Source organism: Crassostrea angulata, chromosome 7 (assembly GCF_025612915.1).
Source record: "Crassostrea angulata isolate pt1a10 chromosome 7, ASM2561291v2, whole genome shotgun sequence".
Classification (NCBI taxonomy): domain Eukaryota; kingdom Metazoa; phylum Mollusca; class Bivalvia; order Ostreida; family Ostreidae; genus Magallana; species Magallana angulata.
This window is the reverse complement of record NC_069117.1, coordinates 40,493,111-40,636,229: the sequence shown is the minus strand read 5'-3', so window position 1 is coordinate 40,636,229 and position 143,119 is coordinate 40,493,111. Positions and strand designations below refer to the sequence as shown.

The following is a 143,119-nucleotide window of genomic DNA, read 5'->3' as shown; positions in this document are numbered from 1 at the left end:
GAACCCACCCTACTTTTCAACCACAAAACCGAAAGTGAAAATTTTGGCCACAGTTTCGCATTTTCATTCCATATCTGATGAAAAGTGCTACCAGTATTTAAAGAGACAGTACGGCGCATCTTATCAAAAAACCGACTTGAAAAAATTTTCCGATCGGGTTCGGTATTTTTGTACTACTCATGAATGTATAAACTTTCAGAAAATTACAAAGTTCTCCATGCAATAAATCTAATTATTTCATTAAAATTAATAATTACGTATAACCTATCACATAAATACATCGCAACGTGTTCGGGGTTCAGCCTTCTATACTATTACGGATGCGTATTTACTGTAAACAAAACACATGCAGGGCTCGCGAAGAATCTCCTGGACAGGTTTGTTGATAAAAATATGTCTTTTCTACTTCTCATAGGTAATAACTGTTCAAAGTATTTAAGATAACCACAATTATTATTTTGTAAGCATGTATTTTTCGTGTTTATCATAGGAGTTGCTACAACCTAAATTTATTTTTATAAATGAGGCCCCTGAGGGGTTATTTGACATATATATGTCTATTCATTTTAAAATGAACCTGAATTGGTAAACCATTTATAAATTATCGATTAAGAAAGGATGTGTTTCATTTAGAGAATCGCTTTAACCTCGTTTTCCATGATGACCGTAGTGGGACAAAGATCTTGTAGTTTTCAGCACGTGTCAATTACTGTCAATCAAAGTCCACGTGGTACAAATAAACGATATAATATAATTCCGGTTTGTACGACCCTTGAATTTCCGGAAGCTCATAATTACGTTAATTAAGTATGTGAAAGGAATTTTCATGTATTTCAACTATTACAATAAACGTTATTTCTTATTTCCTAACTATACAATAGGTAAATCTGAAGTTATTCACACGTGTGTTTTCAGCTGTACTGTCTCTTTAAAGTGTCATATATCAATGAAATTGACATGAGCTCCTCTGTCCACAAAATGAATGTAATAAATATTCTAGCAATTTATACCCCTCAAATAACCAGCCAAACCTCAGGTTTTCCCTTTATTTCAAAATTTTGACCGGGTCATTCCTTCGAAACTATCCCCTGCCACCTCAGATATTTGCAAAATTCGACCCCAGGGCCGGATTGCCCCTAAAGTAATTCTATCTTAATTTATTCCTTTGAACAAACCTATCAAAATATCTCAGATTTTTATGGGGCAGGCCGTTCCTGAAGGATATCTAGGGGAAAAACATGCAGAAATATACCATTGTACTGGGCAAATGCTGTTTTTACATGTATTATTATTAGCCAATTTTGAACACTTTGAGGAAGAGATGTTATTCAAAACGGTAACCAGGGATTGAGACTAGGTAAGTTAGCACGCGGTCGTCACCGGAAGTTATACATAAAATCGGATTTGTTGACCTACTTTCACTTTCGTTTTCGCGTTACGAAACACCGCCCTCTATTGGCGCATGCTAGAGTACAGTCGTTTTACCGGTAACGAATATTTGCCAGTATCGAATAATTTTTAGAAAATTTATTGATGAAAAACGAAGTTAAGGTTTTAAAAAATTATAATACACAAACAAATATTCTATCAGTGTGTGGAGTTGTTTGACATTTGCACGATAATTTACCGCATTGTTTACTAATTAAAAAGGTGACCCAGATATGAACTGCCGGAAGTGCAAGGCAGAAAAAACGAAAGCGTGAAAACAATTAAACCTAACTATGAAAATAAGTTTGTTATTGAACCCTTTTTAGAGGATAATTATATTATTTATAAAAGTAATTATAATTTATTTAATGATATTATGCATCATATCAAATAAAAATGGAGCTTTGAATGAAATTACGACTTCAGATAGAACCACGTGTAGTTTTCCTAGTGTCGGTTCATTATTTGGCTGGATATATTGATAGATATACGGGCAAAACAAAGGCAAATGGCATTTACTTATCATCAATTACTATTATAAAGTGTTTTAATGAAAATTCATTTCATAAAGTAACGCAAAATGAAAATTGTTCAAGCCCAGTTTCAATTTGACGGGAAAATGGTACGATAAAAATAACGATCATATTATTTGTTTAAATAACATATTTCCACAATTAGTTTTCCTTCTTTATTTTTAAGTCTTTTGACATGTACCTCTAGTGCATTTTTGAAATTAATTCGCCCCAAAATATTCGGTCAGAAGTGATAGAGGGCGCTTGATTCGATACCTGAAAACGTATTCGAAACTAGGAAAATGGAGGGGGTGTTGAAATTAATATCTCCGTAATTCACCCTTTACATTTTCGAAAGTTTGATACCATATTTTTGAAGGACAAAGAACGTGATTTAAACAAAAAATAAAAACATTTGGAATTCCGATAATAATAGTCGCATGCACGACGAAACCGCATACTGATTCGTTACCGGTAAAACGACTTATGTCCAAAGTTGCTGCCATCACTTTTTGAATACTTTTATTAAAAAAAACATTATTGTACAAGTCATATCGATAAAAGGGAAAAGTCTAAGATTTTTTCATTGATACATCATCTGTTTTTACCCGGAGAATTTAACAGGAATGAAAAGAAAAGTGTACGGAGATTCAAAGTGGGGAATGTTTACATCTTTATCCATTATAAGTACTCGAGACACCTCACAAAAAGTTTCAACGTTATCATTTGGGATGCTTTCATGTTTTTTAGACGGTGGCTATAAATAGCCACGGTCTATTGCTACGGTCATGACCGGAAGAGTATTTCTCAAGGGGACCCTAGCGGATTAGGAACGATAACTATGTTAGGTATGCAGTGTTACACGCAGTGTTTTATCTATGTTTCGATTTCAGTATTAGAACTAATTCTAATCTTCTCAGATATATTAAGCATTATAGCTGCTAATTATTTTGTACATATATTTAAATAATTTATGAAATTGTGTTTTATTTTAAATGAGCCGTTAACTTGTCTGCTTACGCGGTATCGATAATTTATGCACCAACTGCCAGTTGTGACGTTAAACTCTGTATCAGGACTGCATAAACTATATCACTGCGACAATTGGCTAAGAGATCTCACAATAATCGCTTCTTGTTTTTTTATGATGTAAACAATTGTCAGAAACACGCTATTTAAACAGGTTTGCCATTCATATTTCAGCAATTATGCTTCATTGATAAATTCAGTCATTTCAACGAATTAATTTTAGTTAAGGAAGAATATTTATTTTGATGTGGCTTATTTCAAAGAATTCACAACAGATACTGACAATGAATGTTACATAAATTACATTTTATTGAACTTTAACCGATCAATGATATACTTTCTTCTACAAGTGTGCATGTGTTTTTAAACATACAAAAAACTTGAAATTTGCGATACAAATATGTTTAATTTTGGACTGACCTGTGATTTACCTAATTTTGTAACCCACTCAGTCTGTAGGAACATTTTATTACAGGCACCTCAATATTCATCAGACAATATTTACTACTGATGTTGACGCTTTACTTGCTGCTGACTTTCTCTCAAACACGCTAATCGATCGACCTTGGATTGTAAAATTCACGTGCAAATCGAGTCGCCACTTTACAATTTTACAGGTATAAACAAACCATATTTTACGATGTTTCAAAGATTTGCAGTGCAGATTTTTTGTAAGCAAATAAGGGATTAAAGACATATGCTGTTAAACGTCTTATGGATTTCACGGCGTGTGAGCTCGTGTATCTCTAATTTTCAGCAAACGCTAGCTTTTTTGTGAGAAAAAACAATCGGTTCAACTCATGCAATATTCCGGTTTGATTCGATATAACAAGATATTGATGAGACAATTCGTTTAAGATAACTCCTTTGAATTAATTATTACCAAGATATGTAAAAATCTCAAGTTCTTTGATTAATATAGCACGTTCGTCCTTTAAAATAAAGGAATGTTTTAAAATTCGATGACAATTTACAGTTGCACATGTAAAGATACCCAAGCCACCTTCAGGGAGGCGTAACTAATCCTATCTGGCCTCCACTGTCGGTAATTTTGAAAGTGATTTGCGAGTGTTTAAACAAGCCACTAATGAGGATCTAACGCAGAAAATTTTTAATGAGAGGCGTAAACTTTCTACTGCATGAAGTGGGTTACCGTTAAATTTTACCGTCAAAATATACCATTATCAATTTTTTTTTAAAAAGCATTAAAAAGCATTAACATGTACTTCAAATTGTAGATTTTATTTTTTACGGATACAAGGTTTCAATTGCAATTTTATAAAATAAAAAAAATAGTGTGCAACTTTACATAGACTGATCAATCAACAAATTATTGATAAGATCTGCCTTGAATATCAACACATTATATATATGTTGTCCATAAACTAGAATTTACTAAAAAAGAATCAAAGAATCAACATTTTAGCTATAAAAATTTATCAGTTTTATATATATTTATACCAGGCCCTTCTTCTTTGGAGATTTAAATAGTCAAAAATGACCATGACGATCGAGCCCTCTTCTTATTTTGATTCAATGTTCCTCGATCGACATACCAATAGTTTATTTGTAGGATCGATAAAGATTTTTTTTTTTTAAATATGATTTTACTAAACATATGGAAGGGAATTACCGCCAAAATTCTATGTATCTTGCTTTTATTCTTATTATGCTTACTTCTTTATTCTTCAGTACATTTAGACTTGCATGTCACTTTATTGTTTTCATATTCATGCTTATCTTCTCTTTAATTCTTTATTGCTTGCTTAATTCTATGTTGCAATATTCTCTTCTTATTTGTGTAAATTCTTTTATCTCTGTTACAAACGTGAATTCAAACACGCAAACCATAAAGCACTTTCAATAAAGACGAATACAAGTTGTATGAATTTAATGCTGCATTATGACGCCAGGCGGCAGTGTGTGCGCTACAATTGCTGCTCCCGAAGATTTATTAAAACGAAACTAACAAATGGCATAAATTTAATAAATTCGTGAAAACATCTCAAATTAAGGGCTTAGTATAGGAATATGAAATACATGTTAATAAAGTCAACTTTTAACAAGCCACGATATACGCAGACTCAAAAAGATACGGGGTTTTTTTTTGTATAAATGTAAAATGTCTCCGAACGGTTCTAAAAAAATCATAAGGGGGTGGGGGTGGGGGTGGGGGGTGGGGGTCTGAGAGATAATTTTGTATTAATTTTTTTATTGGTTGATTAAATAAGTGTGAGTTTTCCATTGGGGGTGGATCTGATCTCATTCTAGATCTGCAATGCAATGTATTGTATATATGTGCTGTAACAAATTTTTTTGCAGGAACGGTTATTTTTAGAAGAGGAACATGTCATTAGTACTTGTCGACAGGACTTTATTTTCATTTGAGGTGAAAAGAGGTGGGGTATTGCACGGTTCTGTCCAGAGGTACCCGTGGAATATGTAGATGAAAAAGAAATAAATTAAACCAAATTTAAAGATGTTTTTGAAAAACAAAAAAAGGACTGGGGTACGAAATGCTTAGAAGTAGCTTTTCGTGTGAAAATTATCACTTGCATGAATCACTATGTACCTCTCGTTAGGCTACAGTACTGTATACCCCTGATCAAATGCGATGAATTGATATCCGCGTGAAATTCCGGGTTAAAAAACTTTAAACTGCAGGTTTTAAAATCATGGCTCACTTATTTTTCTAAAAGTTCTAAAAAAATCATAATAATGTGTATGTACATTCACAACCATGCTTATTGTAGGTTAACTCTGTTTATTTTAATATAAATCATGTACGTGTAACTGAATGTCCATGTTTAGATATGAAGGTGTTTATATAAGCTATGATACATGTAACTTAGAGACATGAACCCCATACATGTCTACCTGTCAACTGGTCTCGATTAAATGAAGAGTTGAATTGACCGACTTCCATATCAAGCTTGCGATGATGATAATTATGATACGGGTGCTAATTATGAGAACTGTAAGATTATATCGTCTCATGTAATAACTGATGCGCAGACTTAGAATTTTATTTTATTTTAGGATGGGGTCCAGTCACCCCACCACCCTTGAAAATTCAAACTTTTTTAAATTCACATAGTAAACCTACTGAAAATAGAACTCGACCTACCCCCCCCCCCCCCCGCCCCCCCCCCCCACCCCCTCCCCGGCAAACAAAATTATGAATCATTCTTTAGTACATAAACCTCCCCTCCATTTCTTGATCTGAACATATAAACATTGGAGCGAAATATCATGGTGCGAAACATCCCACATTTTGCAAGCTACGTTGTTTTTTTTTTCAGGGAGCAGCAATTGTAGCGCGCATACAGAATTTTGGCGGTAATTCCCTTCCATATAAACAGAGGCTTGCATTTTTTAGAGATTGTACCAAAGTTACATACCATTTTGTTCACTATACTAAAGTCTTGTTTCTCATGGAATTCAACCGAATTTTGCCCGTCCCGTTTTTTAACTACAAAAGGTCAAAGTTCATGATTTCCAATTTTCATTTTGATGAAATGTAAGCAATTTCGTAAAAATATATACATTTTATATGTGACTATTATGGGGGTTATTTATGCTTAAAATGTTCGAAAATAATATCACTATCTATATCATGATTCACTTTTATTAATTTCTGATGAACTATCTAAAAAATAAGATAAAATGCAACAAATGTCTTAATTTTGGACTACTATTATGTAAACGAAAACATCTTATTTGAAACCTTTCCAAATCCACCGATTTCCGGAAAAACGTATCTTAGAATATGTGTAATCTGATGTTTCTAAAACACTATTCAAAACCATATGATGCGGATTTCGTTTTTGTGGAAATTAATAAAATGCTTGTGTCCTCTTATTTTTTCATTGAAACTAAAAAAACCCGCGAAAAAAAAAAACTGAAATCAATTGTGATGTCATATAAATTTTGACGTCATAACTGAAATAAAGGGTAGTTGGTGTTACGCCACAATGAAAATGTGTGAGTTATCTCCCTGTAACCGCAAACCTTACCTTAATGTCAAGTTTTATATACTTATGGGTGAAACGGAAAATTTTTTTTAACTGTGAACAAGGTATTTTAGAGCTAAAGAATCGATTGATAGATCATTTAAGTAATAAATCCTAACAGTGAAGTAAAATTTTCACACTTTTGGTTTAATCATTAATTCTAGGTGCTGCACTTGAATACCTATGCAGTATTTAGTCGTAGGGGAAAAGTATAAACGTCAATGGAAGTATAATTCATAACCAGTATAAAGTCTACTCGTTTTTCGCCAATAAACATAATTTTATAATCTAGTGACTTGTATCTTGGAATAATTTTAATGTGTTTTCTTTCGTAATAATGAAAAACTTGTAACTCGTTGTGATGATAACTATGCCTCGATTACTATTTTCTAAAATATGCCCCTATTTCGCTTAAGCTTTTTTTTAATATGAATTATAGTTTCAATATACTTTCTTTATACTGCAATAAAAATGAACACATTGTTGAGACAAATTTACAGAACACAAGAAATTGATTCTTAAAAACTTAAGAGTCATTTTTCTACAGGGGTCACTTTTCCTTGCGTAGGGTGTGCTCATTTTATGTAAATGACACTTATTCTTCATGCAAAAGGTCCATTTTTTCATAATACAGACTGGAAATTATTTTTCTACCTCGAAATTGACCCCCGGTAAATAAATGTTAATACATTTGGTGTGAACGCCCATCTTTGCATGGGGTAAAAGAGCAGATCTAGAAGGGCAAAATTAATTGTTCGAATGTAAAAGCTAATAATTTAATTCTGGTTGTAACGCGCTTTCTGATTGGTTAAAAAATTATTTTATATCGTATAAAAAATGTTGCCTACGCCATAGTAAGACTAACGTCAAAAACGTATCAATACGCCTGCCGTTACGTTTGAATTTTGTACAATTTTACATCATTTTAAAGGTCAAATGACCGTTTTTATCTACAATGAAGAGTAAGAAAATTAAATTATAAGCAATGAATTCAATATTTATTAGTTTTATACGATATAAAATGGTTTGAAACAGTTTATGCTTTTTTATAAACCGCTTCGCGGTTTATAGAGCGTAAACTGCCCCAAACCATTTTATATCGTATAAAACAAATAAATATTGAATTCATTCCTTAAATATTTAGAAGAAAATGTGGCATTTCCTGCAGGGTCTTAGCTTGTAAATCGATCAGAATTATCTTACTTGTATCAAAACCTTTTAGCTTTTTATTTTAGTACTGCCTCTGTATTTCTATAGTGTTCATCATAATTTTTAATGTTGTCAGATGTAATAACAAAGAAATGATAAAAATTAGCAAATAAACATAAACAAATATCAATTATTATCCGGTCTTTGTTATTGGAGACTATCTAATTTTGCTTTTTTTTTCTTCACAAGAAACATGTACTGTGTAGCTCTGCCAAACTTTAGCAAAAATCAGTTTAAAACTAACTAGACTAAGTACTATCAATAACAAATGTTCTACATTTCCAGATATTGTTAAAATTTAAAATCAATTAAGGTCTTTTTAAACATGTTTTAAGGTAGATTGTTATGCTGTAAAATAAAACTTTGACTTCATAGTCAAATTGATAAAACATCCCCCAAAAAAAAGATTCACATACCATAAAGTGGGGGTTTTTTGTAGGAATATAACTTTTGCCTATTTTAGCGATTTTTGAATATCACCAAATTTGAAATCACCAAATTTAAGTAGTTTCTTACTAGATTTTATTGACAAAGATGAAGTTTTATGGTGATTATATATTTTTTCATATAATTTTTCATAAGTCTGTGAGCATGATCAATAGGGGCAATTGCTACATGCACACATGATTACAGATACAAATGTACATTTACTCAAACTCAATACAAAACTAACGTAAATAAATAAAAGCTCAACATTACTAAAATTTGTTTAATTACTATCATTTTCACTGTTCCGGTGTGTAATAAGCCCCAGTACATGTACAGGTGTTAGCTTGACAGTGCGTTGTTAAAGGAGACTTGTGATCCATTTTCGACTCAGGTCTGAGGGATAATTTTTCTTTCTTTGAAATATCTCAGATATTTCTTTGATATGTTTCTTTTCTGTTTATGTCGACGCAATATTAATAATTTGTTGGTAACTTTCGGTTGTCGGCGTTTTATTATTTTTTTTTTTACCTATTTATGCACTTTAAATTTTGTTTAAGAAATACAGTCTCTAAGGCATTTTAGCGATTTTCCCCAATGATGGATTTTTTCCTGTTGATATGTCTCGGATATTTCATTAGATATTCTTTTTTTATTTTGTCTTTGCGATACCTCAAACATGCGCATGCGCAGAATTTGGATCAATAATTTGTCACTGACTTCCATCGTAACTGGAAGCGAACAAAACTAGATGTACTGTAAACAAGCTTTTACTTTAGAAAGATTGGTGAGCTAGCGCCGTAGCCATCATAAAACACAAAATAGTTATCGAAACCATTGGTTTAATTTTCTTAAAGCATCAGGTCGCATCCTCAGGTTAATATAAGCAACTTTTGTGTGAAGTAAGAACTTTCAATGTTTCTAGATAAGAAAGACATAGGCCGGACACGAATTTTGCACGTTTCCCTTCCAGAGACATTGAACTTGCTTAAGAGAGATATGGTTCGGACACGATTGCACAGAGAGACAGACAGACAGACAGACAAAGTGATTCCTATATTTCCCTCCCTCTCCAACTTTGTTTGCTGGGATATAATTTCATTCTTTAACTTTTTTAATTTTTATAGAATGTTCGTTTGATTTAAAAACACAGCATTATAATAATGGTAAATATACAAATATTGCTTTTTTCGCTCAGATGTCCAAGATACTGTGGTTTCATCAATATTCGTTGAATACCTATTTTCATGGATTTCGTTGTTTAGTTGATCAACGAAACTAAATGTTCCTTGAAGAGCAATTTTTATTAACATTTTATATTAATAGGGTCATTGGCCACGAATTTACCTATCCTTGATTTTCACTTTATCCACGAAAATTGATGCCCTTGAATATTAATGAATCAACAGTATTTGAGGTTTTTCTTTTCTGATTTTGTCCACGCACAATTTCATTATGAATATGCTTCCTTTTCTTTCTTATCGTGTTTTAATTAAATTATCAGAGGGGTAAATGGAAAATCTTTAATTTGTTAATATTATTTTTTGGTTCCATATACAATTGAACATGTCTTTTTTGCAAATGCAAATTTGTGTCTAATGACACTTTTCGTTATTCAGAGTTTGGAATTGTTTAAAATTCTTTACGATAAATTGTATATTATTATTTCAAAATGATATGAAAAACCTTATCGTTGCTCGCTACGAAAGCTCATCTAGTAATTTTTTTTATCTAATTACAATTTTCAATTCCAAATAGCATAACTCAGCTAAAAGTCAGCTATTTTATTTATGAAAATAAAAATTAATCTTATTTCTCGCCAATAAATAACCCGGAATATATGATTTTGAGAACTTATGATATTAATTTATATGCATTCGTTATATAAATAGAATTGATTGTGAAAAAAATGCTTATGCTAAAATTAATAATATGCATCTAGTACTATTAAATATTTGTTCTTGATGCTAACTTTAGTGTCAGGACATCAATTACATGTAAGCTCATTAATTATTCATTTCATTTGAAAGTGCTAATAATTGGCGTTATATAAAATATACTCATTATTAATTCTCACTGTTTAAACATGTCATTCCCTTTCATTGGTCAGTTCTCTCAAATATTTAAAATTCGTTTAATAAATATTGTAACAACGATATGTTAATATCGTGCGTATTTCAAAATTAAATTTCCGATCCGAGTCGGCAAAACGTATAACGTTCAGTTAGCCGTCCAAAATATGTTGATTGTTGAATATCTAGGATTTCATGATCTACATGATGATATGATCTGTGTAATATGACTGAAACTGAAAGGCCCAAGTTAGTTTTTCTGTTAGATTTGTCCGTTGTCTGTCGTAGATGTCGTTGTTGTAAACGTTTTAACATTTTTCATTTCCTTCTTTAAAACAACTGGGACATTTCAGGCAAGTACGACGTATATACTTTGTATAAATGCAAAGTGTGCTCTGACCATTTTTTTTCTTTCTTTTTTTTTAATTTTTTTTTTTTTTTTTGAAAAAAATAACACACCATGATCACATGATCAATGTAAAAATTAATTTTCTTTCGAGATATATCAACAATATTATTATCAATGCTTAACTATTTGCAGGGAGTTGTTTGCTAGGGGGGGGGGTTTAATGTTTTACGGGTTTTTTTTCTCCATTGACGGTTTGCAAAATAAAAAAAGCACAATAAAATTTAAGCAAGTTGATTCTTTTAAACTACACAATTTTCAAGCAATATCAAATTGAGGGGAAATCTTTGCAAACAAGATAGCTTAAAATAACATTAACTTAAAATAATCTGCTGCAGTGTTAATTCTAATTTTTTCTAACTGCGACCCCTGAACATTTTTGGGATCCAGAAGCATTAGAAAGTTATATATGAAACTATATACAGTGGAGAGTCAGTTATCCACACGCTTTTGTTTCTAAGTCCAATCGTCCGGATATTTAAAATCTGTCTATTTGTGTCATGAATGATAATGAATTTGTATACAATGGCTCCCATTGTTGATACTGTTTTTTATGCCTTTCATACTAAATAGCAATACATAATAGAGTTGTCCGTTAATACGATCATTTTTAAATATAAAGAACCCCGCTTTATTTCATTATTTTGTCATGAAATATTAACCGGATTAAAATGATAACCAAATCTAGCTAAATTCTTTGTGTCCAAGTGTGAAATATGCCCTCGAAATCGATAGCGGCTGGAACTGACAGGTAACTGACAAGACTGAAGTCTAAACGCCATGATTATCGATTGGGGGGAACCTTAGGCGACCTAAGCAAATTCATTAACTGGACGAAATATTTTTTTGGATTTTAAAACACACACACACACACACACACACACACACACACACACACACACATATATATATATATATATATATATATATATATATATATATATATATGTGTGTGTGTATATTGAAACACAATAAAATCCACAGTGGTCGGCGAGTAATCGATAAAAAGTAAAAAAGAAAACACGAAAAAAGTTCAATAAGCTTAAGCGCTTTCATTTTATCATTTTAAAATCTTCAGAAGTTATATATATCTTCATATAGCTTCTGAAGATTTTAAAATGAAAATATATATATCCTTTTTGCCTAAATAAACTTAAAACCAATACGGTTTGTTCAAAGTATGGTTAAAATTGGACTCCGGGAGGTTCATTATTTTGAAATGTTTCAGAATGACATACAAACGGAAAATAGCCGACGAAGTAGTGATAAAGAAATTTGAGGCGAATCAAAGATGAAATTTACCATTTGTCGTGTAGTATCGGGGACCTTCAGAGTTTTCTTACTCCCGGGTGTATACATTGTTGGATTCAATGATAACGCATCAGGAAAGTGTCCTATATACACAGCACCCTTCAAGACAGCCAATCCAGCGTCATCAGGGACAATTATAGTAGCATTCCAATTTTTTTTCTTGATGGACTCCTGTACAATCAGACATTCAGATAACCCGCCAGTTAAAAAAATAGTTTTAACTTCGCTACCTTCATTTTCGTGCATTATTTCGCCAATGCTTTTTGAAATTGCATTAATTGATTTCTCATAAAAGACCTTAAAAATTTCGTCACTTATGACAAGTTTGCCTGAGGCGAAGTCCACTTTTTTTTTATGTGCATTATCATTTTTCTTTACAATTTCTTTGAAAGTTTTGACTCCTTGAGACTCAATGCTTAATTTCACAAGTGCTTGTGGTATTAAAATTTGAATACTTCCACTCGTGTTTGGTTGGAATGTGTGTTTGTTGGTTTCAAAATTTTTCATGATTTTTAAAAAATCATCAGTATGTTTCCTTTTGAAGGTCTCCCACACCTTCTCTTCCACCAATTCTGATAAAAACTTCTCAAACTGATCATCCACAGATTTTCCTCCCCATGGGCCTGTACAAGTTGTAATAACTTCCTCCACAATATTGTTCTCATCTGTCTTAAGCATCGTTATATCTGCCATCTCTCCTACAATATTTTATAAATGTTTAGTGGTATGAACTCATATTGCATTATGCATGGAAAAAGAACGAATTCTTAATTTTGCAATCTGATGAAGTAAGAGGACTTATTTTCAAAGGTATTGTGTGAAATAAATAATACTAACCTCCAAGATCTGCTACATGTATCAGATATTTTAATCCTGTTTTTATTTCACCGAATGATGGATAAACAAAGTTCTTGCAATAGACTGATGCTGCTTCATGTTCGAAAACTATAGTTAGATGTTTTTCTATGATTCCTGCCTAAGAAATTTAAAAAGTACAAGTGTCATTATTAACTATTTTTAGCTTTTTCAAGTAAGCTTTAAAAGGAAGAAGTCTATGTAATATTCTATATTGTAACCACTGTATAGAAGAGTCTGAAGTGACCTTGAAACATACTTTAAACACATCTTGCAAAATAAACTCAGGATATCGTCTTTGTACAATAACGGAATTCCATCTTCTAATTGATGTTGGTACAATACATAATATATAAGTATTAATAAGTTTGTAAATATGCTTGGTACATTTCTTGTAATAAAGAATTTCAACACCATAATAAAGAATAAAAGGACCAATAATATTGTTGTAGGTTTCTTTACAGAACTTTGAACCTTTTACTAACTTTGCTACAGCACTAATCATACTGTTGTATTGCTGAAAACACATTTTAAAATTGAAATTTTTTTTCGAAATCAGATTTTGATAGAATGGTCATTTTCTTACTGAACGTCTTTCACAATTTTAACACCTCTTCCTTTACCAACATTTATAAAACATAGGCTTTTTATCCACTTTAATTTTAGAAATAAACCAAACTGTAGCAGATCTTATGTTATCATTTGAAATTAGACTTTGGTTAAAATGTGTCATTACTTCAGAACATCTCTCCAAAAGGTGTTGGTACAGTTGTTCAAAAGATTTTCAATTAAAGCGTCAACAAAATCGAGACACAATATCTACAAACACTGCTTTAAAAATACTCAATTAAGATTGCCCCCCCCCCCCTGCACTTATTCAAGTTGACCATATTCAGACCTCCTGCAAAGAGGTTTTGTGTCACAACCGAGCGTTTAAATTCGTCACATATGGATTTCGAAATAATCATTGTTCATGGGACACTAGATTTTGAAAGATGGGGGTGAAACCTGATCCTACCACAATAATGGCCATTCTTTATATGCCACCGCCATCTGACAAGAAAGAAATCGAACGTTTTTTTAAACTGTGAACTATCTTGCCAAATTTGTTCCTAATATGTCAGCGATCAACGAGCCAATTAGATCTCTACTTAATAGTGATGTCTTGTTCACATGGGGAAAACCTCAACAATATGAATTCGAAGGTATCAAAGACATTTTGTCTCATAAAAAATTCTTATATTCTTCGATGTTAAAAAATCAGTGTGTGCATTAATTGTGGTTTAGTTGCTGTGATTACTCAGGATGAAAGACCAATGGCATACGCATCTAGATCATTGACAAGAGACTGAGAAGCGATATGCACAAATCGAAAAAGAGCTGTAATCTGTTATATTCGGTTTAGAGAGATTTCACCAGTATACCTATGGTGTCAACGTCACTGTTGAGACTGATCACAAACCATTGGAAAATATTCTCCGGAAACCATTTGTCGAAATTCTTCCTAGGCTACAAAGTCTCTTACTTCGTTTACAGAAATATGATTTCAAGTTCAAGTACGCTCCGGAATAAAAGTTGATCATTGCTGATACATTATCTCGTGCTCATTTATCACAAACAAAGCAACAAACAGAAGAAATTTGCCAAGAAATTTAAACTTATAAACTTTCTGTTTTTCTACCAGGAATTTTCATTGCTTGATATATTTTACAAAACACCAAGACAGAAACAGCAAGTGATGCCATTTTCTGTTAAGTTATTTTGTGAAAATTAAGCAATTGGCCTGAAAACAAAAATTAGCTTCAGCAACCGTGAAAACAGTACTGGAAGTTAAGATCGGAACTATGTGTGTAGATGATTTGTTATTGATGAATGTAAGAATTGTGATTTCAGAACGGTTAAAACCTGAAATTCTGAGATAACTGTATGTTAGTCATTTAGAATACAGAAGACTAAAGCTCGCGCAAGGACTGTGGTGTACTAGATTATGATGAATCAATATATAACCGACATGATATCTAGATGCCATACATGTATAAACGTCAGAAACAGGTTTCTGAAAGAACTACTAAAACCAACACCAATTCCAGAAGGTCCATGGCAAATGCTTGGTTCAGACGTGTTCACGTTGAACAACGAGAATTACTTTATCGTTTTGGATTATTATTTAAAGTTTTTTGAAGTAGTCAAGTTTGAGAACACCAGGAGCGAAACTGTGATCATACTTTGGAAGTAAATGTTTGCACGTTATAGCATTCCTTATTTACGAAGTCAGTACACTTCAAGGGAATTCAGGAGATTCAATGCGTTGCCTCTATGAGCCTTCTCCATACAATTTTGGTATAAACGTGGGCATAATCTAAAATCTGACCTAGCCTGACTTCAATGGCCAGGCCTGGTCTTAAAATTGGCCTGTAATCGCTTTTGGCCTGCCCCAAAATTTGGCCTCTTCAAAAATCTTTGGCCTAAAATTCATATTTTTTCTTTCGCAATTTTAAAGATTTTTCATTGAGTTTTTATTGATTGTTTAAGGTTTAAGGGATAACTACATGGGAACATATATACGTTGTATAAAAATTAACCCGACTGATTGAGTTTCAATAAATTTTATGTATGTTTACACACACACAATAAATACATATGATTAATTCATGTACAACACTACAGTACACTTACTATTGCCTAGGATTACCGGTATGCCCCCCCCTCCCCACTTCAAAAAGTAGACAAAAAGTTATTAGCATAATAAAGTAAACCATCATCTTAAAGGACTAACCTGATTGAAGGATCCATAAAAATCTCAAATATTTGTAATCTGTTTCATAACATCAAATCTCTATCCCTGTATAATGCACTCAAAAAATTACAGTTCTCTTACATTACCTGCCAACGCCGATCAAACCCAAATTTCCCTATCCAGGAGAATTTCGATATCGGCCTCCTCTGTCGCTAATCTGCCACATAGGGGCCAGATTCATTGCCTGCTCTGCAGTTAAATATTTCACACAGTCTAATATAATGCCATTTGTGAATGACTGCAACATTGCATCCTCAGATAACTTGAATCAGTGATGGTCATTGATCATTACATCTTGATTAGAGTAGAATCAGTGATGGTCATTGATCATTATATCTTCATTAGAGTAGAATTTCACGCATGTGTTGTTTGCATATTTAGAAAAAAAGGTCATCCTATGGGGGAACTTCGATGTCAGAATTACAAAGCAAACATTTAATATAGGTTAGAATTTAAAAAAATGGTCTCTACCATTATTTTTTTTTCTCAGACAATTATTTGCTGTGGTCATTATCTGATCTAAGATCATTTTGGGTAAAGTACGTTAAAAAAACATGTTACGGTAATAAAATAGCAGTAATTTAAAAACAGACTGCTTCAAATTCTACTAGAATCAACCACCTATTCCTATAGTCATGAATATTTTTCAGTAATACTATCCTTAAAAGGCACTGAACGCCATCAAGTGTACTATGTGATGTTTTAAGTGTCTTGAACATAAATTTAAAAATAAAATCAATAAAATCGTCAAATATTTTAAGAATATATAAAAATCAAATTGAGGCCAAAAAATTATGTAGAGGCTAACTTTGAGGCCAGGTCAATTTTTGTGGCCAGACCAAATTTTGGGGACAAGCCGAATTTGAGGCCAGGCAAGGCCTGTGAGACCACTCCAGGCAGGTTTTAGAGTATCTAATGCCTAAAACGTACATGGAATTTTGTCTTTCAATTAATGACAGGTTTGTATTCACATGTCCCTGTTATACGAGGATAAAAACACAACGAAATCGGACAACAATATAATAAACATGCTGGTTTAAAAACACAAATAAATGTTTGCTGCAATATGAAGCTAGGAAATGATGTCACAATTTCATTTTCAATTTAATTTGCTGGTAAACGTATTTGAATTAGAGAGTTTCAGTGAATTTTAATAATACTTTTTTTCAGTACGCACAGTCCTCGATTGCTTAAATAGAAAACGTTTGTTGCAACGCACATTGAAAAAAAATTTCAAAAAGCATTAAATATTGGTCCAAATTAATGCACTTTGAAATATTTTTTCAAAGTGCGTTATGGGTGTAGACCAACATTTTTTTTTACATCATTTCACTTAACGCACTTTGAAAAAATAAATTCTTATTTTTTTTGTTAACATTTAGATGTATAGTTGTGTTTATATATGAAATATAAATTGATATTTCGTTTACGGTGAACCGATACGACGATCCATTCTTTCAGCAAGGGAGATAATAGCGTCAGATGGTATTGACAAGGACGTTTCTCATGCGCTGATCCATACTGGATGATCTTCCTTAATAAAGCATTAATCCTACCACTGGATTCAGTTCCTCCAAAAGGCGTGATGAATTGTGTTTGCCAATTTATTAGAGATCAGATACAAATTTATAGATTAATGGAATAATTCTTTGTAGGGGATTATTGCTAATAAACGTTATAAACGTTGTTCTAACCCAGTTTAAGTATAAGGTCGGTAACTTTTGAAAAAGAATTTATTCATTTTTGAAATCCTATTTTAACATTCTTTATACTTTTATACTAAATGTACATTTCAGCCAATTGTAAACATATAATTTAAATAAATATTTAACACTGGGTATTTTGACGGCTACTTCTGTGAAAATAGCCCTTCAATTCGAAAATAAAATATGAACTCGTCCTAAGAATCGCGTAGTAAGGGATTTTGAAATATGGATCTTTAATATGTAATATCAGCGATAGCTATTTGTTTTTTAAGAAAGGTATTCTATATACACAAAAACATTAACGAAGAAGGAGATGCCTTTATGCCATCGATGTCTTTGTTGAAATTTAAAGAAATGTGATTTAGAATTACTGCTTTAAAAAATCGCATGTCTATACTTAAATACTAAGTCATGAGTCACATTATCTTCACAGTAGGTAAATGGGAAATACCCATTTCTTGAGGCAGAAAGTATAAACTTGTAAAAAAAAACCCCAATAAACTCTCTTCATTACTTTATATATATATATATATATATATATATATATATATATATATATATATATATATATATTTTTTTTTTTTTTTTTTTCAAAGTGCGTTATGATGGTCCAAAATTTAACGCACTTTGAAAAAAAATTTTAAGTGCGTTGTAACAAACATTCAATCGAAATCAATCCCGTGTTTATGTCCCGGTTTCGTGCTGAAAGCCCTTGTATTGTTGAAAAACTAACGAGGTTCAATTACCTTGTATTGGAACCATTTACATAACATGTTTTCCAATATTGAGCACACAATTCAAAATGTATTCCTAACCCCTTATCTATGCACTGTCGTTTAGACGTCGGTGTACTCTATCGATCGAATACTTGAGTCTCGGAATGATCTGCGCTAGCTAGATACATAATAGGAACGGGTGTAGTTTTAAACAATTAAGTAAAAGTTTATGTTCACGTAATGCATTTATACTTTTAAACAGGTTGAGCACAGTTCCCCTGTAGAGGAATGATTACGCTTAATGGGAACTATTCCTCTTTTCATTAATAAAAACACTCCCACAAATGCGGAATTTTCTAGATGTACAGCGCTTAAGCAAAAGTATTCGCGATTTTTCAAAATGGCGGCCGTTAACAAGGACGCGCTTCAAAATATAAAACTATTAAAAGTATGTAAAACTGACTTACTTTTCTCAATATTTTGTGAGATGACCTTTGTACCTTATAACAGCTTCGATCCGACGGGGAATTGATAGGTACAGGTTTTTAACGCAATGTTTTGCCAAATGTAAAGTATAACATTAAAGAAGTTCATTTTGGGTAGTGATGTTTAATTCTGGTCATGTTTTGGAGTAAGCGCATTTTTCAACCAAAAGTTTTCAATTATATTAATGTCCAGGGACTGTGCTGGCCATGTGATGGAAGGAATGTTGTTTTTTACCTTGCATATTCACAAGTAATGCTGGCTCTGTCCACGGGTGCATTGTCATCTTGGAAAAGTAAGGTTTATCAGGAAAAAAGCCTCGTTATAACTGGCCACAAGTGTTCGTCGAGTATGTCAATGTACTTTTGAGCAGTTATGTTGTCATCAAGACACAAAGTCCAAACACCATCATAAGTTATGCATCCTCATACCATAACTGCAACCCGACGCTTACGAGGGGGCACGTGCACCGAGGTAGATACTCCTCGTTTTCCTTTCTCCAGACATAAACTCTGTGATTTTCACCAATAACACCTTGGTTTTCGTCAGAAAATATTACTTTGTTCCAAAACTGTTCCACCGCTAATCGTCGTTTCTCTAAACACCAAGATAATCGCTTTTTTCGGTTCACTTCACGAACAACCATGCGTTTTCGCACAACTTTTCGTTTATATCCCTGTTTTTTTTAGAAATCTCTGGACTGTACGTTTATGGACAGTTTCTGTACGAGGTTAAAATCTAGTGTAATGTCATTTAAGATCCTGAACCTGTTACTTTTGACCGCACGCACCAGTTTTCATCTGTGTGTGACAACTTTCGAGTTCTACCAACTCGAGGTAAATTTTCCACACTACCCCATTTAATGTACTTATTCCAAGCAGATCGAATGGTATATTCACTAATAATCAACAGCCGAACAATTTAACAAGTTTTGTGATTTTTAATTTTTAAAGATAGACTTTTCACCAGATTTTCGATCCATTGTTAAACTCCGTACGTTTACGATCACAAAGCAAGGCGCAGACGACAGTAAAATATAAAATAACATCACTTCCTACATAAAGATAACTCGGTTAAAAATGAACGGATAACTCTAACTTTTCGTAGAGTTATTGCTCTTTTCCCAATTGAGACGCGCAAAGTAGGCCCACGCCATTTTGAAAAAATCGCGAATACTTTTGCTATAGCGCTGTTTCAAATAAATCAAAAATCCCTTTTTAAAAAATGTCTTTTATCAAATGTACTGATGTACATTAACGATTATTTAGTTTATTTTACTTACTCTTTCCGATAGTTTCATTCAATTGTTAATAAAGAGAATAGAGTAAATAGTAAATATAAACAATGAGATGCCATCTTTGATGATTCATATGATTTCTGAAGGTTGCGATCATTGCAGAAAAAATAAACATAACACGCTAACGCGTATGCATTTTTTCTGCAATGACGCTACATTCATATCCTGCACGAATCACTCAAGAAAACACTTTATTGTATAAATAACGTCACTTCCTTCCCTAGCCTCGGAAGTGAAAAGTATGTAAACTCACGCGGAGATCGAGAGTCGCCATTTTTTACATGTAAACAAACTGTCTCGGGATTAGTTGGCATTGAATATTTGTACTGAGTTCTGAAACATTGTTAATAAGTATAAAACTAGCGCAAGTATTAATGCATCGTAAATTCCAACTTTTTCACAAACTCCCAGGCCGTTCATTTGACTTTTTTCAAGTTTAAGTTCATTTATTTCCCTCAAAACATCATCTATGTTACAAGAGGTACAAACAAGAAATTCATACATACAAAAGGATATACACTGTAGTAACGCAGGAGCAAAGCGAAGTAGTATGGTAAAGCAGGATTATTTCCATTTAAAATTCATTCCAAAGTGATAACCTAGGAGAACCGACCAAAATCAAAAATTTTACTTATAAGTTTACATATTTCTCGAAGAATTGCGAGATTTAATTATGACAGCTAGTGAAATCCTGACTTTAAAGGGGCATGGTCACGATTTTGGTCAAATTTTATTTTTCTGTTTTTATTATTTGCAATGCTTTAGGAATGCATTTCTAAAAATCAAACGAAATCTGGGTGCAAGTCGTTGAGTTTTAAGCAAGATACAGAGCTTACAATTCTTCGTTATGTAAACAAGGCTCGTGCCCTGTTTTTGTTTACATAGGTTCAATATACCATTAAAAATCTTTTTAAAGCTGGTTTGTCTATATAATTATTCATTTTAAGCATAAATAAACAGTTCCTGCCGATTAACACATTCATTTTAGGTCTAAAACTGGAATTTTCACTTCAAGATTCAAAATGTAAACAAACGTTTTGTTTACAAAGCGAAGAATTGTAACTCTGTAACTCGCTTATAACTCGTCAAATGACACTCAAATTTTGGTTGCCTATTAAAAATGCCTTACTGAAGCATTGTAAACATTAAAATCGAAAAAAATAATTTTTGACCAAAATCGTGACCATGCCCCTTTAAGGTAAATATTAAATCAATAAAATGAAATATATGCCGCATAACATTAAGAACTTTTAAATAGACATTTTAGTTTGCACAATCAATTTTGTTGTCTGTTGGTCAGGAGAAAAGCTTGTAGCGGTGTACAAATGATTGTATTTTTATTAAGTAATTTACAGGAACTGTGGTTGTCTTGTAAAAAAATTACTCTTCTAAATGTCCCAAATCTGCCACCCATAATTAGCAAAAGAATGAAATTAAAGATTTCTATATATTACTGGCTTATCCTATTCTTCAAACACTGAAGTTTTTAAATATTAATATATTTCTTACTTCCATACACTGTAATTACGCATTACCTCAATTAATAAAGCAGTGGTACATGTATGCTGTTTACATCGATTTCCCATAGATTTTAGGTCACGCCCACATTTTGAGAGAGCCTAATTATTGATGTTTCAAGTTGCCGTAAATGTGGTAAATGAAGACAGATTTATTATATGAGTTATTATTCCTAGCTCTCTGATTGCCATCTAGAAGAAAAAACAGAACGTTATATTCACCTGCACGTGACCTAGGAGGTGAATATAACATTTGATTTTCTCTACATTGGACTAAAAATAGATCGTTCAATGAAACGTCGCGTTTCTCAATTTGTTCGGCTATGGCTTCAAAGTAAAACGTTGATTTATAACACTCAATTTAATATTTGTCTGTATCAATTCGTCGCTGAATCATATAATAAAATAATTTTTGCTGTTTTTTCAATCAATATCACCGAGCCACTCAATTTAATATTTGTCTGTATCAATTCGTCGCTGAATCATATAATAAAATAATTTTTGCTGTTTTTTCAATCAATATCACCGAGCCGGAGCGAGGTGAATATTGTACTTCTCTGGAAGCTAAATCATCGTATTGATTGGAAAAAACAGCAATAATTGTATAATATTAATCATTCACATTCATAAAAGAAATTGAAACAGTCGTGAGCTCATTTGTTCTAAATTTAAAAAGTGCTAATTCTTGAGTTCTTCTCTTTGTAGCAGATTATACGTTGTTTACGAATTTTAACCCGTCTTTGACCTTATGAATAACAAATCCCAAATCACGTGACTCAACTCTACTAAAGGGACTTGGACACGATTTTTCAAGTTTTATTTTTCCATTTTCAATGTTTATACTGATAAATATCGAAGTTTTTATGCTATGTCAAAATTTTAAAGTCAAATATCAAGTTATTATATAGCAAGATACAGAGTTCATAATTCTTTGTTTTGTAAACAAAGCTCTAATATTGTCATTTTTTACATATGTGTTGTATTGGTGTAAGTTTCAACAAAATGTATCTTCCTTTTGTTGATACTAATATTTATGAAGATATTGAGTTAGTTTAAAATTTTTTTACATGTCATTTTGTCTAAGAAACGGTTAATCTCTACTTACATATTTTGTAAACAACTGTAAAAATCGAGCTTTGTTTACATAACAACCAATTCTTACCACTGTATCTTGCTTTTAACTTGACTTTAACATTCAATATTTTGGTTAGTCATTTAAAATTTACCAGTAAACCATTTTATATATAAAAAATATAAATAAATTTTTTGATCTCAAATCGTGTCCAAGTCCCTTTAACATTCACCCTTTAAGCACACTTATGCGACACCGTGATCAGTAATAAAAAAAAAAAGTATCAAATAATTGCCAAAATTTAAAATTTGATTAATATCTTTTGTCTGTCTCAAGCCCAAAAGACGATTTTTAGATATTTTTTTTTTTGGTTTTACTTTAAGTTAGTAAACACTATAATATGCTCATGCATACTATTTTCACGCTTAATTGACGCTTTATTGACGCTTCGCCTTCTTATTCAAATAATTCAATGACCTGTAGGCTTTACATGACCTTAATAGCGAAGTCGGGATTTCGCACTGAGGTATACAATTTTATTTAATTGATATTATGTTAATAATGAAAGTCTCTCCGACAAACATGTTTTTAAATGTTTCCATACAGATCATGCTTGGAGCTTTTAGCTAAGATATTACGCTTTTTTTTGTTTGAAAGGGAAAATTTCGGTGTTCAAAAAGGGGTGATATCGCAGCGTAGATGATTCATTCTTTGCATAATGATACGCTCTCTATCCCAAATGTCCCTTGTCGCAAACCATTGCAAATTAATATGCAAGATCCTCTATTTGCCTAGGATAAAACTAAAATGCGGACTCCTGACTGTGGCTGAAAACGACGTTAATGGTCAGTCAAGTGAAAATGTCAATCGGCTCAGTTTGACAAATTTGCTGTCTTGCCTTTTCCTCCACATAATGATTTTCTTAGTTACCTTTCTCGCTCACACGCCCAAATTCACCAAAAACTTTAATCATTTCAAAATTCCGTTCTCTGTACATTGAATAACCCCAGTGTTCCATTCATACCAATAAGTGATTTCTCGCATTTGTCATCAAGTTCTCTTTTATAAATAAAGTTAAACAAACTGACTTGGATTACTACATCGCAACCAAAAAAACATTTTTAAATGCTTTGCACATGACAAAATGAATTTGTTTGCGTTAGCAAGGGTAGCAACAAAACACGGAAGCAAATGTGCTTCAGGTTCAGTTGGACAGAGTTGAAATGTATGTACAATGAAAGCATTAACACATTGTAAATATACAAACCAAAATTATCTTTACCTTTATCGCGGCGTTTCTCATAAAATTTTTGCCTTTTTCTCCACAAGTCAATGGCACTGTTAATATGTACCCAATGTCGTCATTCTGATAGCCAATGCTATTCTTTTCTAATGTCCGAGTCAAATGTTCTTTGAGGCACTTGATGCAATGTTCAAAGACCACGCCTGCGTCAAGAGTTTGACTTTCAATGTCATAACATTGATTTAGGTCCTGTAAATTATTTACTATTGTTAATTCATTATAAATTATAGGTGAAAAAAATCCGTACATATTACGTGAACACGTTCAGATAAAAATCATTGGAGACTTACGGAATTTTGATGAAGAATCGAATGAAATCTTTTAAAGAAGAAGTAGTCATGATGATTGTCTTTTGATATCAACTCTGCATATTTGTCCTCTGCCTCGTATCCAATCCAAGATGTCGAAAAGTCCTTCTGTAATAAAATACAAGTCGGGACTTTGTATGGCATTAGCTCCTCGGAAGCCCCAGACAACACTCTCTTCCAATCATCTTTCAAAGAATAAGCAAAACCCATCCACATGCTTCCGATGTCGATTGCAGCAACAATTTTCCCCATGCCTTTGCTGTTTTGGATGTCATTCCATGAATATACCAACTTTCGTTTTATAAGACCGTTATCACGCCTCAATGAATGAACAAATTAATCTGGCATGCCTTGCTATCGATTTTTTTTCGGTTTATTGCGTATTTGTCTTGTCGCCAGTAAAATTGCAGCTTTTTTACCATTTAAAATCAAGATCTAGTAAGTGGAATGTGACTCGTGTTAACGACTCTCATAATAAAAGCATTGTTCGACTGGGTTTATCGGAGCTTAATTGTTGGTTTTGGTAAAAACAAAGATAAACCATGTTTTGACTGTCATTTTCTTTGAAATATGAAGGAAATAATTAACAAATCTCAGAGTTTTGTATTTTTTTTTACTAATGAAAAATATTTACAATGCCTATAGTCTCTCCAAAAACGGCAATAAACAAGCCTGTGTCCCGCTTCTCTATAAAATGATGCCAAATTGAATATAGGAATCTGGATTTCTTTTTTTTTAGGATTTAACACAGAATGTCAAGAAATTGCTTCATTTACAACATAATTTCATTTAAAGTCGTAATTTACGGGGAAAAGATTCATCAAATTATTTATGACGTTAAATTTAACATTACATGCATGAACACTACGTGGGCATTTTGGACTTGCACTTGAGGCTGAAATCCTACACAGGAAGACTTGAAATTTGAAATTTTGTAGAGGGCTTTATAGTCGTTTTAAATATGCAGTCAACTTCAGTGCCAGTGCCAGTAAAAGTAAAGAAGATTTTTAAACATATTATACATTGACAATACTCAAGTGACCTAAAAAGCTTTTAAGCTTTTGCAATGAAAGAAATTGGGTGCACAAGATTGTAAGTTTGCAGGAATCATCAACACGAATCAGTTGGGATTTAAATGTCTCTAACCTCGAAATGCTATGTACAGGTTTGATCAAAAATTGATTACTCAAACTATATTATGATGAGAATTGAAGTACATGTCTATTCCGACTTATAAAAAAAACCGCTCACAAGCTTACTAAAATGGACAATGCGGAAAAAACCGAAAAAAACACTTATATTTAAAATATCAATGCATATATTTATATTTTAAATCAGTTATATTGTATATCATAATAAACTAGTAATAAGAACGGAAAATAGTGTTCATACGGCAGAAATTAATAACGACTAATCAAAATATACCGGTGTTATATAGTGCCTTTTCCCCTAGCCATCTTTCCCCCCGGAAAAATGGCTATATAGTAGTTTTGCCCCCCGGAAAAATGGCTATATAGCAGTTTTTCCCCCACAGAAAGCTGACTATATAGTGGGTTTTCCCCCGTTTTATAGCCAGATTACCCCCACGGAAAAACCTACTATATAGTAGATGTTCCCCCTTTTTTACATTCCGGTCATGTTTATGGCGGACCATTCGTGGCAATAATTTGCAATTACTGATATGATATTAATTTCTCATAATAAAGGATAATTATGGCACTTACTAATATATAGAATAAAATAAATGGATTTTTCACCCCTGATATGAACAAAGGCACGCGCCTTCATAACATTCCTGTGTCATCACTATTTATTTCACCTTTTGTTACACCTTTTTGGAACACCTTTTACACGGATTTCGGAATACCTCTAATCTTTTTCATCTAAATGATGCTTATCTACAGTTTTGACTTTGACGTTATGACATTAACATTTTTCGAAGAACACGTCAGAATACATTTGAGTGAAAATATGCCGGTTTGAAACTCTAATTTTCCCATGTATTATCATCTTTGTATAAACTCCTCCCAGGAAACTAACTGACCAATCTTGACTTAATTTTGTAGAAGAAGGGAATAACAATAAATTAATACCGTTAGAATTGACGATCTTAAATATTTCTACTTCTAAATATCAAACAAGAGAAAGGGTGCAATGATATGATGGGAAACTGAAATGTTTTACTTCGATTGATGGGGTTCTATATCATGGGTAAGGGTATCATGATTGATTATGTATTAAAGGCATGTGTAAAGTTGGTATTTACAATTTTGTTTTAAAGTCACGCATATTCATATTCATGTCTTTAAGCACATTTTTTACGAAACGCGAGGTTTTATGATGTAAACAATTTTAAAAAATAAATAAAACTTTACAACCTGAACAAAGTCGGTATCTTTGCTTGTTACTTTGGAAAATGTGAAATGGAGCCTGAACTAACCTTATGTATATATTATCATTCACTGCGTGCTAATTTTTCCGCTTTTTTTTTTTTGGCAACGTGGTTTATACATATACAATTTTGAAAACGATGCCATATAAAAAAGATACACTAACCGAAAAATCTTACCATGCTATTTATTTCGTATTTTTGCAATAAAGATTTACTTGTATACCATATTATTTCTTCGAACAATAAAAAAGGGTAATTTAAAAATTAAAACAAACACATTTTTTGATGAACTGACTCATTTTTTTTATATAAGCTTGTTCTAATCAATTGGCAAGTAAAAAAAACTTGTATATCAAGTGCGTTTTTGTTGGTCATTTATTTTTTTTTTCGGTTGCTACTTTTATGAATAAAAATTTATTGATTTATTTATTTATTATATCATTAGTCATCTTATGAATTGATTAAATGTTTTGAAGAATAATGAATTTACCCGCGTACCCTTTTTAATATTCAAGGGCCCCCTACTCTGGGGGCTAAAATGTTCAGGGTCATATACTAGTGCTATACTACTAACAGTATTCAATCATTATAATTGGGTTTTAAACATCGGGCCCTGAAACATCGATGGCCCCTACCATGAGGGCTTAAATTTTCAGAGTCATCTACAAGTGGTAAACCACTGCCACTCTGAATATATGGTGATATAGTTATCTCTAGTTTATGAGACATGGGACCCTTAAGAATATGCACTATATTCATTACAATAGGATTTGAACATCGGGCTTTGAAACATCGGAAACAAAATTTATCTAAAACAGAGGTTTAGCCTGGATAAAATTTGCACAAACAAACAGACGGAGTGATAGATTTATTTTTAAAAATTCTCAAAATATTTTTCACTTACAAATTCAGAACACAGAATTATGCATATAAGTGTATATTTTGTAAAATCAAGTACTTTTTCAATTAATTACCTAAATTAATTAAGTTTTACGTATAATTCCATTACACACATGTTCAATTTTCGGCATTTTTATAAAAATAATAAATCGGCAAAACGAAACTTAACCTGTACAGTGAATGCAGATATACAACCTGGGAGTATAGAAACATTGATTTTAATCCTTACTGGGTTTCCATAAGTATTTTTTATAAAATCTGAACCAAAAACGTGAGGGAGAAACCCTACTATGGGGGAAAAGCTACTATATAGTAGGTTTTCCGGGGGGGGGGGGGGGAGAAGCTACTATGGGGGAAAAACTGCTATACAACACCGGTAATATATAATTGAGCATAATCTTTTATCAACATACGTTTACAAACAAAAAAGTTCACAACAAGAAGGAATCACCAGCAGGATTTGAACCAAAATCACTGCATGGTTGTATTCACTAATCCAGAACGAAACCAGTGATCCATGCGAGACTTTACAATATGCGGTTTAAAGTAATGTTTGAAAAACATTGTCATATCTCTAGACTTTGTTTTTTATCCTCCAAACATGTCTTTAAAAAAATCATAATCTGTCATCTCTGGGTCTTCTATCGATCTTTTTTTAAGGAAAAAGTTTAATGTTGAAATGTCATCTTTACACGTTTCAAAAATTGTGGAGAGAAGACCCAGATACAACAAAATCATTTAAAAACAGCTGTAAATAAGTAGGATTTTGCATTATTTTCGTCGTGTTGCTATTTTAACATTTTTTGCATTCCAAAATTTTTAAACCCATTCCACGTCCAACAAAAACCAAATATAATTCGAAAACTGTGTAAAATTAATCGATGACATTTTCACTCTCCTTTTTCGCCCAGATTCCTGCCGAATCTACATCTTAAACGCGCACTTTCTTTGATATCACAAATCCTTTTTTCATAAAAAGACTGCTATTGGTTTCGGGGTCAAAATGTTAAATGTTCGATAAAATCTTTGATAAAGGTACAATGATGTCAACCAACGAACCACCCTCCCCCCCCCCCTCCATGTGGTACTTTGCCTTAAACTCTTTAATAAATAAATAGATTCATATATGAGTGTGTCCTAAACTATTTCATCATTTCATGTCTTAACATGGTTGGGGACGTATTTCATTAGAAGAATCACTTATTATAAGAATTGCTCAACAGACACCATTAAAGTTCAACTACTATGAAATCTATTTTTCAATCGTAGATGGAAATGAATTACTTTATAAATATAACTATGTTATTACTATTGTAATTGAATTTGTATTGTATTGAAAAGAAAGGGGTTGTATATCATATTTGCAAACTATTTTGAAATGCAAGAAATCTATCGAATAATTTCAAATACACAATTATGTTACAATTTTCACTGATGTGTAGAAATAAATAACCAATTCTCGCAATTAAAAATGCATATACATTTGTTTTTATCTAACATACAATTTCAAATACACAATTAAGGTACTAAAGACTTGCATATTTTATGGTAACAATAATCAAAACTATGAAATAAATGTACTTTTTTAGGATTTTTACTGTTGTGCAGAAATAACCAATCCTCGCAGATTAACATATAGAATTGTTTTCATATTTTTTCTCTACCTTTCTCTTTCTATAGATATATCATGTTTTATGAAAATTTAAATTATTTGTAATAGAAGACAACGTTGTAAATTGCCAGAACTTCTATTCTAAACCCCTGCATTTTAAAAAATAACTTATATATCATTATAGATACCGTATATGTTATAATGAGTATCACTATTGAGATAAATAATTATCCCCTCGCGCAACTTGTTGCGAAGGGGATATAGCATCGCTACCGTGCGTGTGTGTGTTCGTATGTATGTATGTGTGCACTCCATTTCAATCTTCTAGTAAATTTTAAAAAAACATTCCAATAGAATTTCCTCAACCTTTGCACAAATATGCCTCATTGTAAAAAAATTAACATAAATGCAATGTCATATTAATTGGTCAAATTCTTATGCAAAAAATTAGATAAAATTACACCATTGTAAAGGAGGGGGCATACATTATGACAAAATTCGTTCAAAACTAAAAATATTTATCATAGATTGCACACTTCTGTTAAATAACAAGTAAAAAATGCATGTGCCTTTCCAAACCATTAATACTATTACATATTATTATTTCATTAAATCAATGTCATAATCAACTTTGTATACGAGTTATCAATCGAAATTTCTGAGTAAGAGTTGTCTTGTCAATCTTCCGCTTCACTTCGTGAAAGTAAGCAGTTCAAATCAACAACTTGATATTTTTTGGATTTAGATCTAGTACAGGTAAAGAAAATGTAGTTTTGCAATAATGGAGGGTTAGTAGAATGTGGTCTTCTCATTAACATAACTACATATGTTCCTAAATAATGCATCCCTACACACAATAACTCATGTCGCGAGGGAAGCTCCGCTTAGCGGTGCCCTTGTTTCAATAGTGGTTGAGGATGTACTTCATTATGACGAAGAATGAATGAAATAAATTATTTCAATAGTGGTTGGGCATGCGTTTCATTACAACCACTATTGAAATAAATTATTTCAATAGTGGTTAGGTATGCATTTCATTACAACCACTATTGAAATAATTTATTTCAATTGTGGTTAAGGATGCGGTTCATTACAACCATAGGTAGGAATGCATGTCATTTTAATGCCTATTATTCCGACTGTGCATAACACTTTCGGTTCCTGATGACAGGTGGTATGGGAAACATGACTATATACATGTAGAGGTAAATCAAAGAACATCATAATCAAAAAAGAATTCATCATCTCAAAAACATACTTCTAATCTTAAAAAACTCCCCTAGCAGAGAGGAAAGTGTTACAAACAGACATAATAATAGACATAAAACTGAAATGCATCATCATTAACTACTATTGAAATATTTTATTTCAATAGTGGTCAAAATAAAGGGTATCCCTAACCACTATTGAAATAATTTATTTCAATAGTAGTTGAAAAGAAACGCATCCTTAACCACCATTGGAATAATATATTTTAATAGTGGTCGTAATGAAGCACACCCAACCACTATTGAAACAATTTATCTCAATAGTGATATTTATAATAATATTTATCAATTAATAATTATTCAATATACAGGGGGTTTGAATAGAAATTCTGGCAATTTACAAGATATTCACTATTGTGCAAATAATATACAATATTCATACGACATAATATGTCTGTAGAAAGAGAAATGTAAAGAAAAAAATATAAAATTTAAAAGTAATATCTATAAAGAAATTCATTCTAAGCTATGATTGAAAAAATATTTTTAATAGTAGTTGTACTTCAACAGTGTCTGTACATTGATTTTCAAAATGAAATACATCTCAGAACACTTTTTAACAATTTATTTCAATAGTGGTTGCAAACTGATTATTTAAATGAAATACATTTAAAACCTCTTTTGAAATAATTTATTTCAATAGTGGTGTTATTTCAATAGTGGTTGCAAAATGATTTTTTTTTAATGAAATGCATTCCCAACCACTATTGAAATATTTTATCTCAATAGTGGTTTTATTTAAATAGTGGTTGCAACAGCTGTTCGGAAATTATTGATACATTTACTCTTTCCCCTTGAAAAAGTAGATACACCCTTAAACATTTACTAGAAAGTAAATCAGGATACATTTTTATTAATAATTTGCAAATGTTCTAGTCCATGACATCATTGGATCAAATCCGGTACTCTGACAAACTACTTTATTCACATTATTTGTACTGGCTAGTGAAATGAGGAAACTGGTACTTTTGTAATTGTCTTTATTTTATTTTGTAGGGTGACAAAACATATAAGATGTATGACGAATGACGATTTACTACAAAAAATAGAGAAAAAATATTGTAAATAAGATATGTCAAGTGACCAGGAACTACCGCATAATAACAGTAACATCATTTTAACGTGTTACATTCCTCCTATATTTTAACACCTTATAAACAAACGGAAAATATCAATAAATCTGTATATCCCATCTTATGTATAATTTTAGGAAGCAGCATTTACATATTTTCTTGGAATTCTTTATTTTTTGTGAACAAAATTTTAGTTATTGCTCCCCGAAAGACAAATTGCTGTGAAACGTCTCCAACAGTCATTCTGTAAATATTTCAAAAGCGTTTACATCAGTTGATGTGTAATAAGTACTTGCTATTGAGTCCATTTGCTTTGATTATTGTTAAACAATAAGTTAAAACACCCGATAAACTGACTCTTTTCCATCGCATAATTTTTGTTGAAGCAGTTGTTTTGCCTAAAAAGGTCTTCATCCGGAATTCTTACCAATTTGATGTATATTGACTGCGCCGCATTGCCGTTAAAATTCATTATTCCTTCGTAGTAAGATTTTTATTTGGCTTGTTAAAGATAATTGTACTATTTCCGTGTTTCAATTCGAACGTAAATAAAACTTGCACAAAATCCAGTCACATTAAACTGCAAAATGTGCCCGGTACCCCGACCATCAACATCTTCATATATTGTCGTAAACTAATTAATAAATATTTGAAATATTACTTTGTTCAAATATTTGTTTGGGTTTTTAAAATTGTTATGCCAATTTTCACTAAAATCCGTTTCTTAGAAAGGAAAATATATGGGTTGTCTCATCCCTCCAGAATCATGTCTCAAGTTTTAAAGATTTTACTATAGAGCACAATGTTGTTACAGATAAAACATTCACTTTTATTTTTAGCGATGGACTGGCACAGATTCTCTGAATAAGCTTGTTTTCATTTGTATTGTATATACTTTAAATTGTTTTTTTAAACAATGGTTCATCTATCTGAAATAATAGATCTCCGGTAACTTATGATTGTACTAGTAGTTTCTTATATGGAAATTTGATTTGGTGACATGTAATGCATTTACAAATACAATAAAAAGTAAAGATTAAAATAATGATTTTTTTGGAGTAGAATGGTTAATTATCGGTGCGTCTTTTTACCCCAATGAACCCCAATGAACCCCAATGATACCCAAATACACCTAATGATACCCCTTTGATACCAAATGATATTCCAAATGAACCCCAATGATACCCTAATGAACTTTGAAATATTAATACCCCAATGAAACTAAATGTGTGCATAGTTAAAAGATATTTCGTGCAAGCGTGTGAATAAACACCGTACATGTATATAATTAATATCAAGAATTTTTTTTCCCTTTTTGTTTTTGTTCATTTTTGACCTACAGTTTTCTTAATTCTTTTTTTAAAAACTATTCTTTAAATTTAAAATAAAAAATCAAAACCATGGCTGAATATCTAGAGGAGCTGGCAGTGTTTTAAAAAATCCACACTGAAATGGATGATATATACAATTTGTTCCAAGGTCAAATTTCTCTATTATTATTTTTTTTACTGTCCCAAATAAGAATTTAAAGCGATTGGGTAGCAAAATTAAAAAGCAATTGGGGAGAGAGGGGTTATCCCATTCAACTTTCCCGTTTTCTGCATTCATCATGTATTCATAAAGACGTAGAACACAATCCGTTCATTGTTTACAAATAAAGTGTAAGTATTAACTACCAATCTGCCGTGCATCTTTCCAATTCAAGGGTTTCTGATCCGCAGCGCTTCTCAAAAATTGGTTTATATATAGCAGAGCGGATCAGAAACTCTTGAATTGGGAAGATGTCTGTCATGGTATAAAAATGAAATTTTAAAACGCTAGCGTATGCGTGTTTATTTGCATCAGATTTGCTTGATCCAAAGTATCAGTCCAATTGTTAACTCGCCTTAAACATCAGCGTTCAAGAAAATTAATACATAATTTATAGCCATTCTCAGTGCTCTATATATTCAATTTACTGGCTTAGTATCTATACATTAGACCCGACACGTTAAAGGTGCCTTGTGTTATTAATATCGGGGATATGTTTTGTATAATTTAATTCATTAAGTGTATCATTTATGAACATACTTAGTATCATTTGGGTATTTCATAGTTCATTGGGGTATCATTGGGGTTCATTGGGGTATCATTGGGGTAAAAAGACGCACCCGAAAATAATTAAAGGGTACCAATTCAGTTAGATGATGTTTCATTAAGCAAACGACTTACTGCAAACAGTAACGATATTGTAAATAAACGAGTACTATAAAACTTAATTGGAATTAATACAAGTTTGCTTACATATGTATGTCTGTAATTGTTTTGTTTTCAGAAGTTTTCACTCAATGGTGCATACATTGCATTCAAAACGTTTCGTTAATTACGTTTCATATAATTGTTCATTCAACATATATATATGCCCCAGTGGTTGAAAGATGTCTTATCTTATATGTTGAACACCACAAACGTATTGTCGTCGTTTTATTTTAAATAAAGGAAGGAAAGAAAAGAAGGCTCATGCATGCATAATTTTTCATTCTTAGTATTTGTGACCATCTGATTCGTTTGCTTTTAAACGCATTATTTACGTTATAAATCTGAAGAAATGATGCGTTTATCAAATCAGATTTAGTTCATTGTATGTTTTTTTTTTAAATAAATATCAGAACAAGTGAAAAGCTGTCAATGTGACAGCAAACCGGGTTTTCTTTTATGTTAACTGTATCCATAATCCATGTCAACCCGGAGTACCCTATATGCAATATTTTGCCAAAAAATGACTAAGTTCAAAAGCTGGTGTTTTTTTCATAAATAATCAGAAATCAAAATCCTAGCAATATGCACACCTCTGATATATGTACAATTGATCTGCAAAAGAACAACTTCCTATCTTGAACACTGTAGGAGGAGTTATCCGTACAATGAGGGTACCCTTTTGGCGGCCGCCAGCCCACCCACCCGCGCGCCTGCCCGCCATTTTCACCATTTTAATAACTGGATTTTTCCGTTGGAAAACCCGGTTAAAAATGTATCATTTTTCCATTACATGTGCACATCCTTTTCTTCGTAATTAATCTTCTTCATTCGTGATTCTCGAAAATACCAAGTTCCATATAATTCGGGTGATGCGCATACTAGTATATGGCATTGTAAAGGGATATTATGTAATACACTGTTTTAATGTTTTAATATTCTAGAAAATCATTTACCCTTAACTGATTCAATAAGATTTTATCAGATCACCGACTTATTAACAACAAATAACTTAAAACAGCAATTACATTTTGAGCCGTGTGATATGCGTAGAATGTGAATACCCCACCGGAAGTAGCCGCCAAATCTCCAGTATTGAAGAAAGATTACCCTGAGTTTTGAGACAGACATAAGAAAAATCTTACTTCGTGGATAATACTTACGTGTTATATGAGCATCACATAACAATTTGTTGAAAATTGTTGACACATTTACTTTTACTTACTTGGGAAAAAAGATAAACCATTGAAATTTTAATCAAAAAGAAAACCAAGATACCCTTTAATAAGAAGAAAATTTTTAAGCCAAAATCATCATTAGATCATTCCTTGTAAGCTGAAAAACCTTCTTAAGCCAGCGACCCGGAGCAACTACCAACTCATCGTAACGTCATTTTAACGCATTGCCTTTCTCTTATGTTTTAAACGCCTTACAAACAAACTAAAAACATGATTTATTTTTTCATTTTTCCTCTTTTTGTTTTATTTTAACATATCAACATTTACATATTCTCTCCATTCCTGTTTTTTTGTTTTGTTTTTTTTAAATCGAGTCATTTTTAGCCAAAAGTTAACTTTCCATGAAACGTCCCTTACAGTTATTCATTAAAAAGGAGAAACTGATTGGCCTTAAAAGGTCTTCTTCCGAGGTTCCCACCAATTTGATGTTAATTTATTGCGCCGCCGTTACGTCAAAATTTAATAAACCGTCGTGGTCAGATTTCTGTTGCTTATAAAATAATCATGTCGACTCGGTCACTAGTGAAACTTGCACAAGACTTAATCACAATAAATAGCAAAAAAACAAATATAATTTAATTTCCTTTTTATTAAGTGTTGTTATAACGACACTAAGAAGTAGTTGTTTAAGTTTTTTAATCTCCGAGTTTATGTCTACCCCGACCACTGAGTTGTTTATGTACGGTGGTAAACAAAATATTATTTTTTTTATATTACTCTGTTCAAATATTTGTTTCGGCTTTTTCAATGTTTATGCCAATTTTTATCAAAATTCGTCACCTAGAAACGGAAATATGTGTGTTGTCTCAATAATTTTCGAACAACGCTCGTATATAAGATGTTATATTAATTTTTGCGTCAACATTTAAGCAAAACGCCCATTCAACAATGAATTAGAGTCATTAATCTTTTTCATTAGGGAATACAGCAATGTTTGTTGGTGTCCAAACCCCTTTTAGATTATTGAGTAATTCTTAATTACCCAATTGATTAAGATGTGTTCCATTATATCGAAACATCTTTTGGTCAAAAGAAATTAATGGTAGCCTATACTCCCCCTTCCGCTTTTCGAAACTGCTTTACGAATTATATTCCGCATGGTGGCATATTTTGATAGACCAAATAATAAACATTTACAGGATATAACAATTTTAAAATCAGGTTTTTATTTACTCTTAAGAGTTTTAGAGAGTATTCAAAGATACAAATCAAACACAATTCCGATTAGCACTTTCTATAAAGTAAAAAATGTTTTTGAATATTTTCAATCTTTAAAGCTGCTTGGTCCGATTTTATATCAAATTTTATGCACGCTTTTAAACGATTGCTATGCTTAGTATATGTATAATAATAGACATTACAGTAGTTTTCCCCAGTCAATTAAGCCAAATTTCAATGACGAAAAATACGTACAAAATTTGCTAACAAAACAGACGACATTAAAAGGTACCGCGTTATTTCGCCTCATGTTAAATTTCACCCCTGACGACGAGACGGGTATGGTTGTATTACGAATTTGACATCGCTTTAAATAAAGGTCGAAATGGTCAGACAAATGATCAGACAAATTCAAATAAACATGTGTACGTTTTGTTCGCCAATATATCTAAAGTCTGCTTTCTTTACAGTCGATGCATAGCATGCGGGTTGAATAACCCCAATCATTCGGGGGACGAAACCATGCTGTTTCCTTTTCTAAACATTCCCGTGATGCATTTTGGTTTGTTTTTTCGTTTGCCCAAAGAGAAATTATTTTTATTTACTTTGAATATTTCTAACTTTGAAAAGAGGTGGATTCTGCTGGTGTAAATAGGAGAAAGTCCATAACTTTCTAAAATAAATGATGTGTATGAACAAAATTTTGATACTGTAATTACGAAAAAAATCGAACCAAGCAGCTTTAAAGTGTTCGTTTTAAAGCTTCACACGGCTCGTTAAAGGCATCTCTGTCATATTTCAATCCGTTCACTGCTACTTATCAACACTCTATATACATTTATATATCATGCCTCTTAAATACTCGTTGTTCCAAGTGCTTTGCTGTGTATTTTAACATGTGTCAACGTACATCTTACATCATCATTATCATTTAGCCACAATAAAATTGTCAAATTGTATGCTGAAAGCCCAAGTCAGGAGAAAAATTATATCAGTTGTACAGGTCAAGCATTGCAACAACAAAAAAAAGAAAAACGAAAAAACAACGAAATCATTATTGTAGACATTGTAAGAAGTACAACACATCGACCATGAGTTCCAGGCGTTCATTCAGGTGAAACGAATGCGAAGGATATTATATATCAGAGATTGAGAACCTGTCTAATGGGTGTTGCTATGTACAATTTGTTTCTAGCTTTCACCATTTAAAAGTATGGCCGACAGAAAGGGTAAACAATTATAACAAAATAAAATTTAGATACATGTTTAACTTGAAAAATACAACATGAGGCCAATATTTCTTAACGGTCACCTGAGTAGCATATAACCCATACACAAACTTGTCGAGGAGTCTCATATTTTCATTTAATTGGGTTTCATTTTGAAGTAGAAAAATTATTAATTTGTGATGACGACCACCTCCCTGCCTGAAATCTTTCAAAAAGAACTATGAAACCTATAATTTTATGCGAAAAACTTAAAAATCTAGTCTACAAAACAATGAATTCAGTTTTCCTTTCAGGTGTGTGGGAGTAAAGATGATTTTTAAACATTATATGCATTAACACCTAGAGTCAAAACCCATACTCCAGGGGACAGAAATATAAAATTTTAGTAGAGGATCTCCTGGTAAACATAATTATGAAGTTAGTTCTTCATACAGATGTGTGAGAATAGAGAAGATTTTAAAACATTATATGCATTAACACTATATCCCCCCCCCTCCATGTCCTGAACCCCTGACCCAAGGGCCATGAATTTCACAATTTAGGTAGAGGAGTTAGTGGACATCATAACCATGTACATGTATTCAGTTTTTTGCCCACATGTTTGGGAGTAGAGAAGAAGATTTTCTAAGATTTAATACATTTAGGGCTTCATAGACATCATAATCATGTATTTAGTTTTTAACAAATATATATGGGAGTAGAGAAGATAATTTTCTAAGATTTAATACATTTTTACTATATGGCCTTATTGACCACACCCTAGAGCATGAATCCCTGACTCAGGGGCCATGAATTTCACAATATTGATAGAGGTCTTCATGGACACTATAATCATGCATTTAGTTTTTAACAAATATATATGGGAGTAGAGAAGAAGATTTTCTAAGATTTAATACATTTTTACTATATGGCCATATTGGCCCCAGCCTAGAGCCAGAACCCCTGACCCAGGAGCCATGAATTTCACAATTTGGGTAGAGGGCTTTATAGATATTATAACCATGCAACCATTTTTTTCTTCACTTGTGTGGGAGTAGAGAAGAAGATTTTTGAAAATTTAGCCTTTTTTTTTGCATATTTGGCCCCATTTGTAGTGCCATGGAGGTGGTAGAGCCACGATTTTCACAATTTAGATTCCTCTTACTATAGAGATGCCTTGCACCAAAAATGGCAACAATTAGCCTTGTAGTTTTTAAGAAGAAGTTAAAAATGTAATTTTGTTAACGCACGACGAAAACGGAAAGCAATAGGTCAGGTGAGTTTACTCAGGTGACCTAAAAATTGACAGCGTGTCTGTGTATGATGAGCATGTTTATGATATTTATATTTTTAGGTCTACGAATTTTGTCAATTTTTCATAATTATATAGTTTTTTATTGATGAACAAACTTCCATTAGATATGGTTATCATCAAACATTTCGGAAAGATACCCTATTGTGTGAATGCTTTTTCCACGCATTTTTGACTGCCTGGAAATTTCACTTTGTTTTAACTTATATTTGTAGATTTTTTATACGAGACATAATTTTTTTTTACAATACCAAATTCAAAGTAAAAATCGATAAAGTGCAAAAATAGGATGCAAGTTGAAATTTGAATCACGACAACATTTATTTTCATCATCTTCCATCAAGGAGATTGGAACCTGAAATCCAAGTAATGTCAACCATTTGAAAACAATTTAAATATAAAGATTGGGACCTAAAATATTTATTTATTTTCTTTGTGACCCATGTCACAGGCCGTTTTTGAAAGATATGGGCTTCAAAAGAAAATGATCATTTTCCTGAGATTATTGCTAATTTGGCATGGAAATTTATTATTTGAAGAAATAAAACAAGTATTTATAGTCTTAACTATTATTTAATTATGATTTTAATACTATTTTAAGTTGAACACATGAAGTGAATATAAAAAGTAATATTTAAGTCAAAGTTTTAAGAACCTTGCTTTACTGGCTGCTTCAAATGCCAGCACTTAATGAACACAAGAACATAATTATGTTAAGATTATTACAAAATGTTGAAGTAATCAAATTATAACTAAAAAAAAATATTAGTAATGCCATCTTTCCAAAACTTTACAAACAAATAGACATAAAGATTCTTTAATGTTTTATTTAAGAGCAAAAAATGGTAGGGACACTTTCCAAAATTTACAGATGTGGCCTGAAATAAGCTAGTTCTAGTCAAAAATTTGAGTTTAGTTTGTGGGGTTTTTTTTTTTATTACTTTCATAAAATAAAAGTTAAATGTGCCAAAAAATATCGATAGAAATATTAACAACTTGTTCAAAAGTGTTTTTCGAAACATATCTTGAATATACCGTAATGCACAAACTATCTTGAAGTTTGGTGTGCACTGAAAATTTGGTACCTATTGTAACAGTACTCTAATAATATTGAGTAAAGAAAATGTTCATTTTCTTCTTGAAAATTTTCCGCCACAATTTCGTTCCTTATTAAACTTTGTAGATATGTGATTTTCTTTTTCAACTATTTTATTCATACGAGTAGTATTAATATACCAGATGCAGCATTTTTAAACTAGAGGTGACCCAAATGCAAACCCACAAAACAGAGAAACGAACCTTTTTTAATTCCAGTTTTGACATGGTAGAGTAAGAAACAGTAAGGATAATCACGATCAGCAGGTATTAGCAGTTGCCTTTTTTAGAGCAGATCTTATTCTACGAACATCCGGTATCTTTGTCTTTTCTTCTAATAACGATGCACTGAATAAGTTGAGGATTAGGATAAATCAATTTTCTATGTGTTTTGATGGTCATATCAGCTATTGATTGTCACTCATTATGACCCGACAATATTTTTGACATTAATATTTCTGAAACAAGAAGAAACGTGTGTTGTTTATAAGTTGCAATTTATCTTGAGATGCTCCCATAACTGATTTGTTGCACGTCAATTTCAATGTTAAAATTGAAATACTCTGAAATAAACAAAGGTTCGTGGATGGAAAACGGTTGCATACTATACATTTTTAGATTACAACTTTGAATTAACATATTGATAATTGTGATTCATCAGAGTGGATACATAAATTATAAGTTATATCCAGTGACCTTGTCTGCGATAACACTACGTATCGATTTTGCAACATACAGTCCAATATATTTCTTTAATTGTTATTTTAATATTTAATCAGACAATAGCTGAAAATTGTATAAATATAGACAAAAAGGAATCATTCTTTGAACATTATGAGGTGATCAACTACAGACGGGCGTGATCAAATCTATCATAAAGCTTTGATTTTACTTATCTTTATATTTGTAACCCTATCTGCCGACCATACAAAAATAAAAACCAGAACAAATTTAAAGTACATGTTTCCAGAAGTAGACAACATGCAAAGTACATTTGATTGTGCCATTATTGCTGGAATCCATATTGGCCGAAAATATTCGACATGTGGTTATTCTTCAACGAGCGAATGGCGGTAATTGTTCAGATTACCCTGTCAAACCGGAACCTGTCTTTGAAGAAAGACCCTAAGTGACTCTTTGTTTGGTTACGAAGCTGAGGACAAATACTCAGAGTTAATATCTGAAAACTGCCATCATGAATATTTCTTCTTTCAAAAAGTGTACATGTATCAAGATGTGGTATGTTTTCTTTCTTATTAAAATCGTAAAAATTCTTCTTTCCAGTGTGCGCGTGTGTGTTCGCGCATGCAATAATGAATAGAACCATTCTAACACAAGCTTGGACTTTCGGTAGTTGTGTCACACAGCATTGTGACGTATGCCTGTCTATTTCATTTCATTTCTGGCAACTCAGCCATGGTCCTTGAATCAACGTGATTTGTCTGTCTTTTGAGCTAAGACTACGCAATTTGTGTATATTTTACTTGAAACAGCGTCATATTTAACTTGTTTTGACGCAAGAAAAAGGTAGTCACATCCTATGAAAGTCCAGGGTCTTGTTAAAATGGTTCTATAATACTTCTGTTGCATATATATAAGTCGTATACATGCATTTGTATGTTTTCTTGATTTATAGATCGTCCATCAGTGTGACTGTTGCGAGGATATTAGAGGCCAAACTCTTGATGCAGGCTTAGTATTTGAACATTGCTTCAAGTATCTGAAAACAATTTTATATTCAGGAATGAATTCAATATTTATTTGTTTTATGCGATATAAAATGGTTTGGGGCAGTGTACGCTTTATAAACCGCGAATTTAAGCGGTTTATAAAAAAGCGTAAACTGTTTCAAACCATTTTATATCGTATAAAACTAATAAATATTGAATTCATTGCTTATAATTTTTTAGCTCTTCATCAATGCTTCATTGTAGATAAAAACGGTCATTTGCCCTTTAAAATGACGTAAAATTGTACAAAATTCAAACGTAACGTCAGGCGTATTGATACGTAGGCAACATTCTTTTTACGATATAAAATAATATTTTAGCCAATCAAAAAGCGCGTTACAACCAGAATCATATTTTAAGAAAATGATATTAGATATGTCTTGACAGTTCCAGACGTATGAAGAAACAAAGAGAAACTTTCATAAGAAAAGTCGCAGCTAAGGTAATGACACATATAGTTTAAGAAGCGATTTATTCAATTATTATTTTTCATTTAAGACATAACCTAAAAATAGGTTAAAAAAAATATTTAACTAACATGAATTAAACAACAGGCAAAATAGCCTATAGTCGTTCTTAGAAATCAAGGTACTTATGTAGCAATAGTATGGATTTGTAGTTTTGAAAAAACTTTTTAAACATAACATTATGCAGTAATAGTTTATTAAAACAATAAAATGCTTTCTTTGGTGGTTAATTCGGGATATGAAGGTAGTGGCATTGCAAAACAAATACATTGCAGAAAACCAATAACCCGCGTTAGCGGGTTATGTACATTTTTTCTGCAATTATCGGTACCTTCATAGCACGCATGAATCATCACAGAAAGCATTAATGTTTATTGTTTATATTTACATCTTTCTTTTAACTAAGTAATAAATTGGTTATAAAACGTGAGGAAAATTCACTAAATTACTGTTAATGTACATAAGTACGTTAGCTTTAAAGAAACAGTCAAATTGTCTCCTTTGAGACTGAGTCTAGTATCATCATGATTATTTCGTGCATTCCGTGATTTTTCTAAGGTCACTGTAGGTTAAATACGACCAATAGATAAACAGGGTGTGTCGATTTCAGTCCTGTCAGTTTCCTGCCAGTTTCAGCCGCTGTAGATTTCGACCAATCGATAAAGGAGGCGTGTAGATTTCAGTCTGGCTGTTTCTATAGAGCTAAGAATTGACTCTAAGTTTCCGTAAGAAGTAGAGGGAATCATACTTGGTGGATGTAATTATAATAGAATAACAATGAAATGCAATATGGAAATAGAAGGAAGAATAAGGAAAACGAATGGCTCTGTAAGTTAAAATAAGCTATCTTATTTAAGGGATACAAAATCCTAACCAAATAAATGGCATGTTATGGTCATTCACATATTCAATCAAAGAGTTTGTGACAGAATTATATGAAATTTCAAAGAAGAAATGAACAGAATCTTTCAGAGGAAAAACCTCACTTTAAATAACATACATGTATCGCTAAAGCATTCACATTATTAGATATGAAAAAATCTGCACTAAGATTACTATATAGGTTGTTCCAGGTTAATATTTACATCATTTTTTGTTGATATTTTAATAAATGCTCACATTTTTTAGTGAAGAACTATTGATATCAATATATGACAAAAATCAAAAGATTTCATCTTCACTTCGCCCTATATACCCGGAGAAATTAACACGAACGAAATTGCATTCCTTAATTTTGTAATGGGGAAAAATCCATTTGAATGCTAGTATTTTTTGGGACTTATTGCAAAATTACTCAACATTATCTGGGTACTTTAAATGTCGTTTACAATGCTTTGTTTTAGCCATAACCATGCTTTTAGTTTTTCTCAAATTTATATGAGAGTAGAGAAGAAGTTTTTTAAGATTTAATACATGCCCACTGTTTGAACATACTGATCCCGCCTTAGGGTCTAATACCTGACCAAGGAGCCATGAATTACAAGTATATAACTTTGGCAGAAGGCTTCATTATGGTGGCATATCTCTGCCCCTTGTGTGGAAGTTATTTTTCTATTAATTATGTCGACACGCAAGATAAAGATGTTGACATGCAAGATAGTTAATGTCAACATGCAACATAACTATGTTGACATGCAAGAAAAATTGCAATCAAATAAGAGTTATAAAAAATCTCAAATATCGCCAACATGTGACATCCAAGATTGTAGATACGCTGTACCTACTGATGTCAACATGCAACTTATTTATGTTAACATGCAACTTCTTTATGTCGACATGCAACTTATTTATGTCGATATGCAACTTTGTTATGTTAACATGCAAGATAGATATGTTGACATGCAACATATTAATGTCAACACGCAACTTAGTTACGTTGACATTCAACTTATAAGTTGCATGTCAACATATTTATCTCGCATGTAAACATAACTAAGTTGCATGTCAACATTTTTATCTCGCGTGTCAACATATGTAAGTTGCATGTTGACATAGTTATGTTGTATTTTGACATAATTATCTTGCATGTCAACATATTTATCTTGCATGTCGACATATTTGATAGAAAAATAACCTGCACACAAGGGCAGAGATATGCCACCATACTTAATGGACATCATAACCATGCATTTAGCTTTGTTCACATGTATGGGAGTAAAGAAGACGATTTTTTAAAATACAATATAATTAAAACTAGAAACTTTCATCTCGCTCTATGTTATGTATGGTTATCGTTCGTATATCATACATAACAGAGAGTGAGATGAAAGGTCTAACTCTATTTAGATTGTTGAAAATATGGCTTTTATATACACATGTGGCTTTGCCAATGGGGCCCTCTGGGGTGGTAAGGTCTAAAGTTCACAATTTAGATTTCTCATATTCTAGTGATGCTTCAAGCCAAAAAATGGTAACTATTGAGCTTGTAGTTTTCAAGAAGTTGGAAATGTAAAATTGTTTATGAACGACGCACAACGCACGAAGACGGACAAACGGCAAAAGGTCACCAGACCAACTCGGGTGACCTAAATCTGTAATAAAAATCATTCTGTTGACACAATGAATCCTTTTAAATTCTTCTCCGTAACAATGTTTCATTTCGTCTAAATCAGCTATTTTAAAGCAGGAAATTAACTATATTTCAGGGAATACAACACAATAAAAGATCAAGATCAATGAGCTCTTGAATGCATGCGAGACGCCTTTGGAATAATTCAGTTTGATATAGGTAGTGGATTAAACCAATATAATCCTGCCTAATAAACCATAATAAATAATTCCTATGATAAAATTCAACTGAAAAATTATATAAAAAACAAGTCAAAATTTATACAATAAAAATACAACACAAATAGAGCATTTACAGTACAAAAGAAAATTACACAATACAAATTAAAAATACATGCATATACAATATAAATAAAAAAATATATATATACAACACAAATGGAACAAAAATTAATAATTGTTACATATGACATACCATCGATTAAGCAAATTTGTTGAATTCGTTATTTCATATATCAAACTTATTTAATCATTATTTTGAAAATTTAACGATTGAAATTATTTCATTTATCGATCGCCTCATTCCCCTTTTACAGATTTACGAAGTTCTTGTTCTCAAATGTTAAATCTATTACAAAATGCCTTAACATCAGGTTTTTATGATATGAATTATAGAGTTGTCTTAAATTGTTTCTATTTTAAAAAGAAATCATCAATGAGTTTGTGTGAGCAGTAAAAAGATGGCCAATATTTATTCCTTCATATTAAGGTGGTATGGACACCTGCCGATATTAATGTGGATAAAAGTACATCATAAACAAAATACTTTCCCTATTTTAGAATTTTCAAGTTTTACAATGTTTGGTTTTTTGGGGGGGGGGGGGGGTTGGCGGGGGGGGGGGGGGGTATTGGGGGGTGTTTGGGTGAATTTTTTTTATTTTTTTTGGGGGGGGGGGTTCTTTGTTTTTGTTTTTTTTTGAATAGGTAAAAACTATAAAAGCCCCAGCGATATTCAAACTCTGATTACTTTTATATTCGTAGTTTACGTTCTCACCCATTGCTATTTTGCTAAAAAATTATAAAATAATACTTGAACTAAAATCACTTATTTAAGAAAGGAAGTGCGTCACAATATGTGGGTGTCCCATGCCACATTTAAGTTCTCTATGTTAAGGTAAACAAAAATCGCATTCAAAAGCATGCGGGGATCCAGGAATTTTTTTTTGGGGGGGGGGGGGGGCGGGCGGCAATTTCCCCAACTTACACAAATTATATTTTCTATTAGATAACACGACAGTCATAACAGTGCATCAGAAATGTGAGGATAATACTTTTGAAGAAGTTCTTCTTGCAAGTGGAGGGCCATGGGGGAAAAATCTGTAGATGACCAGTTTATAAAGTTCTTATCAGAACTGTTGGGTGAAATTGTATGGGAGAAAGTCAAAACAGAACACAAGGAAGATTATCTGGATATCTTTTAAGAACATTTGAATCAAAGAAACGAACAATCAAATCAGACAAGAATGGAAATACTCGAATGCCAATACCATATGCACTTAGAGTCCCATGGAGTGAAAAACTTCAATGAAATAATTCAGAAAAGCGAAGCACATAAAGATAATGTGACAATATCTATTTGAAAACTTGTCTGGAAAAATGACTTTTTCAGAGGTTTCTTTAAGAAATCTATTAGCGCAATTGTTAAGTATGTTGACGAAATACTCCAAGAACTCAAGGCAAGAGATATTGTAGTAATATACTTGGTTGGCGAGTTTTCTGTCTGCAGGTTCAGAATGCGATAAGTGTTTTTGCTGAAGATATTATACCACTTAAAGAAGAGCACGACCTTGTCGTCCTTAAAGGCGCTGTCTGTTTGGGTCATTGTCCAAATGCTTTCTCAAGAAGACACTTTCAGACGAAACCAGAGTTTAAAAAAAGTATACATCCAAAAGAGGTATCTTTTTAAAGGTTTTATTATTTTAATGGTAAAATTACTTTCACAGATTATAACAGTCTATCTTATACGACTTCTTTTGAAACTTTTATGTAAGTTACGTGTTCGTGTAATTATGCACGTTGATTAAGCACGTTAATAAACCTCCGTGTGGTAAGTGTAGTGGTAGTTTATTTATTCATATTGACGTGTATAACTTCCCCTACTTAATAATAAAACAAGATTAAAAGCAAATAGGAAAGTCAGCAAGCAAAACATTAATTTTTAGGTCAACAGTGAATACCCAATATATTGAAATATATGTTCAACATATATATTAGTATGTATATACTAGCTTCAAGATCTGGTATCCTAATATGCGGATGTAAATTTAGTTTGCACAGTTATTGTTTATGACTCGGGAAGGAGACAAGGTTGCAGCGGTGTACATGCAATATATGACAGCACATCCACTTATATCTACAGCAACTGTGCAGAGGTGTCTTACTTATGTATATTGCCATTGACGGAAGCGCGTTTGAAGTGTCATTCTAACTTAACTTAAACTAGTCATCTCGAGCTGACTAAATAAAATATAAAGTTTAACATCTCGTCCGTCAATCCTATATTCAATTCATAAACTTTAATTAAAACTAAAAACGACCATTAGCGATTGCAAAACATAGTTTATCAATTGTTTGACGATTTTTTAAATTATGAGAAACAACAATTTACCGGGAATTGTTAACGAATCTAAATTATAGTTAACAGATATGAATCAGGATATTTATCAGCAAAATATAGTGTTAAGTCTTAACGTTTATTTACAAACAGAGAAAAATTCTAATTAGCTTCGGTAAACTATATAGTTTACAACAGTTAAATATGGTTTTACAGATGAAAACTATATTTAACAGTAGATAAACCTAATTTATCAACCGTGAAACTATGTTTAGCTAAATTTTGTGAATTCGGCGTGCCATAAAATGTGAAATTTAAACAAATCTTTTAAGGAATATATGCATACATTTTCTCTTAATTAAAGTATGAAATAAAATAAATCATTAACCGCATATATTTTGACAAAATTAAAATTTTCTTCGTTTCATCAAGAAAAGATAATTCTTCAAAAAAGTGTTTAAGGTGCAACATGACAGGCTTTTTATATGTTGTTAGTAAGGTGAATATGATTCATTTCACTTTCATTGTCGTCTAGCAATATATATATTTACATGTAACTAGTTTAATTTAAAATGATTCAAAATTGTTCAATATCCCTTCGTTATACATTGAATACCTATTAGAAGCGCAATGAATAAACCAGAGATGAACACAGCGAAAAGGAAAATAGAAATACTGATAATGTACAGGTATAAAATTGTCATTTATACCTGTACTTCTACGTATGCACTCTTGTTTTGCATTAAACAATAACTGATATGTTACTGGGTACTTGTACGTTGACAATATATATGTAACTCATTCCAATATCAGACTACTTGCAGTAAAGCACTGTGTATTTGTATACTATATATATGCTGCAGTTTTTATTTGCAAGTATTTTTTTTTATCAAATAACATACGCCTTTTCTCGATCTCATTATCTAAGAAGAGATACAACACGCCATTCAATTATCTAGCATGTTCCATGGTTTAAAAAATATCGCCTCATCGAAACTTATCGTGCCAAATAAACAAATCTGGAGATGGTTGAAGATATTTGGGTCATCTTTATAGCGACAGAACTATTTACGTGATTGATAGGAATTTTAAAGTCTGAAAGTACGTGCTATTGGGAGTTTGGAAATATATTGCTGCAAATTTAAGGTGGGGATAAATATGTGTTTCGTCTGCAGTACATGTATTTTAATCACAGTTGACCTTTAACTTTACCATGTGAACGTTTTAATTTCAGATGGCAGAAAGGGTTTTGAAGATAGGATTCATTGGCGCTGGTGCTATCAATTTTGGTCGTCCGCATTTGCCCTGGGACCACGCCTCCCGCCTTGAGCAGATTGGCGGCATCGAAGTCGTAGGCATCGTAGAACTGGATGAAAAGTTAGCTACAGAAGTTCTCCAAACTAGACAGTCGTCTGCTAAGTATGGCAGTATTTACAAAAATTGTAAAATCTTCAAGAACTACAAGGACCTCATTAAACTGCAGCCAGACGCAGTATTCATCGGAATACCACCTGCCTACAGAGGGTCTTTTGGTGAGGGTAAAGATCTGGAGCTTCAATTTGCACGAGCAGGAATAAACGTGTTCGTAGAGAAGCCCCTTTCGGTTTTGGCACCAGAAGAGTTCATGTCCTACGCTAAAGCTGTGACGGAGACGTGTAAGGAGAAGAATGTTATTCTGTCTGTGGGATACATGTTCAGGTATAGTAAATTATAGCTTAAATATATTAATCGTCACGTTTTCACATCTCCAAGTGAAATATTTAAGTATGTATTCATAAATGTACCACATCTTTCAGATACCATGCTGGCATACTCAAGATGAAGGAACTGATAAAGCAACATGGGGGTAAGGTGATGGCACTGAACGCGCGATATTACTTTGCATACACTAAAGCTATCAACAAGTACTGGTTCAACGAAGACTTCAGCGGAGGACCAATCGTCGAGCAGGCCACTCACTTCTGCGACTTGGCGCGCTATATCGTTAGTGACGTAGAAGTAGACACGATTCATACTCTTCTACTCAAAGATTCCGATCCTAGCGGCGCAGGTCATCTAGACTACGTACCCCAAGAAGCCGAGGACGACATTACACCCGCCAAAAGAATCCCAAGAGTTACAATGAGTCATTGGCGATTCAAAGATGGCGGGCTGGGAACACTGATGCATTCAGTTGCCCTTCCAGGAACAAGGTACGAAGCCAATATAGACGTTCAGCTAGACGGCCTCAAACTGTCGCTAATCGAACCGTACGAGAAGGACTGCATTCTACGAGTCCGCAGTATCAATAACGAGGACGCCAACAAGGACCAAGACTTCACTTTTCCTTCCGACGATTCGTATCTGACCGAACTGGGGGCCTTCATAAAGGCCATTCGTACAAACGACCCTTCTTTGGTGAAGAGTCCCTACAGTGACGCGGCTCTTACCTATCAAATGACATGGGCCATTCGGAGAGCGTCTTAAAGCGAAATTTACAATTTGAAGTTGATCTTGAATATACCCATGCAGAAAACGATGAAAAATAATCATTAATGAAATATACATTGCATTATTCTAATGTTTTTAATCATTGTGTACCACTTTCTTCTAACAAAGAGTAATACTATAGATATAATTTGCGTAATTCAGTTTGTCAAATGACACTTAGTTATGATATGTGTAATTCACTCAGTTTTGACATGTCGTATCACACTTGAGGCTGTTTAGCCCAAAAGTCTTTGCCAGAAAAGTCACTGAAGTTTTCGCAACTCGCTATGGCAGAATTCTCAACCTGTAAATGAACACGAAATGAAAAATGTATGCATGCAATTCAGAAATGTTAATATTTTTGTTGGTCTCTATTAATATATGTAAAATATGTACTGTATGTAGAGGAGTATATCCTGGATGTTTTTCGTGTGGGCCCGGATCGTTGGAAGCCCTATTGTATGCTATAACAAGTGCTCGTCTCTGGTTCCCGCTTGTATTGTCACTACTAGTATGAAGCACGTTACAGTGGAAGAATAAAGCATCGCCTAAAACGAGAGGATTGTTGTTATCTGTTGAAAATCAATGGTTCGGTAATGGAGTTAGAGTTGCTAGAGAAACGTCCTAATGTATATGGTCTAAGATTATAACCTGCTTTTAATTCCACGTGGATCAGATCACACACTTTCTCTATTTCCTGAACTCTTTCGACGTCAGCTCCGGTTTGTTCAGCCACAATCAAATGGTCAATCCGCCCACATTTGTGTGAGCTTTTCAGGACCTTTCATTTCAAACATGACGCACAATAGATAGATATACAGTGTAGGATATAGACAAAATGACCACAGTAAACAGATAAAAAAAAGTTGTATATATTAAGAGGTTGGTTGATCAACATATTTACCATCAAATCTACTCTAAACTTTGACATTTGATAATTTTGGCCATAAACTAACATTTAGTAAAGACAAAGTCCTAATATTTTAGTTTTAAAACATGAACATTTTCCTATATCTTTATACAGAGCTCTTCTTCAGAAGGAGTTAGATAATGTCTAAAAATGGCCAAGACCACCCAGCCTTCTTAATGTACCTGCAAGCAACCGTTCTCCTTGTTGCAGTCATCTAAAGCAACAAATACAGTCATCATGTCAGGAAAGAGACAACCATACTTATACCAGTACCTATAGAATGGAATAATAACCTGTTGGCTTAAAAATAACAATGGTTGCGTCAATGGTTGTTCTGTGATCTTACCCGTAATCCTGATGCCATTCGAACGTCCCTCCTATGTATGGTTCTTTGGTGATTAACTTTGTGTGGTAATGGTAAACCTCTCCCCCTAACAACTAGAGTAAATATGTGCCCTAATATTTATCAGAACTAAGTGCTTCTCCGAGTCAAAGAAAAGATGTCTGACATGATGCATTTCTTCACCTCTTGACACGTCTCTGCAACTTTTCTAGAGCGCGCCACCATTCCCGTGACGTCATTTCCTGGATGCTGCCATAAAACCAACTTTGGTTCTTTGCCTTTCTTGTCGGGTCTCTACGAAATTAATAATAAAGTTAAAATATTGACCGACACACCCGTGCATATTATTCTCTATATGTGCAAAATTATTTCATATTTTCTCACTCCGTACTGATGTTTCACAAGTTCTGGGTTTTCTACAGTTCTGTGAACCTTCTGTAGCTCGGAGTCAGATAACAATCCTCTGAAATCAAAACACCGATTCGAGGAAAGTCAAGAATTCAGTTTTATGTAAAATAAACAGAGCTTTAGAATCCTTTGCCAAATGGACAATAGACGAATGATCGTAGTCAATGGATTAATAAGTTACGGGTACCTTACTATTATGCATCCATCCTCATCAAAATGCCTCTTGGCCTCATCGGTCACTTTAAGCGAATTATCTTTATTTTCGTACTCTAAAATTGTAATCAAATTGTAATTCCGCTATTGGTACATGCACCAACTTCATCGAGCATCTCTTAGAAATCTTATAGAAATTACCTGCAATACCCATCATCAGGAAGTTGTCACTGGAAAGGTTTGCTTAACGAATATATCAAGCTTTAAATACCTGGATCATACTACATCTTGACCCTACTATTCGCTACACATATCGGTACTTGTGCTAAAATTAACTTAATGTATAGTCTATTTTAATATTTTAATACTTTTATCTCAACGATTTTGGTCAGAATTTATTTTTCTGTTTTTGATTTGTATAATGCTTTAGCAATACATTTCTAATAGTCAACCAAACGAGTTCTAAAGAGATACAGAGCTCACTATTTTTTGTTTTGTAAACAAAGCTCGGGTAATGGTTTTGTTTACATTTTGAATGCTGAGAAGAACATTCCAGATTTAGACCTAAAATAAATGTGATAAACGTAGGAATAGTTTTTTTTCAAAACGAATTAGCAGATAGTAGAATCAGCTTAAAAAGAACTTTTACTGATATTTTGAACAAATGTAAATAAAAACATGGCACGAACCTTCATAGCTTGTTTACATAACAAAGAATTGTGAGCTCTGTGTCGTACTTACAATTCTACGACTGACACTTATATTTTGGTTGATCATTAGAAATGTATTACTGAGCATTTTAAACAACATAAAAAAAACTGTGACCATGCCGCATTAACTCTACATCAGTCATTATCCGAGAATGATTTTGTTGTTGTTGGATTTCTCCAGTGTAATAGTGAAATATGATAAAACATTCATCCCAATAATAATCTACTTCAACTGAACCTGAAACGTCGTTTTTTAGCCGGGCTGTCCTGGCTATAGGCAGGCAAATCGCCAATGTTACTATAAATAGCACAAATAAACAAAAAACCAAACAGCGTCAAGGTAAAGCTTCCGCTATACCAAATAGTTACACAAAAAGCCACGTTTTGTCAAAAGTGTTGGCATTTTGTTTCTTTTTTTGAAATTTCTAATGAATTGTCTATCTTTTTTAGTTTTCTTATTAATAACGTGTTTTTAAAACATTACTATGCATTTTGGACACATACAATGCGCATTAATTTCCATAAACTACTTTGCTGCGCGATGAAGAAACGGGCATTGAATATATAATGCTTGTTGCAAAATTCAAGGCAGCAACTGTTGAACTTTTTAACTTCTACTAGACAGACATATTTTTTGTTTATAGCCGCTTACAAAATTTGGTCGCTCTCTGATGCTTTGCCGACATTAAAAGCATGAGAGAGAGAGAGAGAGAGAGAGAGAGAGAGAGATATATATATTTTCAGTCTTTACTACACAATATGCATAAAGACACACCAAAAGAGCCCGGCTTTCAGTACTTCAGTACTTTGATCATTTTAATGCTGTACGAAGATATGCCGTACGTGTAATCTAAACTCTTTAATCATATGCATTATCGATATTAATATTCAAGACACACACCAAAAGTTTTTATAAGTTTTATTAACCAAGTTCATGATAAATAGCACTCTTCAACAAATCATCCCAACTTATCAAGATAACTGATCAGCTATGGTGATAACATATTTTGACTTCTTTGTATACCTGTAGTAATGGGGGGGGGGCTGTTTACAAATACATAAAACAAACTTTGATAGTTAATCAGTACATTGATTTAATACCAACTGTATGGAAGAATCGGATCACACCTTTATTCAATACTATGATTATAATGATAAACAAACCGCTTCAAAGTAAAAATGTTGTACAGTATAGAGACACAACTCCTTCATCAATTAATCATGAATTTTTAATTTAAAAATAAATTAGTTTTCATAAAATGAAAACAGAGACATATTGAATTTTATTTTTATAATCAGTAGGTGGTAAATAATAATGTCGTTAACCTTATAATACAAATGAAATATACATATATCTGGTGTCACCATTAATTAATTAATTAATTACACAAAGGTCTTAGTAGTAACCAGTTTCAACATTCAAGCTTGTTTCTTATGCCATTATATTAGCCTAGATACAGAAATCAAACTATCAAACACAAACAAATTCTAACAAAATGAAGAAAAAATACACAGAAAATGTATATTTATATAAGCAAATAAATGTACACAGATAAATTTGTTAACATTTTTCTGGACAGATTCCACAATACATATTATATGAGGGAAGGTAAAAGTCTAGAAATGATATAGGTTGTACATATATGAGGGTTTCTTATAATGCTTTCTGGGTGAAAAATTAAATGAAAAAAAACCATGTTAACTGGTACTAAGTAATTATAAATGTGTTGTTAATAAATCAGAGCTTTACTTTAAGATACATCAACTCTCTTTTCTCTCCAATCAACTTCTACTAAAAAAAATACATGATTTAAATGCACCCTATTCTGGAACACCATGCTGGGCAAATTTTTACAGAAATTTCACTTTATCATCATAATCTCACAAATTTATTTCAGAAATTTCTGCAAATGAGAGTTATATCCATTAGCAGAGGGACAATAAACCCTTCATCAAATACTAACTTTATTGAATTTATCTGTCAGAGGTACAATAGGCTAAAAAAAAATCTTCATTTTCAGGTGGATTTCATACAGAGGCAAGATGAGTGTGCAAATATTAATGCATTAGTTTGCAAATATAATTAATATCATTTGTGCAATCTTACTTAGAGCAGCTAAATAACATTTAGACTAGATTTGAGTGAAGTTCAAAATTTCCTTATTCCAAGTAGACGGAAAGCTTCGTTTCTAGAACAGCATCTAAGCTAAAAGAACAGCAAGAGAAGATTGACAAAAGGATTTCCCAGGCATGGAATGGTTGGGGAATGTAATAACAATACATACATGTATATTCCACTACGTAGGGTTATTATGCATGCTGCTCGTCAATAACAATACTGTCAGTGCGGTGATGATTCATTAACAGAGTTAACTATGTAATTGCTATAAATATCACAGAGTACAGGAGACGTCCCCCGGACGAGAGACTTCACGTTTTACACGGAGTTTCCTAAACAATGTGTCAATCTACAAATCAATGAGAATGGCACATTTTGCAACAAAAAAAAATAATAATAATAATGCAAGGTATGGTGGATACACAGGGTGTAACAAAAGAGTGTTCTCTGGTAGCTCTACTTGGGAAGCTGGTCAATGGGGTACAACAAATCACAGTAGCTGTTGTCGCCAACTTGCACTGTACTTGCTGTAATCGTGTACGGGAAAATAAATCCTTTTGGCCGATATTGCTTGGTCACATGGTTACAAACTTAGCAACACAATGGTGATTGGAGGTCTTGCATACGTCTTTTAGCTTTCATCGCTGATCAATCGTCGTCAAGTTCTCTTACATACGCTAATGGGAAATAACCATTCTGAAAAGACAACATGCAACTAAGTAATGTAATCATGAAAGATAAAAAAAACAAATTTCGATTTTCAATTTTTTTTTTTTTTTTTTTTTTTAATTTCAGAAGGCACGAATATAATTTTGACAAACCTTCCCCGAAATGCAGTGTTCTCCCTTCCACCAGCCTTTATCACTTCCTGTCTTGCTCAGGATGGCCACCTTGTCCCCGCGACACAGGGATAACTGAGACGTAGCCGTCGCTGCATAGTCGTAGACCGCCTCTGCGTAGCCCAGAATGCGGGTATCTGTACACCCAAAGTAGTCATCTTTAGTATAGGATTCCTTGTAGGATCTAATTTGTCTACAGATTCTATCTTTTGTTTTTTAAACATCACAATTTTTTTTACTAGCCTTTATAATAAACTTTTAAAAAAGTAATGATTGCAAAATTGTATAATATTTTATATAATTTGTAATGAGCAATCTGACAATTTTCTATTTTAACAAAAATAGATTGTTTTTGATAAAAAATGAAAAAAAGATTTCATAAGCATTAATCAATTGAATCATTATAAGAGAAACAAACAACTTATCAAATAAATAAACATGAAATGCTGAATCTAAAAATTTAAGCATAAGTTACTGATTTTTTTTTTACTCCAATTTTTTTTTAGGCTTCGAGGCAATAAAAGCAAAATTCTTGATACCTTTTTAAAATGTTTAATTTTTCTGTTTATATCAACTACAGATTTAGTAACCCTTACAATTTTTTAATTTTTCTGCTTAAACTGATATTATATTTAGTAATCAATTATAACCAATATAGCATACATTGTAGTAAATACCGGTAGATCATTTCTTAAAATAATAATCAAAGATCATCTCATCACTTCTGCATGAAAATATATATTAATTTGTAAACTAATTTTTAAATTCATCATTACTTAAAGCAAAGCATGAGAAACAGTTAAAAAACCTCAAGGTAAGCGTATTTATCAACATAATTACCAGAATTGGGTCCTTTGGAACAAAAGACAGACACCAGTAAAGTCTATACACACTAACATTCATATAAAGTTAATTTCTTAATTTCATTTAATGAGTACATGTGTATCGTGCACAATTCTTGTATGCTACATTAAAATTTATTTTATTACTTCTCAATTAACTTACTAGCACCTCCTCCACTTTGAGTTTTGAAAGGAAATTTCAGGGTAGTGTCCACTCCTGGAAAACTGTCTGCCAATGAGTTCTCTTGATAGAACTCTACTAATTCCTGAAAATAAAATGCTACAAATTAAAATGGTTTAAATACATTAAATACATTAAATACATAGTCAATCAATATTTTTCACGATTTTTTTTTTATTATTACATGTATCATGAAAATTCTGAATGTTTAAAAGGGTAGCCTGTCTACATACAAAGGAAAATGATGCTTCATTCCTGGAAGCACCCTTTCATGTGATTATTCCTCTCACCTTTACAGATTTGAAGTTCTTGTCTACACAAATTTTATAGAATCCATCTTCATCCTTGCGAACTTTAATATGTTGAACACTGTTATTTCTAAAATTCAAATTATACTGACAAATTATAACCCACTTTACCTGAGTTTGATCTGGAGTCGGCATGCAGTGACAGTAGACTAGCTTGAGCTGGTTTGAACAGGTTCATGCTACTCTGCTTAAAAGTACTTACACTTCTATAACAGCAGACGTCAATGATGAGGTAACTATAGAAGAGGAAACTGAGGAAACCCAACAGCATTATGGAACCAAAATGTCCTCTGCTTACCGGTATGTCCCTTTCACTTTATACTTAAACATTTAACAATCTCATTTTGTGGTGGGGGTGGGGGTTTGAAGGGTGTCCTCAGTTTGATGAGCAAGTTTTTTGGGGGGTCTATATGACAGGCTACAAGTCTTGAGCCAGCGAATATACTCACAGGAAGAGAAGAAAAGAATTTAGTATCGGCTAAATAAAACAAGCCTTCCGCATTCTTCTCCACTCGGATGTGACGGACTTGGTTATCATACCTAAAATATACAGGGACATGCAGAAATTGTATCACTGAATGACATTTCATGCAAGAAATAATGCCACAGTTTAAATACAATGTATGTACTATTCGTCTGTAAGAATGACAGTAACAACATGCACAGATATAAGGATAAAAGTTCTGATGTATAGACAGATATTCACTAACATGGAATTTTTACATATACTACAATGTACACCGATCTTTCTAATGCATTTAACGAAGAGTATAAAAGCCTAATACTGACTACAAGTATTCTTCATTTTTATATTTGTATGTTTATATACAAAATCTTATTTAAATTTAATAGCTGTCATTAGCGGACACTTTATTCATCGTCAATTTGAAAATTATCAGTAAACACAGTTCTGCAATTCATTTAGTTAACAAATATGATTGCTTTCCATGTACATACATGTATATAAAAAAATACATTAGTAGAAAGTAAAATATCAACAACAAATAAAAACAAGTAACTTCAAAAGGAGACATCTTTCTCCTTATTGTTGAAGAAACAAAAGGTATACAAATTAATTTCCCTACATTGAAACTTTTCAATTTAAAAAACAACAGCAAGTCTTTAAAAGTAAAGTCATCTAAAGTAAAATGAAATACATGCAAGTTGAACTCTAGGACAAAAAGCACTTATATCACTCCCCTGAGAAACAGTTATACATGTACATGTAGTTAACTGTGACCAAAGCAGGAAACTATTTAATGTCTTTTAAGATAAATTTGGTGATTACCGTGCTATAAATTGACAATTTATTTATTTAAGTAAAATAGCAACAAATTTACCTTATAGGCAAATTTGGCTGTGAGCATAAGTCACTGTATCAATTTTCATTTCAATATGTTGTTCAACTTACAAAATAAATAATTTGAATTTATGGCTAAGAACTGGCTGTCAAATACACATTTAATGGTGATATAGCCATTAATTTCATGTTTTTAATACTCAATTCTAACTGCATTTTTTGTGTTAAACCATTGTCCCCCTTGATTTTATACAACCTGAATAGAAATGTCATTGACAACCAACGACTAAAAAAGTTTTGATCGGAAAAACATATTTGTTTAACAAGAACCTAATAAAAAATAACCGAGAATTACATAAAAAGTTACCGCCTTCTAATTCCTTCACTATAATATGAAATACCTATGTCATTTTTGGACATTTTAATAGTCAGTGATACTCTACATGTCCATCTTCTCCATCTTATTGTAAACTGTCACTGACAGTGCTTTATTTTTTTTTCTAAATAAAATATTAAAGATTTTCAGAATACCAGTACATCCTTTATGAAGCACATGTAAAAGTACCTTAAATATGGAACCCCCCTCCCCCTTTTACAAAAGTTTAGCTTACAGGAATTTGAGTGTAATAACTCAAAACTTTTATCAGCTTAAAGTTAATTATTCAGTACTCCTCCGGATTTTGTAAAATAGAGAGTATGGAAATGATAAACAAAGCAATGTCAAAACATAATAAAATATTTTAACTTAATTACCGAATACTCAAGGAGAGCTCGCCTTTCCTTCCTGGATTTTCGGACACTCGTATTAAGAACGTCCCGTTTGGCATATGTTCCATTCTGTGGTTCGCAGTGTCTCTACCCATCGGACCGACGAACCTATAACACCCAGATTTTTAAAAATTGAAAATGCTTTTCAAAATCTTTGTATTTGTCAAACAAATTTTTTTTTTAAATCGTAATTTCTTTAAATTACCAAAGAAAGACAAGAATCTTTAACCTGTTTGTATCATTACAATTAAAACCTCTCAAAGTTAGCAAAAATTCTTCACTTTATGAACAACAATTTTCAGGTACAAGCCAATTCAAAATAAGGATAGGTGCATAAAATCACGTGTTCATTACACAACAGTGCCAGCACAACATACCATTTATAAACACTGAGCTGATCGGAGGAGCGGTCATCGTCCACCACATTGACATAAGGTTTATTGTTAGCAGGGGAGTGGGCGCGGGGAGGTGATATATTACTGGGGGTTCCATTCTCGGTTCTAGACCTTATTTTCACATCCAAATAGGAGGGTTTTCTCCGAATCTGGTGACAATAAAAAGCCATCACGTGTACATGTACATGTATTACACACATTCATTTGCAAGCCCATCAATATATGGTTGTCCTTGGTTTCAAAAGCAGTTACAGACGTCCACATATATTTTTCATTTACAGTTTACAAACTTGCATATTTCTGCACAGAATTTTAAAAATAAAGAAAATACAAAAATCGCCATTACAGTTTCAACAACAAACATCAAGAGAAGAATTTTTTTCTGTATATAGAGTTTACGTATATTAAATCTAACTTTTCTCTCCTTATTAAACCCTATTCAACACAAAAAAGAGTTTAGTGTCTCAATAACATAAAATCAATGTATTCATAGGGTGTAATTGTAGTAATTTACTTTACTTGAATGTCATCAATGCAATTTCGAAAGTTACATGACTTATATTCCTTGGCATTCTTTAGTAAATGTCTATATTTTTTCATTTATGACCACCAGTAATACAACAAAAATAATCATCACAATTTACTTATCTTCTCTGTTGTTTAAGCTAACTTTAAACTTTTTCATATTCTTTCTTGAAAATATTTTGAAAAATCTTCCAAAAACATTGCTTATTTTCTTTTTTAATATCATTTTGATCTTATTTAATGACCAAAAAAGAGTATACCGGTAACTAAAAATACTGGGTTTGGTATAAGTCCTATCTTTAACTGAAAATAATCTTTTCAATAAGATTGTTCATTTTGTTGTTTTTCCCCCCATAAAAATTTTGAATTCTTATTTCCTTAAAGATATATTGGAGCCAAAGATTGAATATTTGATGAAGGATAAACCATACACACACACACAAAAAAAAGTAAACCATTCTTGGCAGAGAAGGGCATTTCTGGGTCACGGGCTATTGAAACATATATAGTTTTACATGCTGACTGAGGCAAGTATACTTTAAGCTTCATGCTTTAAATAAAAATTTTTACCAAAAAAAAAATGAAAACCTACCAAACTGCATTACCCTCATATGATTTATGCTTCTGTTTTTAAACAAAAGTATTTCGGTTTACAGTATTAATGGAATCTCAGAAATCAATCTAGTTGAACTTCCTTGTACATTCAATTTCAAAAGGAGAAGCAACGTGTTTAGTACATACCTTGTTTTCTATTTCTTGAACCAGCTGTGAAGGGAACCAGCCTTCGTCTCCATTCAGCAGTCCCTGTAATGTGCAATTATGATTATAATGCCATTCATACTTTTGTTTTTCTTTCATAAGCCCTATAATTTGGCGGGGGGGGGTGGGGGGGGGGGGGGGGGGGTGGGGGGGTGTCTGTTAGATAAACTTTGCATTTTATATCCAAAAATTAAGAGACTTTTCATTTTTGGCAATTTTTTTTTTCCTTTTTCTGATTGATGATATTTACATACCTGTTTATACTTTTTGGCCATTGAATTTTTTGTGTTTTAAAAGAAACCACAAAATTTAGTACCCCATACGAAAATCCAGTTATTTCAATTTGTGATATATGCATGTCAATAGTGTTTTTAAAAATATCTTTTTACTAAATGTAAATAAAAAACCAATACTGGTATGATTAGGAATTTTTAGTCCATTTCATTGTCATCCTATGTGCCCTCACATATTGAGGGTACATTTGAATTAGGGCCAATTACTTCCCTTTAACCATAACTGAATTGAAGTGAATTTAAATTGGGTCAAAACCTTTTATTTGAGATTTTGTAAAAATGACAAGTAGGATGAAAATATTCATCAATATCATTTTAAACATTAACTTGAGAAACTTTTAAACATTGTATATTTTCTTACCTTCCACCACTGTGCATCATTGTTTAAGAGTTTTATCACATCGTCTTTCTGAAAGCGCAGGGCAGGGCGACCGCCCCCAGGGTTGGGATTACCCGTGTAGTTACAGAGAGCCCGCACCTGTCCTGTAAAGAAATAAAAAATTCAATTTAAAAAAATGAAATAAAATAAATTTGAATATATTACTGATTTTTTTTTTTTTAAGGTTAGAATTCATCATCATTATTTAACTTCTTATTCATATTGAATGTGAAGTACCGGTACTAAATCATAATATAGGAATTCATGGGCAGTCATCTGCAAATCAAGGCAAAATTGATGATCTGAGTAGATACTGTGGAATCATTAGATTTCATGGTGACTCAATTTTCATTGTATTTGTGGGTATATATAGCCCTCCCCCACAAATTTACATCCTCAACGAAAACGAATTTAGCAAGAGTTATATTTGTTAGTGAAACTGAAAACCGACGCATCCATAAAATTACATCCCCACAAATAAGAAAAAAAAACCACAGTCCACGAAAATTGGCCCCAATGAATTTAAATGATTCCACAGTAAGTGATAAATGTGACAGTGAGGTAATCATGCATGTTCCAATTCACAACCCTTGTAAGGCTGCAGTTTTATTTATTGATATTCGATAAGAATGAGAAAGGTAAGCAGTGAATCACTTAAATGGGTTTTCTAAGCAAGGGTACAAAAAAAAAAATGAAATGCGAATGGAGTACAAAGAATGTTGGAGATGAAATGGTTACATAAAATAAAACTCAGAATAATTAAAAATTCAAAAAGATATTACTTTGAAGACAAACAATATTCTTTGTGTTGAGAAAGTGCCTGGTTGTTATCATGAAGTGTTTAATTAAGGCAGGGAAAAAAAATTCCTGAAGCTAACCTCAAGCTTCTTGAAGCAAATTCAACAAATTTTTGAGAAATTTAAAATATGTCTTTTATGATTGACAAAGTACTATAATACTGGTTTGGGTCAGTCAACCAAATTATAGGATATGAAGCTTTTGTGTGGAAAAGATTATGTATCAAAGCATTAATCATTAATATATAAGAAAATCACAAGTAGGGATAATACATGTAATAGTCATACGACTTTGAGGGATTGTCTGTTTAGGCCAGGAATGCATGGCATATGTGTTAGACATTTGTCAAAATTGTGGCAGACATTCTTAATTTGAGAGAGAGAGAGAGAGAGAGAGAGAGAGAGAGAGAGAGATGCATTCCACAGGTTAAAACAGAGGTTAAACGGGTGGAATCACTTACTATGTTGAACATGAGTGGGTGATCTCCCTACAAAGTGTAACCAAGTCAGTCGATGAATGGATAGAAATATCGATGAAAAAAAAAAACTACTCAAATTTAATGAACGTAATCTGATCACACCTCAGACTTACTGGCGTAGTATTTTTAACAAATAACATATTAATTGAGTACCAATTATAAATATAAATATCCAATACCAAGAGTTTGGAGATAATATTAATAAGATGATAACAAAGAACATGAAGTTGAAGCAGATATGAAAGAAGTTAAGACCAGTTAATACATAAAATTATTTCTGGTATTCAACTGAACAAACATTGGATTTAGAACCATTTTAACAAGGCCTTGGACTATCAGTAGGATTGAACTATGTATTTCTTGCATCAAAAAAGTTAAAAATGACGCTGGTTTCAAGTGAAATATACAACGACTGCCTAGTCTATGCTCAAAAACCAGACAAATCTTGTTGATTTCAAAGAGCCATGGCTGAGTGGCCTTCAATGAAATAGAGAGGCCTAATTACCGTCACATTGCTGTTTGACACCACTACCCGAAGTCCAAGCTCTTGTTAAAATGGTTCTAACTTTGTTTTCAAACCAATTAATGATTTGATTTGGGAATTCACACTGCTTTTATCTTAAGTGTGATAAAATCCTAAAATAATCTGTTATGAGCTGATAAAGAAATGTAACAAGTGTGAACAAAACCTTACGATGATATTGGTAGTTTTGTATAAGGAACTCAAATATTACAGCATAGATAAAAATTTTCATATCAGCCACATTTCAAAATAAGGTCATTTAATGACTTCACGAGAATATTTTTTCTATGTATGATATTAGGTTGGAAGACAAATATGGTGAAAACTTCAGTAACAAAATGATTGATATCATTAGTTCAATAATGATTTAATGAAGTGTAAATATTTATAAAGTTACTTCTTAAAACAAGAATCTATTAAAATGGTCACCAGAGTAAAATACGACCTCACAAAGGATTGCAATTCAGCAAAATATACAGGTAGAAAGCAAAAAGTTGCTCAAAAATCCAATTCAGTAAAATGGAGGATCAAATAGATCAAAATTCTGGTTAACTGTAAAGGTTTCAAAATGTATGCTAATGATTCATTTCAACATTAGCAAAGGAATATTATGTACTTGTGTAGGTAAAACATTAAGAAACTCGCACAAAGATCACATGAGTTAATCGAAAGTGATCGGTGTGACTCAGAGGACCCACATATAATGAAATCTCATTACTGTAGATTCCTAATTAAATAAGTTACGGTAATATCTGCAAGAGACACATCTCGTAGAATTTAAAATCTTGCTTTTATTTTTTAGACTGATGTAAATGTAATGAAACTATCATAATGATAAAAAATTCTACTTTTGCAATTTCATGTTCTGAGACTCAGGATTTGATGCAAAACAGTTGAATTGCAGAATTAATAATCTTAATTTTTACAATTTATTGTTAACTTACAGAAAGCATTACTTGACTAGCTCAATTAACTCAGAAATATGATTAATTATTGCATCATTCTAATAACACATAATGCATTCAAAGAGAATGCAGGGGGCAAGAGAGCCCCTATTGTTTTGCTTTATTTAGGAAAACCCATTTTTCCTGCTGTTAATAGAAATTTGAGTTATTGATTATTAATCAATCAAGTAAAGATTAAGAGAGCTAAAATCTTTTTCATGCAACAAAATCTTTATGACAATACGTAAGAAATAAATATTGCATGCAGAGTATATATATATACACACTCAACAATAGTTAACATCTACTGCCGAAACATTCCACAGAGCTAAACAACTGACGATCCAGATCATGCATCCATGTCCTGCAGATGCTTGCAGGTTACAAGTAACGCAAACAAAATGACTTACGTGTTTGAAAAATAATATCAGTTCTGCTACACTCAAAGCTTGATTTAGCACCACAAACTGACCTGTGGTGTTCATGAATGACTTCCATATATGTAGAAGTGTGAGAAGTTTCTGTGCAAACCAAATATAATGAGAATGTCATGCAAAAAAATGAAGGCTACAGAATGCAGACTAAAACTTGTGATAATAAAAACATATATTACATATTATAGTTTACAATAATTGACTTTCAGGAAATGTATTTTTTGTCATTGACAATTTTGGTACTTGAGATAAACAATTTTGTGTGAAGGGGCCTTTAAATCAATCAAATGTGTGCCAATCTATAGATTCATTCGATAAGATATTTAAACATGTATGTCTGCACTGAAACTAATATCAATTCTGATCAACATATGAAGTTTAAAAAACTCTATACATTGCAATCAGTTCTGCCAACTGGGTATATGACTTGTTATCTAATATATCAAGAGATAAACATAAATGAAAAACATAACCCAAAAGCATGCTAGCATGTCATGATAAAGGTTTAAAAACAAAAGCCATGGAAGGGAACCTCAATGCAAAGCTTACCCATCACACGAGCTGGAATAGGTGGTACTGAAAGAAAAATGGAGGATTTCCACAATCATAAACTCCATAATTAATTTCTTTGGAATTCCCAACAGTCTACTATCAATTTTCTTTTACTGCAATTCCTACCTATGTACTATATATAATTGTAAACTGGTTGAGGATTTATAAGTGAAAGTGCAGTTTTGTATTAATTTTGCAACAATGTACCTTAATACACTAGAATTGTATGAATCTGCTTCATTTTCACATTAAATGCTTGTTGGGCATTTCTTATCAATATATTATATGATTTTTTTCCCCAACTGGATTTCATTTAAAAACATTATCAAACATTTTCAATGTTTATAGCTTGATTACTTGCATTCCTGTGAAAACCAAGGACGTATCTGCTTTTAAATTACCGGCAACAGAAGTTTGTGTCAAAGAAGAACTTCCTGTTTGAAGCCTTGGACCAATTGCAAGAGAACTTACCTCTACTGCCTGTATTTGGCTTCTTGCCAATACACTCCTTATGTACGGCTATATCACTTCCTGGGTCTGAGAATACAAACAAAGCAAATCTTATTCTTCTTATCTTTTTTTCATTTAAGAACGTGTCAACGCTACAATTTGTTACTTTGTGTTTACAGAGCTTTCTTTTCTCTTTCTTTTACCTGAATCTCAAGATATCTAGCAACCAGTAGATTTCATGAACTAACACTTTGTGAAACTTAACCTTCACTGTAAATCTCATGATAAAAAAAATTACAAAAATGTCAGGAAGAAACTCACCTGTGCACTTGTAGCCTTGGAAAAACACACCTCTGGAGAAAAGAATAAAGGAAAAGAAAATAATATAAGAGGTTGTTAAAGATGTCTCTTGTTGAAAACAATAATAAATTTTCTCTAAAGTGTTCCTACAATATCCATGTTTAGGAAAGCTTCACAATTGTCCACAATTCTAACAATTGTTTTACATGGACAATAGAGTTATGTTATAGATATTCCAGATAATTCAATACATTAACAAAAACTTCTCCATACATCTGATTAGGTAGTTTCTCCATTACAAAAATTATCCCAAAAATATCAATTACTTGTATCATTTAATTTATTGTTTCATTTTATTCTTTCACTCATACACATGTTTAAACATGCCAATACCTGAGTAGTTTCCCACAGACACTGCATTCTGTTGGCTGGTCAAACGTGTGCATCACATAATTGATCCCCTGTGGGGGCGATGCATTTTCTCTGGAATAAAAAAGGGGATGCTCATTTCACACACAATGCATCAATCAACACCAGTTTGATTACGATCTTTAGACAATGGATCCATTGATTGAAAATGAATATTAACTTTTTAGTTTAATTTTTCACAAAAAAGAATAACAGTACATATTCTAATACATGTAACACTACAGATAGTAAATGTTTTACAAAGCGTCAAAACAAATATTAGAAAATGTTCTGCTACCATACTTACAATGCCAGTTTTATTGCATCGATCCATTTAGCCTTCATGTCCTCAGTTTTGGCAAAGAAGGAGAATGCATTTGAGCCATCTTTCTTTCCCATAACAAAAGAACTGTTCCACTGCAAAAATCAAAATAACCCAATAACTTAATAGGTTAAAAAAGCATGTTTTAATGCAGATTTACAGTGTTGTGTTGTTGTGTCTTTTTTTGTTTTTTTTTTCAGACTGAAAACTGACATCACAGTTCATTAACTATTACATGTATACTAAAATTTCTTCATCCACCTTCCCTCACCCACCCCCACATATAGAAATGACAAGAGAGGGCACCAATCCACCAATCACTCTATCCCCTCTCCTTAATTCATTCATAACCAGTCCACTAAAATCAGCAAAACTTGCTTTTCTCTTTGATACTTTTTATTATTTTCACACTCAATCCCCCCTCACCTCCTTCTCTGTTTACCTCACTCTTGCAGAATATCTTTAATGTTACCATTCTATCCCCCCTTTCCTTTTGGTGGGTGGGGTGGGTGGGGGGTGGGGGTGTTCTTTGGTCCCTAGTTACCGTACCTTATCTCCTCTGCGCTGGGTCTCCCTGTTGGCTGGTTGCTGGTCTTGAACTTTGTACACAGCCAGGATGATGGCTTCTTTGAAGCTGTATGATTCTCCCTACAAGAAAGCAACAAAAGAAATTATCAAGGAAAGGGATTTAACACTCATGATTAATAATCATTTTATCCAGACTAAAGTTTTCACAAGTTAACCTACAAATTTGCTAATGTACATATTGTACATGTAAATTTCCAAAGTTACAATGTATAAGTGAGTGTTTAATGGTAAATGCTGCAGCTTTGTTTGGTGGGTTTATATTTTTTTTTCAACTTGATCAAACGACCGCTTGACCCTCTTGTGTTTGGCTAAAGCTGAACTTAATGGTTTTAATGAGCTATTATTAAACTGCAGACTTTTGAATTTCTATTAGCTTAAAAATTAGGTTGCCATTTAGCAGGCTAATTTTAAATCATGGTATATACATGTAAAATATATTTTGACAACAAAATGGTCTACCAAATAGCCAAGACATGCAAACCATTAGGCACTCTCTCCAATGCCCCTCTTGATCTTCTTGAGAAAAAAAAATTGTATAATTCAAATATAAATTCAGCAGGGTTTTCCTTTACAATCAATATGAAGGTAAAACATGCATGAAAAGCATACAACATTCAGATGGATTTTATAATGATGAAAAGCTTGCAAAAATAAAGATACAGGTACTAGTCAAATAATCATTGAAAAACCATGATGCAACATTTCCAATAAATAAATACAGATACCTACCATCAAACATATCATTCCTTACACCAAATAAAATCAGGGTTTTTATCATATTTTTCAATGCTACTGTCTTACAATGAACTTTACTGTGCAAACATAGGAATTTCATAAATACACACACAAAATAATGCTAATTTCATTCCAAAACAAATACATGTACACTAATACCCGTGTCAAAATTTAATTGCTAAACCCTTTCCAATAGTTCAATATTTAGTGGTAATATTGTGCAAATCAAACACTACAACCAAAGGTTATATATAGGGACTTTTTTTTATTTTTGGTTTTAAAAATGCCATTTGAAAACATTATCTTTCTACCATGGGATCATATACCCAGAGTTTAGGAAACCAGTTGAGATTTTTTAAGGGATCACATCATCAGTTTGACATGCCATGCCAGTTTTAAATTTGGTCTATATTAGTACACATATCAAGAAGGATCAGGTCATTTCAAACAACTCAATCTTTCTATTTGTTTAATTTTGACTTGATATAAAAAAGATGTGTTACAGCTATGAACTTTCTATCTATGTAAGATACGGTAAATTATATTAATCACAAGCGACGAATTTCATCTCCTAAAATAGTATACCAGTACAAAGTATCTAAGTACATGTAAATTATATGAATGTAATGCATACAATGTAAAATTCAAGTACGGTTGGCAAAGCATGGAAATTATTGTGTTTAGGTATGAAAAGAGCAGTGTAATTTACCCTATGATACAGAAATAGATATTTAATGTAACGATTATTGAAACACACTATACATTCAAATACATGTAATTAATATTAGCCGAGCTGTTTGAGATTTTCCTGAAATCGTAGATCACATCACCTGGTGTCCCCGAGGTTTTTTTTAAGCGAGTTGAAAATTTTGAATACAAGTATGATCATTTTTTTCCAATCAGAATATAATTCTATACAACAGTTAGTGCCTTACCGAAAACAATCGATCCACCATCTGGGGAAGAGCACATAATAAAAAGAATCATTGGAAGGTTAGGCAAGGAATCAAAAAACACCCGAAACAAAAATCAAAACACTTATGGATGCAACCCTTTCTCTACTTTTTTTTGGTAAAATTTACATTATTTTTTAAGTAGAAGGTGGTCAAATAGTTAAGAGATTCTTTTCAGATTACATTTTCATTGATAGATGGTTAAATACATTTGGGATATTTTTTTTCCCCTTGTTTTAAATTTGCAGTGAAGAAAAGTAGCCGATATGCTTTTCAAGAAAATGGTTTTCTCTCAAAGAAGACTGGAATAAATGGAATTTGATTGAGAACCTTAAAAGGTGCACCCACCCTCTATAAACAAAATTAAGGCTTAATTTGAAAAAAAATAAATGAACAAAAAAAAAATACATGTAATTGACAAACAAGATTACTAAATGTAAAACATTACTACACAATAAAGACACAACAATCATTGAAACATTTCGTGCACAGAACACATGAAGTATGAATGAATGTATCACGTACGACTGTCAAAAGAGACCGTGTAATGTGCAATGCCATGAACTTTGAACTATGACTATCATTATCTGTCATGTTGTGCAGAGTAATTCGCTATAGTTAAATTCTAGCTAGTATGCTCTTTTGATTTCAATCACTGAAACAATATATGGTACACAACACAAGAGTTTAAGATTTTACACTTACCTTTGCCTTACACATAAGCATGACCTTGTCAAATAGGAAAATGTATCTGTTGATAGAAAGAACAGTAAAATGAAATTACAGCAAAACATGCTTATAACGAAGCCCCAGGGAAGGGCGATTTTGCTTCGTTATAAGCGTAATTCGTTGTATCCAGCAAGTTTACAACATGAAATAAAGTCACAGAGAATGAAAATAACTTCGCTTTAAGCATCAATTCATTATAAGCATGTTCGCTATAACAGTGTTTTACTGTAATTCATTAGAATATTTTTTGCAACTCCTCCAAATATTTTACTTGGTAGGTTAAATTTATCAATTTGAAAATGGCTTTTCTTACAAATGCAACTAAACACCTTAGAACACATAATTTTGCAGCCGATTACAGACAGTAGCACTTGATTCAGTAAAGAGGTTAAATAAAGATTACAAAGAGATACTCACCTAATTCTGATCTTGTTGTCTGTGTGGTTTTTGACTTTTAGTTCTCCATCCTTCTGTAGTCTGCCGTAATCCTTTAATGTGGTGTTAGCAGGCTGAAAAAGAAACCACACGAAAATCAGAGATCGAAGTTCACTCTGAAAAAAAATTAAATTCTTTTCTTTTCTGATTTCTGTTTATCTTTATAAGTCCTACTTTAAAAGGAGAACAGTATATTGAAATGTCTGTACCGCGGTACATGTAATTGTATGGAATTTTCAAATGGGTTTATTCCATGGTACATGCAATACATGTACCAAAATACTTGGATGTAAAACTTTTTTAACTGTAAAATACTAAATGCATAACATTGTCGTAATTCTCTGCATAAATAGCAATCAACAATAACTTTTATGCGCTAAGCTATCTACATGTATTGTCAATATAATACCGGAATATTTCAAATGATTGATATTGCCATTCAAAAATGCTGTTATGTAATGATACAAGTATACAGGTTGCTAATCTTTGCTGGGGAAAAATTACAGCATGCAGACTTCTTCGTATTATGATCCTATACAATCACGTACATGTATGATTTGAATGACTTTCATCAGTGGGTTTGCTATTAAAGCTATAAATACAGTTATTACACAATGAAATTCATATTTCATTAAATACAAAAGTTGCTACTCTATAACAGTAACTGCAAACTTTACCAAACAAATGCAATGATATTTTTTTTTCTTTCTAATACAATGGACTCTGATGTAAAACACAGGTTATTGGACATTGCAGGCTAATTTAAGAATAGATGTACAAGGGCACACAAAATAAAAAAAAACAATATTACAGAACTCACTGTTTTGGGTAAATACTGTACAAAGGTAATGGTTAGAAAGTGTGCATGTTCTACAATTGTACTTTTACATGTTTGTGTATATATAAGAAAAAAATTGAATATCTTAAGTTTCCAGCTTACTACATATCCACTGTAATGTTTTTTAAAAAGCAATTTATAATACGTGTACAAAAGAGCTACAAATTTTTTCGTTTCTAAAATGCTCGCGTTTCTTACCATCTGAAGGTCTCCGATGCTAAACAGAAATAAAGAAAAAGGTGAGAGGTCATTTACATCTTTACCACATTCATTTCAATATTGATACATATATCTAAAATGATATTTTGCAGCAATAAATTATATACATATACATTAAGAAAATATATATGGAGTTTACCTTGATTGTATTTCTTCGATCAGTTGAAGAGTTTCATTGTCCCGTTTCACTTCATTTACATAAAGAGACAAATCCTGAAATCATTGGTAACACAAAAATTATAAATCCAATGTAAACAAACAGTACAGTAAACTTAAGTTAATGCAAATTTTAACCCAAACATTTTTGAAAGCAGTTTAATAAATTTCAGCAATATTCAAGCATTCATCTTTGAATGGAATAAATAAAATGCCTACTCGCTCGCACGAATTCATTGTGAAAGTTCTAAACCAGCCAATCACAATCAGGCATGCAACTCTCTTTTAAAGCTCTGATCTTCTGAAAACAAATTTATAAAGTACACGTACCATCATGGCCTCAAGACCTTGTTCTAAGGAATCTTTATCCTCAGCTTGCTTCCCTGATTGTTTGATCAACTCCTGTAGAAAATTATAAATTAAATAACACTGGACTTGCTTTCCATTTATACAATACATTGTAATGTAGATTAAGAGATGTTTAATCATAAAGTTTTCTCTGACAATGTTATTGGCTAAGTGTATATTTAAACAATAAAATGCTTTCTTTTGTGATTCATTCGGGATATGAAGGTAGCAGCCTTGCAGGAAAAATACATGTAAATTTTTCCTGCAATGATCGCTACCTTCATATCCCGAATTTCGATAAAAAGGGCATGTCAATTTCAGTCCTGTCACTTTCAGCCGCTGCAGATTTTAACCAATCGATAAATGGGGCGTGTAGATTTCAGTCTGGCTGTTTCTATACAGCTATGAATTTTAAACTATAACTTTCCGTAAGAAATAGAGAAAATTATACTTGGTAGATGTAAATATATGCATATCACGCTGAGATTTTAATGTGGAAGAGAGTATGTTATAGTCAAAATACATGTACCTGTTACACTGGGTTTTTTTTTTTTTATTTTCAAAATGCAAAATTCATGAACATATAATGCATTTTTAAATTTCTAATTAAAAACATGAAGATATACAATGTTTGATCCCACTTCTTTTGAAAGCCAAAATAAATAAAACAATTTTTCATGGGAAAATAAAGGCTTAATTCTGTCATCATAAAGATATACTATGCATTTAATACATATATACTTGCCCTTAATAATAAGTGATATTTTAGGACTCTCTGCATTGGAACATGAAGTAAATCCCTAAGTTTAAATTTTCCATCATTTGCCAGCCGTTCACAATTCTGTCAAATATAAATCATAAATACCATAGAATGGGTTATACATATGAAAACTTGCTAAATATTTTTAATCTTTCTTTAAGCCATCAATTTCCTTTAAGTTTTTGCTCTAATGACGCTAGAATTGACATAGGTTTGACATGTGACCCTCCAATGCTTGTTTAGTGTACACAAAACACAGTTCTGGTAACAGAGATAAAAAATAGTGCAACACGTATGAGTATTAATATTTTTCATATATATAGTGTATAAAGGGAAATATTCACACCTTGTTGTCAGAGGGCAAATTTAAGAATGGGCAAATTCTATGTCGCAAATAAAATTTCTGTTAACACAACTGTAACTGGGCGAATTCAAGATGGGGCAAAACCATTTGCAAGTGTAAAAGGGGGAAAAAAAACATTGCATCCTGTATACAGTATATTATAACCTTAGATTTTTTTTTTGGTAAATAATAATTGTTTTTGCTTGAACTTGCCTCTATCTGAGTCCTAATGTTTTCATTCCTCCTGGTAACCTCTTCCAGCCTTTCCTGAGCTTTTGGCATGTCTGAACAGTAATTTCCATACAAAAGTAAACTTTTCTTATATTTCACAAATACTTCCCCTATTTTGGGTTTTCCACTAGTGCAAGCAGATTGCAATTCAGCTTGGAATTTTTCATGAACATCCAGAAGCTTCTGCAAAAAGAAACAAAAACAGCTTTAGTATGTACAAGAAGTTGAATATATACATAAAGTGTTGCAGTGTATCTACAAACAGTAGATGAATTTACTTACTTCTATGTGTGCAAATATGACATCTCTGTCCGCTTTTGAAATGATATCTTTTAAAGGTTTATTAAATTTCTAAAAAACAAAAAAATCATGATGAAATGTTTCGCGTTATTTTGTGCATTTTCATTTCAAAAAATTCGATTTATACAAATCTCCAATATCTAACTGTAAATCTAGTGAATGGAGACACAACACATGTTTCGTAGCAACGGCTTTGTTAATTATGAGTTATGTATTATTTAATTCATATACCAAATGGATCATGCGCAGTGCATCTACATAGTTTTTCTCTGTATCATGTAATTCCTTAATGCAATAGTCTCTCTTTGTTACTGGGGCTGGAAGCTCAGAAATCTGAAGAATAAGAAAAGGCAGTTACACAATTTGATCTTATAAAAATCTTTAGGATACAAAAAGTGCAGACATCATTTGAACCTACATAAATCTGAAAGATAAAAAAGGCATTGCATTGTATCTCCTGATTATCTCCTGCATTATCTAGCAAATTTCACACATTAACTGATTTGTCTGAAGTAATAATAAACAACCTTTAGAGTTAGTTTGTAATCATTTATAAAAATAAAATACAAAATGTTAAACGATCGTCGTTGAACATCACATCAAGAACTGTTCAAATGAAAAAAACTTTAATAATAACACTGGTACAACTAGGTGTATTACACAAAGACAAAAGATTCTACATTAAAAGAAGAAAATATTCATTCAGGAAAACATGAATCAGAAGAATTTACTAGGAAGGATCACATATGAAGCGTTTTTTTTTTAAAGTTTTGCTTTAATAGGCCATATCTTTCATATTTTATTAATTTATTATTTATCTGTTTCTGCTGGCTTCACCAAATTACAGTCAAACTTTGTTATTTTGAAATAGATGGAACTGTTTAAAAACTACAAGTATCCAGGTATTCGAGATATCAAGGGTAAAATACTCAAAAAATAAGTGGATGGGAATTATGAATCACTTCGACATATCTATTGTATTCAAGATATCAGTGTTCGAGATATCACGTTCAACTGTACATTTTTTTATTATTTTTATTTCAACAACTTATAATACATAAACTCTCTATCATCATTTATTTCTCAAATGGTGTATATATACTACAGTAAATAATTATAATAAAAAATCAATTATTCTTACACTTGATTCTCGCCTATTCCTTGTACATAAATCTTCATAAATTTCATCATCATCCTCTTGATAAACATGATCGTAGATTTCTTCATTATCATCTAGGTCATGATGTCTATCAAACCAAACAGAAGAAAAATGCATGCGGGGAACAAAAATAAAAACAAAACAAACAAGACAAAAACACAAAATAAAACACATTATAAAAGGACACATTACTGGTACTTTATATTCATAAATTTAAAAAACTTGTAATTTTTTAAGGACCAAATAAAAATCATGTTTTGTTTCTCTGCAGGCACTATTCAAAGTGTTAATATCTTAGCACAGATTAATCCCATATTGTAAAGGAGAAAAACTCAATGTTTTAATACTTAAAGTTAAATCGAGTTAATTAATCCCTTGCAAAGAAAATAAAATATTTTATCCCTGTCATAATAAATTCTGTAATTTTTCGCCTGAGAAACTTGCAATATTTTTTTCTGGCCTTAATTATCAAATAACAGTTATTTATTCTCAACTTTTGATAGAAATGTTCAGACTGCTAGATAATTTCATGAAATACTGTGGTTTCATTAATGTTCAAGGATATTAATTTTCGTGGATAAAGTGAAAATCAGTTTCAAGGATACATAAATTAGTGGCCAATGACCCTTTCAATACAAAATGTGGATAGAAATTGCACTTCAATGAACTCTTAATTTTGTGGATCAACCAAATAACGAAATCCACGAAAATTGGTATTCAAAGAATTTTGATGAAACCACAGTACCTTAAAATTGTCATTTATACAACAAAACCTTCTTTATAATGCACCAGTGATGATTTATCAATATTAACTTACAGTGAAGCACACACAATAGAAACTAAATACTTCCAACACCACCAAAGCTGAGGGAATGTGAACTCAACATAAATTCAAAGTTGCTACAAACTCAAAACTGAAGAGGGGAAAATGATGATTGGAATCATCATCAAGTCACATGACACTGTGCTAGGTCACATGACTTTTTGTACCTGAGAGTGAGACGGTTTTAGAGAACAGAGATCTTGATAAATCTTTTCATCTTCGGCTTGACTGGAAACATGGCTATATTCATCTGGCATTTCATGGCTCCTGTTTAGGTGAACATTGAGTTGACATGTATTCTTACCATGCCCCAAAGTCAACGGGTACAGGTTTAACAGGCTTGTGTAAATAAGACAGCATGTCTACTGTCAACCACTTTCTTAAGTTGAAACAAGTTCTTATCTTTTCTGCTGTATTATTTCAGAGACAAAATGGATAGAATAGGCAGGAAATCCATGATAATATTCTTAAATATGAAGTTTATAAACACTTAATATTGGATATACATGTAACTAGCCAAAAGCCCGAAATGTTATGTTGTATTTGAAATCACAGTCATGGTACATGTAATACTTTAGAATCATAAAATTTTAATATCTATAGGTAACTATTAGCCACAAATTTTATACGTGTATTGACACGTATTGACACACTGTTTATAAATTTGAGGAAATCATCTCTTCAAGATATGTAACATTCCAACCAACCTGTAAAATTTGAAAATTACACAAATGGCCCCACAAGTCTATACTGTCCCCTATATATTTCTTGTACTTCAGCTGAATGTTTGAACTTACATGTGTATATGTACTGCTTACAAAAAAGTTATGGAACCATATTTTTGCAAGTTAGATCTAAACTGATCACTTCCTCAGAAACAGTAAACTATTTATCAAGATTATTTTGATTTAAAAGTCCATCTCTACTACCAAAAATCATATTCCATTAAAATCTAACTCTTGTTGTGTTTTAAGGAAAATCTTACTCTGTTTGAAGACCAATCAAATTCAACATCGGATACAGATGGAAATTTCCTGAGTTCTCACATATGCAGTATGAGACAACTCGTTTGCCGAGTCTTACACATGTGAAGGAGAGTTAATTAAACATTACCCATTAAAACTTACAATGCTAAGTCTGGAAGATTTCCATAGATGTCGTCATCATCATCTTGGTATCGCCGGGGCGGCGGTGGCCGATGAGAGAACTGCTCGGGAGGAAAACCACTACAAAAGCATCAAGCAGGATCAACAACCAGCTCACAGAGGCAATGGTCCTCCAGCAAAGCATATGCACTGCCATTAAGTCACAAAGTTTTATTCTAATGGGATGTTTACTCGTCTGGTAAACTGCCAATTTGCACAGTTAATGTGCTTGGCCATTCTTCTACAGAAAACTGAATTTCTTATTTCTTATTTTGATTTTAAAGATTATACAGCTACATCATGCTATTCTGATGTACATGTAGTCTAAGTTAGTCTGATAAGTTAATACATTTGTATAAGGAGACGTGATCTCCTGTAACTTATTCTAGCTTTCCTAAAGATTTTCTAATCTACATTGTCAATCAGACCTTGTTAAATAGAATTTTGCCCATACTATTTTTTAATATAACGTATAAATTAGAGACAATGAAAACAATAAAAAAAAAGGTTTTTCCATATACACCAAAAAAAACCGAATGCACTATAAATGTAAAATAAATCTTACAATACAGTCCTGTATCAAATGGTTTTTAATAATATAGTCATCATTTAAATTTCATCATGTTCATACTTCCATATATTTATTTAATCTTTACTTCAAATCACATTATCTTTGAATTTGTATCACTATAAGAAGATTTCTTGGATCTCATGTTTAATGATAATAAAATCAGATATTTCACTATCTTCATACCATTCCGAAATCATTGAATTCAAAAACATACATGTATATCAATGATGGTTTTGGCAATACCGGTACTTTTATTTCAAACTAGGCAATTCGCCTACAGCAAAATGCTAAGTCTAGTGTAGCTGTGCTATGCTAAAAAGGTCTAGACTAATATTGGTTGCATGCCCAAAACTGTGAGCATGTTAAGAGTGTATTGCTGTATACACTTTCTGTTTCACGGTGGCATGCCACACAGTTAAAACTTGTTTTATGCTGCAGCAGTTTGAAGGAGCTACTCACTTGGCTAAATCTTCTAAAGAATTGTAATATTCGTGATCACATGATCGCGCGGATGGTGGTTTAAAGCCACTAAAACAAAAGTCAGTTGAATGAATTTCAATTGTCATATTGAGGGAGTTTATAATAACAATCTGAGAAGATTGTGCTTGAACTGAATTGTTAAGTGTGTTCGCCATCGACTGCAATAAAATACACAGGTGCCAGAAGTTGTTCGGGTGTATTGCAGTTCTTTGGTTTTACTTAACATGTAGTTTCCAATATGCAATTAAAATAATTTGATTTTAGCTGATGAAATATTTGGAAAACCATTAATTAATAGTTTGTACATACCTATGTCTCCTTTTGGCAATTGGTGTCTTTGAAAGTTTTGATAGAGTGGTCAAAACCTGAAAATTCATGCATTCTTTATTTTACAAAGCAGTACCACATAAAACCCCTTAAACATTACAAGCATAATTTTCATTTCTTTTTACAAAACTAAGTATAGTGATTACTTCATTAACTTCAAACTTTACATGCAGATATTCATCAAACACCCCCTCATAACTATAAAGTTCATGAACAGGTATAGTATTTGCTTGACATACCTTTCTGAAATCCCTGACCTCAAACAAGTCTAATGGGTCAAACAAATCTGAGGTGCTCAAACCAAAAACTGACTGGCATGACTGAAGAAATGTTCGAATATTCTTCAAGCACAAAAACTGAAAAAGAAGGAAGATTCATGAGTATAAACTTTGTGATTTTCCAAGAAATTAAATTAATATACCTTCACTTTTACCGATACACATGTACCGTTATTATAAGTCAATAGATTTATGTACAGCATTAAAATATACATGTAATGTTCAATATTGAAAATCACAGAATAAACTTTAGAAACACTCAGAGTAAGTAAGCACAAACTAAATAAATTAGAAAAAATTCTGTAAACCTACAAATAAAATACAACACTTCACATTCACTTTTTTAAAAACATGAAAATGATGAGTTGATGAGAACTACTCCACAAAAATTATGAGTTAACAAAATGAGCAAGTTGTAACTTACTGATTTTTCCATACACAATTATGATAAAGATTAATAAGAGGTAACAGAGGTTGCTCTTCGATATCTATCACACATATAAAAAATAATTTACAAAAAGGCATGTTTTCCTTATTCCAGCATTACTTATTAAGAAGTTGGGGCTATATGGATTGTGGATATCGGTGTTCATAGCTCAGTGCTAGAGCTCCTGCCTAGAGTTGCGGGACTCCCAGGTTTGATTCCTGGTTTTCAGCCATGTTTTCAATATGTATATGATAATTCTTCCTTTCCTATTACATTTGGTGAAAGAGCCTGGGCTAATTTTCGAGGGCTAAGATCATTTAAGGAGGGAGGAGTGTAGTAGTTGGGGCTATATGGACCATGGATATCGATCGGCCTTCATAGCTCAGTGGTAGAGCTCCTTACTATAGTTGCAGGGGTCCTGGTTTGATTTCCGGTCACACCATATGTTTTCAATATGTATATGATAATTCTTCCTGTCCTATTACAGTAATTTGTAAAAAAAAAATTGTTTGGAGATTGGATTGTTTTCTGTTTTCTATTATAAATTCCTGATAATTTTCTCTGCAGGTATTTTTATTCAATAATCACAGATATAATTATGAATAATAATCGCACTTTCCAGTAACATATATTTATTTATGTACAAAAATTATGTATTATATGGTTACCCATCATGAAACGCTTTTTTAAAGTTTCAATTAGATTTGTTTAAGTCAAAGACAGTATACGTAAGCTATGCTATTTTCAATTTTGCTTATTAAAATGAACTAATGGAATGCCACAATTTAAAGAACATTGCTGCATTACATTACTTTTCAAATAAAATTCAAGAGACATTCTTTTAAAGAATATGACTTTAAAAATCCTTAATTGAAATTATATAGCTACTCCACAATATATTATCTTTATTATATATTAACCTTAATTCTATCAACATGATCAACCTCATTGAAAAATGTGAAAAGGATTTTGAATGACAAAATAACAAATACCGGTATCTGAATTCTTGTTTTGTTTGCTAATGGTGTTTAGTGGTTTTTGGTTCACTTTGTAAAACCAGATAAAGTTTGCTTGAAAAGTTGTTGTGCGTAATTATTATTTTATTAAAGTAATAAACACTCACTGGCATTTAAAATTATTTTACAGTTTTTTAATAATCATTAAATCAATGGTTTTGAACATTAAAACAGTATGATAGACATTCTAGTTTCACACAAATACAAAACATCCTTTTAAAATAGTCTATATGCATCCGAAATTTGACTGACTAAATGAGGATGTAAGTTATGTCCCTATTACAGGTGTGATGAGTACTACCGTTGGCAACTAGGAAGTAATCGTTTTCATTGTATTTTACATAACAGAACAACCAACTTATCAAAAATTTCGAGTAAAAAAAACATAAAGCACAAAAATTATTTCTGACTTAGTTTCTTTTTTTCACAGAATATAATTTTTCATGATATTAAAGCCTTTTTAAAGAATACACAGAAGCTTTCCTGACCTGTGACAGCTGAGGCCTTTGGCTGAAATCTTTCAGATCCACTGAATTAGGTGACAAGGTGTTTAAAAGGTGACATATAAGCACTCCATCTCGCAAAGTTTGGGCTAAGTCGAATGCACTTGCATCGGGCTGTGTAGCTCTGTGTTCTTCGGGTAAAATGTTACATCTAACGAGCCAGTCAACGCAATGCCTCCATTCCTCCATCGCCATTTTGAATATGCTTCTCGTTTAATTGGGATTCCCCATACTGTGAACCAAAACACATAATAAATTGTGGAAAAAAATTTATCGTGAATTAAAATGAAAGTTTTTTCGCTCGTCATCATAATTTATGTCACAAAATTATATACAATCTTCAATATTTATACGAAACCAATGAAGTAGCTCTATATTTAAAACGACCTTGACATTCATAGCGCGTGTTGTCATGCAAAGTGCTCTCCCTTTGCAAATTCCCCTAAGCAATGCTAAGCGAATGAGAAAATCACAGCGTTGTCAGTAGATTAAGTTTTAGCGTGTATGGTAAGAATTTTTTAGTATTAGATATTGTAGAATAGAAAGTTGATTGTGTTATGAAAAAAACTTTAATGATGATCTGTTGTTCACATAATAATATTTAAGATATCATAAATTAACCACATTAATACAGTATCAGAGACAAAACCAATAAATAAATACCATTAGTTATTCAACTCTCTAATTATAGTATACTTTAGTCTCAAATCAACACAAGTTAAGCGGACACAACATTATTACATTTTAATTTACAGCAGATAATGCTTAATTCATTATTACCATATAATCAGAGACATAAATATGTTATTTCTGTCTCTGCATATAACTGATATAAAATAAGCCAATTAAGGCACTCAAGTTAAGTAACCTCAAGGAATTTCGACTCCGAATCTGTATATATAAGATTATTCATGCAGTGATATCAGAGACATAAATAAGAGAGATTGGCATCTGATCGAAATCTCGCAAAATCGCACGGTCCCTAATTGTAAAGTATTCCGAGTTTAAATCAGTATATCTTTCTAATAAATCATTATATCGAAATATAAACAGCTAAAACCTATTACCAAAACATTCAAAATGTTATATTTTAATGAGTTTATGCCTCATAAACAATATTAAAAGAGGAGTTTTAGGAGGCAGTTGGCTACCCGTCGTCCGAGATGTCGCCAATGATCTATGTTTATAGCTGGCCATTATATTTTCTATATATTAACCTTATTTTTCAATTTTTGTTTAAAAAATGTCTAAAACCTATGCACATTGTTCATAAAAACGATATACCTTTGGTTTAAGATCATTATCTCAGTTTACTAATATGTAGTTCTCAAAGTAAGGTTGGTCCCATCACATTTTCAACAACAAAACACTAATAGCGGAGTTGCCAATCTCTGTTATTTATGTCACTGGTGATATATTCTCATTAAAAGTCCCTTTGAAACTCAAATATTTATCTCATAGTTGAATACAAAATTAGCAATTAAAAATTATAAAAGCCCCAGTGGGATTGGAACTCACTAGTTTCAGATTCGTATGTAATGCTCTAACCCATTGCGCTACACTCTGAAGTAACTGATGTGGGAACGAAAAAAAAATTTTAATTATAATTTATTTGATTGTTCATTTCGACAGGAAGTATGTCATAATATGGAATACATCAGCACCTCTACTGTAGTTAAGGTGGTATGGAACCTTAAACTTAACTGAAAAAAAAAGGCAATTTGTTTTCAAATCTGAGCTCTCTTGATTTTTGCTTTGTTTTCCATAGAAAACACAAACAATTGAAATCATGTTTAGTCTTTTGTATATTCATGTATATTTGAGATTTTTAGAAAATTGTTCAATGCGTTAATGGTGTACCACTAAATCGTAATGTTTAGCCCATCTGGTGTCCTGCCTTTTTCTATATAAATCTCTAGCTATTAATTAATGGTCATTGATTTTAAAATCTCTTTTGCCTAAAAAGTATATTCAATATGAATTACTTTTTGACTTACTTATTACATTAAGATTGAAATGTCCTATTATTCTGTATCCTCATGAGCTTAAGAACTTGTTCAACATAATTGACTAATAATGCTCCAAATAGATGTATGAAAGCACTTGGGATTTAGATGTACACCCAGTAATGTGCTTAAAATTTTCCTAGTCTTTTCTGGAGTAAAACCTATGTTTATCTTGAGAAAACTTCCTTGTATGCTTATATATGCTTTATATGTATACCAGTAATTTCCCAGTGTTGCATACTTAAAATGCATCATAAATAATAACCTTGTAGGTTTTGATTATTGATTTTTATGCCCTATTGCTACCATACCTGTGACTTAACTAGGGCATATCAACCTCTTTTGCCCATTCAGGTACCGCCCTTTACATAGAACCATTTAACAAGACCTTGGACTTGGGTAGTTGTGTCAGCAGCCTGTATATTTCACTGCTTGCCTCTTAGCCATGGCTCTTTGAAATCAACAAGATTTGTCCGGCTTTTGAGCTAAGACTATACAATCAGTGCATATTTCGCTTTAAACCGGGTCATTTTTTACTTGTTTTGATGCAAGAAATAGATAGCTACATCCAACCAAAAGTCCAAGGTCTTGTTAAAAAGATTCTAATATGTTTAAGTCCTTGTTGGATGTAAACTTTGCATATACATCCCCATGGATCATGTGGATAGCAATGCCCCTTGACCTTTGAGCTCTTCACAATTCAGTTTTTCGGCAGATACTTTTGAAATAAATACAGAGATGAAGTGGGGAGTTTTTTTTAAACATTTATTAATATACAATTTAAATATTAGATGCATGTATTTGTTAATTACACTGTACTCTATTTTTAGATTTTAAAGTTGTACTAGCAGTTTATTTATTGATAGCTGCAATTTGCATCCTAATTGAATCATTTAGTCTAAAAGCATTCATTTCATATACATTATACATGTTTCTCCTAGCTTTCTCAGCCCTTAATTCAACCCACAATTCTTCTCTGACGGATGCAGGATATTGTCAAGCCAAAAAACTTCATTAATCTGTATACTAGGTTTTTGTCGAGGCAAATAAGCATTATCCATATATTTATCTAAAGTTTATATCCTGATAATCCAGCAAATTTAATTTTCAAAAAAGAATGAACCGGTATGTGTATCAGTTTTATATTGTCTTTATTAATAAAATCTACAGTATTGAAGTTTTTGAGAATTGGTTTTATGAAACTGTAAGTACACGACTCTATTGTCATTTGAATAAAAGATGGACAGATGGGCTATACCCATATAAAGTATATGCTGTACATGATATCCCCAAATGACTGAAGATAATAATGGTTTGTCATTTTGATATCCCCATATGACTGAAGATAATACATGTAATAGTTTGTCATTTTCATAGGAAAAAACACTTAAATACTTTTTGCATAGCAATACAAGTGTAACATAGTAATATATAAACAGTTTGAGTAAAGAGGTTTGTTCCTCAAATCTATAATTGCATATCTATTATTAATATTGTAAAAAAAATATTGTGTGCTTTAATTATATTATAAAAATTGTTTTTCCTTATGATTCACAGTATCAAATGATAAAAGCATATTTAGTTATCTGAATACAATGCTATAATAAAAATGATATTTTCCTGCATGAATCATTTCCTGAAGGCAATCTTGGCTTAATATACATGTATGTAGTTTGTGCAAACAAGCCTATATAATACAGAAAAACATCATTATTCCGCTAAAATGTTGTCGGATTTGGATTTGCTGTGAGTGCATTTTAAAAGGATGTGGATTCATTAGGAATTTTAATTTTCCCTGTATATGTCACATCTTTGTTGTGAATTCATGATTAAAAAAAGGAAGTTAAGAGATGGCTAGATGGAAAACTGTTGTAGGGGTAAGAATAACAGTTTCACATTTGTAAACCTAACATTTTGTATGACAGGGTCCTTTCAGTGCTTCTCTAAAGATCCTTTATGTCTTAAGATGGTATGCCAAAGAGAATCATGCTGTGAATTATTCAGCTTTTCAAGTATGGTTTAAAAAAAAAAGGAATTAATATCAGATAATGTTTTGTTATGATAGAGCTAGTTTTATCGATATTTTTAGGGGAGGGATGGGGGTGAGGGGAGATGCAAATGTACTACTCACCCTGTTTGACTAAACATCCATCTAGATCTGTAAATATGCCATCTGTTCTTGTATATTTCACATTTAATGATCTAGGGATTAAACGTTCACGCTACACTTTTAGGCCGTATCCTGTGGATTTTTGTTTCACCCATTTAGTCAGTGTTTCCTGGTTGGCTTTTTTTTGTGTGAGTATCTGGCTGATGGTTTTACTTCTCCAGATCCTTTTCATTTAAAAAAGTTTGATCATCAGCCTTTCTTCACTCGATGCACATTTACACAGACTGTTAATTGATTAATTTCCTGTGTGCCGTGTTTCCAGATTGAAGTGAAGTGGATACAGCTTCCAATCTAATACAAGCTCTAGCTTTTTCATACATGTAATTATTATTTTGTGTAAATAGAATTAGTTCAGTAACACTCCCCACTCCGCATTGCCGGTACGGAACCGAGCACACAAAATTTCATATCTGTCTGGAAATCATTAAAGCTTTAAATAGAAGATTATCATGGGGAATAGTACATCATCTATATATTCATTAGATAAGCTTATGATACTTCAGGTGTTTGATTATAAATTTGAGATAGAGCTTAATCAGTTTCTGATATACCCATACCTGTTTATATATATATATCCGGTAGACAAAGATAAAGGGAGCACCTCAGGCAGAGTAGGGGGAGGTTTCTTATAATCTCAAACCACAGCTTCTGTTCTATGGTGGAGTCGGCACATCAGCAGTATGAACGGAATTTATCGTAAACTTCCCACTGATGAATTTTTTTATTATGTGGATGGCGAGGTAGGGAATCAATGCGGGACTCGGGTTTTATTTAAAGACAAGGTGGTGGAATACTAAACTGTTCTTAAAAATGGTGTGTTTGTGTTTATCAAATTATCATTATATAGTCAGAGTTCCACAGAGCCTAATTTCCATGCAAACATTTTTGTTTTGAAGCATGACCATATTGATTGAATTATAATTACATTTACTATAGTATAAAAGTGTTGTTTTCTGCTTGCAAATGAGGAAAACAATTAATTTAGTCAAGTTGTAGGAAAATAAATTGATCCTCATTTCAACCTTTTAATTGTGATCTAATTTAAATGCAATGTCATTCATGTACCCGTAACCGTATATGTATTGTTAATACATGTGTATTCTCAGACAGTGGAGCATATATATCTACATGGACATATATCTATAAAAAGTATATAATTCATCTGGTGGTATGATGTTGCATGCAAGAGCATTTTATTTTCAAGCAGGTTGGCCCCCTTTTCGTAATGTAATTATCTTTTTAAGTGTCAATAAGTAATGATAGCGTAACTATTTTAAGGATTTAATGAGCACATTGGTTTTGTACACAGATCTTGAGATCCATCACTCTTCCAACCCACACTTATTTTTTAAGGAAGTGCTGTATATAAATATAGCTCAATCAATTCAGGGAATTTGAGGAATGTATTTATGAGCACATTGCTTCAGACCAACAGATTTATAATATTTTACATCACAGCGTAAATAAATTTTATCAGTTTTATTTGGTAAAAGTTATTTTAGGGGTTGTGTAAGAATTATTTTGACATATGGTATGCGTTACAAAGGAAGGAGTGGACAGTAAAGAATATGTTTTTTCAAAGAATTTCGACATATCTTTAATAGTTACACAGTTTTTATTTTCTTTTACTTAACAGAATAAAAATGCTACCTCTTCCTCAATGAGTACCCAGCCCTCTTCCTTCTTCGAATCCTCCTACTTCATCCATCAGAGATATGAAGACACTGCTATAGTGGTATTTCAACAACAGCAGAGGAAGAAAAGGGACTCAACTTTTGAAATGAAAAGACCTGTCCACAGGGACCATGAAGCCGATAAAAGACATGTAGAATTGGGACATTACGGAAACCCAGGAGTAATTGTGAAGGGAGAGATTGCTAATACTAAAGTGCATGTGGACAAGAGTCCGGTCCAGTCGACTGTGTGTGTTATAGTATAATGGCTGTTTAGTGTGTAGGGACGTCTGTGTTGCATGCTGCTTATTTGGGTTTAGGTTCTGTGTGCATGTTAAAGTAGACATTTTATTACATTATCCAGAATTTATCTTATTTACAATATTTTAAAATTAGCTTTGTTTCTATGTGAACAATGGAACTTCATCCAATACTAGAGAGGGATACTGTCCCCAATACTGGGCTGTGGTATGTGTTGTCTGCTTTGGGAGACTCTCCCTCAATTCGTGTTGGTCACACATGCACTCATGTTAAAGGATTATCAGATGGTGACAATGGAAAGCTGTATGTGATAGGTGGTGCTAATCCTAGTGGAGCCTTCTGTGACACTTTTGTACTTGATTTCAATACCATGATGTGGGACATCGTAGACTACCCAGGGTTCAGGGCAAGATACGAACATGCAGCCTTTGTTCCACAATCAGAACCAGAGAAAATTTATGTATTCGGAGGAGCAGATCCCACGGGAAATATGAATGATATTCAGGTGTTAGATACTGCAACCAACTCCTGGTCCACCCCCAACATAAGTGGCACCCCGCCCACCCCTCGCACATACCATACCACTGCTGTTGTGGGGGACAAGTTCATCGTGTACAGTGGGGGACACAGCGGACCTGACCCTGTGGGGGACAGACAGGTCCACTGCTTTGATGTTAAAACATCCTCGTGGTCCATCCTTCCAATCAAAGGAGACTCTCCAAAGCCTCGTCATGGTCATGTGATGGTTGCTGTTGGCAATAGATTATTCATTCATGGTGGAATGGCAGGATCTGCATTTTATGATGACTTCCATCTTATGGATCTTGATAAAATGTCTTGGTCTAACATTCGACGGAAAAAGGCAACACCATCAGCAAGAGCAGCTCACAGCGGAGTGGCAGTGGGAAAAGACATCTACATCTTTGGCGGAATGAGCAGAGAGGGGGCACTAGATGACCTGTATAAATGTGACACGTGTAAGTGTAAAAATGTGTTTCTTGTTAAGTCTAATCAATATGCCATCAATAAGTAATGTCCTTGACTGGTGATATTTTTAGAATTATTTGAAAAATTGTAACCTCTTTAGATTCACCACTGAATATATCAGTCATATAAGAATGATTTTGTGTACATATTTATTAATAAGTAATCCTTTTCCTTTTCAGCTTCCATGTTATGGACTAAAGTAGAACTTCAGGGTCCCCCTCCTGCATGTCGACTGGACTTTGGTATGTGCCAGGTCAGTTTATTCCGGAGCCTGACGCGAGTGACTGATGACCAGGACCTGGTCACTCAGGTTCAGCAGACAAAGGAGATCCTGGATCGTGAGTTGAAGCCTGGGAGTGCTAGTTCCAGGGACAGTCGCCAGGATACAGGATCAGGTACAGTACAGTATGCCAAAAAAAGTTGGCTTCTTTTATTTCAAACTGGTTCATATTTTAATGACTTACGTTATATTCTGTCTATTTCTGTTTGTTGATTACCTGGTACTAAATTATCAGTGAAAGCAGATCAGTGAAAAATGGTTTCCTCTTTCCATTTGCTTGTCAAGCTATCTCACATAGTTAAACGCAAATTGATGCCCAGCCAGAGTTATGGCCCTTTGATTTGAAATTTCTCTTCAGAATTTATATTGGTCCTTTTCTCATAATGATCTTACATGCAGTGAGCTTAATTTGGTATGAAGTGCATGCACTTATTTTTTAAATGCTCAATATTAAATTGGTTTGCCGGCTTGGATTCTTGGTCAGACTGATCTATTTAGCAGTGGTTGCTTCTGATTTTAAGAATTTATTATACATTTTTTTGTCAATTTTTTTTAAAACACCAATGAAAGTTTAAGTTTGATTTCTGTTAAGTGTGATCAACAAGTGATAAGGTAGATCAGTTTAATTTTTTTTTTATATATAACACTTTTCATTTAAACTTCCTTATTCATTTACATACAATGTCAAAAAGTGTTATCTATAGTGCATTTTATTTCTGACCACATATATATACATGTATTTTATGTTTTTCAGAGAGCTCCAGTGTGACTTACGAGATCCCACAACCTAACACCGACGATGAGGATGAGGAAACACCGAGAGCAGAGGGCGCCATTGCCTCCCTGAATACTCCCATGTCCGATGGCAAAGAAATGAGATTTCTCTTGGTTCATGGTGGCATGGATACAGAGGGAGAAATATTTGATGATGCTCTTGTTTTATTAACTGAACAACCAAATTGATATAGAATAATGATTTTTTTCAATTCCATTGAACTTTTATTCATATTAGCACATACCGTAATAACATAAGTTGCCAAATTTTGTGATATATTATTTTACAGCATAAATGAACAAAATGATAGTTGATACAGTCACAAAATACATATTTTGTGTTAGATGATTTAATTTAGAATAAATTATTCTTTTTAAATCTCTATTATAATAATAGAGATTTAAAAAGAATATATATTTCATTTTGTGCAGTTTTTTGTTGTCCGTATCCATATTCTTTGTGAAATGACGATCACATTGTAAGCTCAGTTGATGAAAGCATTAGCTATATCCGTAGTTAAATTACAAATCCATTTAGCTGTAATAAGGTGTGAAAATCACCTATCATTTTTTAAAGACAGTTGTGTATACCCCGCTTATAGATGGCTTCCACCCTTTACCTGTGTCATTGTCAGGTGTAAAGTCCAGCTACACTGACTGTCGCTTGGAAGAGATTATGCAATCAAAACAAAAGGCTAGGTGATTTTTAATGAAATCTGGGTGTCGCATTTTACTAAAAATTGTCGCATTTAATTCTGAAAAAGCGACAAATGTGATGGGCAGCCTGAGCCCTGTTATTATTGATTTTTTTATTCAGGAAAATAATTTTGATATATGGTATGTATGCGTGTATATATAACAAAGGAAGAGGAGACTGCCATTGATAAATTGTCTTTGAAAAATACTGGACATATTATTGAAATGTAACAATGAACAACTACCTTATTTTCAATTTTTCATCTAATTATTGGGAGGGGGGGGCTTGTTTCTTGATCTGAACAAATATGAAAGCTTTTTTCCGAGGATGCTTTGTGCCAGGTTTAATTAGAATTCAGCAAATCTATGTACCTGTAGATGAAAAGTTAACACTAAGGGCAAAGTTGATGGTTCAGGTGAAGTAAAAACAGATGATAATCTAATGCAGTATGTGCTTGTACAGTTAAATAATGAAAGAAAAAATGGTCAAGCTCACATACCCTGCCCTCCACTTGACAGTGCAACACATCATGAATGGCAGGGAAAATGTAATTCAATAAAGGGGCATAACTTGCAAAAAATCAACAAATATACCTTTTTTAAGCGAGTACTTATTTATGCGATTCCGCCATTTTGTATCAAATCGTGAGAATATAAAATTGCAATCACCAGTTTTTGTTATAATTTCCTATAGTTTATAACTGTCTCAAATATAAAAGCAAGATTTTAAAATTGGCGGAGGTTGCCTCGCGATTTTACGCGGAAATTAATTCCTCGCGTTTAATTAGGAATTTACAGTAATAACTTTCTGCGAATATGCACATATCTATACACTTTAGTAATATTTTTTCTATAAAACAACCACACAATTCTAAATTCAGAAGGGCCAAAAATTCCCCCACAATAATGAAAATTAGAATTTTCTGGTACATATCTAAACATTGTGTAAGAATCACCTACAGAGATTCTCAAAATACTACGGTTTAAGAAAAACTGCGCTTACAAACTGCATGTTAATTACTATTTTCAATACACAGCCAGAATTTTAAGTTCAAATGGCCAAACTTCCCAGAAAATAATTGAGTAATTTACTGGTAATATGCACATCTACACATTCAGTCATTGTGTCCTAAATATACCTACAAAGTTTGACGTAATTCCTTGCATCAGTTTAAGACGAGTTGCGCTTTAAAAAAAAAAAACAGGACTCGCAGACTGATCATGACTAAGTTACTGATGGACGAGTCAAAAACATTATACCCCTCACAACTTGTTCTGTGAGGTATAAAAACTAAATTGTTTTACAATTTTTTATATCAAATATTACTTATTTAAAACGTACTATTAAGTAATCAGTGCATTGATCTACTGGTGCATGACTGCCTAAATTTGAATTACAACAATTTAGGAAGGCAAATCAAGTCCAATTTAAAAATTCAGATCATTGAACAACTATCAATTATTTCAATACCTGTACCAAAATATTACCGACTTTTAATTCGTTACTTGAAATTAGCACCATGTTTTTATTTTGTCAAATCACACAAGAATACATACATGTAGCACACATTAAAAAGTTATTGCTTTCATAAAGCTACAAAACTTGTATACCATTATCTGTTATTTGAAATTGAATGACTGTTTTATCTGCATTTTTGGAGGAACCCAAATGAATACAGTGGCACTTGAAGTGGTTTGATGCTAATTGTTTTTCTACATGAAACCTCTGTGTAACCAACTGTCCCCATGCTTTACATAGAAATTCTTGATGGTCATTTTTTAATCTGTCAATGTTACTAGCAGATTTTTCCAGGTTGTAATCTTCCCTCATTCTCTTTTTCATCAAAGCACATTTGGTGGCAATCACAATTAAACTAAAACTGTTTATGAATTTGGACAACACTTCTGATATCAGTGTCAAATTTTTCTCTTGTGCAGCTAAACTCTCACCTCCATTGCATTTGTCAATCCAATAAAAGGCCGAAATGCTATCAATCATTATTACTGATATATTGGGGTTACTTAACAGTGTTTGTTCCAGGCTATAAAGAGTAACAAGCAATTCTGAACTGTTTGTACATCTTATTAATGAAAGTTTGGATAAACACTTCTGAATCAGTAATTCAACATCATTAGTTAAGTTCTCTTCTGCTTGGTGAGCATTTTTCAGTGTTGCATGAATTCTGTTCTCCATAACAGTCACTAATCGTAGGATAGAAAATTTATAGTCATTGTCGATAAATATGACACTAGCATCCTTTCCATTCAGATTAACTGATTTCCATGTTTTAGGCAAGATAATGCCTGCCACAAGATTCAATAAAATTTCAGATTTTCCAGTTCCTTCGGTTCCAAACAGCTCAATGACATCTTTCGCACTGGGTCCATCATTAAAGATAGGCGATAGTACTCCTGCAATGGATGGGCGACTACCAAGTCTTGCTAAAAGCTGTTAAGAGAAAAAAAAAAGAAATTCTCACAATCAAAAAATCTGATTTCGATACAACTTTAGAATACTATTTTTGATCATATATTCAGTAAAATAAAACAGGAGTTGTTGAATAAATTACACAAATACGCTACCTGTAAACCTGTTTCACTCTGCATCGTTCAAATATGATGTACTGTGGGCAAAAAGCCCATTTTAAATTTTTTCCTGAAGCAGACAACTTTAAAGGAGTGAGGGTGCTCCACAGTTATTCTTAAAATTATTCGTGGCCACAATTTGTTTAAAACGAATTAGCATGATCATTAATAAATATTTAATATCATAAACAAATACAAACATTTCAACAATAGAATGACAACCAACTGTTTGATATGCATACTTTGCCGAAGGGAACATAGATTTGCTGGATATGGAAAGAAAGTAAGTACGTGTTATCAGAAGTTCACTTCAATTTGCGCATGCGTTTATGTGCAGAACATAAACACTGCGAAAATGTACTTTTCTGCTGAAAAAATGTGTAAAGCTCAATGATTTGATGATGGGTGGAATCATGCATGCATAATTTGTTTAAAGAAAGGCGATAAGGTAAGTTTGCATGGTTATTTATGATACGATTAGAAAATGAACGATGAAATTGACGATGTTGATTACTCGACTGTTCCTTGCACGTTGCAGACCTTTCACTGAAAGTTACAGACATGGCAAATCGGACTACTTTGCATCAACGCAGACGAAAACGAGCCCAGCCTCCAGTCTTTAGTGGAATTTCTGGGTCATACGAAGACAAAGACAGTGACTTCCTGTGGTTAGTATTTGAAATAAAAAATGATAAACACACCCAGAGGCCACTCCACACCATCATATTTGCAAGAGGATTCTGTACCTTGTTCCAATATGATTATGCAGCTCATTTTTTCATTCATATTTTTAAATAATTCATTGTTCAAACAATATCCATCCTTTAAACTGTTAAAAATGATAAAGACCACATTTTTTTCTTTTCAAACACCAATCTAATGCCTCTGTTTTCAATGTCAAGATGACAAACTTCGCTAAAAATATTCTTTGGAGATTTTGCATTGCAAGCAGCATTATTAAAGTATTTGGATGATTTTATTGGAAATTGTATAAGGTATTCCAGAAACTTTTGAACCATGAAAAAAAAAGATTTTTCCATTTTAAATATGACATGCTCTCCAATTTCTCCTGGGTTATGACAAAGGAATAAAAAAAAAATTAATGTATATAAGTTCTCAGAAAACTTTAATGGTAAAAATGTGGGTTTTTTTTAATTGCTTGCCATAAAAATTCAAAATTTTGATAATATATTTGTTATTTTTCAGTCCTATATGTTTTAACTTGATGGAAGAAGTACATATGACTAAATGTGGTCACTCATATTGGTAAGTAAATTAAGTCCATTGGAATTTTTTTTTCACTAAAACTTAATTGGAATGAATTGAATAAACAAGTCTTGGTTTTAAAAAGTATCAATCAACATTCTCCCCATTCCTCATATGTAAACATATTCTAAATCTTATTTTTATGAACAACTAAAATTCCGTAGCCCAAGGAATTACTCTATCATATATCTTGGCTCAGTTGTTTCATTTTGATACAGCTTTTAACAATATCAATCCATGTCTTTTATGATGTAATGAGGAAAATTTGAGAACATGCTCTAGTCTGGAAAAATTGTATTGATGGCTTTTATAAGATGTAGAGATTGGGTTCAATATTAAGATCACTTTGAATTAATGATAAATTATAAGGAATCTGCAAAATGATTAAATAACATATTTCATTATTAAATAATTTTGAATGTAAAGTATGATATTTTTAATTACTGTCATTTTTTTTAAAATTTGAATGTATGCAAATGATCATGAGACTATTATAGTAAACAATTAATCAACGCTTGCTTGAAAAAGTTGAATATCTTACTAAAACATCATAAAAATTATTGTATTAATTGCGTTAATGGCTTTTCATTCATTTTAGCCATAAATGCATAAAGGAAAGTCTTCAACAAAGCAACAGATGTCCAAAGTGCACTTATGTTATAGAGGGCATTGACCATGTCTTTCCAAACTTCATGTGTAAGTCAACAGTACATGCATTTAATGAGTTATGTTCCCTTGTTGTTCTACTTGTATATATAAATGTATTAAAGGCTATAGAGAAATATTTTCAGGTTATCTTATCCTAATTCCTCCTCTTTTATTATCTGTAAATTACAAATGTGCCATATTTTAAGAATGTTATATTTTTCAACTTTGGTATGAGATTGTTCAACCCTTAATCTAAATTTTATCATAGAGGACTTATTATTCATACTCTATTGCATTCCGATGCATGTAATTGCAGTGAATGAGCTGGTGTTAAAATACAGGGGCAAACAGGAACAAAAGAAAATAAAACTTGAACAAAAGGTAACAAATGCATGAATTATTGTAAGTGTGTGTTGTAAAATAAAAATTGCATTGTTGATTTATACAGTAAAGTAAATGTTAATGGAAGTCTGTGAGTGCAAAGAAAACTCTTTTTAGTTGGTTTCTTTGAGTAAGTACTTGGTACACCATTTACAAACGATGCTAACTACAAGCCACCCATACAGTATATGTAATTTTGTATTTTCCTTGCAGACATCTCCTTCAACAGAAACTGTTGATATCTGTGATATGATTTTGGAGGACAACATTGATCTCTGTGATGTGAACAAACTGCTAGAAGTCCTTAATGTGAAGAAGCAAAAGCTAGAAGGGGTATACTGTTAATTGAACTTTGTTTAGAACTTTGATTCTTATACATACATTTAAATATATAGAACAAGTGGTCCTGCTTGTTGTCATTTATGACCATTTAATGAATGTCATGAAGTATGACTTAACAGGGTTAAAAAAGATATCATAATGCTATTTCTATGATAAATACGTTAGTATTCATGAGTTTCAAAATCCTATTAAAAGCTAGAAAGAAAGATATCTTAAATGTTTTCCCATTACTTGTTTATTGTTTCAATGTTTTAAAGAATGTTATTCTAAGCTAAATTTCTGATCATTACCTGGGGAAAAGGAAATTATTCATTTTGAAATCAAATAAGTTTTTGAAAATTTATTAAGTTATGTTGACTTGAATGTTCAAATTATTTTTAATTTAGGACATCAAGTTTGCACAGAAATATATACTTAAAGAATTTCTTCAAGAAATAAAAAAAAGAAAGCAAGGAGTAAGTATCTGATTTAAATTGATTTTTTTTATTGGCATTACTCCAAGTCTAAACATTTTAGTTCTACATACATATGTTTGGTTGAAGGCAGTCTATTCATTGAATGTTTTCTATTTTTCTTTAGAAATTAGAACAGTTAAAAAGGGAAATTTCTTTGATTGATGACGATTTCGAAAAAGTGGATGTAAGTCTTTGAATTCAGAATATTATTTTGATGAATAAATACATGTACATTATGATTTGATGTTTTTTTTCCTGTGCAGAAGAAAAATTTTTAAAAATGCATTATTTTTACTTTCATCAGGGAATGCTTTCAGAGCACAGAAGAAAGTATCCGTACATTCCAGTAAGTTTTGATGAATAACAGATACATGTATTTGATTTCCTTAAGTTTCTGATTTAACTATTTTTGATGTACAAATTTGTACAACTGAAAATGTGTGTTTGAACCAATATAACCCACTTAATAAATACACTTGTCTGGTACACTATACCATATTTCCAACAGCTTTGTATTTACTGTCTTTGTAATTTAAGGATCATCTGGTGCCAAATGGGTTTGAGCCTACCATGACGGCAAGCACTGATCCTGGCAGTCAAGATGGATTCAATGGCAGCAAGAATGTAAGTCGGAAGCTTGTGTAATATAGTCTATGAATGATGTAAGTACATGTACAATGAAAGGGGAAGCTAGCAAGAAAATTCTACATTATCTACTGTACAAAGGGTTATTTTTGCCCCATGTTATTTTCACCCTTTTTCACTTGCAAACGGTTTTGCCCCATCTTGAATTCACCCAAACAAAGTTGCGTTTAATTAAGAGAGTTTATTTGAGACATTGAAATTTGCCCAGTCTTAAGTTCGCCTGCTGACAATGAGGACTATAATAAAATGGGGGCAAATATTTCCCTGTATACAGCATGTGGTCTAAAGTTATGTAAATAATCTTTTATTATTAATTGTCTTAATTCACTTCATGCCAGTATATAAAGAAAAATGTGATTGTACTGATATCTATATTGATCTTGAAAACACTGTTCAGATATTCGTCCAATAATATGTATGTATACAAAAGTGAAGAATATATAGGAATAAAGAATTGTTTCTTTTTCAGGGAATTTAATAATTATCACTATGGACTATAATTGTGTATCATTTTAGGCTGGAAAACCCTGGTTACAGACAACCATGGCCTCCAGAAGGAAAAGAGTCAGTCAGCATTTTGAGGATCTAGAGCAATGTTACTTCTCCATCAGACAGAAGGATGAGTATAGTGAGTATCTTCAGTGTCTTCTCACATTTCTTTATCCGGTTAGCTTTTTTTCTCCAGTAAAGTATACTTGCACATTGTTTTCCTTGTTAAGTGTTTTTGTGCTGATCTAAGATTTGCAACATTTCTCTTTCCCAACAGATGGAGAAGAGGGGTTAGATGAGTTTACAGAATGTCTTTCAAAATTCACCAAGTTTAATTCATTCAGGTCACTTGCCACTTTAAGTTATGCAAGTGACATTTACAGTGGGTCCAGTATAGTCTCAAGGTACTTCACTGTTTCTAATTAATAAGTTTAATTTCAACTCCGATGATTTTACTTTTCTTTTGAAAAATTATTGTAAAAGTCACAAACATCAAAATTAATACTTTACATTGAGAAATTATGTAAAAACATGATTTTCATAGCATTAGAATTTTTAAAACAAATTCATTGTATGTAGTGTTTTACTTACCTTTTACAGCATAGAGTTTGACAGGGATTGTGACTTCTTTGCCATAGCTGGTGTAACCAAAAAAATCAAGGTAAGAATATAACCTTGAGTTTCCCTCTAAAACTTCCTTTCAAATAATGGTCTTCAATTCCTAGAGCAGTTAAAATTTTAAGGATTTTGAATAGTGTACATTCGTGTACCTGTCTTGATGATGTAAGTTTTAATGTTTGATATCATCAATGTTTATCTTCAGGTGTTTGAGTATGGAACTGTGATAAAGGATGCTGTTGATATACATTATCCAGTGAATGAGATGATCTGCAATTCAAAAATTAGGTACAGAAGTCATGAATACTTCTTTTGTATGTGATGTACTATTTATATAAAAATGCTAAAAATTATTTTCTGTTAAACAAAGTGTTAAATACAAAAAATATATCTTCTGCTTCAGTTGTGTGACTTGGAGTAGTTATCACAAAAATGTCCTAGCAAGCTCAGATTACGAAGGGACAATTACACTGTGGGATGCCTTCACTGGCCAGAAATCTAAACTCTTTCAGGTACTATACATAAAATTTAAAATCTACGTTTGATTCAATCAAGCCATTTTTAAATATTTTAATTTTTTTCAAGGTTTTTCTCTGCAAGTTTGTGTCTATCTGCAAAAAAACATCATGTCTTTGGGGAAAAATATTTGTGAAATAAATAATTGGCAAAAGAATTGTCTGTAGATATTGATATAATATAGTACAAACTACCTACATGTATCAATTTTATTTTTGCACATACATGTTCATGTATAATAGGAACATGAGAAAAGATGCTGGAGTGTGGACTTTAACACAATGGATCCCAAACTGTTGGCTTCAGGATCAGATGATGCTAAAGGTACTGTGAAATCAAAATTATTTCTTATATATTTTTAATGTCCCTGTTAGAAAATTTAAATTCAGTTTGTACCAACAACTGTGATAGTACCATGAAATGAAGTAAATTTTACCCATCATTGTTTATCAGTGGATTTCATTATTGCATGATGTACACATGATTATGAATTGGATAATTTTCTTGTAAGTTATGAGTTGAACTAAGATCAGTCATTTTATTTCAGTGAAGCTTTGGTCTATCAATGCAGAAAACTCAATTGCCTGTCTAGAAGCCAAGGCAAACGTTTGTTGTGTTAAATTCAACCCTGAGAGTAGATATCACTTAGCGTTTGGTTCTGCAGGTAAAATTAAGACAATAGGGTCTGTAGACACTGTTCCTTCTATATGTACATGTATATGGAGTTTTCTTCTGCTTTGTCTATCAAATTCATTTTGTTTCTTTTTAATAGATCATTTTGTGCATTACTATGATCTGAGAAACACTAAAGAGGCAGTGATGGTCTTCAAGGGGCACAGAAAGGCTGTGTCATACACCAAGTTCCTCAATACCACAGAAATTGTGTCTGCGTAAGTACAGTATGAAAACATGGGCATGTAACATGTAGATATACAGCTACAATATATTAAGATGTGTATGAAACTTGTACCTAATGTCCTGTAATGATTGGGAAATCATTTCCTGACCATGTTAAACTTTTTAAAAATATTTCATGATCTGGACTTTGACATACTAGTACATGTATTTACACTGTAATTTTTTTACTTGCAGATCAACAGACAGTCAGCTCAAACTTTGGAATATTGATAAATCAAATTCTTTGAGAACCTTTAAAGGACATATCAATGAGAAGAATTTTGTAGGCTTAGCTACAGATGGGGATTATATTGCTTGTGGTTAGTACCGTTAGTTCTGTTAGATAGATGAATTTTACTGGTAAATCAAACTTTTCAGAAATGATCAGTTTATGACCTATAAATCTCCTCTCAATTTTTTTCTTCTTTCATTTGCAGGAAGTGAAAACAATTCCCTGTATGTGTACTACAAGGGGCTTTCAAAACAGCTGATGACCTATAAGTTTGACACAGTGCGGAGTGTGCTGGTAAGGCCATAAAAGCATGTTGACGAAAACTTTTCAACCCTGTATAATAATTATATATTATTATAGTTAAAATTACATATAGATATGGTCTTATTGGTCATCAGGCCAATGTTTTAAAAATATGAAGTTTTACAAATTGGGCCAAAAATTTACCCATACAGTAGAGGTTGTGCAATGATCTTGAACCAATTTTCTGAATCAAATGTCAAGGTCAGATTATCCCTATTAAATCCCAATGTTTATGGGTAGACAGTGTGCAGTAACCTTGAATGAATTTTCTAGATCAAAGGTTAAGTCAAATAATGTCTCTCTGTTAAATTGTTGTCTGAATCATGTCTTTTCTCCTATTGGCCAAGTCAGGTTCAAGCTTTATATTCATATTGTGTTTGTTGGTAGAGTGTGCAGTAACCTGAAGGCAGTGTGTTCAAATATATGTATTACTGGAAAATTAATTACTGAAATTTCTACCTTTAGCAAGAAAAAGACAAGAAAGAAGATGAAGTCAATGAGTTTGTTAGTGCTGTTGCTTGGAGACCGGTAAGTTCCATGTGTCTTATATGTAAGAGATAATATGAGATCAATGTAAAAATTATCATTTGGCATTGAAATCTATAAAAGTAGAAAAAATCTGGGACAGATGTAAATCCAAAATGAGATATGTCATGTTCATAGCTTCTTAGATGTAAAAGTAGTTATCCATTCAGCAGCAGACTTTATTTACACCAAGATATCATAGAATTAATTAAAAAAATTGAATCAGTTGAGGAAGTTTTTGGATAGATTGATTCTTGTTATTAGTTAGGTACAAACGATGTTAACTACCATTAATATTGGTTATGTAACAAAGTTTAAGGTAACTGAGATTAAAAGAAAATGCATTTTTAATTGAAATTGGTAACTACTACTGGAGCTAGTACATCCTGTTACCAGGTAGTAAACATATTTGAAACACTGAATGTTATTTTCAAATTGTATTTTTCAGGGTTCAAATGTGGTTGTAGCAGCTAACAGCCAAGGAACAGTCAAGGTATAAATGACTGAATTTTAAAAATTTCTATTCAGCAAGATATGATTGAATAAAAATTGAGATTTAAATACATGTACATGTATTAAATGACATCCATTTTGTCTTGCAGGTGCTAGAGTTGATATAGAGTGATCTCTCTTTTCTATTGAAACCTTGATGTGTGTGTCCCCTATGCTTGGTGGAAGCTGTGAAAAAGTGTAATCGTGGCATAACTATTGTGATAAACAGCAATGCATTTGTAGCACAATGTCGATAGCACAATGTAAGAAATAATGATCATTCTTGTTCACACGGCTACATCCCTACATTCATTTACAGAAATGTATGTACATGTACGTGCACAACACTTGGGGGTACCTAAGCTGTACATGTATGGTGAAATAGTGATTGAATATTAGATGATAATGCACTGGTACAACAGTAATTTGGTAGATCAACACTTGTCGTAATTGTCAGTCAAGAGAAAAAAATATTGCTTATTTTGCTGTATTCCAGATGTACATTTAAATGAGATTTATTTGCAACAACAACAACAAAAATTTGTTGTGTGTTGTATCATTACACCATTTTGAATGTTAACTTAGTGCTTACTTCCCTCATTATAAATACAACATGATCTGGGAGAAGACAAGGCAAAACCTCATTTCCGAAAACTTCAGTTTTGTGTAAATATTATTTGCTGTATTGGAATTGAATTGTTTTTCTTCTGTAAGATAAAATGCTAAACTGAAACTGTCTTGAATTGTCACAGTTTTAGGTATTAGAACTTCTACCTCTGTTTTGTTTTTGTTTACATTTTAATTGACTATCCTCGAATCAATTTTTAACATTGTTACCAAACCCTTAATGTTGTTAAATGTTTTGTTTGTATCTTTAATAATATATTCACCATATGCGCTATTTACATGTAATTATATATACTGATGTTTCACGCAAATTTTTATGTGTGCTGTTCAACAGCAAAGGGAAAATATGATTGTCAGATGAAATTGGATGTTGTCTCCGCAGAAGTGATTGTATGCTTATTATTTTGATGTGATTGTTTTGTGAATTGATTACAAAGATTTTGACCTGTGTTGTGGTTCCTAACCTATTACCTCTGTTTCATCTGTTCACATCCTCAGAACATGAGTGAATGTCCACCTACCCCCAAACCCCCCCCAACTTCCACCCCCTTCCCTCAATTTCAAATTTTTCGGTAAGATCATTTAAAGAAATTACTTATCAGATATGATCCATGGTATACTAGACTTCACAAACTCTTGTGGCAAGAAATTGTATAAATCTTAAGTTGCAAACTATTTCTAAATTATTTTGATATCAGTGTAGTTTTTATATGTCTGGATATCATTCTCTTAGTTAAAAAGTTGCAAAAAAATGACATACATATTCTTAGTTAATGGTGTTTAGTGTTATTTTGTTAAATTCAGATGCAAAAATGCAGTTTAAAAGTCAGAACTTGTTCATGTGATGTAAGTTAGTGGTTCATGTTCATTAGTCATTGTGTATGGTTGTGTTTATACATTGTGAGTGCTGTTTTGTGTATTGCACCTTAGAATGATCAGAATAAATGGACAGGAGAGTACAAGTTTTCATAGATGTTATTTTTACAACTGTTACAGTGGTGATAAAACACTTTGTTTGATATGTTTGAGATTCATGTGAGCATGTACAGCCTCAAAATATAAAAGACGACCCTCATGAAATCAATTTTCAAAAGATTAAGTCAGCAAACCCCCATATTACCAGATCTATTTACATAATAAGACAGAGAATAGTTTATAGAATTTCAGCATATTTTATAAATTTGATGTGTGTCTGGATTCTTTATCATGATTGGCTTTTTGGAAAGAGCTATTGGCATAAACTCATGATTTTTGCAAAATGGTAAGAAAAAGTTCCTCACTGGGATTTATACTAAAAAGACTCATGCCGTATGCCTTTGTTTTAGAAGGGTTTAAATTTTATGTTTGGATTCAAAAAATAGGTAGCTTTATTTATATATTTGCCTTTTTTTTAATTAATTGGTGACTTTTAAATTGAAATGAATTTTTTTGGAGATTCTGATTAAGACACAAAATAACATATGTGTTGCTAGATTACCAGTTACATGTATTAAGTGTGTTGCTGATGATTATAGAATTGCCTCATTGCCCAAGTTATGAAAATTGATCAGATTACCGTACTTGAATTATATTTAATTCAATGTAAATGAACTTTGAGAAACCATAAGTTGATGCAGAGGATCTTTAATCTGGTTCTCATTCTTATTTTAAAACTGCTTGGAGTCAGGAGGTAAAGATTAAAATATAAAATTTGAAATCATGATTATACATGTACTAGGACAAATAAACTATGGCTCGTGCATTGTGCTGTGAAGTTTATTTATGACAACATACTTGGCTCTAATGGGCATTGTCAAGATCCTATCATTTAAAATTCTTCTTGCAGATACGTGTAATAAACATGTATCAAATTTGGTGGAGAATATTTTTGCATACACTAGCGTATGATACAGGCATGATAAATTCAGAGATGTCAAAAACATCCAACAATTCTGTTATTTAAGAATAATCCAATGTAGCTTAATTCTATCTTGTAATGTTTCTTAAATCTGTTTACATTCGCATATTGTGCTGTGTAATATAACTTTATATGTATACAGTGTCAAAAGTATCGGTAACACATTTTTGCCAAGTTTTGCAATATGTAACAGATGTGTAATTTGAAACATATCGCGAAATTACCGGTATTTTGTCTGTCATTATATTCCAATTGGAAAATTTTATACAGTGTTAAACACTAGAGACTCCATCTCTTTATGTGATTTACATGCATTTTACAATGGGAAAATGATTGCTGAGAAATCAGTTACAATATTAAATTGATCAGTTTAACAGTTGTTCCAAATGGCACGCCGCACAAATTGGTACATGATGTATACATTAGTTTGGCAATATGATATTTTTTGACACCTCAGAACTTACAAGTATAAGGAGTTATTTTTTTGTAGGGATCAAATAGGATTGACAAGTTGAAAGCATTTTTACACAATACTATATAGAATATATCAGAATTTCCAACAACAACAAAATCTTTGTTTTTTAACAGTTCCATTGTTTCAATTTTTGCTGATGTAATACCACTTTCAGTGTACCAGCTGTAATTAGCCTCATAATAGTTACACCTAGCTAGGTAGAAATGTTTTTTTATCAGGAATGATTATCTTCCAATTTTGTGTTCGGTGTAATATTTGTTCAGACATTTTCTACCACAGAGTGTATATTTACATTTCTTTTGTTTTGCTTCAGATTGCATTGGATGCATTTAAAAGTGTTTTATATTTTTAGGAAGTCAACGAATGCTTAAAGTCTAGTTGTAATTTCTCAGAGAAAGTCAAATGTGTGCATCGCTGTGACTAAATACCTGGGTACTGAATTTAAATGTTAATTGTAATTAATTTCAAGTTTTATGAACACATGCAAAAGAAATATTTTTAGCTGGGTTTTCAACTATCAGCTAGGTTTAGTCATCAAAGAAGTACATGTACTAGCTTTTTGAATAATTACTGGGTTTATTCATGTTTTAAAGATTGCTTTCCAAACATTTAGTCTGGTTAGCTGATACTTGCTTAAATTGTTTATCATCTTTTTTCCTCGATCTTACTTAAAAGGATAAGAAAGCTTTTTTTAAGGTAGATGAGAGGATTTTTAAGATAAAGTTTTTAAATGGGTATCTATGACGATTACTAGTATTTTTATAACAATTTATTCCCTCAGCAGTTTGGACAACATGTAACTTTACTGCCTATGTACATGTACTTTAATACCTACTGCTAAGGGGCTTATATGGATGCCTGATAAGATAAATTAATCTTTTTTCCTGATAAAGTAATTAAAAGTTCTGCAGGCAAGCTTTGTCCACAGTATAGTTGCAGATTTTCCTGGGGACACCTGTCTTACCTGGCCTACCTGCTTTTGGCTCAATGTATAAACAAATTTAGGAACATGCTGACCTTTTAACCTGTAAGTAATAATGCTCCACTTCTATTGACAATCAATATTGCTCCTTAAACAGAGTTACATAACTCATCAACCCTGTGTACATGTATTTAGAAGTTTAAATCGGACCCTATCTCAATCATGCATTACACCTTTCTCTTATGTGAACTTGGATAACTTGACAATGTTTGTACTGGGCCTTTAACAATGCTAAAGCCTTATCATTTGGTCTTGTAGGTAAAAGTGCTAAAAATATCGAAGCAGTTTAAAGCCTGTGAAGCGCGTCTATTGATCAGCTGTTTGCGCCCGGCTCCTGATCGTGGATATATTTTGTCTCTTTATACTGTATGTGCGAACGGATATAGCTGACTTTGTATTACTGTCTTTTACAGGTAAGCTGTTTGCAAAAAGTTAAATGCTCTCTCTCCACTGTTTTTTCTTTTACTTTGAAGGACATATCTTAGAGTCTTTTTTATTGATAAACCTTCGATCTGTTTATTTTCCATAATCCTGTCCGTTTTATTTGAGTGAAGATAAGTTTAGCAAAGAACTGTTGCGCACATGCATGCATGTTTACACTTTGAATTATAAACTTTTTTAAGAGATGCATAGCAGTCATTTGAAATGTAGAAAATATAGATGCAGCCAAGATGTATAGCAGTTATTTGAAATGTAGAAAATACAAAATGTATAGATGCAGCCAATAATTTGACATGCATTCAGAAGCTTTATAGTCCTCGAGAAGTGATCGATCGACTCACAATATTATTTTAAGTTTATACTTTTTGGGGCTCTTAAATACATGTATATATATAAAAGAAAAGACTACCGGTAATACCCAATAGGTTTTTATCCATGCATGCCATCATTGTTTGATAAACTTGATACAATTACAAAACCTTACCACTGTTTATATGTCTCAATTTACTTTAGCATTCAATCACTCTTAAGGTAAATGAAGCAAGTTTATAAAGAAAACCATGAGCGTTCAAACATTTCTTACCACGCAAAAGAAATTTGCTTTCATTTCACTCAGTCTCTCATCTTTCTTATGGGTTTCAATTGTCTGTACTTTTAAATTAATCGATGTTTTAGAAAAGCATGCATCATTTATTTTAAATTTGGCAACAAAGTACATACATCCTTGATATAAAAATACCTTGTTTATATATTGAACTATTAAATAAGAGTTATTTAAAAGTATCCAATAACTAGTATTACTCTTTAGCTTTGATCACAAATGTGTAGTAAAAGTCTTGATTCAAGAGATTATAGGTGAAGGATTCATATGGAGTCTCTGTTTTTAGCCACAGATTTATTTTTGCTGTTAAGTTTACACCTATTGAATTTGAGTAACATACTTGAGTATTAAGATACAAATTTAAGTACATGTATGTGTATATGTATGTTGATTTAGTGCTCAAGTACCTAAAATTGCTTAAAATGCTTTTAAAAAAAAGACATACCAGTATATTTTAATTGTCATAGAAATGCACGCAATTTTTCTTTCATTACTTATGAAATTACAATTGATCAACAAGGTGAAATAAAATTCATCGTTCTCTCAACTAAGAAAATTTATATTTTTTTGCATCGAACATTAATTATAAAAGCCCATGAGACAGTACCCTTCATGTAAAAAGTCCTAATAATTACCTTTATGGAGTGCAGACATAGTGTTTGCCCTGTGTTTTATATTTAGACATTTTTCACCATGATTCATGACTTGAAATCACACAGAAAGGTGGGTGATTTTAATGAAGAACAAAATTGCCAAACTTCCTTTTACTAAGGTTCAAAAGTCACACAATTCTAGATAACACCCACAGACAGAGCAGAAAGCATGGCAATTACTGTATAGCCCAGTTTGTACAAGATCTAAGCCATGATTGTCATGATTCATTACTTACTATAGAGACAAAGACTGTATATTTAAGATTTTTATTTTATTCTTGGGTTAATCTTGTCTTGGGTGTTTGTATTGTGTCTTCTATTGTTGGATTTTTATCTGTGTGTGCAGTATTTTGAAATGCACCTTTATGTGCTGGTTAATGAACTAACTCATGTATACCTCCAGACACATGGAATTATTTCATTATTTGAGTTTCAAAGGTTTAAAGCACTGTCCAGAATAAAGTGTGTAATTTGGACCTCCAAGAAGAGTTCATGGAAATTATGCTGAAGTTCCATATAGAAGTAAAGTTGTTATTTTTGTAACTACTTTATCAGTATATTTTTGGGGGTAGAATCATTAATCATGTTCAAATAGATCCACTTTTTATAATTAATAAAAAGATTGAATTACTCTCTGTGATTGATGTATTAAGTTTGTAGTATATTGGATATACTGTGTTACAACGAAGGTATCAAATATCATGCCCTATATCTTTGGCATCATGGTGATCTTCCAAAAATTCAGGCTTGGAGAGTGGACTACTGTCTACAGCCTTATTTGTCATCACTTCCTGGTGTTAACATAACAGTTACCTGCAAATTAGCATGTCCAGTAAGATAAAACCTTAGCATTATGTAATTCTCTCTCTCTCTCTCTCTCTCTCTCTCTCTCAGAAATGGTTATAATAATTGCATAGCTGTCTTAGAATATGGGAAGATGCGTAAAAAGTTGTCTTTATATGTTCTTCAATAATGTTGAAACTTTTCATTCTTTCTTATTTACTGTAAAATTGGTTATTTACACGTGGAGGAAATTTACACTATTTAGGCGTTAAGATTAAAACCCCGCAAAATACCCCCGCGCATATGGTAAAAAAATCAAAACTCAAGTGTGGTAAATTGCGCATCTGTGTATTTAATACCCATGCATATTGTTGGACTATAGAAAACGTGTACTTAACAGCATAAATAACCATTTTACAGTATCCGAAATGTTGTGATCTATAAATGAATACTTATCAAACTCAGTGGGTCCCAGTCAACAATTTCTTTGATATATGATTATCAATATAGCAATAATATATTTCTATCATACTGTAACATTAATGCAAGAATGAGAAAAATATAATTATACTGATTCCTACGCAAAAAACGGGTATTACGAAATGATGACCGATGATAAATGGAAAGGCATTCATGACAGATGTAGATCAAATTATGGTACTTTATTTTCATTTGGGATCTGTTATTTGTGAATTATAGTGAAGAACAGTTTTCCTTGTCAGTGTCGTAGAAAACCATGTTTTCCCAAATACCTACCTGTCTTAAGATAACTGACCTACCGTATATGAATCAAATTTCTATTTAGATTTTCGTGATTGTAAAAAATGCTCCAGGGACTTGGGACAGTTTGTTTGGAGGACTAAGTTCTTGATGTTTTGGCCATTTAAAATAAAAATCACAATTCCTTTTGCTACAATCCAGCCATGAAATTCAGCCAAAATAACATTTCATACATCCTTTATGCTTGATAGATATTGATGTTTAGATACCCAAATGTGATGCTTCACTCTCTCTCTCTCTCTCTCTTTCTCTCTCTCTCTCTAACAAACACACATTGTTCAATACATCATGAACTTGATCAGTCTTGTAGCTGTTTATTAGTGGAGGAAACTTTAACTTGGTGAAAAATTATCTTGACATTTAATCTGATTAAAAACCGCCGTTGTTGATACATCAATATATACATGTACATTGTACTAGCTCAGACACTGCTTAAATTTCCTTCGGTAGTGTAATCTTTTCCTATCATCTGCTGAATTGCTTTGATGTTATATACATTAGTTATCAATAAATAATCATACATATATATTTACATTTTTTTTACAATATGAATATGTGATATAACTCATTTAAATTACAGTAAAACACGCTTATAACAAAGTCCCAGGGACGGGCAATTTTACTTCGTTATATGCCTAATTCGTTATATCTGTGAAGTTTACAACATGAAATAGAGTCTTGGGGAATGAAGTTCACTTCACTGTAAGCGTCAATTCATTATAAGCATGTTCGCTATAACCGTGTTTTAGTGTATAATATTTTTAACCATAAGCCCGTTAAGACTTAATGGTTACATCATTATAAAAAAATCAAAAAGCTGTCACTTGTGTTTTCATTTTAAGACCTATGTTTTGGAGAGAGAAAAAAATCGTAATATAATTTGCATTAAAGTTTCCAATGGAAAAAATGTAAAATCTTGTAAAATGACAAATGTGTCTTATGTGCTAAGCTAAGGTGCTCTATGAAGAAATTAAATAGTTTCCTCTAGTGGATCTTCTTAATGTGAATCATTTGCTTCAGAGATTATCAATGTTATATTTATCACGCTTGGGTTTCGAAGTTCAGTGAACTGGCTCACATTGTTTGTCCCGTTAATTGAAAGTTGGGATACATAGGTACAAACTGATCCCGGCCAGGGAATAGTGAGCCCATGGGATCAATACACTGAATCATGGTAAGGTAAGGAGAACCCTTGGGGGGCTTTACAAGGGGAACACAGGATTTGATTGATGGATGGATGCCGGGCAACAAAAGGCTCGATGGCAAGCGGTGCAGCAGTTTTAGCAATGCAAAGCACGAAGGTTTTTTTTTGCAAGATGAGGGCTAGCTAAGCAATGTGAAATATATCTACACATGTATATAGGTGAGATGAAATTTTGCCAAAATAGACCCTGTTGTAACAGATGTTGCCAGTTATTGATTTCTATAAGATGGAAATTCAATATTAGCATAGAGGTATACACAAATAGGTAAAGATTGGGTTCTGTGTCAAATGTCCTTGATTTATTATTTTTTTTTCAAAATATTTTTGTCATAACTCAATCAACCGAATTTGTTTTATGAATTTTAAAATCTTATTAAACTTTGAATAAATGTTTTTTAACCCTCTTTTTTTGCGACTCAGAATTTGATATGAAATTATGTTTTTGCAAAAGTGTAGAAAACAGATAAAATAGAACAATTAGAACAATTAGAACAAGTAGTTAATCTGCTAAAGCCACATATGTTTGATTTTTTATATTAAAAATCGAATGAAAAGATTTATGATGGAAATAAAACTATTAACTGATTTTTTTTCTAAAGAGGTTAATAAAATCTGTATTGATTGTTATTAGTCACATATTGATTAGATATCTAGTGAATCTTCAAGGTCTGAATGTTACGAGAAAAATAAGCGAATTGAGGTATCAATAAGCAAGACATTCAGTCACCAATATTAAGTCATACAATGGGAGTGATTTTGTTTCTACAATAGACTATACACGTTTGTATTGTGAGCTTAAGGAGCATCAAGGAATTGTAATGTGAATTAATATCTACAAATTCCATCAGACACAGGTATTAATAATATTACTCTGTGTTCACTGGTGTTGTTAAGTTATAACGCAATTTCAGCTATAATATATATATACGGTATACAATATTCCACTAATATATTGATTTCCATGTAAATGTCCAATTCAACAGGTGCAAACTTAATTATCAGGGAGAGGAAATTGCTGCCGAACCCAGTGCCTGAGTTTGTGTCAGTGATTGGGTCGTACCTCAAGGGTTCGTTCTGGATTTACTGATGTGAAGCCCCCCTCTGACCATCATGTGACAAAGGGAGACATTCCGTCATGGCAGGATGGCACAGCCTCTCCGGGCACCTCTATTTCAGAACAGCTGGAGGTGAGTCTGGTTTTTCCATCTACAGTACAACACAGATATAGCGAATATGCTTATAGTGAATGCACACTTAATGCACTGTCCTCTAATATCTAAATTTATGCACAGTATGTCTATTAGATATAACAAATAATGGTTGTAAGGAATCCAAAATGTTCTTCTCTGACATTTGGCTTTATTGTCTATCTTTAACTGTATTTGTTTATTTGTATTTATGGAACTCAAACTTCAGTATGGTTAGTGAGGTGGCTTAATTAGCTCTAGATATAAAGTCATTCATGGGGGATATGCATGTATGTAATGCATGTACTGATGAAGCATGGGAATGGAGCCTTTTTTTTTTATATGCATGTTAATCTAATGAGCAGTCAGACAATAAAGATCCAAAAATTCAAACAATGAAATACTTTTCTTGGCAGTTCATTAAAAGATAGCATGCAATGCAGTAATTCTTTATAGATCATTTGAACCACTAAGGAAATCATCTTATTGTTTATATTTACATCTGTCTCTGAATCTCTCTTAGATTGTTGATCTAAAGTAAATGATTTAGGTACTTTAACAAAACTCGCATTGATGGAATGATTGCTCTCTCTCTCTCTCTCTCTCTCTCTCTCTCTCTCTCTCTCTCTCTCTCAAAACAATAAGGGTGTTATTTTTGAGTTTATGACATTCCCAAAGAAGGTAATAACCAGAATAAATCATTACATTATAATCAACTCAGGAAATTTGTCAGACTATTGACCAGGGTCTCTATTTATTATCTTTAATCTGAAGATGGTCGGGTAATGACATGTAACAGCTGCTTTTTTCATCACTGCAAGCTTCGTCAACAAGATCTATAATGAACCAAAAGAAGTCCATGACATGCCAATGCTTGTCACCAATGCTGGCCTTTTCTTTTCACATGTCTACTGGCTTTACATCAATGATGGTTCCGTCATCATCTTGCTGTTTTAATAACATTTTTTATAGAGAATTCAAGCAACTTTTCGAAAGATCAATTTAGATAGTTGTTATATCAGCATATTTTATGCTAAGCAACTACTAAATTTAGCCTAGGACTGGATGTATCAATTAGCAAGTACATGTTTCGGTACTTGACTTTTGGAACCTGAATTAATCCGTTGTTGTAGTGATAAAAAAATTCCTGTCTGAAACTCCTTTTTTTTTTAACCTTTTGCAGGAATCAGCCTTCTGAAGACAAAGAAACGTGTGTGGTGTGTCCTGGAAGAAAGCAAGAGCCAGTTAGTTTACTATAGGAATGAGGAGGATGTCCACACCGGGAAATCCCCCCTTGGGAGCCTCAGTCTGATCGGTGCTGCCATCTCATTGGACCTGGACAACAACAACCAGTTCATCATTCTGTGAGTCTGGTTGTTTGATTTGTCTCATGCTACATCAGATCCTTATCAATCATTACTGTAGATTTCTTATTTTCCACACATACTTGGTTTGCTGTGATTCTGCCTTCTGCCATATTGTGTCAATTTGTGGGAAAATAAAAATTGTGGGCAAAGAAGTTTTTTAATCATTTCATTTGATTTTTTGGGCCAAATCAGGCCATATTTCTCCAACAGAGTGTCTTGAAGGATATGTGCAGTGGCCTCAAACCAAGTTTCTTGCTTAAAGGTCAAGGTCAAAGTAGACACATTTGTAAGTTCCATGTCCAGATCATATATCTTTTTCCATTACCCCAACTCATTTCATACTTTACTCAAAGTGCATTTGGAGTAAGGGCGTGCATTGATTATAAACAAACCTTATATGCAGCAGATATCTCTGAAATTCAATTTAGACCATAATTTCTCTCCTCTTGACTCATGCAATCATAGCTGGATTTTACAATATGTAAGGGATGTAGAGTGAATCATGTTTCTACATCCAAGGCCAAGATCATGGCAGACCTCTGTTTAAAATTCTTGTTCCCAGACTATTTGTTTTGTTTTGCCTTTAAGCCTTTATATCTGCCTTATACTGTGTCTAGAACTTAATTTCAATTTGGGAGGTAGAATTCAAGCAAAGTCCTCCAATTTCTTTTCAGTGTTTTGTTCTTTATCAAATCAGTGCCCTTTGAAGTTAATCACAATCTCAGTGATATAAAAGTTTCTTGGAGTTTTCAAAACAGAACCTTTAGAAAGTTATACAGTTGCACGTTTTGGGTGAAGGTCTTATATTTATCATATTCAAACAGTGCTCTAGAGGTCGACTTTAAATTCATGAAACTTTTTAAAATTCCATATCTTAAACCAATATTTAAACCAATTTTCTTTGGTTCTAAATTGCTCTCATTTATGGCTTCATTCAAGCAGCTCTCCTTAAATTGTGTTTTTGAAATGGCTGAGTGGGAATCAATTTTAGCTAGTGCTTTGAATTGTTATATGTCTATTATGCATATGTATAGCCTGATTTGAACTAGTGTATTTACTTTTATGTTACATGTAACAACCATAGAAAGACCTTGAACAAGTTAATAAGCTCACTGGATGACAACAGCAGATGGTGACATTCATTATTGGAAACGTTATCAGAACAGTTCATTTGTTTCTGAATTTGTCATGTCCTCTTGCAAAATGAATGTCAAGGTCATTTGATTGATGGCTATTTATGTCCGTGTGCAGAGTTACAAATTTGTGGTTGATGTATATTAATTCAACTTCAGAAACAAAATTGTCGAAGTCTTTGTTTTTGGTTTGTAATTTTTATTTCTGTTGATCAATAAAGTAACTATGTCAAAAACCCAGGTGGGAATTCAGTTAACTAATTTTGCAAATTAAATTTTGTAAAAGTTAAAGGGTGTCTTCTTTTAAGTGACACCGCTGACAAAAGTATATGTACAAAATTTCTGAAGTGTTTGTTTTAGATGTTTTTGGCTTGCAATTTTTATTTTTGTTGACCAATAAAGTACTTACCACGATCATTTAAAACTCTTTTCTTTTAAGTGACACCGCTGACACATGTATGTTGCTGTAACTAGTGACTTTAGAAAGATTACATGAACCCAATTGATTTTTTGCGCTGTTTAAATAAATCTGATGGAAACCCAGCCAGATGTTAGTGACCTTACGGCTAGCTGTGATAATATAAACGTTATTTATCGAGTGACAATGTCTTTGTTTCTAGAATAGATGTATTTTTTGTTAATATTAGAATAAAGCAAATGACTATGCAGAATTTTTTTTTTTTTTGCAAGCTGTACTATATAATTTTATAATTGCAAAAGTTTGATTTGCTTAATCATGATTAAGAATGCTCATTAGCTAATACTTAGTAATTACAACCCTACAGTTCACAAATATGATATACCTTGTTTGACTATAATGTCCAAGTACAGAGATAAGTGAAAATATGTCAGGTCAATTTGTTCTGTTATTGAAAATAAAGGAAATTTTACTTAGTGTAACGTAGAATTTACTTTATTTTAAACAAACGAAATTTGGACTCTGTATAGCGTTATTGTAGGGGATTTTTTTTTAACTTTTGGGAAACTGTTGATTTTTTAAATAGATTTTTTTCTTGATAATATGAATAATAATTGATCTTTTACTTTTTGATTTCTAACTGATTTATAATTGATCTTTTTCTCAGATCCAATGGCAAAGAACACCTGTTCACAGCGGAGAACCATGAGTCGATGATGATATGGCTCCTGGGACTACAGGTCAGTGTGCAAAAGGATCAAGTGACAGGGCACCTGCATCGGAATGAATTGTACAATTGTTCTTAATTAAAGGTCCATCATTAAAACTGAAGATCAGTTACACATAAAATGTTTTTGACTCCAGTCCAGTTTTATGATTTTTATGAATTTGAAAATTAAATCTCCCCCAAAATGTTTTAATTTTGTGAAAATCACCAAAGAATTACATTCAGTAACAAGGTTTTAGTTCTTTTTCAATGAAAAATTACGTTTGTATTTATCCATTTTGATTCATTTGTATTGATATATATCTGAGTTGTAACTTTATCATCCTCTACATGCAGTTTCATCATCATCATCATCATCGTCATCATCATCATCATCCTTTACTTTTTTCTTTTAGGCCAGAAGAGATTTGACTGTGTGCAATGGAACAGATGAGACAGATGAATGTTTACCCAAGTCGAGGGTGAGTGTCTGTATGAAAACATTAGCATCAAAACATGTACCACATTGTACAACTTAATATGACACAATCAGTCATGTTAAGAATATTTAATAAAATACATAAATGCCAAAAAAGAGCACTTATATTGTTCTCCGTATTTGTTTGATGCTCTTCTGTCTCTCAAGAAAAGCATGTTTTTAAAGTAGATTTACTGTAGTTGAATTAACTTTTTAACCTCATGTAATTGCCAACAAAAGGCAATTTGTCCTTGAATTGTTTTGATGTAGATAAACATATGTACATTACCATAAATTGATCTTTAAGGTGGATGGCTACACTTTAGGTGACTAGATACCAGGTCTATATACTGGCTTGCATTACTAGCTGCTGTACTTATAAAGATAAATTGATACTTACAGCACATAAACAATAGAGCAGACGCAATTGGAACATCTGCCATTAACAAGACTGCTGCGTCTGTGTCTCGCAGGAAGCAGAACTGGCACAGCAAGGTGCGAGCCACTGAGTCCTTTGACTCGGGAATGACTCACTACCGATCCAAAGGTATCTCAAAAAAATCTCATTCACTTAGGCCCAAAGTTTTTGAATCATTCAGCATCAATTTGTTTACTTAAAATGAAAAAGTTGACTACCCAAAAGATTAAAATACTCTCTGTCACTTATTTTCCCAATTTCTTATTTTTGACAAATGGGTTGTGTTTATGGTTGAAAAGTTAATGTGCCAAAACAAATGTCACCCTATCATCAGTTATTCATAAAGAATCCTTGTGCTCAGTTAAATGATACACACGACAATATCTCTTCATTTGATAATTGTAACCAGGAGAACCAGATAGCTTGGAAAGATCCCGCTCCCTTCCTCCAGTATTTGAAGGTAACTTGTAATAGAGCTACTGTAAACTGGGATATTTTTACAGGCTGTAAAATTTTGCAAATTTCATGCATGTTATGTAACATTTTTTTTATGGAATTTGAAAAAAAAATTGGAACAACCTATTGAAATGATTTTCAAATAGTTACTATTTCGTTGTAATTATTTTTGTCCTCAAGTTTGCAAACTTTTTCATCCTGCAAAGTTTTCCATATTTACAGTGCATGGCTGCATACATCATTCTCATTTACTTATCCATTTTAGAAACCTTCAGAATTACAAATAATTAATAATCCAGGATTTTCTTGACCTTTTTGCCACAGCTCTAACTGAGATTGATATCTAAACTTTGCACACTTTTAATTTCTGAAGACTAAACAAGCTGATCTCAAATGAAATAAAGTAGCATTGGAACAAACAAGGAGATGATGTTTGCTGTAAAAAATAGGAGTTCAAATTTACTGTATACTGGGATATATTCGCCCCCGTTTTATTTTCACTTCTTTTGCCCTCGTTGTCAGCGGGCGCATTTAAGACTGGGTGAATTCCAGTATCTCAGATTATTTCTCTTTAAACACAACTATGTCTGGGCAGATTCAAGTTGTGATGAAACCATTTTTAAGTAAAGAAGGGTGAAAATAACATGGGGCGAAAATAACCCTGTATACAGTATTCCTTCCATGTATCCTCATTAAGATTTGACTTGGGTAGGACATATGGGCTTTTGCTATTACCAGAGTTGTTTACATACAAGTCTAAATATTATATCCAAACCATATCTCACCCCCTGACTTTGGCCTTCTAATTTCTTTTAACATTACTGTCTTAAATGCCTGTAGTTACAAGAAGGAAATCAGCATGACAAAACTTTCGGAAGAGGTTGTTTCTTTCTCTTTATTTAGAGTCTGATTTTACTCATGTAGCATGCAGGTCAATGTGTTTTCAACCTTCATGTAACTGGAAAAACAGAAATTAGAATAATTTTGTTTCAAAACCAATTAATATGTATGTTACAATTTAGCATCACCTTTAGATGAACATGATTTGTAATTTTTTTTACAATGTAGATTTGCTAGTAAAAAGTCTTTGTAATTGTTATTTTATTAATGGTGATAAGTAAGTTTTTTTGAGACATTGATTTTGGGAAATGTTACAGTTGCTTATATAGAAAGGGTTAAAAGACCCAGTTTTACAGTTGACAATGAAGTAAGTCAGTCAGTCAAGGTTCAAAAATTGCTAAAATTAGGAAGGGTATGTACATAGCTTATGGAGTTCACTTTCCTAAATTTTAGCATTACCGGTACATACATTTAGTTAACTTTGTATTTGATTTCAGTTTTCTTCCTTTAAAGAATTTATTTATTCCATTGTTCAGCAGTGGAATGTCCTCCTCTATCAATGATCAAAACCCCTACAAAGTCCAGCATGAGTAAAAGCTTTGAGGGGCGCCTGTCCAAAGACTCGGGGGTGGGACTCTCCTGCCAGAGCTGGAAGTTCTCCACACTAAGCCTGGACAATCACCACAAGGTGCTGAGAGAACTCTGCAGGGAGGAGTCTATCAGTAGTGACGATGACGTGTTCAAGGAACTGATGAACGAGGAGGCAGTGGGGTATTCCGACCCCCACCCCCCAAAACACATCATCAACTCGCGAGTGGAGGAGGAGGATGCTAAGCTAGAGGCAGGAGAACAGGGAGAGCTTATAAATGGAGACCAGAATGTTGGAAGCTGGTAAGTTTAGTAGATCATGGGAAGGAGATTTGTTTTTCAGATAACGTGCCATTGTATTTTTTTGGCAGAGTCAGATTGTAGGATTGAAATGATAACATGCCATGTTTTTTTTTTAAGGCAGATTGAACTGATATTGGTTCATATGTTGCAAAATTGGTTTCATTTTAAGCAACTACCAGGTAATTAAACTATCTGAACCAGATATTTAAGGACTGGAGTTACTTAGAGTTCAGTCTGTTGATTTATTCTAAATAGAATGATTGTATGTCATGATAAATCTATGTATATGCATAGTTATTTGGTACAGAAATAGGCACATGCCATTGTTTTTATCTCTCGTACATATTGAGATTTGAAAGATAAAACTGATTTAAACAGGAGGTTAGAATTCATTTTTTTTTTAATTTATTTCAAATGTAAAATGATGTCATGATAAATTCCATGCATGGCTGCATAGCGTGCACTGTAAGAACACTCTCTCTACCAGAAAGTGTTAGCACTGTTGGTATGCACTGATAAACGAATTGCAAAGTACACAGACATTTGCATGTACAGAGAGCTACATGAAAACGTACCCTCTCTCTGTCCGTCTTTTTATCAGCTTGATGTGGTTTCTGTCGACATGTTTGTCCAAAACACCTAATGCATATCAACAGAAGGTCCCCCTGTATATGTCTATTGATTTTTTTGTAACTAATGTGTGTCATACATGCAAGATGATGTATCACCTGTTAGGGGATGAGTAAGAAATTGCTAAATTGATTCTATATTGTCCTCAGAATCCCCATTTACCTATCATTTGATACAAATTGGAAGTGATGGAAATGAATTCACGGATAGAGTGTTAACAGAAATATGAGAACATTTTCATGAACATTCAATGGGTACTCTGGTTGTTAATTCTGAGAAAGTTTACTGGGTACATGTAGTGGAGCCATGAATTTCTTGATAGAGAAGTTGGAGAATGCTCGGATTACTTTAAATCGGATGATAGAATCAGATGATGAGGATGTTGATTCAGATATATGGTAAAGTTTGGAGAATAATGAGTTTTCAATAAGCATACCACTTGAAAGAAAAATAAATATAAACTTGAGGATTACATTTATCAACTTTATCGCATGTTGTCACCTTTTGGGTTAATAAAACGTGGGATTATTTTCTGGTTAATCCAGTTTGCAAAGCTTTTTAAAAAAATCAGTGCTAAATTTTATTAAGTAGTTTTTAAACTTGTCTTTTCCTATTCTTTATGCCTTATATTACGCGCGTACTTAATTCCACGATCTCACTGGTTTGTATAAAATCATGAGAATGTAATATCGCGAATGTGGAACTCTTCTCCTTGTTTCCCATAGTTCTTAACTCTCAGAAAATGATGGCGGGATTGTAAAATTTGCGAAAGATGCTTCTCACGATTTACGCGGATATTAATTCCTCTCGTTTGATTAGGAAACTACAGTAATATTTGATTATTCCTATGCAATATGCAGTGCAATATGCATATCTTTTCAGTATCACTATACAAGTTCTTCAATTAAAATGTCTGTATCTTCCTTGAATCAAAACAAGTATTTTTCCAAAGCAATTATTCTGTTCTTGTATGTCTATTTTTACATTTCTGATGCCCTTAACTTTTTTATTTTTATTAATCGTAGTCCCTATATTTAAACATATAATTATACACTGGGGAATTTAAAGATAATAGAATCTTGCACAAAGATGCAAATACTTTTCCCATTTTTAGACTTAATATCTATATTTCATTTGTGACAGTGTAATGAGAGAGTTAATTCTATTGTTATCTTTCAGCAGCTCTCTGTCCGTCTCCAGTGATTCGGCCATTGACAGAGGCGACACTTCCTCCACCGAGCTGGCCAATCGCCTGGTGGAACTGGAGAAGGAACTCATGTACGTACCACGGCATATGACACCACCCAAGTCAAATTGGATACCAAATTTATCGTTATCATCGTATATATTTGATATGAGTTGCCAGTTTTTGACCAATATATATCATATATCAATGCAATATGAAGCACATTTTTCGGCTCTTTTGATCTAATGAAAAAAACAATCATGTTTCATTTTGATAATATCGGATGAACATTATTGATTAAATTATTTTGTTATTTTCCTTATTAATCATAAATACCAATAAATTGAGACCCCAATACCTTGATGTGACATAGTATTAATTTGCATATCATCCGTCTTATAATAGAATGAAGGTATTCCTCAGTTGAGTTTAATTGTCACAGGGTTTGAAAAAAAAAACATGTTATACTTACTAATGAAGCATTAGATTTAGCTATCTATGTCTCAACATATTTCTACTTTTGATAATTTTTTGTTATTCAATTGTGTTAATATTACAAAAAAATATCACAAATGTAAGCTAATGTTCAAATAAGTATTCAGGTTGCAGATATTTTATATAACTCCATAAACATCAATTGTTAATGATGTCCATGATTTTACTTACTAGTAAGGTTATAAGAGTACTAGCTTGTGAAAATCTCATTTTACATAATACATTAAAAATGGTTTGATATATTTGGTCATTGCATAGCATATATGCATAAACAAGTCATCTTGTAAAATTTGTTAGATGTGTGCATTGAAATTTATTTCATAATTTATTATAAAAAGAGTACGTTATAACATACATTCATGCAAACTACCAATACTCTAAAAATTCTTCAATTGATGTTAGTGAAAGCTAAGCTATGATTGTAAAAGTGTGGAGATGACTTCGGATAGTCATGTTTTCATGAATGTATGAAGGTTGTAGAGTAAGCCCCATGCAGTACGTGTGTCCTGTTCTATGATTCATCTGAACAGCTGTCGCACTGTGATCTTGTGTTATATTAACAGCAGGCATTTTGTCGATGTATAACAACACAGTTTGTATTCTGCAGGGCATACAATTATTTGTAGGCAATATAAGGATGAGTAATACTGTGAAATCTCGCACACACATCAGCATTTTTTTTATGGACTTTATTTGTGAAAAAAAAAATTCAAAAGACCCGTAGCCAACACATCTTACAACTAGGTAGTAGTACAGATTGATTTGTCTCCCTTGAGGAGATGTTTATTGCATCCTCCTTCAAAAAAGATTAAAAATTGGTGCAGATAGTCAAAAATCTAAAGTTATGACATGACTCAAAGTCATTTATTGCAGGTCAAGGTTTTAAAGAATTTATTTATCGCAGCTTTTTTTGTCAAAGAATTATCTTTTAACAAATTTTATCCATTTTGAAAATTTTTTTAAATGATCAAATTAAGAGTGGTCAGATTACATGTGACCTGAAAGTGTATCATGACCGGAACAAAATTTATTAAATAAAGGTCAAGGTCACATAATCTATTGAACTAAAAATAAAACTACTTATAGCTTTTGTTACAACTTGAAGGTATATTACTGTGTTTAAGTTTCTTTAGAAATTACCGCTTTTGTAATTTTCAAAATATAAGTAGTCTGAAGTAAGCTATCCCCAACAATGTACATCGTATATTACAAGTCATAATTAACACAATGACATTTATCTGTCAATCTGATTGCCAAGATTTAGATGCCCTGCATAGTTTACTGAAAACTTTGCATGACTGGTAATAATTAATGACATTATAGAGATCTTGTGAAACATTCTTAATTACAATGTTATAAGAATTTTCACTCATATGATTTCAGTTCAACAAAATGTGAATTGGCTAAAGTAATGAACAGACAAGCTGGGCTGCAAGAACTATTGGCTCAAAGGGACGACGCAATTCGGTTCCTGGAGGGTAGGCTGGACACATCAAACTTAGTGGACAAAAACTTGTCTGGGAAATCGGGGTAGGTTTCACAGACCAAAAATTTGACTTACAACTCTCATCCTTTCCAAAAAAAGAAAAACAATTGATGGAAAGAAAATTATCTTTACCATTAATTTGAATATCATTTAAACAAGGTTTGATGTTTGTTGATATATGAAAAACAGAGTATTATTTGAATTTGGAATTATTTTAATTCTTGGAATTTAGAGAAACAGTGAAAAGTAGCCTTAGTCACTACTAATTCATCAACTAACCGTGGATTTTAAACAGTCAGTGTAATACAGGGCATTACTTCAAATGCCCTTAGTTTCTTGATGTGGAAACTAAAATTTATCAATATCATTTATATTACATAAGTATTCAATAAAACAAAAAAATTAAAATGTCTGTAGCTATTGAATAATAAAAAAACATTCAGTCATGTATATCTTACACACTGGATTTATTCTTTCAAAAATATGTATGTATTTTTTTTTTGTAGATGGTATGATCTAAGTTCTTTTGTTAGGTGCTTGAGTAAAAATTCTTCAGGATTCACTGGAAGTTAGTAAATCCAGGATTTGCTAACCCCTATTGGGCGCATGCCTTAGGTTTTCTTTGGGGTTAGTAAATCCAGGATTTGCTAACCCCTATTGAGCGCATGCGTGCGCTGTCTTTGGTTAGTAAATCCAGGATTTACTAACCCCCCCCCCCCCGACCCTCTTGACACACGTTCCAGTCCGTCCTTTTAAGCATTCAGTTGAAGAGATAATCCAAGACGCCCGGATGATAACGTTGAAAAATTGCGCAAGGTGTCCCGAGTACTTCCGAATGGAGAAAAGATCTCAACATTCCCAATTATAAATCTCCGTAGGAAACCTGTGAATTTTTATGGGGGAAAAATGATAATGTGTGAATAAAGTTATCTTGGGAATTTCCTCTTTCATCGATTTTAATTGCACTTCTGTCACAGCAGGTATGTGTGTTTATATTAAAGATCTTTCAAATATGCAGCATAAATATCTTGGGACAGACTATAGTACTTCTTGCAATATTTTGAATTTATTCATATTTCTTTGTTTTCCTTCATTCTTTTTTTTTTTTGGTCGTCCTAAATCCAACATGCAGTCGACTCCATTGTTGTACATGATCACTTCCGGGTACATGTGTATGTCCACTTCTTGGTATTTCTAATCACCTTGTAAAACAACGAGTTATATAAAATATTATTGAAGTAATGCCCTGTATTACACTGACTGTTTAAAATCCACGGTTAGTTGATGAATTAGTAGTGACTAAGGCTACTTTTCACTGTTTCTCTAAATTCCAAGAATTAAAATAATTCCAAATTCAAATAATACTCTGTTGAAAGAAGAAATAATGATGTTTGCAGGAAATTACCACCTGTTAAAAATGAGAAGGAACTTCAAGAGAGACTCAGAATTCTACAGAACCAAAACAGATTCCTAAACGAGGAAGTGAAAAAGCTGGCCAAGTTAAGACAGACTGACAGGTCCACTTTCTACCAACAAGAGGAGTAAGAGCCATATTCATTGTTTACTGCACATCAAATCAAAAAATAATTGCTTAGTCTATTAAGGAGTTGTGCAAATGGCCCAAGATAAAGTCTTATTGTCTCCGCAACACTTTCAAAAAATTTATACTGGATTTTATTTGCCTAAAACCCTGGATACTTTTTTTGCACATATCCATTATTCTTTATTTTGTTTATATTTGAGAATGTAATGTTGGTACATGTAGTTAAGTCAAAGAAGATTCTTTAATGATTATCTACATGTAGGTCTTCTTATAGGCTATGCATGCATTAGTCATTCAACCAGTATACAACTATACATGTAGATTAAGCATTGAATCTTGAAATCTTAATCCGAATGATCTCAAAATGTTTACAATATATGTTTCAGTAAAGTAAGAGCACTAGAGGCTGAAATAGAGAAATGGCGTCTGGATTATGTATCCCTTATCCAGTCCAGTATCCGGTTCTCTGGATGTGATACAATGGATGATGCGGAGCTTGTTCTGTTCGGAGGAGACAGGGTAGGGGGAGTCTACTCTTCAATTTTTTTCTGGATCTTAACAAACAATTGATAATTTTATTATTTCTCATCAATGTCCATTTTTTATACCAATTTAAATATGCTATTTATCTGTGTCATAAAAAAAATCTTTTTTAAAATTGAAATCTTAAAATTATTATATGATGTTACCTTATTATATACAACAGTTTACATATATTATCTAAAAGAATTATTGAATAACTTATATGGTCATATCATCTATTTGTGTGTTTACTCTTCTAGCATAAGAGAAAAATTCAGAGATTGTTGGAGGAAGCCAGAAGTGTTAACCCTAGTCTTCCAACTTATGAAAGGTAAATTTGAATCAGTCAGTTCAACAATATTTCATGTGATGCAAAGAATATGTTTTGGCTTTGTTCAGAAATTAGTGAAAAAAGAAAGGAAATTCAGTGTCTGTTGAAAATTTTTGAAAATTTAAATTTGTTTCAAATTCTTTTATTACAATATGTTTTGGTCAGACCTGATCACTTCTGCTTGTTTGCTCAACTCTGTATAAGCAGTTTACTCTCATTATGTCCATGCAAGAATTACATTTTGACCTGTTCTACAAAGAGAGAAAATAAAAACCATGCCTTTTCACTAGTCCTTCTTTAATTTTAAAACTAATTGCTCTGTGTTTCAGCCTTGCCAATGGCGAGGTCCATGTGGACAGCTACGGATTTCGGCATGTGTTTGAGGACACCTCCAACGGTCTCCTACTTCACTACCTATGTCAGGAGCTAACCCTACACTACTTGATGCAGGCAGGGTCATATGAAGAGCATCAGAGAAAGTGGACCCATTTCATGAGACTGCATGGGAAATCTATGGCCAATCATGTATGAAGCAATTGCCTGTTTTTCTTTTAAATTGCTAACATTTTTTTTTCATGTGTAGATAATTTTTATATACAGTCAATCTTCGAAATCTTGAACTAGACAGGAATGCTTAAAAACTTCAAGATATCCAAGTATTCCAGATATCGAGGGTAAAATGTTTAAAAAATAAGTGGTTGGGGCTTACAAATCATTTCGATATATCCATTGTATTCGAAATATCAATGTTCAAGATATCGAAATTTAACTGTAACACATTTTATCAAAGAGTTATTTCCCTTGGCTTCCAAGGTTTAATATTTTTACAATTGTGAATGATAGGCGGTTTTAACAAATATTATTTGCCAGAAAAACAGTGTAATATATTCACACACACACACGAAAAAGTGTAAAAAGATTCAATAGATAAAATAATGAAGTTATTTAGACACATTGACTTCCAATGTAGCAGATGACAGAAAATACCTCTTGCTCAAATTTTGTTTATCAAAAACCGTCTACTGATACTAATATTTGTTTGATTGACAGTTGAAGGACATGAAGTGTCTGTGTCGTGGTGGGGTTCCAGACCGATTTAGAACTCAGGTGTGGCGTCAGCTGGTTCACTGTCAGGTGCGGGACATAATGAGCGCCAAGGGACAGCACTACTACAGGAACCTGTGTAACATGCTGCCGGACTCTCCTGTAAGTTGTTTATAGGACCATTGGAAGGTATATCACATCTGTGGCATATAGTATCACATGTATGGCACTTATAGACATATTCTTAGCTGTTGTAATTGTCATTGTGATGTAGGGTCTATTGTCATCAGTGACAAAAATATGAAAATATTTTGGAAGAAACATTTTAAGGATATACACCTTAAAGTTAACATTAGCATTTTAGCATTTAGTACTACACAAAATTGATTTTGCAATAAGTTTGCCTAAATTTGATCCAAAACCATGGCATGCTGACTGTTGTGTTCAATTCCATGTATGCAGACATTTCCATTGTGCTTGATTCAGCAAAAGCTGCTTTTTTAGCTCACCTGAACCGAAGGTTCAAGTGAGCTTTTCTGATCACCCGTTGTCCGTCGTCCGTCCGTCCGTCCGTCTGTCCGTCTGTCTGTCCGTCCGTCTGTAAACTTTTCACATTTTCAACTTCTTCTCAAAAACCACTGGGCCAAATTTAACCAAATTTGGTAAAAAGCATCCTTATGGAAAGGGGGTTATAAATTGTAAAAATAAAGGGCACAGCCCTTTTCAAAAGGGAGATAATTGCGAAACAGTAAGTATAGGGTGCATGTCTTTAAAAATCTTCTTCTCAAGAACCACTGCACCAGAAATGCCAATATTTACACAAAAACTTGTATATATAGTGAAGATTCTAAATTGTAAAAATCGTGACCCTCGGACCAAAACTGGGGCCCCAGGCGGGGTTCAAAGTTTAACATAGAAATACATAGGAAAATGTTTTAAAAATCTTCTTCTCAAGAACCACTGCACCAGAAATGCCAATATTTACACAAAAACTTGTATATATAGTGAAGATTCTAAATTGTAAAAATCGTGACCCTCGGACCAAAACTGGGGCCCCAGGCGGGGTTCAAAGTTTAACATAGAAATACATAGGAAAATTTTTAAAAAATCTTCTTCTCAAGAACCACTGCACCAGAAATGCCAATATTTACACAAAAATTTGTATACATAGTGAAGATTCTAAATTGTAAAAATCGTGATCCTCGGACCAAAACTGGGGCCCCAGGCGGGGTTCAAATTTAACATAGAAATACATAGGAAAATTTTTAAAAAATCTTCTTCTCAAGAACCACTGCACCAGAAATGCCAATATTTACACATAAGCTTGTATACATAGTGAAGATTCTAAATTGTAAAAATCGTGACCCTCGGACCAAAACTGGGGCCCCAGGCGGGGTTCAAATTTAACATAGATATACCTTAGGAAAATGTTTAAAAAATCTTCTTCTCAAGAACCACTGCACCAGAAATGCCAATATTTACACAAAAGCTTGTATATATAGTGAAGAATCTAAATTGTAACAATCGTGACCCTCGGACCAAAACTGGGGCCCCAGGCGGGGTTCAAAGTTTAACATAGATATACCTTAGGAAAATGTTTAAAAAATCTTCCTCTCAAGAACCACTGCACCAGAAATGCCAATATTTACACAAAAGCTTGTATGTATAATGAAGATTCTAAATTGTAGAAATCGTGACCCTCAAATCAAAACTGCAGCCCCAGGAGGGGTTCAAAGTTTAACATAGAACTACATATGAAAAATGTTTAAAAATTTTCTTCTCAAAAACCACTTCACCAAAAATGCCAATACATACACAAACGGTTGTATATATAGTGAAGATTGTAAAAATCGTGACCCCTGAATAAAAAGTGGGGCCCCAGTAGGGGTTTAGATTTTAACATATATAGGAAAATGTTTTAAAATCTTCTTCTCAAGAACTATAGTGCAACTGTTTGGGATATTACTATGCATACATGTACATCCTTAAATAATGTAGATTCAAAAAATTGTTACTCCCGGATATTTGATGGGCACCAAGAGGGGTTCAAAATTTAAACATTTTAAAAAACATAAAGGAAAAGTTTAAAAATTTTCTTCTCAAGAACTACAATGTTTTAGTTTGTGGAATTTCTATGCCTTCGCTCATGTAGATTCCTAATTGGTAAAATCGTGACCCCCGGACCAATACTGGGGCCCCAAGATGGGGTCAAAGTTTATTATAGAAATATAAAGGTAACGTTAAAATATCTTCTTCTCGAGAACTACAATGCCTCAATTTGTGAGATTACTATCATGCATACAACCTTGGATAATGAAGGTTCGACAGTTTTAAAATAGTGACCCCTGGACTAATACTAGGGACCCAAGATGGGTTTAAAGTTAAATGTAGAAGTACCGGTATATATGGAAAATGTTTTAAAAATCTTCTTTTCGAGAACTACAATGCATCAATTTGTCAGATAACTACGTAAGCACCCTCAAATAGTGTAGATTCGAAATTATAAAAGCTGTGACCTCAATCTAATACTGGGGCCCCAAGAGGTGTTCAAAGTTTAGCATAGAAATATAGAGGGAAAATGTTGAAAAATCTTTTTCTAGGGAACTATAATGCTTCAGCTTGTGAGATAACTATGCAAGCATCCTTAAATAATGTAGATTCCAAATAATTAAAACTTTAGCCCTGGACTAATACTGTGGCCCCAAGAGGGGTTCAAAGTTTAACATAGAAAGATATATTGAAAATGTTTTTAAAAAGTTTTTCTCGAGAACTATAATGCTACAGTTTGTGAGATTATTATGCAAGGATCCTCAAATTGTGTAAACTCTAATATAGTGGAACCAAGAGTTATCTTTCTTGATGTCTGTACAGTCTGAGAGTTATTTCTCTTGAAGTGGAACTCTGCTACGTTCAGTTTTTCAGGTTGTGTACGTGCGGTCCTACCGCAGTGCTACACATTTTCATTCCTATGTTACTGTTTATGTTGTTCAAGCCAACCATAAACCTCGGACCATAACTGGGTCCCCAGAAAGGGGTTCAATGTTTAAAATAGAAAAAGCATATGCTACGAAATGTAATGTTACAAGGAACTGCTGTTCAGGTGAGCGATGTGGCCCATGGGCCTCTTGTAGAAATAATCAGAGCTAAATGTAATTCATTTTCAAAGTTTTTTGAAAAATGTTTTCAATTTGTAGAATATTGTACATCTGTGATAGCTAAATAACATCCATTCACATTAGTTAAACACAAGGGTTGGTTATTGCTAATTGATAATAACTCTATATTAACTACAAAATTTTTCTTTCATACAATCTATTTAATGCATTGAGATGATAATTGTTTCAATTTTTAGTTGGCTGCCCGCTACAGAAAGCAGATTTCTCTGGACTTAATGAGAACCATGCCAAACAACATGAAGTTCTCTTCTCAAGGCTCAAAAGGGGTGAGTTGTCTTTCATTATATCTGCAGGAAACTGTTCATAAACCTCAAACACAAAACATATCAATATTGTAATGAAATGTGTAATAAGCCCACTATTCTCCTGTAGGTCATGGACTTACAAGATGTGTTACTGGCCTACTGTGTTCACAATCCTACAGTTGGTTACTGCCAAGGCATGAACTTCATCGTGGGACTCGCACTGATCTTTATGGATGCACAGGATGCTTTTTGGTAAAGACAAGATTAAATACAAAACATGTTTCGATAAATTTGTGGAAAATTGCTCTCTCTCTCTCTCTTTCATATACTCTTCACTTTTTCAGAATGAACAGGTTTAATAATTTTGTTAAAAGAGAAGATAAAAAATCAGACCTCTTTCTGACACAGTGCAATGTAATAAAACCCAGGATAGAATAGAGTTACTTCCCTTTTTGAACAATTTTTAAGAATGTCTTCCATTCCAACAGGACACTGGTTGCTGTCACAGAGAAGTACTTTCCCTGCCATTACTTTGATCAGAACCTGATCGGGGCTCAGTCTGACCAGCAGGTGCTCAAAGATCTCCTGGCAGAGAAACTCCCCGCCCTTAGCAGCCACCTGGAGTCCATCGACATTGAAATCTCCACGGTCACTCTCAACTGGTTCCTGGCCATTTTCTTTGACGCTGTACCTTTTCAGGTAGCTTGTTCGCATTAACGGATTTGAAGGATATTCTTTGCTTCTATTTCACAGACAAATATGGTTTAACGACATATATGCAGATAATTAGAATTATTGTTTTATTTTTGGAATGTTGCATTGCTGCATTTTATGCAGATTAGTTTTAGTCAGTGATCAGGTTATAAGTTAGGTTAACTGTTTTCCAATCAAAACATTTTATAATGGATGTAATGGGGGAAAGGAAGAGAATACCGGTAATCATAATAGATGTAACTGCAGAATACTTACCTCTTGGAAAATTGGAATTTTTGAAGTTATATTGGCTTGACTCATGGTTAGAAGTTATTTCAATTGTCGAACTTAGACATCTGTGACTTCAAAGTCGTTAAAAGTATGCAAATGTCTTGATAGTTTATGTATTTACCAGTAATATTTGCATCTTATTGTTTGAGTTAATACACAATTTTTTTTTAATGAAAAGTCATTCTCTAAGTAAAGGAACAAAAATTGGGTGTGTATATGAAATGATAAGCTTAAAAATTTGGGTCTTTTTTTCAGTAATGAAAACTAAAATGTGAAAACATGTTTTGTTGATGAACTGTTGGTTTAGATTTTATCTGTTTATCATACTTCAATCACTGCACATATGGTAATGCCAAAAATCAATGTTGTAATGACACAACAGTAGCAATTAAATCCATGCATCATAAATATATGAGTCATTGCATTGATTGAGTTACAGATTTCAACAACTGTTTACCCATAAACTTTGGAGACCATTATGTTTTCAAATTAAACAAATTAAATTTGTTGTTTTAGTAATTTGATTATTATGCCCCCCTTCGGAGAAGGGAGGACATATTGCTTTGCTGCTGTTTGTCTGTCTCTCTGTCGGTCGGTCAGTCCACAAACAGTTTCCGTTCATTTTCTTCGCAGATATTGCACATACTAAAATGAAATTTGATATACAGATTTATCATAACAGAACCATTTTAACAGGAGCTTGGACTTTTGGGTAGCTGTGTCAAACAGCATTGTGACGTAGGCCTCGCTATTTCCTTTCTGGCCACTAAGCAATGGCTCTTTAAAATCAAGAAGATTTGTCTGTCTTTTGAGCTAAGACTACTCAATCTGTGTATATTTCACTTGAAACCAGCATCATATTTGACTTCTTTTGACGCAAGATAAAGATAGTCACCTCCTACCAAAAGTCCAAGGTCTTGTTAAAATGGTTTTGATATCTATGTCAAGTTTGAATTTGGGTTCAATCAAGCAATTTTTGACAGAGTTACGCCCCTTGAACTTTGAAAAATTCAATTCATTTGCAGTTTCCATTCATTTTCTTTGCAGGGGTTGCACATATTCAAATGAAATTTGTTGTACAGATTTATCATAATAATATCTAGGTTAAGTTCAATTTTTGGTACAATCAAGAGTTATGCCCCTTGGACTTAAAAAAAATTTCAGTTATTTGCACTTTCCATTTATTATTTTTGCAGAAGTCTCCAAGAGAGGGGGCATAAGTGTTTCACAAACATCTCTTCTTTAATCAAATTTTCTTCTTTCTAGTTACTTTTATTTTTAAAGTTACTAATTAAATAATGAAAATCATCATATCAATTTTAGGTCACTACAAATTAAGATTAGAAATTGATAAAATTTCCATTTTGATGTTGTTGGTAAATGTATTTAGTACCTGGATATGCGAAATTATTCATGAAATACTGCCCTGCATTATTCAAATACATCTTTTGTTATTACTTTTAATTCATTTTTTATCAGTAATCGTTGATAATGAAGATATGTTGCTGACAGAAGAGTAATGTTTACTCTGATAATTCAATAAAAACCACCAACCTCTTAACTAAAAGTACTCGATAGATATAGACTAAAAGGTCAGCAAGGTAAAAAGTGCAACTACATCTAACATGTAAATGATACACATTTCAGTAACACATTGAAAAGAAAAACTGTTTTGAATTTCATTGACATCATTTTTTTTAAGCTCGTGAGAGCACCGTCAATGAACCTTATTGTTTCTCTCCTTGAATTGATTTCAGCTGTGAATTGCAAATGAAAGGAGATTAAAATGAAGGTCATCTATTGAAGCATTGTAATTTAAAATAAATTGATAGCTAACACATGTCTACCCAATTTTATCTTAACAGATGAAAGCAGAAAAGGATGCACAAATTAACCACCCATCTGCAAATATTTCACATTTCAAATCAATTTAAGCTTTTATTTTAGTATACATGAAATATGCTATATAAAATGATACACTTAAGTTGAGGTAGTTTTGGCAGCTGTGGAATGTTAAAATTATTAACTATTTCTTTGGTATAATTTTCATTTTGCTGGATTTTAGCTGTATCCATTCGTCAGTTTCAAAATTGTACCACACCATTCCGAGGTCATAGCGGCCATTCAGGTTGCCATAGTGACAATGTTTGTACCACCATCCTGCCATGTAATACATTGCACAGTGAGAGCTAGCCCCATCATTGTCTTTGTCTATTGCACTAAATCCCATTCGATTTCCATAACCCAACCCATCAGTTGCATTTCCATGGTAACCATCGATGGATAAGGTGAACTTTTCATCATCAAGCAGAATGAATTTTTCGTATTCTGCCACCCAGAGTTTCCCATCAAGATCAGTCATTTCTATCTTAAGGGAGTTTTTCTTTTCAGTTGTGAGGTAGTAGATGAGTTGATTTCCCATCCAGAATTCACCGTCAGTCTTACCAAACCCCCTGACGTACATATTCCAGTTGTTGGCAAAATCAACGCTGCCATCAAATCGATGCTGAATCACAGTCCAGCCTCCGATTCCCTCCTCCATTTCACACTGAACTATCTGAGACATGTTGGCATACGTAGGGTAAATCACATACTCTCCAGACAATCGGCTTCCATGATGGTAATATTCATCACAGTCTGAAAATTAAGTTTCAAGGGATTGAAAATCTTTCGTGATGAAATATTTATTTTTGAATATAGTACCCGGTACTAGCAATAAAACAATAACAATTAACAAAATACCAAAACAGATAACCAGTATTTCATCTGTAATAATGCAAGAAAACGTACCTTTTGGAAGATGAAATCTGAAGTTGACCATCTCTCGATGAGTCTCTATGATGTAAGGCAAGAAATTCTTCAACTGTTGAAGCTGTGCACCATTGGTTGAGATGAGCTGAGTATTGTTTTTTGAACTGAGGTAGATTCGGTATAAACCCTGGTCAAGTTTTCTGGTGACCTCCTGCATTTTGATCATGTCCTCATTCACTCGCTGCTGCGATTTTTCAAGGAACAGGAGTCTGCTATCTTGATACACATCTGCATTAAACTTACGACATTCAAAAAGAGAATTATTGAGTGCTTCAATTTCTAACTTGGAGATGCGGTTTTCGTTGTAGATGATCTGCAAGGCTAGGTCCTCTACTCGGGAAGACAAGGTTTTAAGTTGAGGCAGTGAGACTTGTGAATTAACGCCACTGCTGGAGTAACTGCTGTGCTTGTTCTTTCTTTTTACTAAATCTTCTTTGATGTCTTGCACAGTGTTGTTTAGCTGTATGACATGCATTCTGAGTAAGCTGAACTGCTGGTAGGACAGACCCTGAGTGTTTGCGAGCTTCCACTCCAGCTCCTGTATGTGTTGAGTATTGTTAAGGATCATCCGTGTCACCTGCTGAATCTTCTGCTGGTTGATCTGGGTAGAATTCACCATATCAGAACTAGCCACCTTCCACTGATCCAGGGTTATCACATTTTGGGTGAAGTTTACGAGAGAACTTTGCAGTCTTTCCATAAAGTTTCCTAGCTGAATGGATGCCATCTTTCCTTCTATCCTCTCAAGGTGATCTTCCATGTCAAAGAACATTTCATGAAGGGCAGAGATTTCAATGTCACGGTCATATATTTCTGTTATGAAGTCCTTGACTTTGAGAAACATGGGCATGTCTCCTCCAGCTCCACTCCCCTCCTCCACATCACTACCACCCAGAGGTCCAGTTTTTATGAACTCCCTATCTATCTCTCCGGACCCCTCAACTTCATTGGTATTGATATCTGGATAATTCTTCTTCTTCCCATATTTCTCTTTCATTTTGGCATAGATGTCGGTCTTGTGTTGTGTTTTCCTGCTTTCAATCTTAATCTCAGCTTTTGCTAGCCTTCGCATCAGATGCTCTGTAGTGTTTCGGTACTCATAAGTAAATAAATCAAACTTAGTGGACAAATTCGTGAACTTGTTGGATGCCTCTTCTCTCAAGGGAGACAACTTCTTGTCCAGTTTGCGGACAGATCTCTTGATGTTGTCTCTCTGAGATTTACTGTCCCTGATGTCTAACTTGTTCTGGGTCAGGAGATTGTCAAGGTTAGCTTGCTGGAGCTGAAAGTCCTCCATGTTTCCATCAATAGTGGTGAGTCTGGAGAAAATCTCGGAGACTTGGACCTTCAGCTGCACCACCTCTGCTTTGTTCTTAATGGATGCATCTCGATTTTCAATGGTTCTTCGTTCAAGTTCTTTGATGTGAGCTCTGCAAGAATAAATGCAATACATGCAAATGTACATCTAGCTTAATTTCAGTCCCAAATGAACTGAAATGCTCTTGGTCTAATATTGAGTTTACTATCAATTCAATTCATTTATTGACAATTGCCATGTCGGCATACAGTCATGAATATGAGTTACGTAAAACAAAACATTAAACATAGCATGCAAAAGTTAAACATTAACTAATAAATCTACAATGGACAAAACATTGGGTAAACAAAACTGGGCTTGTGTGAAGACTATTATTGGTATTCATAAAATTGTATAAGTGTTCATTTTTTACTTTCCTTTCTAGCATTGAAACAGTTTTTTAGAAAACAACGTATCCTTCTAGCAGCTGTAATGGTTTTAGGATTCACAAGTTCCTTAATGGGATTGACATTTGTATATGTGTTCACATTAGAGATATCATTATAATTCAATCTACATTGGTCATATTTTGAACAATACAATACAAAGTGTTTCTCATCTTCAATAAACAATTTGCAAAAATTACACATACGTTTTTCTCTTGGAATAGGAGGTTTAGAATATCTACCAGTTTCAATAAATAATGAATGAGCACTGATTCTTAGTTTTGTTAGGACAGATCTGTCACATTTTTTTATAGGTAGTGTTAAGTATTGTTGTAGTTCATATTCATTTTGGTGTACAATTTTGCTATAAAAAGACAATTTTCCAGTGTCAGCTATACATATATTGTTTAGTTGTTCATGTATTTTGTTTTGATAATGTTCTTTTAACTTGTTCTTTAAAATTTTGAGACAGATATTCAAAGAATTGATATTAAATTTTTGTAGCAATGAAGACAGTTTTCTTTGCTAAGATATTCTAGAAGACAATTACTATTCAATTCAGAATAACATCAAATAATTTGTGGAATTGATGCTTTTTTCTAGCTTTGAATTAATTTTGACAGACAATAAATTTTATTTTATTTTTGGTTTTCATTGCTAATTCTAGAGAAAAAACTGTACTCAATGATATTTATTTTTAAAATTGCAATACATATCATCCAAAAAGATTGAAATTGATAAGAGAAGAATTAGTTGTCTTTTCAGATGCACAAAATGTGATTCATAATTTGTTCCCCCTTTTCTTTTTGTAACAAAGCACCTGCCCTCTGAGGTAGTGTGCACATTTGCACAGCTGCATTTTAATCAGCCTTTTAATCACTTAGTCATCTTAAAAAAGATGTTTCAAAGCAAAAAGAGAGGACATGGATTAAGTGTGCATCCATGCAGGGGGCTTTTTTCATATTGATTTTTGAAAATTCAAGAACTGTTGAGTGAAAGGAATTGCAAGGCTTCAATATCTTGAAAAATTGAACAAACACGAATTGAGGCATTTTTATAAATGAGAGGTTTAATAGAGTGTTATGGAGTTTTGACAGGGAGTTTATACAAATAGGGCACATGCTGTGATACCATGCTTTATCAAAGTCTTAAAAAGAATAGAAATTGTAATGGCTCACAATGATTATGACATGATAATACTTTTACAGTAAACAATTTTTTTAATAATATAAAATTGTACTTAAATTTTGGCAAACTCATAAAAATTTTAAATATGAATTTCTTAAAATGTATGATCATAATAAAATTAAGAGATTTCCATACATGCATGTATTGGACTATACTATCATTATGATTTTGTAAATAAATGCATTATAAACTTAATATACACATACAATGTATTAAGTACCTGTCATAATCTCGCTGCTTCAGAAGTGAATTTATTTGCTCCTTCATAATTTTGATATCATTTTCTACAACAGCTTGGGAAGATGGAGTTGTTGCTATGGGAACAAACTGGACATTTCCTCTTTCCTGATATCTCACACTGTCCTCTGCAGCACAATACGAGATAGAACAAATTCCCAAAACAAAAATCCAACACAACATTTTTTTTTGGTCTATAATCTTCTCCAAGTCATATTCACTAATTCCTCATTAAATGCCTGCTCTGGGAGTAATTGATAGTCTGTGCAGTGTATATCACATGGTTTCACTGACCACCCCCCTTTGGTCAGTGATAGCAAGCAGAGGATTATTAGACCTATGTCCTGAGATAACCTCTGTACTAATAAGCTGTTTGTTTAACTTATCCAACCTCCCCCTAATCAACCTGCTCACTCTGTTAGCTCGGGTTTGTGCAGAGAATGCAGGACAAAGCCTGCAGAGACGTCTCCTTTTATCATCAGATAATGCCACTAATTGAACATACAGAAGTTTTCTGAGGGAAAAGTTATTTTTTATAATAAATTACTCGTAGCTTGTCTTGTCTGTTTTTGCATGCACTTTGCTGGGAGGTCTTATCGGAGGGGAGGAAAACAGTGCTTGACCCCACCCCCTTTGACACACTATATGTTATCCAGGTCCATTCACCTTTTTGGGTTTATTGATTTCTTTTTTTTCACTCAGCAAGATGTCTTTAAAACTAGAAGCTTTCATTGTGCGGCTAATGGGATAAGTCGTGTTTCCTTGTAATATAAGGAGGGTTTTTATTTTTTAGCCTATAATGTGAAATATGGTAACAGGTTTTAAGTTCAGATAAATCTTCAGCTGCAATAAATAAACCAGAGGCTGTTTGTTGCTCTGACAATTTTATTTTAACATTGCATGCAAAAAGTCACAGTTTAATGTTGTCAAATTAATTTACAATTCTCAATTCATGAAGAAAGATAACTTTTGCTACATTATATTACCTTTCATTTTGTTAGTCTCTGTGATAAACTGTCATCATTTTCTAAATAAGCCTGGGTTTATTAAAGTGTCTCATATTTTAATAGGTTTAATAACAATCCAAACAAATAAATCATAATTTCCCAAATCTACATTTTTTTCTGAAATGATGAACTCTTAGGAAATGCAATAGTCATGGGCATTATTTGTTTTCATGTAAATTTTGTGTGTTGAGGAATTGATAACAGAAGACTGAAAAGATTTACAACTTTCTTCTTAGAAAAAGAATTAAAATGCAATTTAAGATTAATTTTAACCACATTCTACATCTGATTCAGATCTTTTCATCATGTTGAAATGTAATTTACAATGCTATAAACATGTATCTGTTAAAAAGTTATAGTTATCGGAGCTTATCTTGTAATTATAAACTTTATGGAGGGTTTCCTCTTCAAAAGCGCTATATTTCTAGATGCATACAAAATTTTTGTTATCATAAACAACCTGCATTATGAAAAATAACTCTCCATTTTACTTTCCTTATGTTTAGTAAACTTGACATGTTGATGATGATATAAATATGTTTGATAAAAGACTTAAGCTTTATTAGAAACACTGGATTTGATTTTGTCTGATCCCTTGCCTCATATTAAATTTTTCATTGCTGTTATCCTAAAGATGTTAATTGTCTGTTCATTGTACTTTATGCAAAAATTGAAATCAAAAGAAACTTTACTATGGTATCAGGTCTCTTTGAAAATTATGTCATGCATGCCCAGCTGAAATGTTATAAAATATATAAATCATATAAAATATGGAGATATTTAATCATGAGTGTAGTAAGAACTCTATTTTATAAGTCAAGCTATGATAGAAACAAATTATTTTACAATCTAATTCAGTTATGGAACATTACTGAGAATCAGAAATCATTAATCAAAAATCAATTTCAATTTAAATCAGTATGATTAATCTTTTTTCGTTATTAATTATGTCAGCAATATCTTATTAGTACCGTTACGTTTATCATCAGTATTTTTCTTTGCAAGGCCAAGTTTTGTAAACAATTTCAAAGTGGTTTTCAACAACACATTTCGATGATAAGAGGTTTTATCAAATAGGACAAATGTCAGTTTACATGCAACCTATGATTTTCAATGGTTCACAGGTTTGTAAAGACTAACATTCACAACCAAGTGGTTTTTGCAAATATAGCAATTATTTCTTGCATGCAGATGTCAATTTTATAATTAAATGTTGATTTCCAGCATTCGGCCAAGAGAGGGGTTGAACTTCCTCAGTTTTTGTATACACTCAAAGTTCCATAGTGTCTTCATAAAATTCAAGATCAATTTTCTTTTCAGACTCTTCTTCGAATTTGGGACTGCTTTTTACTGGAGGGCCCCAAGGTTTTGTTTCGCTTCGCACTGGCAATTCTTAAGCTGCACGAGAAAGAAATCTTACAGAAGACCGACACGATCAGCATCATGAGACACCTCAAAGCTGCCGCCAAACTTACTTTTGATGCAGATGGACTCCTCAAGGTACATACAATGTAAACTAAACCAACACAAAGAGATGAGTAAATTATATATAATATGAACACTGTTAACCAAAACAATTAAAACCATTACATGTAGATAAGTGAATTACATATTGCATAGTGTGGTTACAGTGAACAAATTACATTATTACATGCATTGCAAATTGTAACAACACCAAGAGAGGAGTAAAGCAAGCAATCTTGACATTGTTAATATTTTTGAACATGTACACATACATTCATGGAATGAATGCTAACAAAGCTTTATGTTTTAATTTAGGTTGCATTTGAGGGAATCAAGAATTTTCCTAGAAGAAAGGACATTGCTACAAAACAAGCCTGCTATCTGAAAAATCTGAAGGAACAGAACAAGAGAAAGGAACTGCAGAGGCTTGCTTTTGCCGAGAGAGAGCACATGGTGAGATTATTACTTTATGCAGGGAAATATTCACCCCTGTTTTATTTTCACCCCTTTTGCCCTTGTTGTCAGCCAGCGAATTTAAGACTGAGTGAATTGCAATGTTTCAAATTATCTCTTTTCAAATGCAACTGAGTCTGGGCGAAATCAAAACGGAGGGAAACTGTTTTTAAGTAAAGAAGAGCAAAAATTACATGGGCGAAAATAACCCTGTACAGAGTATTATGTTTTAATTGCAGTGTTAATGAGATTCAGTTTGCTTTACAGTACTTTACAGTGCATCTTAATACCGGTATTACAATTACAGGAGAAAACTGTTTATTTTAAACCTTATATCTGGTTATTCAGAAATTGTCCATAAATTTATTAACTTATATGGTTTTATTTATTAATAAATTATTAAGAATATCACTATTTTTTTTAATAATATTTAGAATACACAATGTATTTAAACACAATTTTTTTTTTATTAAGAAATGTGCTTAATGTATCATCATTTCATTTTATTTTACCATGTTTGATTTTCTTTTTTACAAACAGTATATGACCATGGAGTCAGAGAGTGGAAACTATCAGAATCTGGGTGCTGCTGTAGTGATTGAGGAGGGTAGGTTTTATCCACATTAATTTTGTTAGAAAGGGCAAAAACTCATCGAGCTATTGATTTTCTGTTAACTTTCATGAGTTTGAAAATTATATTAGCATTTGTTTCTACTGTTTTGCAGGGAAAGTATGGTTGACTTATGGAGAACAAAATTCTGCAAGATTATGCAAGGTCACTTGTGAAGAGGGAGTAATGTATGACCTTGGAATGGACGTAAGTTTTCATAATGAAGGTCACATGATCTGATTACAAATTTGTCATTTATTGTGCAAAGTGTCAAAAATTATTTTCATTTGTAAAGTTATAACATGTAAAGGTATAACATGTAAAGGTATAACATGTAAAGGTATAACATGTAAAGGTATAACATGTAAAGGTATAACATGCACAGTTGATTAATAGTTTTATTTTATATATCAGAGTTGCATATTTTTTTTTGCAGTTTGATTCTCGGGTGATGTGCATGGAGAATGCACAAGACAGTGTTGTGCTTATGGGAACCCTTTCTTGGATGTTGTATGCTTATGATTCAAAGACAAGGTAAGAATTTAAACTCTTGGTTATGTATCACATTCATTATTATGCAAACATTTTACAATTCATATTACGATATTACGGTAGTGTTGTTGTTTTACAGGGAGAAGTTGTGGGAGCTGCTCCTCCATGATGCTGTCTTGTCTCTGTGCTGCTATGAAGATGATGACTCCATGTTGGTCAGAACATTTGCAGGCCTGGCTGATGGTACTCTTGCTGTCACTGAGGTAACTTGGAGTGTATAACTATTTAGAAATGTAACACACAATATTACGTGAATGAAGCTTTTCTGAGTCAGTAATTTCATTCCAGATATGTGCATAATGTACCTAACTGTTTTAAGATTTTAAGAAAATGTTTATCAGTAATTCTTATATAAATAGTAATCAGTCTTTTCTATAATACCTTTGTACCGTCTAACTCTATGTACAAATCAAGAAGAACCATTTTCATTCTATAATTATCAATGGACAGGTAAACGTAATATATGATATAAATGTACCAGTGTGTCAAATGAACAATGACTTGCAGGTATCCATAAAATAATATACATTGAAATCAGATTTTTTTGTGTTATAGCAACAAGACATAAGGAAAGTTTTTCCAAGCAATGATGTGTTGTACATTCCGATTGGTCAAGCTCCGATCTCTTGTCTTTTGTTATTGGATGACTTCCTTTGGTGTGCAAGTGGCAACAGTGTCAACATAATTCAAGCAAGGTAATGGTTTGATCTTTCTAACCCTTTGAAGAGTCAATATATTTATCTGTTTTTTTTTTATCATTAGATTTTAAATAGTTGTAAACTTTCAATATTAAGAATAAGTGTCAGGAAATGTATTTCAACCATTAAGCATTTAAATATTATTCATAAATTTAGAATTGATTTCTATACAGTATAAATATTGTATATTTGTGAGATATATTTTTTGCTATTTTTGCAATCATCTTATAGTCACATGAAATAAAACATGCAGAAATTATACTGGCTATTGTGTACTATGTATTACCATGATAACTTTTGCAATGGTAAAAAATAACCTTCACAAATGAAAAAGATTACAGATTTACATTGTACATTACTTCATATTTGCAAAATTTGCAGCACTCAACGAAAATAAAAACATTTTGTGTATCACAATTAAAAAAAATCCGTTTATATCTTGAACATTGTGTTTTTTCTAGAACTCTGGATCCAATAGACACCTTCAATGTGTCCGTCAATCCCTATGACCACATTCTGTCCATGGTGCCGGGAGACTATGGAGTCTGGGTCACACTGAGAGGGTCGTCAATCCTAGAGCTGTGGGACCCCAAAAATCTCAACTGCAAGCTTTTGTATGACACCAGGACAGATCGATACCCACAGCTTAGAAAGGCAAGCATAAAGGAAATAAAAATGTGGCCATCAAACCTTTGTTATAATTTTAAATAGTATTTTATAGTTCAGAAAAATAAAAACCAGATGTAATAATCTGCAAGGGTGCTACTTGCAGATATTGAATTTTTGCTTTTAAGTAGTAATCTACTTTATTAGATATACAAGTGTTTGTCATAAGGTGTATATAGTGCTAATAACTGATTGTTTAATTTTGTAGGAAGATGATACGTACTTCAACAGGGCAAGAATAACAGCCATCATGGATCTAGGATCAACCGTTTGGGTTGGAACAGGAGAAGGCAATCTAATTATATATGAAATTCTGGAACATCTTAATCTGAAAACACCAACTGAGGTATCTCCAACAGCAGAACACTGGAAAGAACTGAAGGTCTCATCACCAAACAATAACAAGCAGATCTCAAAGACCAGATCGGTCATCAAAAGTAAAAGTTCTCCAGTGTTATGCAGCAAGCAGATCAGGAAAAAATCTCCAAGAAACCATCATCTGTCAGGGAGTGACTCAAATAAACCTGTGCTGCCAGTTAAATCAGAACTGATTAACAAACTGATGAACAGCTCCGAGGCGGAATCCACAGGGAGCCTTACGCCCAAGAATTCCTCTCCTCGTCATCCGGCTTTGAGGGACAAAAAACTTGTCAGCCATAAAACTGTTATCAATGGCAGAAAAGAAGAGGAGGCATTGAGTGGTCAGAATGGGCTTGATTTGCAGGTTGGAGAAATGCTTATTGGGCAAGTTGAGTCAGATTCGGACAGTGATGAGGGTACTTATTATTCAGAGGGAGAGGAGTCGGACAGTCCATTGTATGAAGTTCATCAGAGCAAAGTGCCATGTACAATTGATGTTGAAAACCAAGAAAAGAAGGAAACTGTAGACTATGTTCCAAAGAGGACCAAGGCAGTTAGGCCCACAAACTTCCTGCCAACCAAAAAAGCACAAAGGTCTGGCAAAAACAGGGATATTTCTAGTCAAGATAATCTGGATTGTTTAGTTCAGCAGCTAATTGATGTTAATAGAAGAGGGTCTTTGGATAAAGCCATAAAGAATTGTGTTCAGATGTCAAAATCATGTGAGTGCTTAACTTTTGACAATTCACTTTCCAATGGATTGGTGGATACCAAGTCTGAACATTCAGACCAGCAAGATGATTGTGGCTTCCTGAATGACTGCTCTGTTAGTAAAACAGGACAGAGCCCCATGGCAGGGGAGGAGTTTCAGAAAGGGGCTCTTCAAGAAACCATTTCCTGTGACAACAAAGTAATGTCTCGCCATCATAAAGTCAACTCTTGGCTAAGCTCCATTGACGACTCTCAGACCTGTGAATCGGAACACGAAGAAATGAAAGAGAATGGATTTCACTCTAAAGATGAAGAAAACATTTGGCCAGGATCAAAAAGCAACAGTGAAGATTCACCAGTTCAAGACATAGGTAAAGATATTGTTTGCAATGGTACAAACAGTACACAAGAGACACCAGTGAGTGAAACTACTTCCAACACATGTACCAGCATGAATAATGTGGAAATTTCCATGGAGAGGAGGAGTAGTCGTGTATCAGAAATAATGACCAGAGTTTTAGGTCGTAGAAAATCAGAGGATAAAAGTCACGACACAAGCAGCGATAGCGAGAGGCCTGATGTCCAGGTGTCCAGATCCAACGCCATAGAAGTCAAGTACCATTTAGAGTTCTCAGAGATGCAGGTACTGACCGATGCAGAAGGTGATCTCAGTCGTCGATCCAGCCAAGTTCGCCGGGGAAGCAGTGAGGTTTCCAGCGAGATAGAGGCCAGACTTATTGCACAGATGTCCAAGCTAGACAACTGGTCCCTCCACAACAGTAAGTCCAGCATCTCCTCAAGTCCGAAAATCCTGGAACTGATGCAGACTCCGAGCCTGGCCAGTCGACACCAGTCTGTGGGGCGAGTTTCCAGAGAACTGGTCCCTGGAGACCTTGGTGCCATCAGTCCCCGCAGCTCCATGGATCAGAGGGTGGTGGATTTCCTCAGGACCCCTAGCATCAGTAGCAGACCCAGCTCAGTGTGGTCGAGTTTTGAGAACATTTCCACCCCTTCTGTGAAAGATCAGGACTTCATTGGCAGACAGTTCACTAACATCAGCAGTTATCTAACTCATACTGACAGCTCTAACTCTCTCAACAGCATGGCTGAGGCTCTCTGTGTTGTGGAACTGTCCATGGAAGTCAAAGTCAAAATTGCTGATAAACCTGTCAGAGGATTTTTGAAAACAAGGTATTTGTATATCATTTTTTTGCAGATCATATTTTTTCAATATTCATTGTTAGTTTGTTTTAAAATGATTAACTTTAATTTCAAATTTTGTTTTACAGAAACTGTGGGGAGCCATCTATCCTTAGTTTTACTGGTTGCTATGGAGATGATGAGTCGGTTTTGAAATGGAGAAGAGATCCAAATGAAGTAAATTCTATTAATAGATTGTCATCATAACAAATATCATTAGCTATATTTTATAAAATAATAAAACAGAATCTCAATTTTATAAGTTGACTGAACATTGTTTATTTACTCTAACAAAAATTACATTTTTTTTCCCCAAGAAATTCTGGACCAATGAACCAGTGTTAGAGATTTGTCCAAAAACCAAACTGACCCGTCTCCCTAGTTACATGAGGGGTCGACTATCCAGTACTTCATCTCAAGCCAGCACCAAGAGTTTCCACAGCCTGACCTCCCAATCAAAGTGAGAGGGAGGCGGCATTTTCGAATCATTGCCCGCACAAGGTGCTTTGACGTATCCTCATGCTCTGGAATCATAGTTTTGCCATTAATACCTTAAATTTTCAGCATTTCGTTGAATATTTCGCTTAATGTCATATCACTATTAAAAGACGAGTGCTTTCTTCATCTTTACGCTGCATTTGTGCTAATAGTTGTCATAAAACTATATTTTGTAATTCAAGTATATGTAAGAAAGCTGTTTATATAGAATTCAATCGTTTGACATAAAATTCTACAAGATTATTTTGAATCGATGTCATTTAGGGTTCATTCGTGTCATGAAGGGTTATATGTAATTACATTAATAGTTAGAAGGAATTACTGATTTAGACCTTCAATAATAGTATAGATAAAATGCTAAGAGGAATTTTAAATTTCTGCACAAATCTTGTGCCTTCAACTCCAAAGTTGGAAACAAACTCTCTTTTATATGTGCATGATGTATATATAGAACTGTCAATTCAGAATCCATTGCCCTTGTGTTCTAGCTAAGTTTGAATTTAAGTAATCTCAAGAGATTTTCTGAGCTTTTATGCAGTTTATTTTTAATGTGTATGTATCCTTCGCATTTTGAAATTTTCCATACACTTTTATATGAATTTTGATGATCAGAGGTCAAGTTTTGGTTTAACTTTCTTTTTCCAATGCTTAAGGCTTCTGAATTCACAGTTGTTGAAAGTGTAAGGTTGCAGGCAAGACAACGGGACTTAAAAATCTACACAATCTAAATAAAAATATATATACACACACACAATATTATGTGCTTATTTTAGATTCTTACCTGTTACTGCCAAAAATTTCTTGTCCTCCTTTGGAGCACTAGTTACTCTTAAGCTTCAAATAGTGCAATAGACGACTGCTTTACTCACTTGAGTTTTTTTTTTTTAAATTGTAATCCAATGTACAAAGGAATGTCCTTGCAATGTTCAGTTTTGTAAACAAGGCAATATTAATCATAGTGCAATGATTTTACATCAAGTTTTATATCCTATTATAAACGGGGTTGAATAATTTATTTCTTACTGTTTGCCTATTTTCAACAATTTTTCCCAAATGTTTTGTGTTTTGCATGTAGAGATTATTTTTCCATCAAATGAAACTTTTTGATTGTTGATTCATACTGTATTTTTCCAATCCAATTATTATTGATTGTTGATTCATACTGTATTTTTCCAATCTAATTATTATTTGATATGTACTTGAAATGAAGCCAAATTTTTGACACAGTTACCAATCCTGTTTCCAGTTTCCAATCCTGTCATGGGAACTGATTTAATATTTTCATTGCATGTTTGTACAAATGCTGATTATCAAAATCAGTGTTAGGAATCTCACATTGAACTGTATGTATAAAATGACGTGTTTTTCAGCGACTGACATTGTTTGTATATACCTGTAGTCATGGTGAAGGCTCTGACCCTGTGTAATGAGAACGAAATGCAAACTGACTAAAAATATTCTGTGGTTTTGGTTAAATCATATTTGAATTTTGATTCAGTTCAGCTATACTTATCCTTGTAAAACATAATATTTTGTCAGCTTGCATTTAGAATGATCAAATGAGTCTGTCCACATTTGTTGGAATTTGTTGTTGATTGTTATGTATTAAAATTGTTGATACTCAAAGTTGGAGTGCTTCTCGTTTTCTTACTGCATGAATGATTTAACATTATTCTGGAATATTTAATTCAAAATTAAGCCCAAAAGCCTGGTGCCTGCATCGATATTTTGGATGGACATTATATTGGTTAGAATAACCTTGTGATGGGCAATAATGATGGATTCCCAAATATGTTGAAGACACGCGAAATGCTTTTATCTTCAGTCTCGGAGATGATTCTTTATTCACTTGCTGTGTAAAAGCATTTTAAATAGTATACTAGAAGTATTGAATCTAAAATAGTTTAACATGAAAACTTTAGAACCAACAAATGGCAGAAGTTAAAAACCCCATATACATATATTTTTTACGAAGCACTAAATAATGGTAAATAAAGTCAAAATCTTGTTTGGTTCCACCGAATATCATTTACACTGCACCAATCGTTTTATAGGCTACGTTTAAAAGTATAAAGTAGTTGAAGGATACAGGAAAATTGGACACAAAGAATTGTAAGGAGGCCGGGTGGTCAATAATGTTATCAAATCTAACTTAA

General features: G+C 32.7%; 9 protein-coding genes and 1 pseudogene across 25 annotated transcripts; 5 read left to right on the top strand and 5 right to left on the bottom strand.

Annotated features, from left to right (window-relative positions):
* Window positions 1-12,097: 12,097 nt before the first annotated feature.
* LOC128192204 (heat shock 70 kDa protein 12B-like) lies at window positions 12,098-24,720 on the bottom strand. The gene is made up of 4 exons (XM_052864712.1): window positions 24,443-24,720; window positions 24,132-24,341; window positions 13,244-13,382; window positions 12,098-13,104 (listed from the first exon to the last, which is right to left on the bottom strand). The coding sequence occupies exons 1-4, from the start codon at window positions 24,710-24,712 to the stop codon at window positions 12,320-12,322; spliced, it is 1,404 nt and encodes a 467-aa protein (XP_052720672.1). The 5' UTR covers window positions 24,713-24,720; the 3' UTR covers window positions 12,098-12,319.
* A 19,726-nt stretch (window positions 24,721-44,446) lies between these two features.
* Window positions 44,447-46,622, top strand: LOC128191331 (uncharacterized; annotated as a pseudogene).
* A 1,603-nt stretch (window positions 46,623-48,225) lies between these two features.
* On the top strand, window positions 48,226-49,736 carry LOC128192202 (uncharacterized). The gene is made up of 3 exons (XM_052864709.1): window positions 48,226-48,416; window positions 48,505-48,968; window positions 49,067-49,736. Exons 2-3 carry the CDS (start codon window positions 48,505-48,507, stop codon window positions 49,734-49,736), a joined length of 1,134 nt encoding a protein of 377 aa, XP_052720669.1. The 5' UTR covers window positions 48,226-48,416.
* A 164-nt stretch (window positions 49,737-49,900) lies between these two features.
* LOC128192203 (L-proline trans-4-hydroxylase-like) lies at window positions 49,901-51,861 on the bottom strand. 2 transcript variants are annotated; one of them, XM_052864711.1, is made up of 9 exons: window positions 51,755-51,861; window positions 51,588-51,669; window positions 51,377-51,455; window positions 51,176-51,286; window positions 50,996-51,087; window positions 50,832-50,922; window positions 50,391-50,520; window positions 50,136-50,287; window positions 49,901-50,043 (listed from the first exon to the last, which is right to left on the bottom strand). In XM_052864711.1, exons 1-9 carry the CDS (start codon window positions 51,768-51,770, stop codon window positions 49,960-49,962), a joined length of 837 nt encoding a protein of 278 aa, XP_052720671.1. In that variant the 5' UTR covers window positions 51,771-51,861; the 3' UTR covers window positions 49,901-49,959. The 2 variants fall into 2 exon arrangements, with proteins under 2 accessions (XP_052720671.1, XP_052720670.1); XM_052864710.1 differs by having other exon boundaries at window positions 49,946-50,287.
* A 1,304-nt stretch (window positions 51,862-53,165) lies between these two features.
* Window positions 53,166-84,157, bottom strand: LOC128192196 (protein vav-like). 9 transcript variants are annotated; one of them, XM_052864695.1, is made up of 32 exons: window positions 83,682-84,157; window positions 79,530-79,776; window positions 77,560-77,676; window positions 77,303-77,358; window positions 75,925-76,023; window positions 74,965-75,064; window positions 73,047-73,148; window positions 72,798-72,866; window positions 72,498-72,698; window positions 71,927-72,022; window positions 71,164-71,235; window positions 70,817-70,890; window positions 70,657-70,675; window positions 69,603-69,694; window positions 69,162-69,207; window positions 68,439-68,459; window positions 66,730-66,828; window positions 66,166-66,275; window positions 65,844-65,933; window positions 65,472-65,503; window positions 65,172-65,237; window positions 64,698-64,724; window positions 64,125-64,235; window positions 62,230-62,256; window positions 60,954-61,075; window positions 60,282-60,344; window positions 58,998-59,164; window positions 58,606-58,728; window positions 57,002-57,092; window positions 56,227-56,329; window positions 55,204-55,358; window positions 53,166-55,078 (listed from the first exon to the last, which is right to left on the bottom strand). In XM_052864695.1, exons 2-32 carry the CDS (start codon window positions 79,737-79,739, stop codon window positions 55,031-55,033), a joined length of 2,808 nt encoding a protein of 935 aa, XP_052720655.1. In that variant the 5' UTR covers window positions 79,740-79,776; window positions 83,682-84,157; the 3' UTR covers window positions 53,166-55,030. The 9 variants fall into 9 exon arrangements, with proteins under 9 accessions (XP_052720655.1, XP_052720652.1, XP_052720654.1 ...); XM_052864692.1 differs by lacking the exon at window positions 74,965-75,064 and adding an exon at window positions 73,957-74,062; XM_052864694.1 differs by lacking the exons at window positions 57,002-57,092; window positions 74,965-75,064 and adding exons at window positions 56,535-56,622; window positions 73,957-74,062.
* Window positions 79,931-88,117, top strand: LOC128192200 (rab9 effector protein with kelch motifs-like). 4 transcript variants are annotated; one of them, XM_052864704.1, is made up of 4 exons: window positions 79,931-80,051; window positions 85,357-86,631; window positions 86,821-87,036; window positions 87,676-88,117. In XM_052864704.1, the coding sequence occupies exons 2-4, from the start codon at window positions 85,809-85,811 to the stop codon at window positions 87,882-87,884; spliced, it is 1,248 nt and encodes a 415-aa protein (XP_052720664.1). In that variant the 5' UTR covers window positions 79,931-80,051; window positions 85,357-85,808; the 3' UTR covers window positions 87,885-88,117. The 4 variants fall into 4 exon arrangements, with proteins under 4 accessions (XP_052720664.1, XP_052720663.1, XP_052720666.1 ...); XM_052864703.1 differs by lacking the exon at window positions 79,931-80,051 and adding an exon at window positions 83,191-83,427; XM_052864706.1 differs by lacking the exon at window positions 79,931-80,051 and adding an exon at window positions 84,325-84,460.
* Window positions 88,118-89,897: 1,780 nt separating this feature from the next.
* LOC128192201 (DNA repair protein XRCC2-like) lies at window positions 89,898-91,207 on the bottom strand. Its single transcript, XM_052864708.1, has 2 exons — window positions 90,975-91,207; window positions 89,898-90,840 (listed from the first exon to the last, which is right to left on the bottom strand). The coding sequence occupies exons 1-2, from the start codon at window positions 90,996-90,998 to the stop codon at window positions 89,986-89,988; spliced, it is 879 nt and encodes a 292-aa protein (XP_052720668.1). The 5' UTR covers window positions 90,999-91,207; the 3' UTR covers window positions 89,898-89,985.
* Window positions 91,208-91,274: 67 nt separating this feature from the next.
* On the top strand, window positions 91,275-100,377 carry LOC128192199 (E3 ubiquitin-protein ligase COP1-like). Its single transcript, XM_052864702.1, has 23 exons — window positions 91,275-91,425; window positions 91,516-91,645; window positions 92,184-92,243; window positions 92,842-92,939; window positions 93,208-93,272; window positions 93,486-93,605; window positions 94,001-94,069; window positions 94,194-94,253; window positions 94,374-94,415; window positions 94,607-94,693; window positions 95,231-95,342; window positions 95,481-95,607; window positions 95,804-95,864; window positions 96,027-96,109; window positions 96,225-96,333; window positions 96,580-96,661; window positions 96,885-97,001; window positions 97,110-97,227; window positions 97,430-97,554; window positions 97,672-97,760; window positions 98,235-98,297; window positions 98,743-98,787; window positions 98,897-100,377. Exons 2-23 carry the CDS (start codon window positions 91,539-91,541, stop codon window positions 98,912-98,914), a joined length of 1,857 nt encoding a protein of 618 aa, XP_052720662.1. The 5' UTR covers window positions 91,275-91,425; window positions 91,516-91,538; the 3' UTR covers window positions 98,915-100,377.
* Window positions 100,378-102,651: 2,274 nt separating this feature from the next.
* On the top strand, window positions 102,652-142,589 carry LOC128192195 (uncharacterized). Of its 5 annotated transcripts, XM_052864686.1 has the most exons (30): window positions 102,652-102,812; window positions 103,026-103,180; window positions 108,213-108,416; window positions 109,600-109,780; window positions 112,002-112,074; window positions 112,457-112,522; window positions 112,921-113,065; window positions 113,346-113,396; window positions 114,769-115,123; window positions 116,933-117,031; window positions 118,818-118,964; window positions 120,318-120,461; window positions 120,850-120,982; window positions 121,246-121,316; window positions 121,646-121,841; window positions 122,367-122,522; window positions 125,713-125,802; window positions 125,909-126,033; window positions 126,270-126,480; window positions 135,072-135,251; window positions 135,531-135,668; window positions 136,209-136,275; window positions 136,394-136,485; window positions 136,715-136,812; window positions 136,910-137,033; window positions 137,386-137,525; window positions 137,990-138,182; window positions 138,403-140,456; window positions 140,555-140,642; window positions 140,783-142,589. In XM_052864686.1, the coding sequence occupies exons 3-30, from the start codon at window positions 108,365-108,367 to the stop codon at window positions 140,927-140,929; spliced, it is 5,616 nt and encodes a 1,871-aa protein (XP_052720646.1). In that variant the 5' UTR covers window positions 102,652-102,812; window positions 103,026-103,180; window positions 108,213-108,364; the 3' UTR covers window positions 140,930-142,589. The 5 variants fall into 5 exon arrangements, with proteins under 5 accessions (XP_052720646.1, XP_052720647.1, XP_052720648.1 ...); XM_052864687.1 differs by lacking the exon at window positions 102,652-102,812 and having other exon boundaries at window positions 102,999-103,180; XM_052864688.1 differs by lacking the exons at window positions 102,652-102,812; window positions 103,026-103,180 and adding an exon at window positions 107,961-108,083.
* On the bottom strand, window positions 128,075-133,320 carry LOC128192198 (angiopoietin-related protein 2-like). Its single transcript, XM_052864701.1, has 3 exons — window positions 132,728-133,320; window positions 129,556-131,006; window positions 128,075-129,402 (listed from the first exon to the last, which is right to left on the bottom strand). The coding sequence occupies exons 1-3, from the start codon at window positions 132,925-132,927 to the stop codon at window positions 128,792-128,794; spliced, it is 2,262 nt and encodes a 753-aa protein (XP_052720661.1). The 5' UTR covers window positions 132,928-133,320; the 3' UTR covers window positions 128,075-128,791.
* Window positions 142,590-143,119: the final 530 nt, after the last annotated feature.

What these genes read in the sequence shown, in the direction of transcription:
- LOC128192196 (XM_052864692.1), bottom strand. Translation starts at nt 79,739, where the DNA reads ATGGCGATGGAGGAATGGAGGCATTGCGTTGACTGGCTCGTTAGATGT. An exon ending in CACTGCGCATGATCCATTTG is followed by an intron (nt 72,867 to 73,046) that starts GTATATGAATTA and finishes TTTGTTTTTTAG; the next exon opens with AAATTTAATAAACCTTTAAA. An exon ending in CCCAGCGCAGAGGAGATAAG is followed by an intron (nt 66,276 to 66,729) that starts GTACGGTAACTA and finishes TGATTTTTGCAG; the next exon opens with TGGAACAGTTCTTTTGTTAT.
- LOC128192202 (XM_052864709.1), top strand. Translation starts at nt 48,505, where the DNA reads ATGGCAGAAAGGGTTTTGAAGATAGGATTCATTGGCGCTGGTGCTATC. An exon ending in TCTGTGGGATACATGTTCAG is followed by an intron (nt 48,969 to 49,066) that starts GTATAGTAAATT and finishes CACATCTTTCAG; the next exon opens with ATACCATGCTGGCATACTCA.
- LOC128192204 (XM_052864712.1), bottom strand. Translation starts at nt 24,712, where the DNA reads ATGGGGAAAATTGTTGCTGCAATCGACATCGGAAGCATGTGGATGGGT. An exon ending in TGAGAAACGCCGCGATAAAG is followed by an intron (nt 13,383 to 24,131) that starts GTAAAGATAATT and finishes TAAATTTCTTAG; the next exon opens with GCAGGAATCATAGAAAAACA. An exon ending in ACATGTAGCAGATCTTGGAG is followed by an intron (nt 13,105 to 13,243) that starts GTTAGTATTATT and finishes AAAATATTGTAG; the next exon opens with GAGAGATGGCAGATATAACG.
- LOC128192203 (XM_052864710.1), bottom strand. An exon ending in TTGCAGAGACGTGTCAAGAG is followed by an intron (nt 51,088 to 51,175) that starts GTGAAGAAATGC and finishes TATTTACTCTAG; the next exon opens with TTGTTAGGGGGAGAGGTTTA. An exon ending in AGGAGAACGGTTGCTTGCAG is followed by an intron (nt 50,521 to 50,831) that starts GTACATTAAGAA and finishes TTGAAATGAAAG; the next exon opens with GTCCTGAAAAGCTCACACAA.
- LOC128192201 (XM_052864708.1), bottom strand. Translation starts at nt 90,998, where the DNA reads ATGCAGAGTGAAACAGGTTTACAG. An exon ending in AGAGTGAAACAGGTTTACAG is followed by an intron (nt 90,841 to 90,974) that starts GTAGCGTATTTG and finishes TTCTCTTAACAG; the next exon opens with CTTTTAGCAAGACTTGGTAG.
- LOC128192200 (XM_052864704.1), top strand. Translation starts at nt 85,809, where the DNA reads ATGGAACTTCATCCAATACTAGAGAGGGATACTGTCCCCAATACTGGG. An exon ending in CCTGTATAAATGTGACACGT is followed by an intron (nt 86,632 to 86,820) that starts GTAAGTGTAAAA and finishes TTTCCTTTTCAG; the next exon opens with CTTCCATGTTATGGACTAAA. An exon ending in TCGCCAGGATACAGGATCAG is followed by an intron (nt 87,037 to 87,675) that starts GTACAGTACAGT and finishes TATGTTTTTCAG; the next exon opens with AGAGCTCCAGTGTGACTTAC.
- LOC128192195 (XM_052864686.1), top strand. Translation starts at nt 108,365, where the DNA reads ATGGCAGGATGGCACAGCCTCTCCGGGCACCTCTATTTCAGAACAGCT. An exon ending in GACCAGAATGTTGGAAGCTG is followed by an intron (nt 115,124 to 116,932) that starts GTAAGTTTAGTA and finishes GTTATCTTTCAG; the next exon opens with CAGCTCTCTGTCCGTCTCCA. An exon ending in GATGCACAGGATGCTTTTTG is followed by an intron (nt 126,034 to 126,269) that starts GTAAAGACAAGA and finishes CCATTCCAACAG; the next exon opens with GACACTGGTTGCTGTCACAG.
- LOC128192198 (XM_052864701.1), bottom strand. Translation starts at nt 132,927, where the DNA reads ATGTTGTGTTGGATTTTTGTTTTGGGAATTTGTTCTATCTCGTATTGT. An exon ending in AAGCAGCGAGATTATGACAG is followed by an intron (nt 131,007 to 132,727) that starts GTACTTAATACA and finishes TTATTCTTGCAG; the next exon opens with AGCTCACATCAAAGAACTTG. An exon ending in CAGATTTCATCTTCCAAAAG is followed by an intron (nt 129,403 to 129,555) that starts GTACGTTTTCTT and finishes CTTAATTTTCAG; the next exon opens with ACTGTGATGAATATTACCAT.
- LOC128192199 (XM_052864702.1), top strand. Translation starts at nt 91,539, where the DNA reads ATGGCAAATCGGACTACTTTGCATCAACGCAGACGAAAACGAGCCCAG. An exon ending in AAATGTGGTCACTCATATTG is followed by an intron (nt 92,244 to 92,841) that starts GTAAGTAAATTA and finishes CATTCATTTTAG; the next exon opens with CCATAAATGCATAAAGGAAA. An exon ending in TAAAAAAAAGAAAGCAAGGA is followed by an intron (nt 94,070 to 94,193) that starts GTAAGTATCTGA and finishes ATTTTTCTTTAG; the next exon opens with AAATTAGAACAGTTAAAAAG.